This window comes from Haliotis cracherodii, unplaced genomic scaffold (genome assembly GCF_022045235.1).
Source record: "Haliotis cracherodii isolate W230 unplaced genomic scaffold, xgHalCrac1.p SCAF_6, whole genome shotgun sequence".
Classification (NCBI taxonomy): domain Eukaryota; kingdom Metazoa; phylum Mollusca; class Gastropoda; order Lepetellida; family Haliotidae; genus Haliotis; species Haliotis cracherodii.
The window spans coordinates 2189920-2334098 of NW_027266319.1; the positions used below are offsets into that span (position 1 = coordinate 2189920).

At 40.8% G+C, this 144179-nt stretch overlaps 3 protein-coding genes across 6 annotated transcripts; all 3 read left to right on the forward strand.

Annotated features, from left to right (window-relative positions):
* Positions 1-1129: 1129 nt before the first annotated feature.
* LOC139446720 (uncharacterized) lies at positions 1130-89223 on the forward strand. 4 transcript variants are annotated; one of them, XM_071228012.1, is made up of 7 exons: positions 1130-1418; positions 14204-14263; positions 70911-70977; positions 77814-77954; positions 81150-81438; positions 83027-83177; positions 84958-89223. In XM_071228012.1, exons 1-7 carry the CDS (start codon positions 1236-1238, stop codon positions 85045-85047), a joined length of 981 nt encoding a protein of 326 aa, XP_071084113.1. In that variant the 5' UTR covers positions 1130-1235; the 3' UTR covers positions 85048-89223. The 4 variants fall into 4 exon arrangements, with proteins under 4 accessions (XP_071084113.1, XP_071084116.1, XP_071084115.1 ...); XM_071228015.1 differs by lacking the exon at positions 77814-77954; XM_071228014.1 differs by lacking the exon at positions 14204-14263.
* A 17895-nt stretch (positions 89224-107118) lies between these two features.
* Positions 107119-111978, forward strand: LOC139446045 (universal stress protein in QAH/OAS sulfhydrylase 3'region-like). The gene is made up of 4 exons (XM_071227309.1): positions 107119-107286; positions 108440-108520; positions 109251-109369; positions 111577-111978. Exons 1-4 carry the CDS (start codon positions 107220-107222, stop codon positions 111778-111780), a joined length of 471 nt encoding a protein of 156 aa, XP_071083410.1. The 5' UTR covers positions 107119-107219; the 3' UTR covers positions 111781-111978.
* Positions 111979-123870: 11892 nt separating this feature from the next.
* On the forward strand, positions 123871-131155 carry LOC139445738 (coadhesin-like). The gene is made up of 7 exons (XM_071226943.1): positions 123871-123952; positions 126787-126867; positions 128035-128069; positions 128641-128832; positions 129522-129713; positions 130167-130358; positions 130719-131155. Exons 1-7 carry the CDS (start codon positions 123879-123881, stop codon positions 131051-131053), a joined length of 1101 nt encoding a protein of 366 aa, XP_071083044.1. The 5' UTR covers positions 123871-123878; the 3' UTR covers positions 131054-131155.
* Positions 131156-144179: the final 13024 nt, after the last annotated feature.

The following is a 144179-nucleotide window of genomic DNA, read 5'->3' on the forward strand; positions in this document are numbered from 1 at the left end:
TTCCTTGGTGATACGGCTTTTAAATCATCTGTTTTAATCAGAGGTTGTTATTGTGATTTGAAACGCCTGATTGGCTAATCAGAGTTGAGTTCTTTCTAAATTCATGGTGGAACTTTGAACAGCATTTCGGTGATATCACCGGGTGTCATTCTCTGATGGAGTACGTTGTAGGTGTCAGGCGTTTACCGTGGGTGAATCCCACGACCACGAGATGGCGCTCACAAACCAAGAAACATAATCAGGATGAACGCAGGCTTGAAGCCATGATCCAAGAGTTCAGGCCCACCTAAGGGACACAACTCTGCACAACTAGGCCACTTCTGTCCAGAATAACATCTACAATCAATCGTGATGTTTCGGGCGATTTTACGAGCGCTTTCATTTGATTCAACTTCGCGACCAACCATGTTGATGCAAACACTGCGTCAAAGTCTTTTTTAATTCAAGATCTTTGAGTGGCATCTAGAAGAAGGGGATGCAGATGACATGCATGGATGGAGGATTAACCTGTAATAAGCAAGGAGGTTACATAAGATGCATACATCAGGACACTTAACACCTCGTAAACAAGTTACCTAATTAATATGCCACTGACCAGTTACTGCTTCTGTCAATTCTAAATGAGCTTAGTATGTAATCGTTGTATTGGATTTACTGCCAGGGTAATGAACCTGTAAATTACTTTGCAACACGAATACGTTGAAAGGCATTTTATATTAATCGAAGTTACAGTTACATGGTCCTGTTTTAACAAGAAACCAGTTGGTGTGCATTTATTAACGTTAATCATTATAGTTTATGAATAGTTGTTTATTTATTATCGCGTGTTTGATATAAAAATAATTTCAGTGAGATTTTTTTAAAAATCCTGCCATTCTTATTTCATGTCAGGGGCTCCGAGTTCAACTTTTACTATTTGAATAATGTGTCTAACAGAAATCAATACAATAATCATAACGTCGCTTAAACTAACATAATATGTAAATATGAGGACACTATTGTGAAAATGGTTCTGAAAATAACGATATAATTGTTTTCCATATCAACGGAAATATCCGATTTGATACGAAAATTATCCGACCTATGACCTTGCGAATGAGGGGAAGATAACTCTTACCGAACACCTGTTTCCGGATTATATCATTCTTTGTTGATGAAAGGCTGTCATCGTCCCGCGAGAATACAATCGCCGGTTCGACGTAGCATGTCTACTTGACAGCGCAGGGGACAAGAAAATGGAGATATACCGTGCGGTCTCGGACTTCGTTCCCCCGGATACTGAGGGGTCTCAGAATATTTTGTCATTTCAGAAGGGAGACAAGTTTGAAATTTTTGACTGTCACAAACAGACTGATTGGTGGGGTGCCCGCTCCCTGAAGGACAACGCCATCGGTTATGTTCCGTGTAAATATTTACAGGTATATATGCATAATCTGTTTTGGGACAGGTTCTCTCTTTTAACAATTGCACTTATATACATGTTATGCGAGTGTTGATTATAAAGACATTGTGATTTGATAGCATGCCTAATTAGATACTGTGACAGCCCTTGAATTGCCGCGCCCATTTCGTTCACATTGAACTCAATCCAGTGAAAACTACCCGACCAGAACTCTGTACCTCCATTTGTTATTTTTATGAATAGAATAGACTGCATGAACAATAACCAGCTATTCACATTACATAAGATTCTATTAACGGTAACACAGAGAGTCCGTTTTTTTGTGTTGCTACACAAGGGTGATTTTATGAAAATGATAAATCATAATATTTTATGCCAAAGCACATCAGAATATTTGCATAAAGATATCTTTCATCAAAGTGAACATTGATGAAGGGAGTACTATATAATGTGATGAAGTATTTTGGTTCCACCTATTTGAGCCCAATTAGGATATTATTGCAGTGAAAATTTAATTGCAATAAAATTTGTGTACAAGCATGAAACATGCAATTTTATGGATAACAAAGTTCTGCTAGTTTACTGCCTTAAAACAAAGTTGTTATCTGCAAAGTTGTTATCTGTAAAGTTGTTATCTGCAAAGTTGTTATCTGTAAAGTTGTGTGTATGAAAGTAACTGTACAGTATATATACAGTTCTAAGTTCATATTTTCATACCACTCAACATTTCATGTGATCGCATCTCGTTGTGCTTTTGCTCGTTTTCAATAGAAGAGAGAAATATTTATCCCAAAATGATGAACAAAAGGGACTCTTGTGAGGAAATATTAAAAAACACCATAATCACCTTGTTCAAATACTACTTTTGAAAAGACACGCAAAAAAAAATCAAACCACACGGTGATGTACATTCTGTTCTGTCATTGCTTACTATCTATCTGTCATTTCTTCCCCAAAATATAAGTCTAAAACTTTTTGCTATTTTAAAAAAATGCATAACCCTGTATATATTGCAAAATCAATAGTACTAAGTGTTATGGATCAGCATGTGTAGTGTAATTTGTACAGCTGAAGCAATGCGCGTGATCACGTGGCACACACTGTTAAGATGGCAATAACTGTTACTGTCAGTTGACGGGAAATGTCCTATTTCCACTATCATAGCGTTATAACAATAATCTACTGAAACTTATTCCACGGACAGAAGTAAGCGCATTTGCTCCTTGTTTAACAAAAATCAACTTTGTACACGGAATATGTCAGAAATAACTTGAAAAAAATGGCGATAACTCATCGGTTATGCCAGTGCCAATTAAAAACACTATCTCCTTGTTTTCATTGCTGAAAGTAGTTAATCATTTGCTAAATTCTTATTGCTAACATAGGTGTTACCAGCTATGCTAGATGTGGACCTGGTAAATAGAACTAAAGAAATTGAATAACCAAATGTTTATATTTCTTCTTGAATCAGGCTACTTCCTTGTACAGGATATTTGCGATAGTTTGTATGCAGTCATGCAAAGCTTCACATAGATATGAGTTGTTATGAGTGGAGTAACCCATTAGTGTCACCTCTGAAAATGTTTGACCCACTTCAGAACTATATCAGTCCAAGAGCCCAAGTGTTCAGGAATGGAGGTCTGTTTGTTTTTTACATGGTTCAGTGAACACAACCCCTGGCCCTGTGGAGATCTGAAAGGGTATAGAAGTATTGAGGAAGCTTTATGTACTGCAGTGTTTAACTTTTATGTACTCTGCACATATTCATACTATTTATAATGATTACACACATGTTCGAAATAATGTTCGTTTCTAGTTTTGAGACCTCTTGGATACGTTCAAGTCAGATCGTCCTCAATGAATACAGTAACACAGGGTTAAGCAACAGCTACCTTGAGTAGGTCATACAATGTATTGAATAAAATATTGGCTAGTATTACAACACCATGTGTGCAAGGCAATAAATAATGAAGGCACTTGATAAAATACTTACGGTATTTGATATGCCACATAGTGTTGGTATGATAATGTTCAATGTACGGAGTCAAGTTGACACACTGACTGCCTCACATGTGTCTACCCTGGCGTACACTGTGAACCTGGAGATCCCGGCGACGATAACACTCCTGGGATTAAAGAAGAAAAGATTTATGTCAATATTTGTTAATATGGAGATTATCAGGGCAAATAATCATATTTCTAAATTGTTTTGTGGGAATTATGCCAGGCCTTGTATAATAGCAACCTTTGCCAAAAGAATACAAGTCTGCTATTCTGATGTTGTCTTATAGCTTCGTGTCAGTAGTCATGTGTCTGTATGGATGGGGATTTGTCTCTGTGTTCTCAGAGGTCAATATTCACGGTTACTGAAAATGTTGGTACTATAATTGTGAGTGTAATCTATAATTTTCCAATTCAGACAATTATATATACTACTTATGTCTTAGGTTTACACAGGTAGGGGAGTTTTACCTATTACGGAACCTGTATTTAGTTCATCTATGTTTTATGCAATGTTACTTATTCCCTGGATCTGAAGAAAGAATAAGATTACCACTTGTGTCAGTTTACCTGGTATGGTCGACTTAATGGAAATTAACGATCTTAGACATATCCCTCGTGGAGTGTTGTTAGTTGACCTTACAACAAGTATGTTATCATTTTGTAGACATACAAGAATAAGTGCCCAAATACTTTAAAATTCTATAAATCTCCAGGATACTTTCAACATGAGGCAAAATGATTCTAAACAGTTCTAATATGTGGGACCCGTGAACATCCGTGGTAGAATAAGTCTTCAACAACCCCTGCTTTCATAAAAGGCGACTGACGGGGTCGGGAGGTCAGGCTCGTTGACTTGGTTGATGCATGTCACCATATGTATGAAGCCAGTGATAATCATATCCCAATTGGATAAACTAACATAATAGTTCCAGAAATATAGTTACCCTACTCAAAAATAGATACAAAATATCTGCAAAAAAAAATATAGCCTGACTGGAGCCCTGAACAATATGTTTGCTTACTGAGGCAATCTAGATTTGCCAAATCATTCCAGACTTGAGTTGAGTTGAATTCGTTTTTTAATTTATGTTGTAGGGTCTGATTTACCTGGGTCTATCTATGTTCAAAGCTCAAGGGACTATTAGGTCATAATGGTTATCACGTTGAGACATGTGACACCCAAATTTTGACCTCAAAGAATATTACTGATGTCACTAGACTGCACATGCTTAGATGCCTAAGCCTATTGTAGTGGGGATTTCAATGTTACAATGAAGACACTCAACCACTGACACTGAACTCTGGGGTACTAGTAACCAGAATAGGAACCCTGTCAGTTACAGTCCAGATTGGGGCAGCCAAGCGGTTAACTTGTAACTTTTCCTCTAGGGACTTGCTTTTAAGTTTAGAGTTATGACAAGGATCTCTTGACATTCATGCTAAGTTTCACGCTGTCCAGCCAGTTCTGATCCTTTCTGTACCCATTTGCAGAAGTAACCATGCCAACAGTTGAACCTTATATATTGTGTCTTTTCATTGAAAGAAAACTGGGTATAAGGTCCGATAAAACAAAATCAAAAGCAGGATTTATATTTTTCAGCTAGTACCATGTGTCAGGGTTGGAAATTCCTTCTATTTTAGTGACAATGGCATGGTTGAATTTGCAATGGCATGGTTAAGATCTCAATAGCACAATTAAAATATGTTCCCAGTGCCTACAAGGCACACTTATCACACACTCATGTTCTAGTTGGCACACTTATGTTCTAGTTGGCACACTCATGTTCTAGTTGGCACACTCGTGTTCTAGTTGGCACACTCATGTTCTAGTTGGCACACTCATGTTCTAGTTGGCACACTTATGGTCTAGTTGGCACACTCGTGTTCTAGTTGGCACACTCATGGTCTAGTTGGCACACTTATGTTCTAGTTGGCACACTTATGTTCTAGTTGGCACACTTATGTTCTAGTTGGCACACTCATGGTCTAGTTGGCACACTTATGTTCTAGTTGGCACACTCATGTTCTAGTTGGCACACTCATGTTCTAGTTGGCACACTTATGGTCTAGTTGGCACACTTATGTTCTAGTTGGCACACTCGTGTTCTAGTTGGCACACTTATGTTCTAGTTGGCACACTCGTGTTCTAGTTGGCACACTCGTGTTCTAGTTGGCACACTCGTGTTCTAGTTGGCACACTTATGTTCTAGTTGGCACACTCCTGTTCTAGTTGGCACACTCGTGTTCTAGTTGGCACACTCGTGTTCTAGTTGGCACACTCGTGTTCTAGTTGGCACACTTATGTTCTAGTTGGCACACTTATGGTCTAGTTGGCACACTCATGTTCTAGTTGGCACACTCGTGTTCTAGTTGGCACACTTATGTTCTAGTTGGCACACTCGTGTTCTAGTTGGCACACTCGTGTTCTAGTTGGCACACTTATGTTCTAGTTGGCACACTCATGTTCTAGTTGGCACACTCGTGTTCTAGTTGGCACACTCGTGTTCTAGTTGGCACACTCATGTTCTAGTTGGCACACTTATGTTCTAGTTGGCACACTTATGGTCTAGTTGGCACACTCATGTTCTAGTTGGCACACTTATGTTCTAGTTGGCACACTCGTGTTCTAGTTGGCACACTTATGTTCTAGTTGGCACACTTATGGTCTAGTTGGCACACTCATGTTCTAGTTGGCACACTCGTGTTCTAGTTGGCACACTTATGTTCTAGTTGGCACACTTATGTTCTAGTTGGCACACTCATGTTCTAGTTGGCACACTTATGTTCTAGTTGGCACACTCATGTTCTAGTTGGCACACTCATGTTCTAGTTGGCACACTTATGTTCTAGTTGGCACACTTATGTTCTAGTTGGCACACTTATGTTCTAGTTGGCACACTCATGTTCTAGTTGGCACACTTATGTTCTAGTTGGCACACTTATGTTCTAGTTGGCACACTCGTGTTCTAGTTGGCACACTTATGTTCTAGTTGGCACACTCATGGTCTAGTTGGCACACTCGTGTTCTAGTTGGCACACTCGTGTTCTAGTTGGCACACTTATGTTCTAGTTGGCACACTTATGGTCTAGTTGGCACACTCATGTTTTAGTTGGCACACTTATGTTCTAGTTGGCACACTTATGTTTTAGTTGGCACACTTTTGTTCTAGTTGGCACACTCGTGTTCTAGTTGGCACACTTATGGTCTAGTTGGCACACTCATGTTCTAGTTGGCACACTTATGTTCTAGTTGGCACACTTATGTTCTAGTTGGCACACTCATGTTCTAGTTGGCACACTCATGTTCTAGTTGGCACACTTATGGTCTAGTTGGCACACTTATGTTCTAGTTGGCACACTCGTGTTCTAGTTGGCACACTTATGTTCTAGTTGGCACACTCGTGTTCTAGTTGGCACACTTATGTTCTAGTTGGCACACTTATGTTCTAGTTGGCACACTTATGTTCTAGTTGGCACACTTATGTTCTAGTTGGCACACTCATGTTCCAAGGCACACACTGAAACATCTATATCACTGCCTGGTGAAACAATATGCTAGAATATATTCTATCCCTGAATGTACTTTTGTACAAAAAAAAACGGACAAACACATGGGAAGTGAACACGAACATGCTTTATTCACAGTAATAGTATGTTTTATAATATAATCTGGACATTCAGAAATGATAAAAGGTGTTATCTTTTTCAATGAAAAGGAAGGAAGCAAGATTTCTGAACATGCTGAATATTATTATTGTTTGGAGGTGATATGACATTAACATGTTCCAGGAACAGCACCCCAGGCACACTCCACTTCAACGATCACACTTTAACATCTTTTTATGAACCCTTAGAGAATTGAATTCAATATGTTTTTTGTATTTATGGAGGTATAAATGTAAAAACCTGTATGCACACCATAAATCTGCGTAGTGTTTATGGGAACATAAATACACAAAAAACTTGAAAACCGGAAGTCATGCAATTTATACTTTTGGCTTGCTTGAAAAAATATCCATTTTTATCCTTGGTACTTTAGTTGTGGTACTTTACCTGGACTTTATAACTGATCTGTGTTGTAAGCTTCAAGCCTTGCAATCTGTCTGGGTTTTATTTCACTCAATCAATGACCATGTTCATTGTCCTCAGATAAGTCTGTGCTGAACATACTGAACATTGACTTGTGTTTTTAACACATTTCAACTGATATAAGCGTCAGACAATGACAGAGCAAAATATGGTCTGCACAGAGAGAAGTTGAATGTTTTTAAACCTTTGATAGATATTGAGTATGACCAGCTTCTTGAGCAGATTGAGTGGACGAGTTAGTGAGTGAGTGGATCTAGGTGGGTAAGTAAGTGAGTGGGTGAGTGAGAGGACGAGTGAGTGATGGGTGGGTGGACGAGTGAGTGAGTGAGTGATGGGTGGGTGAATGGGTGGACGAGTGAGTGAGTGAGTTGACAAGTGAGTGGACAAGTGAGTGATGGGTGAGTGAATGGGTGAACGAGTGAGTGAGTGAGTTGACAAGTGAGTGAGTGAGTGGACAAGTGAGTGATGGGTGAGTGAATGGGTGGACGAGTGAGTGAGTGAGTGATGGGTGAGTGAATGGGTGGACAAGTGAGTGAGTGAGTGAGTGGACAAGTGAGTGATGGGTGAGTGAATGGGTGGACGAGTGAGTGAGTGAGTGATGGGTGGGTGAATGGGTGGACAAGTGAGTGAGTGAGTGAGTGGACAAGTGAGTGATGGGTGAGTGAGTGAGTGATGGGTGGGTGAATGGGTGGATAAGTGAGTGAGTGAGTGAGTGGACAAGTGAGTGAGTGAGTGGACAAGTGAGTGATGGGTGAGTGAATGGGTGGACGAGTGAGTGAGTGAGTGATGGGTGGGTGAATGGGTGGACAAGTGAGTGAGTGAGTGAGTGGACAAGTGAGTGATGGGTGGACGAGTGGACAAGTTGGTGAGTGAGTGAATTAGTTTGGTAAATGTCACTTTTAACAGCATTTCAATAATATTGTGTCATGTCAGTTTAATGTGGAAGGAATGTCATGTTACACTGTTGTAATCCCACCTCTGTGAACCACAAGCTCCGGTGTGACTCTAACACAGACCAAGGGTCGGAATCAGGCCAAGTTGAGAACTCACAACCACCTGGTACAGCTATGGGATTCATGATTTTCAAATACCCAGCCACAATCAAATATATAGGATTAATTTCTAATGCTATTTCTAGTGTAACTGTAAGTAGCACTAAAAGAAAAGTTAAGATACAGTCTCAAGAAATGTCTACCGTACTGTTTTTTCTAAAGTGTAATATTTTATATTTGTAACCTGTTAACCTAAGAGAAATGTTTTAGGGCTATGAAGAAAAACAGACATATGTTGTTTTTGTTATGGTTGAAACATGTGAAAATTCATGTTAAATGTGGAATGATTTATGGTATTCAATAGCAGGCATGTTGAAATCAGCCTGTGCCTTTATTTACAACCTGTGTCCATTCTCATCATGTTTTGTTCATGAACAATGTAAACACTACTGTGATAACCCATACACAGCAGAGAGCATTATGTTGCCAGAACGATCCAGTAGTGATTTGTAGTGTTTTCACAAGCCCAGTTGAAGCTTATAGCCATTAGAGCAACTGCCCGTGCCTGGCGGGCTGGTGTTAAGTACAGTGCTGACACACGGCGACCTACACAGTAAATGGTTCCCCTTCTTGTTTGTACAGCGTGTAACACGGGTAATGGCAGCTCACAGCCACACCGACATGTAAAACAAGACATTACCATTGTGATGTAACAACCCCATTACATGATACGTGATAGGGAGCTAATAGGGGAATAGCTCATGAAATGATATCCAAGACAATTCCAAACAAGATGTGTGGTTTATGGTTTTTTTTAATGAAATGGTCTGTAATTGCAGTTCTTTTTCTCAGCATTGTCAAATTAATAATTTGGTGTTTGTTGTTTAACGCCGCACTCAGCAATATTCCAGGTATATGACGACTGTCTGTAAATAATCAAATCTGGACAGACAATCCAGTGATTGACATCATGAGCATTGAGCTATGCATTTGTGATACGATGACATGCATCAACGAAGTCCATGAGCCATAATAAAATAAAGACCCAAAATATGAATATTTATGTTTCTGGTAACCATGGTAACGTAACTCAGATCCATCATTTCGTTTGAAACCCGGAAATATTTATATTACCTCTTACCATGGTAATTAGTAAAAGAAACTCATGTAGAGATATATATGAATGTATTTTAGATAAATTTGTATCTATGTATACCGACTTGTATTTGTTAGGGGTAAGTTACCTGATGCTCAAGTTTTGAACATTTTGACATGTTGGCAAAGTACAACATTTTAGAAACATTTACTGATTCAAATGATCCTGATTAAGATTGGGTAGATTGCTCTAAGCAGGCAGCTAATTCTTTCCTTGTTGTCAATCAAATGTTATAGGGCAGCGCTCCTAAATAGGATGACAAGATTATTGAAACAGTCTTGTGCTGTCTGATAAAGAAATGTCTTGTGTGTCTGATAAGGAAAGACGGCATTGAAAAAATGATGAATAAATGTCATGTTTACACAAGAATGAGCATATTGCATTGCCTGGAGACACTTCCTGTGTCAGATGCTTGGGTGTGTGTTAGTGCTTGACCTGAACTCCTGATCAATTGTGAACAATTGGTATATATCTTATACAACAAACAATTGACTTTCGATAGTTTCAGTTGTCTTGTCAGCCTTTTCAAAGAGAGTATCCGAGGTCATGACTTGTCAGTATCGAGGGGCGGTCGGGTAGCCTAGTGGTTAAAGCGTTCGCTCGTCACGCCGAAGACCCGGGTTGGAATCCCGACATGGGTACAATGTGTGAAGCTCATTTCTGGTGTCCCCTGCCGTGATATTGCTGGAATGTTGCTAAAAGCCGTGTAAAACCAAACTCACTCACTCAGTATCAAGATTGAATATGCACTATATGGGTTGTTTGCAATTGCCAGGATTTAAAAAAATATATATGTAGGGATTCAAATCGGTGTATTTTCTAGGACAGTGATTGTCATCCAAAATGTCCTTAGGATTTTATGAAATTTGGTAATGATATGGAAGAATGTCGTGTCAAAAGTGATGAATTAATGAAAGTGCTCATGTGCCCTTTGTGTCTAGCCACATCACTTTGTCTGCCAGTTTGAAAAATGAGTTTGAAACTTACATACAGTGAAACCCCATGGCTTGGACAATACCGCTAGCAGTGAAATAGTTAAAAAATATATTCTACATAACTTGAGGGTACACTTTGAAATGACAGCTTTAGAGCAAAAAATACCATGTGGTGATTTGTACTCTGTGAAGCCAGTGAGAAATGAACTTTACACAGGTAAGCTGGACAAACACATGGAAATTGACAACCATTGAAACACACTTAATCCTTCAGTTAACACAGTTTCAAAAACCTACTTCTATTGTCAATTCAAAGTATTATTCTGGTTGACACTCCTAAAAAAATTGAACATTTATCTATATCCTTACCCAGTGGTACACCTGAAGTAACTGCATTTTACATAATGGTAATAATTTATTCCAATAACAGAATAGTAATTACAAAAGAAAACACTTGAAAAATCACGAAATTGTGTTTGGTCTCCCCTGGGCAAAGCCTACACCAAACCTGTTAGACCATGTAGACAGCTCACAGGTTTGAGCCTGTCATAAATCAATCCTGGGATTAACATATGTTTAATGAACGATGTGGTCGAGTATTTGTTTGTCGATAACAATTTGGTAGGTGTGATGGATTTGCCTCAAGTAGACTATATTCAGCTAGATGTGTCTCCCCAGTTAGTGAGTGTTAGCCCAAGTTAGTGAGTGTCGGCCACAGTTAGTGTCAGTGTCCACCCCAGTTAGTAATGTCAGTTTACCTTTTGGCACCCCAAAAGTCAGAAACACCTTGTGTTGTGTTACAATTCCAGGTATCCTCTCACATTCAGCTTCAGTTTGATATACAGACAACACATGGTGATTTATGATTAAAATACTTTTCAAAGGACCCTTGAAGATCCAGGGTAGAATAAGTCTTCAGCAACCCATGCTTGTTGTAAAAGGCAACTCATCGTGTCCCAATTATGTGGTCCAGACTCAATTATATGCAGACCGCTCTCATATAGCTGGAATATTGCCGAGTGTGACATTAAACAGACAAACAAACAAGAAAAAAACTGTTCAAAGTGATTCAAGGGTAGAACCAGGAAACATTCTAACACTTTACAACATTCAAGGGCTTCATTTACACCTTGGTTATAGTGTTTGAATCTAGCGACCCCTGAATCTTTAGACTTGATCCGCCTCCATGGTCTAGTGGACACAGTTTCTAGCTAGCTGAGGAGAGCAAAAGGTCAGGGGTTTGATCCCCGGCCGTGTCATACCAAAAGAGTTTCAAGAATGGTATTTGTTCTTACCTTGCCTGGCATTGGGCATTAAAGGGCTGAAACAAGGACTGGTCGGCTCGGAGTCAATATGCGGTGTATGAGTGAGGTATTCATGTTGAACTGCATGGTATCTCAGTAAGCTAGCACTATAGAAAACTAGTCCGAACTTATGTACAAGCAGACACACGTGCTTGCACATCGCCTATAAGTACAATAATCTTGAATGAGACATCACCATTAGACTTTTACCTTGAGGGGAATGACAGGCTTCCCTTTACTTCCATGCTTAATTTCGAACATTGATAAACAGATCATGCAAAACAGTACAAAAGTAACAAAACAAATAACATTTTAGCATGTTGAAAAATATGTAATATTATTAATTTAATAACACTCAATGCATCCAACACAGTGTGAAATTCGACACCCTGTACACTAGTATGATGCACAATACTGATTTATGTCGTATCATAGTTGATCAGTTGTTGAGAGTAGTTGATAATTTGACGACTGATTCCCCCACATGGGGCAGCGATGGTGGCAGCCGGCGAGGGTTGACGCAAGTGTTCCCGATCTATAACTGGATGTGTATTTACCCACAGATTGCTCGTATTGACCATGCCAACTGTGCAGGTGATATATTGTACCTACAATACCATGAATACTGACGTAGCATTAAATCATAACAAGGCATAAAAAATCCAATCTCATTAAAATAAGATCTGAGTTCTCGCAACTGCTAAACAAAGATCTAAGGACATCCCATTATGGGTCACGTCAGACAAAGCTTTCGCAAACTTTGACCAACAAATAGAATGACTGACAAGGAGTCGAGATTAGCCAATCAGAAGGCAGCTTTCTCGTGCCTTACAGCACTAGTTTTAAATGGGCGACTAACCTGCCAAGACACAGGAGGTAAAGAAGGAAAGCAAAACTATAAGGGTTGATTTTTAACTACAGTGAAACCTCCATAGTCTGGACCTTGTTAATCCAGAGTCCTGGCTCTGCTGACGAATTTTGTTGGGAAAGCCTATATGTATCTAAAAGGATACTGTTTTCCAATGATTCACTCACTCACTCACCCACTCACACTTACATAAGGAAGATAATTTATGGATGTTAACCTCTGTGTTATGAGGAACACAACATTTCGGAGTATTTACTTACTCTTTCATCAGGTGAATGATGAATGAGTAAGGATACTCCGAAATGTTGTGTTCCTCATAACACAGAGGTTAACATCCATAAATTATCTTCCTTATGTGTATCATTTGTAAGTGCCTATCAAAGACTTCTCATTGTTATCATTAAGGGGGCGGTCGGGTAGCCTAGTGGTTAAAGCGTTCGCTCGTCACGCCGAAGACCCGGGTTCGATTCCCGACATGGGTACAATGTGTGAAGCCCATTTCTGGTGTCCCCCGCTGTGATATTGCTGGAATATTGCTAAAAGCGGGGTAAAACCATACCCACTCACTCACTATTATTAAGGGTCATATCACGTCACAAGACAACAGTGTATTGTTTCCGTCATCCGGACGGTATTGTTGACGTCATTCGAATCTAATTGTGATATCACACTAGAAACGGCATCATAGCTGAGGATTGTTGACATCGTTTGACAAATTGTGGTTCCGCTGCTGTTTTGACTTGCTCTCCGTATAGATCACACTAAAATTCGTCTCTGTGTGTCGACATCTTCATCAGTTATTGAATAAGTAGAACATTATACGAGTGATCATGTCATACTATGTTCACGACACTCGGGCCTAAATTCTGGTATTTCCCTTGCCCTTGCTTGGGAAATACCGGAATTAAGACACTCGTGTCATAATCATACTATGACAAGAACACTCATACAACAGCCTCTATATATCAGCATGTTAAGATGATACCACAGTATATCATCTTCCAGCATGAATGAAAGGGTTCATGTACATGTTGTCTTTAGCATGTTTAGTCCATGGATGTTGAATAAATAGACTGTAGTTACCTTTTTAACCAATCAGACACGGTACACCAATTACGAGTCTCAGTGGCACTGAACCAAAAGACATGCCTCTAAGATGGCTCCCTTCCAGACAAATATGGAAGGATATATTGACATAGATTTACCTCCAATGCATTGTGATATGAATCATATTGAATACTCTGTGGAGAGTTTAACGCTGATATTATCTCTGATTCCTATATTCAACCAGTCAACCCTAATGTTTCCTTTGCTTGTATACACTGTCACACATGGCCTGTCAACTTTGCTCTCCATGTGGTGTGTAAGTTGCTACTTTGTTTTGCTGATCATGCTGATTATTGACTTGCATGCTTTTTTTTATTTTGCTTACACAGCATGTTTTGTTTTGCAGCATGAGGAGAGAAAGATTGGGAAAATTGTTCCGCCGTCGGACATGTCTAATGATTTAAATGTAAGTTTTTTTTGTTCATTTCCCCTTAATTCCCTTTTGTTTTGTTTTGTGTATATCTGTATATATTATTTTCATGATAATGTGTATTTTGCCCATGTACAGTGACAAGTCAAAACAAAAAAAGGTCAACTGTGCTTGGATGATATCCTGTAGTTTCCTAGTTTATGGTGTTGTCTGAAGCATAAATCATCTCCCGCTTTATTACCTGCAAGGACAGGATAATGAAACACTGTGACAGTTATTGTGTGGTATAGCAGGGTGAGTGTGATGAGAATGTAGCTTATTTCTTTGTTGGTGTGTTATGTGTCACAGAGGGTTCTGACATGTTGGCAGTGTTGCTGACATCACAATGTTGCTGGTACGGCATTGTTGCCAACATGACATTGTTGCTGGTATGACAGTGTTGATGTCATGGTCATATTGCTTTCATGACATTGTTGCTGTTATGTTGCTGTGATGAAAATGTTGCTGTTATGACATTGTTGCTGTTATGACATTGTTGCTGGCATGATAGTGTTGCTGTGATGACATTATTGCTGTTATGACATTGTTACCGTTATGACATTGTTGCTGTGATGACATTGTGTCTGGTACAACATTGTTGCTTCATTTTTATCCACATTTATGTTCTTTTCTGATGTCTGCAGGGGCGGTCGGGTAGCCTAGTGGTTAAAGCGTTCGCTCGTCACGCCGAAGACCCGGGTTCGATTCCCGACATGGGTACAATGTGTGAAGCCCATTTCTGGTGTCCCCCGCCGTGATATTGCTGGAATATTGCTAAAAGCGGCGTAAAACCTCACTCACTCACTCACTCTGATGTCTGCTCACTCCACTGCAGTCCTGTATAAAGAAATAATTGAGTAAGAATCAGAATATGACACAATGCATCATTCTTGCCATGTCAGCAATACATGAATCCTATATTCTGGTGTTTTAAGACAGCAGAATTGAAGCCTACAGTTTGTTTACATGGTACGTCATCATGGATAGAATCAGTACTCGATACATGACATCCCAGCTGAGATTCACAGCTTGTGTGTATGCTCAGTGCAGTGAAATGCCCCAGGGTGTGATTGGTGGTTTAATTACTCAGAGTACATAGATTATAGCTCCATGGGTGTGTCTAACTGTTTGTACTGGGCATATGGAGTTAAGCTCTATCATTCTAATAAAACAGAATCAATTGATTCATGTTGCGTCTGCTACACTCGATTTAACTGTGGCTGTTTGACATGGCCAAGTTTACGATGGTGGTGTTTCCTCGGTTTCTGTGTTGAAGGAGCTGTACAACTGAAATATATTCTTGATTTTTAATAAGGAAATTATTGGAGTTTTAGTCCACAGTTACATCTTGAATATGTTGGAAGACTGAGATATGATCTTATAATTGGAGGAAGTTTTGTTTTGTTTTGTTTGTTTTTTTGTTTGTTGTTTAACGCCACATTCAGCAATATTCCATCAATATGATTGCAGTCTGTAACTAATCGTGTCTTGACTAGACAATCCAGTGATCATGAGCATTGATCTGTGCAATTGGAAACGATGTCATGCATCAACCAAGTCAGCGAATCTGACCATTCGATCCTGCTAGTCGCCTCTTACAACTAACATAGTCACCTCTAATGACAAGCAGAGTCGCCTCTTATGTCAAGCATGGTCGCATTGGAGGAAGTGACATGATGTGCTGTCATGATACAAGGCTGAGGGATCCACCTGAAGTCCTTCGCTTCCTCATCCTTGATTGCCCAGATTATCTCCACCCTGGACCTGTATGTCACCAAGGCTTCATTGTGGATGTGACGTCACAGTCTTCATTGCCTGTGTCGCTAACCTAGTCTGAATATTGAAATATTGACCATCATTTGCTGTAGAAAGTCAGTGGTTCCATCTCCTGGCCACCGCTGTGGTCTAGTGGAGGGAGCGTCTGCCTGGAGAGCGGAAGGTCAGTGGTTCCATCTTCTGGCCACCTCTGTGGTCTAGTGGAGGGAGTGTCTGCCTGAAGAGAGGAAGGTCGGTGGTTCCATCTCCTGGCCACCTCTGTGGTGTAGTGGATGGAGCGTCTGCCTGGAGAGAGGACGGTCAGTGGTTCCATCTCCTGGCCACCTCTGTGGTGTAGTGGAGGGAGCATCTGCCTGGAGAGAGGAAGGTCGATGGTTCCATCTCCTGGCCACCTCTGTGGTCTAGTGGAGGGAGAGTCTGCCTGGAGAGAGGAATGTCAGTGGTTCCATCTCTTGGCCACCTTTGTGGTGTAGTGGAGGGAGCGTCTGCCTGGAGAGAGGAATGTCAGTGGTTCCATCTCCTGGCCAACTCTGTGGTCTAGTGGAGGGAGCGTCTGCCTGGAGAGAGGAAGGTCAGTGGTTCCATCTCCTGGCCACCTCTGTGGTCTAGTGGATGGAGCGTCTGCCTGGAGAGCAGAAGGTCAGCGGTTTCATCTCCTGGCCAACTCAGTGTCCAGTGGAGGGAGCGTCTGCCTGGAGAGAGGAAGGTCGGTGGTTCCATCTCCTGGCCACCTCTGTGGTGTAGTGGAGGGAGCGTCTGCCTGGAGAGAGGATGGTCGGTGGTTCCATCTCCTGGCCACCTCTGTGGTCTAGTGGAGGGAGCATCTGCCTGGAGAGAGGAAGGTCGATGGTTCCATCTCCTGGCCACCTCTGTGGTCTAGTGGATGGAGCGTCTGCCTGGAGAGAGGAAGGTCGGTGGTTCCATCTCCTGGCCACCTCTGTGGTCTAGTGGATGGAGCGTCTGCCTGAAGAGAGGAAGGTCAGTGGTTCCATCTCCTGGCCACCTCTGTGGTCTAGTGGAGGGAGCATCTGCCTGAAGAGAGGAAGGTCGATGGTTCAATTTCCTGGCCACCTCTGTGGTCTAGTGGAAGGAGCGTCTGCCTGGAGAGCGGAAGGTCGGTAGTTTGATCCCTGGCTACATCATGCCAAAAAACACCAAAGGTGGTACAGTGCCAAGTGCTTTTCATTAAGGGGATGAAACAAGACTGGTCACCTCAGAGTCAGGATGCTCCTTCAGAGTGGGTTTTCTTTGTTCAACTGCGGAAAAGTAAAAGCTGATTTGAAATAAATTTCCCCTGTCCACTGGCTAATTGAACATGTTGAAAATCTCACCTGTGTTTGTCAGTGTTCATGCATATCTTTCTCTGTTGTCTATTACTTTGAACTTGAATTAGGATAGTTTAGGTTTTGTACCAAAAAGACATCATGGAAATATGTATGACTCTCTCCCAGAACAATAGGTCTGTCCACTGGACGTGTAGACTTTGTACATGTTGTAGTTCATCCTCCTTTGTGGAATGAAACCTTCACGGACGGTGGGACGTAATTTATATGTATGTACAAAAGTCAAACAATGACCTGTATAATTTACTCAACCGGTTTCACGAATGTGATTTTCAAGAGGACATTTACACTGTTATGCTATTTTTGAAAAGTGTATCAATTTTGAAAGCAAATTTAAGATCCCATTTCACCTCCCCTCAGCTTCCTGTGATATTCCTTCATTCAGTGTTCTCCCAGTCATGACAAGACACAATAAGATGTTGCCAGCAAACATGGAGGGAGAGAGTGTGCTTTGTCAGTTGCGATAATGTTTCAGCTCATTGTAATGTTTACCCAAGTGAAGGGAGGAGCATACTTCAAGTGGGTAGGTACCTCACCTGTCCTGTGTTACCTGCCCTCATACCTGTAGGACAATGGGATGGCCAATTGCAGGTAGGATGGGGAACAATGGCACTCACATGACAAAGTTTCCAGGTGTGGAGACAAGGTTAATGTCCCATCTTAGGCTATTCAGATACTAGGTAGGTGTTGAGTTCAGCCACGAAGCATCAAAGGTGTCTAAAGCAGCAGGACCATGGAGTATCATGTTGCTTGTGAGGTGCTTGAAAATTAAATGAGTAAGTGAATATTGGTTTATGCTACAGTGAACACAATTCCAACTCTTGTGGCCAGCAAGTAATTCATTGAACAACGACCCGTGAAGATTCCGGGGTAAAATAGGTCTTCAGCAACCCATGCTTGCCGTCAAAGGTGACTATGCTTGTCGTAAAAGGCGACTAACTGGATCGGGTGGTCAGGCTTGCTGACTTGGTTGATGCATGTCATTGATCCCAACTGCATGAATCGATGCTCATGATATTAATCACTTGATTATCTGGTCCAGACTCGATTATTTACAGACTGCCGTCATATAGCTGGAATATTGCTGAGTGCAACGTTAAACAACAAACCAACCAACGTTGAACAACGTGACTGATATCTTGAGATCTGATCCATGCAACACATGCAGTCAGCCTTGTCACCCAATGTCATCATTCAATTCTCATTTTCTTGAATAGGATACTAGGGATCATATTGTGTCCTTGTACTCAAGGCTTTTGTGGTGTATTTTAATTGGGATTCCCTGTGATAGTTAACACATGGCACTGTGTTTTAGGATGGCTGTGTTTACAGAGGACCTGATTGCTCTTCCCATCAGCTGTACAGGTCTGATATTTGTCTGATAGTTTGGATGTTTTCCTTGTAATAACCTCTCCCTGGTTAGAGGGATCGAAACAGATTCTAGGAGACACCTTGAGTTTTCCATGGCAGATCCTTGGTTTGATACCATATTTGGTCTGAATATGATCCTTGGCCTGTCAGCACCATAAGTTTTTCGGTTTCACCAAACTTAAAATTTTAGTTACAAAATATGATAAATAGGAGCCCAGAGACTCACTTCATTTTCAGATACTGCAGTAATCTAGCCTTGCCAAACATTGCAGACTTTGGGCATTGGCTGTATTGGATATATTTGTTTCAGAGTCTGTATGACAGACGAGCATTTTGCCTTTCTCCCACATTATTCTGTTGTTTTGTGATACATCTCAAATACTGTTCCGTGGTCTCACATTCTCACCCTCCCTTGAGGCTTCTTAGTCATAACGTTCAAATAGAATATTTTCCAGTATCACTGGACCGACTGAGAAATCAACAGATGGTTTTGACAATATTCAGTGAAAATTATCCATTGTCTGTGGGGATTCTGGAATGCTTTTTCTAACAACGTCATCATTGTTGTGTTCTTGGTAACCTTATCGCATTTTGACTTGATTGGTGCTATCAACTGACCAGGTTTGTTTGGGTTCTTTTTGTAAAGAAAATAGTGTTCAAAGCTTCATCAATAAGTCTAACTCACTCACTCATACAAAACATCAAACCTATTATAGTATTAGCTTCTGTTGTACTGGTACAGAGACCAATATATATATATTTCTATCCTTAATGAATGATATGTACAAAGCAAACATGAGTATATTTTTTTAAGACAGAAACTATTTTGTTAATAACCATGATAACAAAATTGGCTATTAAAAACTTAAGATCCACAATGCTGTCAAGATTTCTGCTGTCAGTACGGTACGTCTGAAGAGGGGTTACCCAGGTTGCACCAGGCAGGCAGCTTCCTGTAGCCCCAATCTTTGGTGTCCAGAACTGGGAGGCACCCAGATAATTCACATCGCTGGGGTTCAGGTTCCAGAACTTAGATGTCACATAATCTGTAGAAAAAGGGCTGTTTTCTCTGATGAGTTAAAAGAAACGTATAAAAGATTAACTCCCAAGTTTTACAAGGATGATAATGGCACTAATTTGATGTTGCTGATTCCTGATCTTGTCAGTGTGTTTCCTCCCTTTATTTCAGTCTGGGGATCATTTGCTGCTTTCTTATCTTGCCCATCCATCATGCTTTATAATGTTGTCATGGTTTCAGGGGATGTGGTATTCATGTTTTTGCATTTTGGACAGTTGCTCACCGGGTTGCAAGAAAAAAGAAAATGGCAAATGTTTTTTAGACAATTTAGAAATCTCTGAATAAAAAGGCCAGTTTTCTTTCAGAGTGTTTCACTTTCGATGATCATGATGGCTAATGAGACACAGGCCTGTGTTTCACATCAATGGCTGTACTTGTAGAGGAGATAAACAGATATATGATGTATGGATGCTGATTCATTGGCAACCTTGGGACAAATCCATGTAGTTAATTGTCGAGAAAACAAGACTCGATTGTCGCAACCTCATACAACATAAATACAGTCACTCGGGTCAAACTTGGATGTGTCGGTCCCACCCTCCGGTCCCTGTGAAATCCTTCTATATTTATCATCATCATCAATACTCGGATCTGTCGAACTGGATGTGTCGAGTTCCCGGTTATCTCGAACTGATGTGCGAGTCCCACCTATCCAAACTGAGCCTGAGATTCCCCTGATTATCAAACAGTTCAAAATCAAAAACAACCTCCACGCTTCTAATCTTGCCAAGCTTTCAGCTCACTATACACACAAATGATTGAACTCGCTGTGTTTATTGCAATTACATCTAAGGTAGGATGCTTTTTGTTTGAGATTAACTTTCTCTTTTGGTTTTGTTTAATGGTGTAAACATGGTAAATACTTTGAGTCTTTAGTTATGAAATTTCAGAAAAGGGTTAAAATCTTATGCTGTCATGTTTGATATACATATATTTTTTATATTGTATAGTTAAATGTAAAATAGTTTTGACTTCATGCAAAAGAATTAAAGATTTCGATAATTGAGAACTTGTCTTAACATATCGGACATGAGAAGTCCACTATAGTGAAAAGTGCAGGATCTGAAATGGCTTGGTCTGCTTCTCATTGTAGATGATTAAAGAATCTAAAAAATTACAGGCAAGGTGAAGAATGTGACTTGTCACTTAGCCAACAAGAGAAATATAATTTCTAGGAGGAAAACCTGTTGATAAACACTCTAACCTTGATCTCAGGGTGCCTGGTGCTAGGCAGCATGTTAGTAGCACATTACATAGTCACAGTGAGCACCCCGCTATGTGACAGCTGTTGTTCAATAGGTGAGTGGTTAGTGTGTTCAGCCATCCATGTGCAGGTCTGGGTTTGAATTTGGTAGTACAAGATTCCCTGGTTATCCCTATAATGCCAACGCTCCCTCCATGAGTAAACTGGGAAAAAATATATAGCAAAAAATCTTCTTTCTTCGCATGTGTCACCATGGTGACCATCTGTCTTGGTATATGTTGTCCCAGTAACATAAAAGTGTCTCTATACCAAGCTATACTGTTGAATGAGTAAAAATAAAAAAAGTTCTTGTAATCGTACAGATTTGGTCTCTTTGTGTTTCGTTTGATTTATGACTTGGCTGCCCATCAAAGGTGCCCTGTCTTCCCCAGAGCATGGGGATACAAGAATCATCTCACCCCCACGGTACCCCCCCATCCTGTGCCCTGCCACTCGGGGGATGCTCTAATATCTGTTCTTGACTATTAATACATCAATAGCCATCATCAGACCAGCACTTAAAAGACAGTCTCGTCATCGAGATCAATTCTCACATGCTAGTAGTGTGAATCTCATCAAAGTATTGAACCACTGATTAAATCACTGTCCATATGGGATATATTATGTATATGTCAGTTTCATAAGTTTCATAACATCCTGGTTGTTCCTGTATGAAAGTGAAAGATTTTGTTTTTTATGAGGTATTAGATATTGATGTAATCTTTTGTCCACAAATAAGGCAAGGTGACATACATTATTTCAGACTACCTTGTTTCTGTAATGATATATAATACCTGCTTGTAATGGATGCCATTCTCTATATGGCAGGGAATTCAGGGACCCCATGGTAAGAAGTGAGACACCATGTTGCCTTTATTCATTACTTTCATGTTACGATAATTGTGCAAAATGGATATACTAGGTACATTATCACTTATTTGTATGTTTCCATGGTAACAAGACATTTTATTTATCTCAAGTCACAACCACCGGCATATAATTCCGTAACAATCTGAAGGTCATACAGCACTCTGTGACCAGGTTAACACAGTCACCTCAGGGATGCTGTCTGTCAGACAACTGTTTATTGATCAGCATTATCAATTAGTCACAACATTGCTTTAAGAAGTTGAGGTAAGTGTCTCGGTCTTTTTAGGATTTGTTTGGCTATAGAAACATTTTGTTCCCAAATTAAGGAATGATTTTCAGTGTGTAAATGTGGGAATGAAATGAGGAATTTTGCATTATGATCTTTGTTTCCAGGTATGTACTAGTATGTATCCTTTGTGCCTTGAACAAGCTTGAGTCATCACAATACTGTAATAATGATCACCCATAGCGTTCTGTGTGTAACTAAGGCTCAATCTCATGTGGAAATTGAGTTGGTAGAGTTGCACCCCTTTGGCCTGCCAGGATCCTTATGATGATCAAGGGTTGGCCCTGATTATGATCCTTGGTTTGTCAGCACCATACCTGGGGTTAACATTTTAGACCTGCATCGTGTCAGACTTTCCTCCAGAATCACGCTGACACACCATAATATAACTGAAATACTGATCAAAGCAGCATTAATCCCAACTTACTCACTTTAGTGTGACCTCACAACACAGGATTGGACATGGCCACTAGTCAGAAACAAGGTAATATTGTAGGCACTCCCAAATATCCCAGAGATTTGTTTGTTTGTTTATTTGTTTAACGCCGCACTGAGCAATATTCCAGTTATATCACGGCGGTCTGTAAGTAATCGAGTGTGGACCAGACAATCCAGTGATTGACAACATGAGCATTGATCCACGCAATTGGGATACGACAATATGCATCAACCAAGTCAGTGAGCCTGACCACCCGATCCCGCCTTTTAAGACAAGCATGGTCGCCTTTTACGGCAAGCATCGGTTGCTGGAGACCGATTCTACCCCGGATCTTCATGGCCCACTATAAGAGAACCTTTTCACATTTTAAGCATTTTGCATGTTTGGATGGAAAATTTAAACTGGTTACTCAGTAAGGGTAACAGATACAATGGGTATTTAGTGGGTTGACCGTTCACAGAAATTATGACATATTTTGATGGAATTTAGAACAAGATAAACAGGTATTTGAACCTAGTTTATCCGCTGAACATCTTTCCTGTCATTACTGCTTTATATTGTATTTGTTATGACTTAATCTCTATAATAACAGGGACAGAGGTTAATGAGCGGGTGCTGTCCGTGGTCCTGATTACTTACCTGCATGGGTAGTCCAGATAACGTGTTCACCGGCTTGGCAATGGCTCATTTAGTATTGTATACTACACCATGTGTTCTACTGGCATCGGCCTTCAGATTAAACTGGAGATAGACATTGATAGCACCATGGTTAAACAGACATAGATCAACCTGCTTAAGTTTGAGGCCAGGTATTACACAGGTGTTGTGGAGTGGGGAAATAATGTTTGCGTATAACGGAGTTCATGTGTGGAAGATTAAGGTAATATTGTCTTGTTGAATAGATAGTAAATTTACTTATAATGTGATAAACATACCGGAGCTGTGATTTCAGTTTTCTGACTGTTTTGTTTTGGCTCTGAGCCTTGTCTTGACAATTTGATCAAAAGCATGAAATTATTTACTTTCCCATTTAATCCAACCGTGCTTATAAATTAATTTGTAACAACCAACTTCAATTTTTAAGGCAAGCAGAAAGGATTCCTATGCACCATTTGCCCAAATGGTGTTTGTTTCCTGCTAGCTCAGACTTGTCTTGGTATCATTTACAGTGGATTTTAGCCATAACATGCTCACTTGTCACAAAATATGCTTTCTAGACCAGAATTTCTTTTACGATAATGGGGCTTAAAAAATGGACTAGTGGCAAAAGTTGCTGAGTGTGTACACTTTCGAAACCTCATTATGTAATCCACGTACAATCCCCGTCAGTCCCTTTGATGATAGAAATGTTGCAGAACCTACTTCAAAGTAGGGAAAAGTGAAGACAATAGGACAATGAAATCTGGATGTTACAAATCCTGTGGAAATTATGAGAACCTTTCGATTTCCCGTCAGTGCTTGTTGCTAACTACCGGAATCCACACATTCAAATGATTTCTCCTGCTTAAACCATGTTATTTTTGATTTATGATTTCTCTATAATTTTGACCTATAGTTGCAAAGGCTTTGCTTAACCAAAATTGCACATTCAGAATGGCCAGTGAATTCCTGGCTCAGAATCAACTGCAATGACAATAACTTTGAATCTGAATGGTTTAACATGTTATAAGTAAAGTTGTTTCTTTGAACATTGGAGGAGGTGGGTTAGCCTTGTGGTTGAAGTGTTCGCTTATCATGCCAAAGGCTAGGGTTCAATTTCCCACATGGGTTCAATATGTGAAACCAAATTCTAGTGTCTCCTGCTGCGATATTGCTGGAATATTGCTGAAATCTCCCTAAAACCCGTACTCACACTGCGAACATGTGGTGTTCAATCAGTCACCAGTAACAATATAACTCCATTGGAAGGATTAGGAATTATCTGTTTGCCCTAGTTTTTTATCAGATTTTATCAACCTTCAACTTAATGTTGGATATATGAGGTGACAGTTCGTTAATCAGCATATCGGGAATCTGTAGCACCTGGTTCAGTGGTTAATGAGCGTGAAATTCTTTTGGTCAAATCGTTGAAAGTTAAGTGTTCGTTCCTATGTGGGGCAGTTTGGTAGCCTAGTGCTTAAAGCGTTCGCTCGTCATGCTGAAGATCCGTGTTCGATTCACCACATGGATAATATGTGTGAAGCCCATTTGTGGTGTCCCCCGCTGTGATATTGCTGGTATATTGCTAAAAGCGGCGTAAAACCATACTCACTCACTCTTCCCTATGTTTCTCTACATATTCTGGGACGATGAGGCAGTTTGGGCCCATTGAAGACCAGCGTGCAATTCCTCAGGGGCATTGTGTGAACCCTGTGATCTTTGGTGTCTATCCTGATATGTCCGCCCCATGGGGGACCCGGGTTTGTTCAGGCAACCTATAATTGCTGAGTGCAGCATTAAACAAGCTTCAGAAGAATAACGCTATACTCACTCACTCTCACTCACTCACTCACTCGCTCACTCATTCACTGAATGGGTCCCTGTTAGGATGAGATAGTTATGTGACTGTTAACCCTCTAACAGGCAGCTTGGGTTGTATACTCATTGTATAGTCATTGTATACTCATTGTATTGTTGTTTTTGTTGACACAAATATGAATATCCCTAGGGCATTAACTACAGAAATGAAGCATTGATACATTAAAGACAGTGTTCTGATATTTTACTGTGTGTTCAATAATCTTGAATGAGACGTTAATGAATGAGACATTTCCAATCACCTCTAGACTTCATCATTGAGGGGTATGACAGGGGTCCCTTTACCTCCATGCTTAATTGACCCATGAAGATCCAGGGTAGAGTAGGTCTTCAGCAACCTGTGCTTGCCACAAAAGGTGACTATGCTTGTCGTAAGAGGCGACTAACGGGATCGGGTGGTCAGGCTGGCTGACTTGGTTGATGCATGTCGTCGCATCCCAATTGCGTAGATCGATGCTCATGATGTCACTCAACATGCTCAATGTCAATCACTGGATTGTCTGGTCCAGACTCAAATATTTACAGACCGCCGTCATATAGCTGGAATATTGCTTAGTGCAACATTAAACAACACACAAACAAAACAAAAATTCATGCTTAATTTCCAACATTGATCAACAGATCATGCAAGACAGCACAAAAGTAACAAAACAAATAACATTTTACTTTATTCTATACAGAATATTGTAGAATCTTTTCCCGTCTCGCCAAAACACATGCCACATGTACCAGCATCCCCTAGGGGAGTGAACATGGTGAAAGTTGGGTGTAAATTGTTTGTGGTGCTATTATTATTCCACACAATGCTTCGGCAATCGAGCTGTCTTTCCGTGCCGTGCATCATGAGTGTGCTGACATCACAGTGGTCTCATTCTATTAAGACAAATGCAGCGCAAACTCTGCGCAGTACACTGTCAACATTATCTGCATTGTGACACCTACCCAACAACACTGTGAGGATTCGTGAGCATGACGAACACAGAGATACCTTTTTTAGTCTTCTACGCTTGTAGGATTCTCCCGAAAACTTCACACCCTGATACATTCTGCACAGTGTTGCCAATTTCCGTCTTGAAAAATACGGAACTACGAGTTGAATTAAAAGCATGTTCACCAGATTATTTAGTTGGAAGTGTTCCAATAGCAACATTTCAGCATGTTAAATAAAAATGCATTTCAGGAGGTTTGTGAAAATAGGTAATTTTTAATCAGTTTTTTTATATATTTTATAGTACCAGAATAATGTTTCATTCACTTTTTATTTGTAAGACTGATATTCATGTCACTGTGTATGACCTTCCTGTTTCCATGGTTACTGCTGATCAAGACACAGTGAGAATTAATGCAGTCAATAGTGAATGATTTTGATCGAAATGGTTTTTTTAAGTGTCCCAGGAAATCATGGTGTTCAGGTGTGTCTTTTTGGATTTCAGTTTCAGGCCTCAAAGTTTAAATTTTTACCAAGTAGCCACATGGCTACAAGTATTTTTTTTCCAAAATAGCCTGAGTGGTAAAATCAAGACGTCAAGCCAATATTGTAGGTAGCCAAAAGCATTTGAAATTATCTTTTATCAAATATCTATTATATGTAAAAGTCATTGCACTAGTCTTGGAATTGTATATTAGTGGAAACTGTACTTCAGTTTTGTTATTTGTGACTGGAACAATTTATGTTACTAGATTATATACCAGTATACGTATGTCCTTGCTTATCCAAGAAACTATCAACTGAAATAAAATACTAGTTACATTAATATTTATGCATTTTGGTTCATTGTTGACTTTAGGATGAATTATTTGCGATTACAATTAGTAGCAGACATGTTTATTTTTGTGTCTACATATGTGTAGCAATAGAATTTAGTGACCACAAGATATTTTTCAAGGTAGTCATTTGGCCATCTCTGAATTTTGGACAGTGGACAAATTGAAATTTAGGTTGCATTAGCGACCGTTTTAGTCACAACTTTGAGGCCTGAATATGCCAACAACATCTTCAAACAAGAACAAAACTCTTTAATTTTAATTGAAATACTGTTAATTAAACTTCTTTATCAATTTCAATGTCCAGGTTACTAGTGCGAAAGTGGACAAATGCCTGCATCAAATAATACATGTAATACACTGCACCACAAGTATTTATTTTTTTCAATTTTTAAATGTTCTGTTACGACACTTAAATGTTTTTTACTCATAAGTTCCAATGGCACTCGAAAAACTACAAATTTCCAAACCCAGAACACTGAGATAAATTATCCAAAGGATGCTAAATATTATATTTATACATTCTGGCTATGGTAACAGTAATATTTCATTCATAAGTTGAATGTCTTATTTGTCAATGGTCACTGTGTACTTAAATGCTGTCCTGTCCCGTATTATATAGAATGCAAGCACACAATGATAGAATGTTCCTCTGATGAAACTGAAAGTTCATGGTCCACAATAGACATTCGATCAAAAGAGATTCAAGCCATTTCATGCACAAGTTGTATGTACACATAGTTATGAATACTGGCACTCACTTACTGGTCATCTCAGCTGCTTCAGCGTGTTGATACAGCCAATCTGGCAGCATCACCGTGACAGTGATGTTTGTCATCTGATGTGGTCAATCCAGCCACAACTCACAGGGCACCTGTCTGCTTGGCGGGGGGGGGAATTTGTACCTGTGGGTAATGATTGACATGACAGATGAGGATCAACATTCCCGAGCCCTCCATCCCTGTGACAACATTAGCCTGACAAACACCGACGCTGCGTACCCAATTGACGCAACAGCCTCGACGACCATCACACCTCTCCTGCTCCACACCCAAGCCAGTCGGAGAGCAACAGGTCTTGGACGTACTTGTAGCTGTGGCATCTCGGGGGCAACTCACAAGAATATCTCGCTTACTCGGTGCCAACCTCATGCATTTCTGTGTGATTTAATAATCTGTTTTTATTTCTTGGTGGATCATAAGTGTAAAGGACATTCATATCTCAATCTTCAAATCTGGAATTTTTCTCATCCTTGGATTTGTTGTGAAAATTGTTGTCAATACCGAAACTGGTACGCATTGATCGGCAATATTTGACACCATAAAGATGTGTTTGTGTTGGATTGTGCGTTTTGGGTGAGAATTCGGGGGAATATTGTCACCTGCATTGACTGGATGTTGTCACTCCCGTGGTGACCGCATGTCAAGGATTAACCAGAGTGGTGCTCCTGTTGACAAGTGGTACAACTCAACCACCCATTGTTCCTCACAGACTTCAGATGGTCCTCGTCAGATTTACAGTATAGCAGCACCAAGAAGTTATACAGTATAGCAGCACCAAGACGTTATACAGTATAGCAGCACCAAGAAGTTATACAGTATAGCAGCACCAAGACGTTATACAGTATAGCAGCACCAAGACGTTATACAGTGTAGCAACTGTGTGCTAATGGGTGGACGAAAGTGGTGACACTTGGTGACATTTGATGTTTTTCACATACCAAGCTATGAACTAAATGTCTGGACTGGACACATTTAAGTCTTCACCCATACCCGTTGAAGTTTCTTTTTCTGATGACTGAAATTTAGTTTCACAGGAAATATTTAAATATTGTGGTTCATGGACATTATTTGTGTTCATGCATGCATGTGGAAGTGTCTGTTTCCTTAGATTAATGGACAAACAACAGTAAAAAGCAAGGCAACTGCGTGGTTTTCACATATCACAGCTTCCTGTCATCCTGACCTTTGACATTGTTGTGACCGTTCCGTCTCACGAGAGACTTCATCATCTGTGACAGCACTCTGCACACTCTGCTTCGACTTGCTCGTTACGAAGAGCTGGATGAATATTCGTTGCAACATGTCGAAAAAGTGGACAACTTGCGTTCAGGTCCGACACAAGCCGAAGGTAGGAGGGTGGTTTAATGTCACATGGCTTTGAAGTTGGAGTCATCTTTTACTTGTTACAAATATTTCTCTTTTTGTTTGGAGAATTTTTTTTGAGTCTCTTTAAAGTTGTCTTGCAGCCTTGTTAAAACATGGTGGCAACATGTTTGTAGACTGAAAGGCCATATCAGGGGGAAAGGTTTTCCTTGTGGGGCATGGAGAAATACCTTGTTTATGTCAATTAACTGTCAAAGTCCTGCTGGGAATACAACAGACCTGACTGCTATTCCCAGTGCTGAAATTTAACGAACTCTGTGCCGTGGTATTTGTGTATAGGAGGAGATGATGGCATGAGACCTGTTGACATATGCATGTTATTTCACTTCTTCACGTAAACTTGCAGACACGATTTCACTAACCAGGTACAATTTGATTAAAATATCTGTAGGTTTTAACAATAATTTTTTTTATTGAATTTGACTTCCTATTTAAAATGCTGATCCCTGACTACCTTGGTCGGGGTTTTCCCTTCTTTTAATTTTCGTCTTTAATTTGAAAATGCTTGTATTAACCTGAATACATACAGTCAAACACCATTGCGTCAAACTTTGGTGTGTCAAACTTACATTTGTGAAAGTGAAAGCTTGGTCCCTGTGTATTTTTTCTTCATTTATCATTTTCGGTTGTATTGAACCCCGATAACTCGAAGTATTTAGGTAGGTCCCTTCAATGTCAACACAACGGTGTTTGACTTTAGTAAGTAATAACATGAGTGAAACTAACGATATGATAAATTCCCATCATAAATTTACAAAAAGATTGCCTGATAAATTCTACCAACATTGAAAAAACATTATAAATGATGACAAAGTTTTTACGTAAAATTCCAAATTGGAAATTAGAAATACTTGTCACCCAAAGAAGTGACAAAGTCGGTGAGCCGTGACTGTGTGCAAACTCTCTGTGTGGTTATTATTCCAAGCCTTAGGAGAAGTTAATGCACGGTATCTGACAGTCTATGGATCGACCACAGGGATGAATGGACAAGCTGGGACTGTATCAACACTAGCTGCTATTTTCAGATTGAAATCCTCTAAAAAAGGTGTAACATTCTTCAAACACTGCTACCCTATACCTGGTGCTATGTTGACAAATGTTAATTAAGTGTAGATTTACCTGGACTTTGTAAACTTCTTTTTTTTCTCACTCCTTGAAAACGTCATGTTCACCATATAATTCTTTTTTAATAGTGTTTCCAATTGCACTTTACATGGGTTGGAATTTGTTCATGAGAGACAATGATTATTGTGTTGTCAGGTTTTTGTTGGCTGCATGGCGTGTTAGTCTCAGGATTGTTTAACATTGTCTACACTGGATCTATCATCAACATGGTCATGTTTGTCCTTGTGAACAAGGCTCCTCTGTTGATGTGTTAATTGGCACGTACTGATCAAAAGAAGTACCACCCGATTATTTCATATTACTATAGTTGATGTGTCATGTAGCATAAATGCATAGTTGTATTCACTCTGGGGATGACTTGCCCAGTGGACTTAAGTACCGTAATGTGATATACGGACTTGCCTCACTTACCAATGCCAGGATCTGCTTTTCTGTTTTCAATTCCCACATCCTTGGTGCCAGTCTCTCACCAGCCACAAGCCAACCATGAAGGAATACATGTTTATTATGTTACTTCCACAGCAAATTTCAGCACCGACAACGACAGGGTCACCTTGCTCCTGTTTGCAATTAAGCAACTTGGGGTTCATGTAATAATGTTCAACGTTAGAAATTCAGAGGATTCCTATATTCAAATACCATTGAGCAATCCTTAAAGACCCAGGACCCTTTACTTTTAAACAAGGTGATCAAGTATAAAGGTCACTTGGCAGAGATTGCTTAGGGATTTTGATGGTGATCATATCGGAACAACAAGCAGTTCCCCCCATGCTGTATTTTTAACCCATGAAAAGAAACAAATTTGCTTGTTTATTATCCTGGATATTAAATGTCAATATTTTACCCAAAGAAAGTTAATTCATTGTTGAGTAATTGCTAATGAGTTGGTGAAACTGAAACAAAATTTTGTTTTTTCTCCACAACCACAGTATTCTCAGCTGTGACTTGTAAACAAACGTGCATCAGGAACATATTTAAATATATTTTCTTCAAGTAGCCAGGAAACTGACATGAATGGGTTAAAGAGAAAAGAGGAATGACAAAAAACATCCTCAGTGCATAAAAGATCTCTCATCCTGACAGGGACGTAGTGTTGATATTTGACAAATGACAGACTCCCACGCTTGTCCTTCCCCAGTACATGCCACTGCACTGTACACCTCTTTATCTTACCTTACACATAAATGTGGAATTCTGATTGGCTGAGACCCATTCATTTATTTTTAGTGTACCCCACTAACGTGTAAGATGCATTCTTGTTCCCTGTGCTTGAATTGCCAAACTGTTGACTTTACATTTGCAACATACCAACCGCCATTTTGTATCTCGAATTAATCTTGTAAGACACCATTCTCAAGATATTTGCAATATTTTCCGAATGAAATACATGAAGGAGGAATAACTCTAAATATGTTTGTGTCATTTGCTATTAATGTGCGGGAACATAAACTAACTTACATTCAGGGTACATCAACCCGACCTACCCACCTTCAACCTTCAACATACATTTTTACAGGCAACAATTCTGTAATTTTAGGTTTTGGGTTCAACCGGGCACAGGAACCAGAAGCCACAATCGGAAAGTAAATTAAAAATAATTATCACTATGGATTAGAACAATAAACATGATAAACAGGTAAATCTTCAAAACTTATAAAAAATAAAATTGAATTTAACTTTTTAAATATTAACATGTGATTAATTGATCCAGTTTAGTGTCTGGCCATACAGACCTGGAAGAGAACAAAAAAAATAATTATCACTATGGATTAAAACAATAAACATGATAAACAGGTAAATCTTCAAAACTTATAAAAAATAAAATTGAATTTAACTTTTTAAATATTAACATGTGATTAATTGATCCAGTTTAGTGTCTGGCCATACAGACCTGGAAGAGAACCAAGTTTTCTTAGAAGTGTACATGTTACCATGGTTACTGTGAAATACTGAACATGATCACCCTATTTTGTACTTTGTTTTTATGTTCAGTCGACCAAACAAGGGGAATTGGTAAGCAAGAATTTCAGTGATAGAAACTAACTGTTTTAGTCCACTAGTCCTTACAACGATAACATAAAACCCTTAGTAATGGCACATTTTTACTCTTCCTCATGATACCTTAACTATGGGGCAGTTTTTCAAGGACTATAGGACTAGTGCCAAATTCTAATGCTTGAACTTGTGTAAATCATATCTCCATAAGGTGTGGCTATATCTGTATAGCCGAGACAAACTATCTGATATCCCAAGCAAGTCTAGTAACTCTTACAAGTCAACTCTATTTGGTCCAGATTTCTGCAGTTTCTGTGAATGATTCTTTGGGATTCTTTTCATTTTTACATTATATATTTAAAACAATTTAACCCCCAAAATATAGTTTCTGAAATATTTTCATCTCCTAGACTTGATGTTAGTTCCTGACCCAGCACCTGGCAGTGGCTATACATCTGTCTGCACGGTCAGCTGCAGCTTCAGTCATGTGACTTCATAGTGAAGGACAGAGTGACAGGCCCCTGGAGAGCTAATCCATCAAACTTGACATTTATTTTAAACATATTTAGTTGTACTTTCATCATGGTAAGCTGAAATCACAGGAAATGAATATTTGATCCACCTACGATCTGTTTGACAATCTTCTTCTCCCTTTGAGTTTTATACAGTTACCGGTAATTAGCAATTAGCAGGAAATTTTAAATACTCAATGCCTAGGATACATTGGTTTTAACATGTTTAACATGTTTAATAACCACCCATCTTTGTCAATGTTCCACTTGCTCCTGATTCATGGCGAGTACACAACAGGACAGGTATGAATGGAGGTGAGATGAAGCGTTGTAGTTGTACATTTCTGTGTATGATGCAGGACAGGGAGATAGGTATGAAAGGCTGCATCGGCTTGGGTTTTCTTCCCTCTCAAGCGCACACACTTTGATTGGTTGGTTGGTTTGTTGTTTAACACTGCACTCAGCAATATTCCACCTATATGACGACGGTCTGTAAATAATCGAGTCTGGACCAGATAATCCAGTGATTAATATCATGAGCATCAATCCACGCAATTGGAATCGATGACATGCATGAACCAAGTCAGCGAGCCTGACCACCCGATCCCGTTAATCGCCTTTTACGACAAGAATAGTCACCTTTTACGGCAAGCATGGGTTGCTGAAGACCTATTCTACCCCGGAATCTTCACGGGTCTGACACACTTTGAAATGAAAGATTTAAGTACTGATGAAAGCAGTATTAAACCCAACTCACTCACTCACTCACTCACTCACTCACTCACACTCACTCACTCACTCACTCACTCACTCACTCACTCCTAAGATGGGGTTCTCAGGGAAGTGGCTGTGCCAGAGGTTCAGTTAAAGGGGGAAACAACTACAGAGATTCACATGAAAGTGGATTCAGGGATGAGGATACATGCCAGAGATTATTCAAGAGGGGAGGTGAGGCGAAATGGGGTTTTGTATCACATTCCAAGATTTTAGTTTTATAGGGCTAGCCCACTCCGGGGATACCATGCCACAGTTTAACATGGATACTTCGCTCAGACACAGTACACTGACTCCCAGCCAGCCAGTCCTTGTATCATCTTCCTGGTTTGAGTACCAGCAGGGTTAGAACTTTAATGTCCCCCGGTAAAGATAAAATACCTTTGTAATGTTAAAACAATGGGGGAATTTGGAAATTTGTACCAGCCCAGACTAGCAGGCTAGTGTTAAGTTCTAGCCATGACAGGGAGGGTAACAACAACTGCCATCTTTAACTCTTTCATCACTGGCTGCCCCAGAGTTATGTCCCTTGAAACCCTGCAGTCCCTGACACTGACAAGGCCAGTACACTGGCCTCCCTGGCAGTATCATTGGAAAATCACACCATCATTTTTGATGCACTTTTTCTACCAGAATCTTGCTTTTAATATACATTGATCATATACCATTGTAAAGAGGATTAAGTATACTTTAATATTCTTTGTTGTTATTGTCTCTAACCTTTGTCATTATCTAATTACAGGTGATTACAAGTGAAATAAAACTTGAAAACACTGAAAAAATGAAAACAGACAATGAATTTTGGCTCAAATTGTATTAAAAATCACAAAACTAAATCACAGATACAAGGTAAACATAACACAGTGGTCTTGTCATCTTGGACGGCACAGGTAATCGCAGGTGTTACAGGTAAATTCTCTTCATGCACATCTGTAAACAAATAAACAAGTTTACAACTCTTGGTACTGACTTTGTTTTCTATACTGATGTCACATATTACTTATGATACACCTACAGCCTCTTAGGTAAACTCGTTAACACAGGTAAACTTGTTAACGCAGGTAAACTCGTTAACACAGGTAAAAACAAATATTTGATTTATTTTGTTCTTTTTCAGGATTTGAAACAAAAATTAAGTATTTAAGTTTTTAAAAAGTAATTTATCACATTACATGAACATTGAACCACAGCTACTATAAGAATGACATCACAGGGAAGATATCACAGATTGATCTGAAGAGGGAAAGATTGTAAAAGGACAGAAAGATCGTAAATTCAAGTTCTGCAAATATAAAAGTTGTGATAACATATTTACAATACACTGCTATTTACAACTGCATAATAAATTAAATCAGTACTTTATTAAATCAATTAATAAATAAATAATTTATACAGTTACTAAAATTTAAATTAAGATGTAAAAAACAAGAGAACAAACATGAATATAGAAATAAATTTTATTCAAATTGAGCGAAATATAAGGACATACGACAAACCGGCAAACTACAATTCGGATTGCGATCAGAAAAATAAATTAAAAAAAAAAGAAACAAATACGTCATGCCACTCACCTTTGTTGTTGTTGTGATCGCTCGTTCACGTGTAGGCTACATTCAAATTCGTCGCACTGATAATCTGTTCAAACACAGAATCATCGTAAAACAGTTGGAAAAAATCAATAGCATGACTCTTCACTCACCGTACGTGTCAATATATATATTCTTGAGTCCGGTCGCCTCTTCAAAATCCCTCATGTCTCCACTGTTGTGGTCCCTCTGCCACTCCCATTCTTGAAAGTTGGCGGGGGGGACACCTCGTCGAAACCGTCAAAATCTTCACCAAAATCTTCGCGAAATTCCCTCTCCCCTTCGCATAAATTATTCAATTCAAACACATTATTATTCCCGATAGAGTCGTTGTTAATCATCTGATCGCTATCCGAATCGTAGTTGGCCGCCATTACGCTTGATTTACGATTCAAGCGAGAAAAATACCTGTCGCGAAAACAGGTGACATCCGCGATTTTCGCGCCAAAAAGACGGGGAAATTCCATAGAATGACGTGTCAATCACGTGTAGATCTCGTTTCCATATTTAGAACGAGATTACACACGAGAAAGGAAGTAGAAAGAACGATTTTGTAAACACGCTCGCGCCGCCCGATTTATCGGGCAGCCGGGTGTGGGGCTTGGACAGTTCTCGCCCGATTTTTCGGGCAGCCGGGTACTGGGACACGGTTTATGCTGCCCGATAAATCGGGCAGTCGGGGCGAAAGGGTTAATCATCCTTTGGTTTGACGAGGCCGGGATCAAACCACTGGCCTTCCGCTCTCCTATCCACTAGACCATGTAGTCAGTCTCATACGAAAGGTGTACCCGTGGACCAGACATTAATATTTTGTGGTTTATTATTAACAGCTTATATGAATCATCTTGTAGTTTGAACTGCCCACACCCCAGATCCATGTGGACTTCTGGTGTTCAATAGCCATGTTCCTCTGCTGGCCAGTGTCCAGTTTTGTTCACACAGGTCCGAGGTGAGGTCACCCTATCTTGAGTAGCAACACAAAGAATTTACAGAAATATTTGTCCAATTATCTGCACACCCTTTCAATTTGTTCAGTAACAATGGCGGTGAGGGATATCCCTGAACAATCGGTAACAGGTGGGGGCGAAGGTTTGCGGTCTTTATTTGACATCACGTGCCAGTCTTTGAGGCAGAGTTAGTGTGGCGGTGAGGATGTTGGAGAGGTTGATCTGGTACTGAAGAGGGCAAGTTCATTCTCCACCTGTTTGTAGGGCTAAGTGGGGTTCTATGGACAGTAAGTTTCTATAATATTTGGAGAGATGACATTCAAGAAACAATGTTGACAGTGTCAGGTCACAGCTTGACCTTGTCCTCTTAGTCTAAGCTTTAACACTAAGGTGACGAAGAATGTTTCTGTTCCTGAACCTAGGAAAGCAAACACAAACTAAGTACTATGGGTGGATCCCTGGTTAGATATTTCAGTAGGCAATAGAGATTGCAGTAGGCCTAGCTGATGGGTGGGCCCCTGGCTAGAGATTGCAGTAGGCCTTACTAATGGGTGGGCCCCTGGCTAGAGATTGCAGTAGGCCTTACTAATGGGTGGGCCCCTGGCTAGAGATTGTAGTAGGCCTTACTGATGGGTGGGCCCCTGGCTAGAGATTATAGTAGGCCTAGCTGATGGGTGGGCCCCTGGCTAAAGATTGCAGTAGGCCTTACTGATGGAAGGGCCCCTGGCTAGAGATTGCAGTAGGCCTTACTGATGGGTGGGCCCTTGGCTAGAGATTGCAGTAGGCTATACTGATGGGTGGACCCCTGGCTAGAGATTGCAGTAGGCCTTACTGATGGGTGGGCCCCTGGCTAGAGATTGGAGAAGGCTAGAGATTGGAGAAGGCCATACTGATGGGTGGGCCCCTGGCTAGAGATTGCAGTAGGCCTTACTGATGGGTGGGCCCCTGGGTAGAGATTGCAGTAGGGAATACTGATGGGTGGACCCCTGGCCAGAGATTGCAGTAGGCTATACTGATGGATGGGCCCCTGGCTAGAGATTGCAGTAGGCTATACTGATGGGTGGACCCCTGGCTAGAGATTGCAGTAGGCTATACTGATGGGTGGGCCCCTGGCTAGAGATTGCAGTAGGCCTTACTGATGGGTGGGCCCCTGGCTAGAGATTGGAGAAGCCTAGAGATTTCAGTAGGCTACACTGATGGGTGGGCCCCTGGGTAGAGATTGCAGTAGGCCTTACTGATGGATGGGCCCCTGGCTAGAGATTGGAGAAGGCTAGAGATTTCAGTAGGCTATACTGATGGGTGGACCCCTGGCTAGAGATTGCAGTAGGCTATACTGATGGGTGGACCCCTGGCTAGAGATTTCAGTAGGCTATACTGATAGGTGGACCCCTGGCTAGAGATTGGAGAAGACTATACTGATAGGTGGGCCCCTGGCTAGAGATTGCAGTAGGCTATACTGATGGGTGGGCCCCTGGCTAGAGATTGCAGTAGGCTATACTGATGGGTGGACCCCTGGCTAGAGATTGCAGTAGGCTATACTGATAAGTGGGCCCCTGGCTAGAGATTGCAGTTGGCTATACTGATGGGTGGGCCCCTGGCTAGAGATTGCAGTAGGCTATACTGATGGGTGGGCCCCTGGCTAGAGATTGCAGTAGGCTATACTGATAGGTGGGCCCTGGGTAGAGATTTCAGTAGGCTATACTGATGGGTGGGCCCCTGGCTAGAGATTGCAGTAGGCTATACTGATGGGTGGGCCCCTGGCTAGAGATTGCAGTTGGCTATACTGATAGATGGGCCCCTGGCTAGAGATTGGAGAAGGCTAGAGATTTCAGTAGGCTATACTGATGGGTGGACCCCTGGCTAGAGATTGCAGTAGGCTATACTGATGGGTGGGCCCCAGGGTAGAGATTGCAGTAGGCTATACTGATAGGTGGACCCCTGGCTAGAGATTGGAGAAGGCTAGAGATTGCAGTAGGCTATACTGATGGGTGGGCTCCAGGGTAGAGATTGCAGTAGGCCTTACTGATGGATGGGCCCCTGGCTAGAGATTGGAGAAGGCTAGAGATTTCAGTAGGCTATACTGATGGGTGGACCCCTGGCTAGAGATTGCAGTAGGCTATACTGATGGGTGGGCCCCTGGGTAGAGATTGCAGTAGGCTATACTGATAGGTGGGCCCCTGGCTAGAGATTGGAGAAGGCTAGAGATTGCAGTAGGCTATACTGATGGGTGGGCCCCTGGCTAGAGATTGTAGTAGGCTATACTGATGGGTGGACCCCTGGCTAGAGATTGCAGTAGGCTATACTGATGGGTGGGCCCCTGGCTATAAATTGCAGTAGGGAATACATAGAATGGTGTAATACTTTCTAATTCCTTGTGGATAATTTTTAATCTTGATAAATTCAAAATAGATTGGTGATGATTAAGTTAATGCAATCCCATGACTTAACTTGTAATTTTTCTATGTGTAAAAGGAAATGAACCAACTAAACCAGATTGATAAAGGCATGGTTTAAACAAGGGAGACATGTTTACATGTCTTGAGTGGTTTCATGTCATTTGATGTAGAACCCCAGAACATGTAAACACGTTTCTGCATCCCATGACACTGGCTTATACAGGTAGGGTTGGTGCAACTCGTTCTTCATCTCAAACCTGCCTCCATTAAAGTACTCCTGGGGCAACAGGTAATTATTTGCAATAAAAATAAACTCGATCAACAAGACACTCCCTCTTGAAGCATGTTCCATGTTGGATATTAGTGTTGATTATAGTGATGCAAGTTGACATGTTGTGCAGTGATGTTTGGTGATGGAAACTGTAATATTGAAAAAGCTGCAGTGATAATAAATATGAACACCAACATTACCGTTAATTTTCTATTAATGTTGATGTCTTGTCATAACCAATGTTAAGAACTAAGAGGAACCTGAAGCCATTGTGTTACAATTATAGTTCTTGAAACTTGATACACCTTTTTCGAGTTTGGCAAGGACCCCAGGCTGCTGTGGTTAATATTCAACACTTGTCATGATGATGATGATGATGATGATGATGATGACAATGATGTTGTTGACAGCTATGATATTTTGATTTGTCATTTGGTATCTAGTCAGTTGTGAAAATCCTTGACATAAACATGCAGCCAGGGTGTGTATTATAATTCCTGTTTGACTGGGTGTGGTGGGTATCATTCTATGGTAACTTGACTGTCTTAGCGCACACTTGAGTACACTCAAGTTATCCTGCTGTCTGTAAGTGCACTTAGACAACTTCCTGCATCGCTGGCCACCATGATGTACAGCCAACACCCAAGATGGCTTTGTTCAGCCTCTAAAGAGGTTGTATGCCGTGTGCTGATTGAAAGCAATTACTGTATATTGCCAGGCCTTAATGCTTAAAGTGAATGATATAAAATCTTCTCTATTTTGTAAATGTACTACTCAAAATAAACCACCCAACTCTTTCATATTACTTTAGTTCATCACTCACTCACTCACTCACTCACTCACTCACTCACTCACTCACTCTCAAGATACATCAGGCGTTTCAAATAAAGTTTTTTTTGTGTTGAGAAATTAACAACAGAATGATCAGTTCAATTGATAGAAGTACTTTAATTAAACTTATATTTCCTAAAAAAATAGAAAGATGCCCTCTGACATACCTCCTGTAGTCATGGTACCAGTCTGATCCGATCAAGCATATTTGATATTTCAAAATGACTTACAGCAATTTAATTATGACAAGATGTCTCTCATGGTCTAAGCACTGTCATTTACAGACTATTCATAGGGCCTTTTACCTGAAATCTATATACTCACACAACTCGAAATGTGGCCTAGAGCTTTGACCTCCTGCATTGTATTGTTGAAGGTATTCCCATTGACCTGTAGGTATGCTTGATTACAGGTGAGAGAAGTAACTCAGGTGTGACCCTAAATTGGCCATGGAGTAGTGTCGTACATACATAAGGTTGTACATTGATGCCTGGATTATATATACTTCACTGCTTATGTCACTGTGAGAATTCATTCTGATTTTGGAGTGGCTGTGAGTTTGATGCCTTATGAATGGTGGGATGGAAGTCAGAAACTGAAGAATATCTGTTTCAGTTATAAGACCTTGAACTCATGTTATAGCCAAGCGATCAGTCCTTCAGGTGAGTGGCGAGTTCACCTGCTCGCTTCAGGTAGGTAGTTGACTGGACAGGTGTCATCGTTAGCTAACGTATCACCGTGTTGCCAATTGGAGCGTAATTTCACTCCTAATCTAGCCACGTTTGTATATGTGTGTTCTTATGTCATTGGTAGCAGCAGCGTGTTGTTTGTTGTGTATCGCGATGTAATCATGGCAACCAAATTTGAAGATACTTATATTGACAACATGTCCGCATCATTTCTGTTTCGATGGTAACCAATTAGATATGGCCATAGCATGTGATAATAATTATCTTGATTGTTGAAAATAGATTTGATATTATCAATGTTTGAAATGCAGCCTGTCTGCTACTTAGGGACTGGTGACTGTACAAGGCTGGGTATGTATGTACATCTTTTCCCATGAGGCAGTTTGTTGTCTTGTTGCTAAGTTGCAGGGTGGTAAAGATTATAAAACAAAATGGCCTTAATATGACTTAATATGAGGCTAATTCCCTAGAATCAACATTGAAATAGAAGAAGTAACGAAACTGCTATGTTAAGATGTTTAAAAAGGCAAGTTTTGAATCAAATACAGCATTTGTAAAATTTAGGGAATGAGCATTGATAAAACATGAAATGAAGTGATCAGGGGTCAGATCCACAAAGTGATCTTAGCAGTGAGACCATCTTAGATTCTGTTCAAGAATAGAGGCTTAATTGTGATTGGGTAATGTGTGAAGCACGTTAATGGTTTCGCCTGCTGAAATATTGCTAAAGATTTCATAAAACAACACTCACTCACTCACTCACTCACTCACTCACTCACTCACTCACTCACTCACTCACTCACTACAGGAAAACTATTGGATGTGGCCTTGCCTTTAAGATACATATAGAGACGTGCTCTGATGTTTTTTGAGACAGGGTGTAGAGACTATTAAGTATTTGTTGCCGCATCTCCATCTGATGAAGTATGAACCTATTTGTTTCTGCTGTGTAATTTAATAATCATCCGGTTAATGTAGGGATTTGATAGAATAGGTATATTGTGTTGTTGCCATGGTTACAATGCACATTATTATACGATTGGGATTGGTGTCCAGATATTGTGATAATATGTCGTTAAATTTTGTCCAGGGGGCTTGGTAGAATGTGCAACAACAAGGCTCTGAGATGCTATACTGTGGCAACAAGCAGTACCAAGTATTTAGGTTTCCTCTAGATAGTAGTCACGGATGGGACATTTCACTATCAACATATCAACCTTAAATTATTATGCCAAAATGCTTCATCTATCAATGATACTAATAAGCCAATGATTTGGTTTATTGTTTTACGCCGCACTCAGCAATATTACAGCTATATGATGGCGGTCTGTAAATAATTGAGTCTGGACCAGACAATCAAGTGATTTACATCATGAACATCGATCCACGCAATTGGGATCGATGACATGCATCATCCAAGTCAGCGAGTCTGACCACCCGATCCCGTTAATCGCCTTTTACGACAAGCATAGTCGCCTTTTACGGAAAGCATGGGTTGCTGAAGACCTATTCTACCCCAAATCTTCACGGGCTAATAAACCAATGAGATGTATATATGTATGTTACCACAAATCATCTGCATTCATTGTATTTATAAGGGAGTCAAACCTGATCATTCTTTGACTAAGCACATGCTAGCAAACTAATATAATCCCATCAACCCTGTCCAACATGTCTGGGGCCTTGTGTGATTCGGGGTTAAAATTGCTCACCAGTAACGTCTGGTGCTCGTTACGAAGCGGCGACTTGATGGGTCGGGTGGTCAGGCTCCATGATTTTGTTGATTGTGTGTCATTGTGCCCCTATGGGGTGGCTTGTTGCTCACAATATCAGTCACTGGATTGTCTGGCCCAGACTTGATTATTAACTGTGGCTCCCATAACATAGCTGGAATATTGCTGAGTGTCCGACGTGGCATTAAAAAACAAACAAACAAACAAACAAACAGTAAGTCAAGGTGTGAATCATACATGGTGGCATGCGCATGGAAACAATAAATCTAAAGATGGAAGATTTCCGACAGAAAGTAACACAATGGTCAGGGTATTGACTTTAAAGTTAACAAATACATTGCACAAATACTTTTCAGCCTGAGTAAATTGTCAGAGTTCGAGGAAGAAGATTTCAGGCATGAACAGCAAATATGAAGATGTGGTCTGATCTTTCACAACATCGTCAAGCTAGTTGACAGTTTCTGAAGTGTGCCCTATCTCTCCTTGGTGTGAGGCTGTTTAGATGGTAATTACTCTGTGGGCCCTATGTAAGCAGGTTAGATGGAGCTGGAGACACTGTTGCAGTGAAGAAGACTGTCCTCAACACCAGGATCAACTAGGAATAGACAGCTGTCAAGTGCGATCTTACCATGACTGTTATAGTTCTTGTGAGATGGAAGTAATATATGTGTGCTGGTGTTGAGTCTGTGAATACAGGTTCAGGGCCAGTCATGTACCAGGAATGAGGACTATATGTATTTTATAATGATCAGGAGGTTTAGACGACAAAATACACCAGAAGGGTGCCGGGTATAACAGTCGGAAATCACATGTTTCTTGTGAAGACATGGTTCTTGTGAAGACATGGTTCTTGTGAAGACATGGTTCTTGTTTGGGACATGTCAGTTTCCGGTATAGCCAGTTCGACATGTTAGTTGGACAGGGAAGGACGTGGAGAGATACTCCTACAATATACAGTAACACATGATGTGATAGTTGCCATAACAGGGCATTACACAGAATGCTTATGTTACCATGACAGGGTAAATATGAGTTAGATACAGTTGAAGATTTCTAATCACTGTTTGTATTACGTAACGTGGTACGCCACCACGTGTCATGTATGCGATTGAGCGGTAGTTTGTAAATATTGTAGATTGTTGTAGGTTATTAAATGGCCTGGAGTTTCGTTAGTTTCTTTTAATTGGATATTCCTTATTATCAATGGTAGCAGAGCATGGCTTATATCTTATCCTGTTCATTTCTTAGTGATTGTGTATCAGTCTAAAGTATGAAAAACAAACCAATCCAGTTTTTTATAAAAGCAAATCTATCCAGCTGAATCAGCATCAGGAAAATTATTTATTTGAAGTTTAGAGGAGAGAAAGGTATTGTGTAATAAAATATTTCATTGGCTCTATGCTGGTCTAGTCTAGTCTTCAGGTTGGAAATTATTTATTATATTCACTCGTAGGCAAACGCTATCTGCTATGGAGTTGCCATCTGCCTTATGGTAAAACTGGTAGTCCAAAAAGACGGTCCTAAATGGTGAGTTGATATGGACAAATAAACTACTTTCATGCCATTTAAGACAATTTGTTGCTTTTGGATTTATATCTATTTTACATTTCATTGGCATGATTTTGCATCAAATGGACTATTATGTTGGTCCAGTTCACGGGGCTATTCTGGTTGGAAATTCTATAGAGTTGCCATCTGCCTCATGGTAAAACTGGTAGTCCAAAAAGAGGGTCCTAAATGGTCCTGCATGTTATTCATCTCAGGTGAGGAGATGTATGGCGTTCATACAGACAGGACTGTCAGTCCGACTGATGGCACTGAGATTTGCCTGGGTCCTGTCAGGACATTTGGGGGAAACATCCCAGTGCCTTACAGCTCTCAGGCATGTTGAACTGTTACACCAACCAGTCGCATCCACCTGATGATGGCGCTAAAATCACTTTTCATATTGGTTCTGAATTCTTTGTGACTTCTTTGATTACTTTAAAATGCAATCAAATATTATTTCACTCAATTTTTTGACAGCAAACAAACTCTTTCCTTTTCTACATTGATTCTGAATGTTGCCCGCTAATCAACCTGTGGACTCGGTGACCCTGTGACTGAAGGTCAAGGACGACTGGATGCCAAACAAATCACAGTGGTGGTCTTCCTTGTCAGATTCTCACCTGAGTGATGGTCATTAAATCACCTGTGTCATGACATAGGTATTGGTACTGATACATGTGATGGATGACAAGGTATCTCGTTATCTCACCTGGATTCTTAGTTGTATTCAATTTTCTGTCATTTCAGTTTGGGTTTATGGTAAACATGTGATGGACAGATACGGCTAAGACCCAGAATGAAGAACATATCTCGTTATCTCACCTGGATGCTCAGGTGTATGTTAACTTGTTGGAAATGTCTTATTTTCATTTTTTATCAAGCCCCACCAAAGAATTCAAAGTGACAAATAATACCCTCCCCTGTATTTTTACCTGGATCAGGTGAGACACTATGAGTAATCACAGAAGGATCAGACAGGGAATTGATTCTCGTGTCTGGCTGTGGGATCTGAAAACAAGGTGCTTAATGTCAAGTTCAGTACTGGCGTATTCTGTCTGCTTGTCATTAGGCCCATGGCAAACATTCTCTTTTGACACCACTGTGCAGGTTGATTGAGTGTCAGGTTCATGAGATCTGTTGATTTCAGAGACTGAAGAGCTACAACGGTTAATTAATTCCAAGTTATGAAAAACTGGGTAAATCATTGTCGGGGGATGGTTTGTCATAAATCAACAGTCTTTGATATCAATGGATATAGTTTACACATTTATGTGCTGCTGTCTGATCGTACACTATTAATCAGCTATTGCCTGAGGTTAATATTTAATTAATTTGTCAAATTGTGGAAAGACCACTTCAAATAAAATCTGATTTATGTGTATACAATTTTGTCTACTTCATACAGATAACAAGGTAACCTAGTAACCTAAATAGTGTAACCTCCCACTAGTGTAACCTCCCACTAGTGTAACCTCCCCAAAGTAGCCTCCCAATAGTGTAACCTCCCAATGGTGTAACCTCCCAATAGTGTAACCTCCCAGTAGTGTAACCTCCCCAAAGTAGCCTCCCTATAGTGTTACCTCCCAATAGTGTTACCTCCCAATAGTGTAACTTCCCAAACATTCCCTCCCTATACTGTAACCTCCCAATGCACAGTTAGGTTTGTCAGCACCATACCCGTGCTCGTGGGTTTCACCGAAGTGATAAACGTCTGAGACCTGCATCACTTCGGGCTTTCCTTCCACATTAAGCTGACACACCGCGATATAACTGGAATACTGTTAAAAGCGGCGTTAAACCAAATTCACTCACTCACACTCACTCCCAATGCACAGTGTCTGAGGAAATAGAGCTTGACATACAATTGTCTCACTCTGATGATGACACATGGTGGTCTGACGGACTGTGGGTGAGTCTAGCTATAGACACGTTATTATGGTTATGGTGTGTCTGTAGTCCAGCTGTGGTCACGTCATGGTCTTGTTGAGTGCAGTCAGTGACTAGTTAAGGTCCTGTCAAGGTCAATATTTATAGTTGCCAGTCCAGTTTATAAAGGGCCTGGTTGGCTATAGTTGGCATCAAGTTAACATATAGTTGGAAATCATGTTGGCTTATGGTTGGTATTTAGTTGGCATCTGGTTAGCATAGATTTGGGTCCGATTGGATCGAGTTTGGATCTAACTTACTAATGGACAAAAGGTTGCAGAGTATTTGTAACATGAACAGTAACTGGGGAGGATGAGGCACCCTGTCCCAGACCTTGCGCTTGCCTGCTCGCTCGCTCGCTCACTCACTCACTCACTCACTCACTCACTCACTCACTCACTCACTCACTCACTCACTCACTCACTCACTCACTCACTCACTCACAACCCTGTCTTTCCTATCTATTAATATATAAAACTGGTCCGACATAGTGCCACATTGTCCCCCTTCCCAGACCTGGCCCAGACTACAACTAGTCCGACATAGTGCCACATCATTCTCCCTTCCCAGACCTGCCCCAGACTACAACTGGTCCGACATAGTGCCACATAGTCCCCCTTCCCAGACCTGCCCCAAAATACAACTAGTCCGACATAGTGCCACATTGTCCCCCTTCCCAGACCTGCCCCAGACTACAACTAGTCCGACATAGTGCCACATCATTCTCCCTTCCCAGACCTGCCCCAGACTACAACTGGTCCGACATAGCGCCACATTGTCCCCCTTCCCAGACCTGGCCGTGACCACAACTAGTCCGACATAGTGCCACAGACCTGGCCGAGACTACAACAGTCTATCTATCTATCTACATTGTTCCCCCTTCCCAGACCTGGCCAAGACTACAACAGTCTATCTATCTATCTATCTATATTGTTCCCCCTTCCCAGACCTGGCCCAGACTACAACAGTCTATCTATCTATCTACATTGTTCCAGTTCCACTGTAGTCAGTCCCTGTAGGCAGATCACACAAAACCCTGCCTCCCATGACCCGAATTATTCATGACTGATGGCAACGCTGATAGTTCTCAAATAAACATAAATATCATAACAACGTCTATGGTACGCAAAGGAGATGACAAATTTTTGTGGAATGTTTGATGTGAAAGGTGATAGGTACGCTGAAACATATCCTGGGTATCAACAGAGAGTCTGATGTCTGTGGACAGTCACTTCACAGAGATGCTTTATCTGATGTCCTATTGGAAGAGTTGTTACGAGTTATAAAAACCTGGAGCCTTTATGAGTTATAATAACTTGGAGCCTCAATGAGTTATATAACCTGGAGCCTTTATGAGTTGTCATAACCTGGAGCCTTTACGTGTAATAATTACCTGGAGCCTTTATGAGTTATAATAACCTGGAGCCTTTACGAGTTATAATAACCTGGCTCCATAGATTTACAATGTCTAAGTGTCCATGTGGAGTTCCTTGGGCAGTATGTTGCATCATTTATCACTCACTCACTCACTCACTTTCAGTAAAAATTGTGTTTTCAAGTGTTTTTAATGATTCTCAGATAGGAAACAGTCAAGTGCTTATAATGAGATGGAGCCACGTCCTGTGTTGCCTGACATTTTTTAGTAATATTTGTGAGCATCCACTTATCTGAGTAGGTATATTTTAAACCTATATATGCTTCCTGCCAGGGTCATAATGGGCTTGGGACTATTGTTGTCTGATTGTACAGAGATCGTCGGCCGTGTTTGTATTGTAAGGTGGTGTCCGTGGATATCTAGAGCGTGTCATGTCTATTGTCAGTCTAACAATACAATGGTATTTTTGCTCCACTCACTCACTCACTCACTATGACAGCCACAACTCCCAGTAAAACCAACCCAGTCTTTCCTATTTATTAAGATATATAACTTATATTACTTATACCAAATTAGCAAAGGTGGCCTGTTGAACATGATAACGGTGACGTCCGATGCCGTTATAAACTGTTCACCAGGCCACCTGTGCAGTTTCGTCATTCTACCTTGACATACTATTCTGATGTGATTAGCATAATGTCCTCAGGCTCATAACCATAAATGTCTTCCTGCTATTCACATGTTAATGCGACAGCAAATGCATTGCCTGGGGTAGATTGTCCTGAACGTTGCTGGCGGTCATTGTGTGGCTTATGACTGTCTCAGAATCAGTTGTCTGGCTTCACAATGTACTACACACATGGCTTTCCCCAATGAATGTGCTAATGGTATAAGGAATATTAGTAATATGTATTATTAAATAACGGTAAGTCAGTTGTGAACCATTGTGATCTCAGGTGTCACAAGACTGTTGGTGCCGCTATGCAGAGTTGCGTCCCTTGTGCTGTGCCAGAATTCATTGAACAGGGGTTGAAATGCCAGCTTTGTCCTGATCATATTCCCTCAGCACCATTCAAAAAGCGGTAGCTGTCTGTCACCCAGGCAACTTGGGCTTTCAGTCTGCATTAAACGTCATGCTGTGATATGACTAAGGACAGAACAAAACCCATACCTAGTAAGTCAGGGTGGGGGATGGGGGATGGGGGATGTTTTATCACAACTAAGTTATTGGCTGTGATTGGCATTCTTATTATATTTACCATTGTCTCTCATCTTTTCTAATTTGATACATATTGCCTCGTGCAACTCATCTTCCCGAGGCAAGGGAGTTAACTGGCAATATAAGTCCAGTTTCCACCCTTTGCCGAACTATGCATAGTCAAATCAAAATCATGCAACAAACTTGTTCGTAAACAAGATGGATTTCATCATGATGATTTCCGTCGACTGCAGCATTTGCAATGCACGTGTATTGTCTTTTGGGTGACTACAGATATTTTGCAAATCTTCATGCTTGAACAATTAATCAAGGGGCTCAAATGAATTGATGCACTTTGTGAAGTAAGACCCGCTTTATTACAAAACAGATCTTGATTATCGATCAGATCGTCTTCACTGGTTTCTACCATTTTGTTTGAAGCAAATGCAAGTGATACTAGAGGTGGAATCTGGTTGGTCAATAGGAGGGACATAGAAGGGAAATAACTCATCATCACCACTGGTGGCACTACATTCGAATCAAGAATTTCCAGCCCAGTTCGGCAAGGGTGGAAACTGGACTTTTACAGTCAGTTAACCCCCTTGACTAGGGAAGATTTGCGCAACTAAATAAGAGGCAACTGAATAGATCAGATGTCAAGATTTGATTGAGAGCATGCTATCGTGCGCTGACTGTGTGGATCGTTGCTTATACTATCAATCACTTGATGGTCTGGTCACCATCATACGCCTGGAAGAGTACTGCAAACAAACAAAACCACGTGCAGCTGCATGACTTTGCAGCAACTATTTCGTCTTTAGGAACACAACAATTTTATTGATTGTGTAGTGAGGAAGACATACATACGAGGTTCTGTCTGTGTACAAGGCCTTGTTGATATTCGTTTGAGTAGTTTTACTACTTCTCGAGAAGTTGTAGTCCTTTAAATTGTTTTGTTGCTGTTCATCGTCCATTTCTAGAGTGCCTATCAAGACTAATATATTATTCCCTGAGAATGAAGTAACTGAATGTTGTTGATGTTTTATAAGATTTAACAAGTAACTTCTTCTTCATGCCCGTGTCACAGTTGTCACACCGCTTGGACTCAGGCGTGCTGGTGATGTAACCTCCCTGTAACCATGTAACATGAGACAGGTTTGTTACATGTGTCCTATTTCAGAGAGAATGCACTTTTGTCTGGCTGCACAGAAAACAGTCAAGTATTCTTCTAGTCAAGGAGCATTAATCACTGTGTACACTATATCAGTCTTTGTCAGTGGCCAGTGACGTATATTAAAAAACTGCTTTCATGTAATAAAACAACTAGCAGATTGTAAACTTTATCTCTATGTTTTTTCAAGTATATTTTAAGTGCTTAACATAAATGTAAATCATGCATTTAAATAATAACATCTTTGTGCAAAATACGTTGACAGAACAACAATCGCAGCAGCAACAGTTTAAGAGGCTGTAAGTTCTGATTCTGCTGCTTCTGTATACGGTTGACAATGGTCTAGGTAACAGACCAGTCTAATGTATGTAGATACACAATATCCGACAGACTGATCCCATTGTATCCATGTCCTGGTGTGGATGCAGGCAGCCGTTATGATGGCCATAGCAGACTGCACCACCTGCGGGGGACCTGGGTAATCAGACATACTATCCCTGCCTGGTAAGGAGACACTTGCTACTTGTGCGGTGGGGTAGGGGCGGAGAAGTGTTTGGGGGTGGGGGGTGGGGGGGGTGGGGAGAGAGTGTTGCGGGGGGTAAAGGGTAGGGGGGTGGTAGTGTTGGGGGGTGGGGGAGGGGAACCGGTAAAGGGGGCGAAGTGTTGGGGGTGGGGGGGGGGAACGGGTAGAGGGGGCGAAGTGTTGGGTGGGGTAATGTGTAGGAGGGGGCGGTTGTGTTGGGGGTGGGGGGTAGAGGGGTGGTAGTGTTGGGGGTGGGGGAGAAACGGGTTGAGAGGGCAAAGTGTTCGGTGGGGTAATGGGCAGGAGGGGTGGTAGTGTTGGGGGTGGGGTGGGGTAACGGGTAGGGGGGTGGTAGTGTTGGAGGTGGGGGGAATGAGTAGAGGGGGCGAAGTGTTGGGTGGGGTAACGGGTAGGGGGTGGTAGTGTTGGGTGGGGTAATGGGTAGGGGGGAGAAGTGATCAATGGGGTAACGGGTAAAAGGGAGGGGGTGTTTTTGTTTCTTTGTTTGTTGTTTAATGCCACATTCAGCAATATTCCAGCTATATGATGATGGTCTGTAAATAATTGAGTCTGGACCAGACAATCCAGTGATTGACATCATGAGCATCAATATGATGACATGCATCAACCAAGTCAGCATGCCAGACTACCCCTGATCTTCACAGGTCCGAGGGATGAAGTATTGGGTTGGGTAACGGGTAGAGGGGGGAAGTAGAAATGGGAGTTGAGGAGGGTTGGGAGGTTTCTGGGGACAGGAATGTATTTAGTATTAAGATGTTAGAGGAAGACTGAATGGGAGGGAACATACAGACAGGAGTTTGTTTTTGGAGGTGGGGGCATTAGTCAGGGGAACAGGAGGGGGGATGTATGTGTTGACTTCTTTTTCATGCGTAATAAATTGAAGTGCTTGACATTCCACTGCAGTGACAGGGATTCCTCTTAACTAGGTTGGACTGTCACATGATGTAGCTAGGGGTCACAAGATGGAGGATGTCACAAGCTAAAGGTTGGGGGATCACAAGATGGGGATGGGGTGGGGGTGGGGTTGTCACATGCTGGGGGATCACACGATGGGGGGGTGTCACAAGCTTCAGGTAGGGAGATCACAAGATGGGGGGTGTCACATGCTGGGGGGTGTCACAAGCTTCAGGTAGGGGGATCACAAGATGGGGGGTGTCACATGCTGGGGGGTGTCACAAGCTTCAGGTAGGGGGATCACAAGATGGGGGGTGTCACATGCTGGGGGGTGTCACAAGCTTCAGGTAGGGGGATCACAAGATGGGGGGTGTCACATGCTGGGGGGTGTCACAAGCTTCAGGTAGGGGGATCACAAGATGGGGGGGTCACATGCTGGAGCGATGGGGGGTCACAAGCTGGAAGGGGGTCACAAGATGGTGGTTGTCTGAAACTGTAGAGTGGGGTTGGGAGTTCATGGAGGCCAGTTGATATGAATCAAAGCAAAGAGTTATCTCATTTAGCTGTTTTCAAAAAGGGTCTAAGCCTGATAAACATGTGCATTTAGTATAATAAGAAGCAGCATTATTATGATCACAATGTCTGAACCCATGGATGTGAACACCAACTTGGGCCCCGTTCCACAAAGGAGTCTTGACGTTGAGAAAATCATTACTTTTGTAACTGTCTGAACATGCATGAATTAAGACGGTCGAAGCACTTTGATTGCTTTGTGGAATAGTGGTGGTTTTTAGCTTGATAGATTCAAAGTGTAAACATTAACGTTGTAGCTATGGTTTGGGCCTATCAAAATGTTACCTACTATTGTGGACTGGTGTGTACAGAGTACAGGTTGACAGAGAGAGTAGAAATTCTAATTTGGGTTCAAGTATCAAATGTTGAACAGGAACCAAAGGGAGTTTTTTGTCTTTGCTGATAAAACCTGAATATGTGGAGGTAATTTATAATTCTAACTGTAAATGGATTTGATAAAGTGGAGTTGTTTATGGCCAGTTATAATTAAGGTTGAATGCAGATTTGTGAGTTTATCTGAAGCTTATGAATATTGGCCCTGTGAGGAGTCTAGGCCAGGTATGTTAGAATATAAACTCATGCTTGTCTTGATAGGCCTGAATTGTCCTTTTCTCTGATTTGATAATTGGTCTTCAATGTCAAATCAACATTTTGAAAACTTATTGTGACTGTCATTTTCTGTCAATCTATATAAAAGCTAAAGTTTTTGTTTTTAAGAACAAACGTGTAACTGGAGTTTGATCCTATACCCCATATGCTATTGTACTTGGGGAATGTCACAGATACTCATTGTATATATTTTCACTTAAGCGCTGAATTAATTTCTGGTTAAAACTAACAACTCTTCCATCCACATTATACTTAGTAGAAGTCTATAAATGATCGAGTCTGGACCAGAAAATCCAGTGATTGACATCATGAGCTCGATCCACGTAGTTGGGATACGATGACATGCATCAACCAAGTCAATGAGCCTGACCACCCGATCTCATTAGTCATCTGTTACGACAAGCACAGTCACCTTTTACGGCAAGCATGGGTTGTTGAAGACCTATTCTACTCCGGATCTTCATGGTCGACTTCCTTATGATCAGGGTCCATTCCATAAAGCGATCTTAGCACCTGTGTGACGGTGATCAAGCCTCCGATACTGCACCACTGGCTTACATGAGTTGTAGCGCTAAGATCGCTTTGTGGAATGTGCCCGGTGTGGCAGCAGCCCAACAAGCCAACTGAAGAAGGTCTCGGTAACAAAATGACAAGGTTAAGCCTCTTTCATTCTAAAATTGATCGAAGGGAATAAATCATATAGAATTTCAACATTGCTGTGCAACTATCTGGATCTGTGATTTAGTTGCTATGAGTTAAAGTGTGTTTCCCTGACCTGCTAGTTTTCTAATCTGTGACAGATGTGTGTTGTTTTTTGTTGTCAGTCACTGTCACAGATACAGGCAGTAGTTTATCTTATTTTTCCCATTGCTCTGTTGAAATTACCTCAGATTTTTAAAAAATTTTTGGTTATAAACTGAGGTATTCTATTATTTCTGGTTGTCAATTTGAATCAGTGGAGCTAGTTGTCCCCCAATCAGTAGCTGGAGCGGCTTGACACTTGGAGATAGCACTTGACAAAGTATGCTGGGAGAGGTCACTTCATGTGTTCATGTGCTAGCTTTTTCTACACATTTCATTCATGAATTTGTACAAAGAAAATATCTTTTTCAAATTTGACAAATTGGCTTGATGGGTTTTTGTGCTCATAATTGTTGCTAGTTAAGTTATGGCATTAAGTCTTACTTTGACAACTTCGGTTGAAGTCTTGTATATATTATGATTTTGAAATAATAACTTTCACTCACTTATATGATAATAATAATAATAATAATAAAGTCCATTTCTTCAGCACCATTTCCGTCTACATAGTTTCTCATAGCGCCTCACACAGGGTCATAGACACATCTAAAGAGATAAGTCTTTAGTTTTGTCTTGAAAGTGTCCAGAGTTGGAGATTGCCTAATTTCCACTGGAAGGGAATTCCAGAGCACAGATGCAGTGTGAGCCAAAGTTCTGTTGCCGAATGCTTTGAGTGAGACCATAGGGGCACTAAACTGGAGTTTATGTGCTGATCTGAGATCTCTCTGCTCCATACATTAATATTTTGTCTACTTTTATACAATTTCACTGTCTACAGTTGACTTATTGCCCTATGTCATCATTTCGTCCCACCCAAACACAGAACTTTCCTCCTTGTCCAGAAGCAGGTTAGTTTATGATATTAACATTTGAACATTAGGACCCCGCCCTGGACATAGATACTGCCCTTCAAGGATGTATGAGAAGACTGTGTGGTATTTTGTATTCAAATTTATTTGTTGTGTTATTGTTTACATGCTATGCTTTCGCAGTATACGCTTTTCCATGATGTCATAACATGACGTCTTCGGTTTCTGGGTGATGTCACTGTAACGCAGTCTCAAATAAAGTGACGTGTTTTCACTGAGATTGCTGAAAGCAGATGTTCAAAACATAACACTATTGTGGAAGGAAATATGTGTCCTGCCACACGTTTGTAGCCTGCCTCTAGTATAAATAGAACATGTCATGCTACTATTTTTTATGGCTAGCATGATGTGACACTATTTTGTACAACGAATATGTTGTGCATCTATTTTGTACAAAGAATATGTTGTGCATCTATTTTGTACAACGACCATGTCGTGCATCTTTTTGGTTCAAAGAATATGTTGTGCTTCTATTTTGTACAAAGAAAATGCCGTGCATCTATTTTGTACAAAGACTATCTTGTGCATCTATTTTGTACAACGAACATGTCATGCATCTATTTTGTACAATTAACATGTCGTGCATCTATTTTGTACAAAGAATATGTCGTGCATCTATCTTTTACAAAGAATATCTTGTGCATCTATTTTGTACAACGAACATGTCATGAATCTATTTTTTACAATGAACATGTCGTGTATCTATTTTGTACAAAGATCATTTTGTGCATCTATACTGTACAAAGAACATTTGCCGTTATTTTGTACAACGAACATATTGTGCATCTATATTGTACTAAGAACATGTTGTGCATCTATTTTGTACAACGAACATGTCGTGCATCTATTTTGTACAACAAACTCATGTCGTACTACTATATAAGGCAGAGGACATGTTGCAGTTATGAAAAGGAGGTCGCCATCACTCAGTTTACGAGAGGATATGTTTTTTCTTTTCATCCAGATGCCATGTCTGTCCATGCAGGTCTCACACGAGAAGACCTACTGGAAATTCTTGGGAAAAAATATGTTTTTGTAACCATTATTGCACTTCAAAGCCATTTGTTTAGATGTGTCCACGTCAGACATGAAGCATAGCTAAGTGTGATAGCACAGCCAGCATTCCGACATGTACTGACACTGTCAGGCCTGAGTGTACCTCCTGATCTAACATTGGATTCTTGTTAGGTGCCTCTTTCCATTTCATACAAAATGTCACAGAACTGTTTCTATTAGTTTAGGACATTTACCAAGCTGAAGAAAGACGTGGCTGTCCACGTGCGATTTCTTGCTGTGTGATATGGGTGGAGTCCACCGAGTTTGACATGGGAATATTATTACTTGATGTTTTGGGAGAATTTGTCAGTATAAAGGGTTAGCTTTCTTGTTACCGCAAGACATGAGAGATGGCTCTTTTATCAACTTTGTTTGTTAACACCCTCTGCCAGCTTCTTGTTTTTAGCTCACCTGACTGAGAGTCAAGTGAACTTTTGTCATTTTGTCATTCAGTTGTCCAACCATTGCTACTTTTAAATTTTTGACTTTGTTGTGTCTCTAAGAAGTGCACACACAATTCCAAACCAACGTCAAACATTATCTGCCATTATTTCTTCAAAGTTGAGGTGAGTTACACCCTGGGCCTTGTGGCTGTTTTTTGAATATATTGAAAGATCTTGTGTTCTTCAATATTATTGAAGATGTAGTTTTGGCAAAATGAATTATATGTATGTTTGAATACGGTGTGTATTTGAAAGTCTTTATTAGGTTCTGTTGTAGCCACCAAGAAATCTCCTCAAATTCCGCCTGAGAACATCATACCTTTCTTCAGTTTGGCCTTTGCCATGGTTACGGTGTGGCATCCCGGGAGACTTATTCATATAATCACTGATGTTGGAGTACATAATGAAACCTAATTTCTTAGGCAATGCTGAAAACTCACTAGCCCCTCCGAGCGGAAGTTAAACTTATGTTTATTTGTACATAACGTATACTTTGACTGAGGTGTGTATTTGAAAGTCTTTATCAGGTGCTGTAGTAGCCACCTAGAAAACCAGTGAACATTTCCTGAACCAACATAAAAACAACCTGGCAAAACCTCAAAATAACCTCAACCAAGCATAACCTCCAAATAACCTCCGACATTTTGGGGCATATTTTGAATCAAGGATAAAGGCATGCTGAGCACATCCTAACATTGTAATGACATGTAACATTTCTCATCTTCCCGAGGCAAGTGAGTTAACTGTCCTTAAAAGTCCAGTTTCCACAACTAGGCTGGAATTCCTGGGCCTCGAGCGTATTATAATAAGCTATTATGAGTTATGTCCCTTCTAAGCCTCTCCTTTGGACCAATCAGATTCCACCTCTTGTATCACTTGCATTTGCTTCAAACAAAATGGCAGCACCCAGTCAAGACCATCTGATCAATAGTGAAGCTCTATATTGAGATAAAACGGGTCTTACATCACAAAGTGCTTCAAATCACGTGAGCACCATGATTGAAAACATGAAAAGATTTGGAAAATATCTGTTGACAACGAGTTGGCGGTGCACATGCTTTGCAAATTCCTGCAAGCGACCGAAATCTGCAAGACAGTTTACGAACTGGATTTTGATTTTGTTGCGAGATTTTGATTTGACTATGCATAGACGCTTTAGTCAAGCCAAAATGTAACGCCATAATACCAGCCTAGTTCGGCAAGGATGGAAACTTAACTTCGGGAAGATGAGCATTTCTGAGATCTGATCTGAAGTCAGATGCCATGTCCACTGTGACCAAAGAGGTTTACCCCGTCAGCAAGCTGACAAGGTAAGGATGTCATCTGTAGACGACTCCACGCCTTCTACAGTATTTTGAACGTCTTTTGTATAAGTATGCGCAACTAACACAGAAGTATAATTCTGAACTAAGCTCTATCATATCTAACATAGAAATATTATCAACCAGTGTTTGCATAATCAGCTGTAAACTTGTAATCCTATATGAACAAGATGCATGCATATTCTGACATCACACAGGCATAGGAGGAGGGTCCTGATGGGGATGTCACAAGACAGACATCAGTGAACTTCTGGACCTTTAGTCTGTAGTCATTATGTTTTCTGCATGGTTAAAGAAACACATGTGAATAGCAGACAAGCTGACAAGTTGAATCTAAAATGTGAAATCATCTGTATGCGAATACGGATCGTCAGTCAGTCTGTAGGCAACATGGGGACAGCTGGTTCTGCTTTCGTTTCATGACTACAATTAGTGTTTTGCAAATACCAAACTCTGACTGGTTTTGTACAATGTGTCTTTAGATCTAGTTTAGATTCTAGTTAGATATGACTCTTTAGAGATTTTAGATTTAAGAAAGTTTATATATATGCTAAGAACATTTGTTTGGACATTTTACGTTAATCTTTGGGATAAAAATTTGATTTATCTCATGTTTACGATAGGCCTTTTAGTTGTTTTGCGCTAATCAGTACATGCCATCTGTGAAGAAGCATAATATGACCATATATATCTAGCGGGGATATTCTGAACCAAACATAGAATCATAATTGTCCATATCTAGCAGGGATATTCTGAACCAAGGATATTCTGAACCAAGGATACGAACATGACATCACCTTCTGAAAATGACATATTAGCTGGTCTGATAAGTGGAATCTGTTTTTAATCTCAGCGTTGCTTCCTGACATTAATGAAGTGAAAGGAGCCTCTGGACAGGGGGGTGGGGGGGGGGTCCCAATCCACTAAGGCGCGGTGCAGAGTTGCGTCCCTTGGGCACGCCAGAAACCTATGATTGTAGATTCGAATTCCAGTTCACCACATTATGTTTCTAGGTTTGTCAGCACCATACCCGTGCTCTTGGGTTTCACCGAAGTGGTAAACGTCTGAGACCTGCCTTACTTCGGGCTTTCCTCCTACATTAAGCTGACACGCTGCGATATAACTGGAATACTGTTAAAAGCGGCATTAAACCCAACTCACTCACTCACTCACTACAGTGTCACTCCACTTACGTCAGTCACACTGGTTCTCGATTCACGCTGATTTTGGGAAATTGTCATTAATGACATTACGATGAGACTCTGTTGGCAATGTGACTCTGACATTTGCGTGGCCTTGTCATGTTGGAGACCGCTAGTCTTTGTTTGTTGATTACCTTGCGTCAAATAATATTACTGCATTTTTCATAAGACAAGCTGACAGGGATGATATTATTATCAGCTTGTTAGTGCTAAATTGATTTTTATCCAATAACTCTTATTGATTATGCATTTAAATTGCTGCAGCTTGTACATTTCTGTTGGATGATTGACGGGTGAATGTGTTTGCGATGGTTTGGGTGGCGACATCGAAGTATGAACAAGACCGTTGTTTCAGATGTTGGGGTCAGGTGTGGTTTTTGCATGGATGTCGCGTTACATCAAGGTCACAGAATTGTCAGTCGTCTTTTCCCTCTTGCACAATTTCTGAATTATCGTTAAATCAGTCATTGCAGAGTGTGACACAATTATCATGATAATTGCCTCTTAGCGTTCTGATGCTTTCAACATCACTCGGTCGTATGGGAGGGTAAGGAAATGAAAAAGGGTGAAATCTTTTTTAAAAATTTGTTCTCATCATGACTCTTCAAAATTCTGTTGTCATAAAGTGCCAGTGATTGATGTGTTGTAGGTAATAGCTACCCACCGCTTGTTGTTAGAGCTCCTCACTGAACACTGTCAGTCTGTGTGAACCTCAAGCCAAGGACCACCACTCGAATTTATGTTCTGGTGCAAACTAGGGGAGGACTGGGAAACATGTTTCATGTGAAAAGAAAGAAATTCTCAGGCATCTTGAAATAGATGGGACGACCTGATTTCAAATAGTTGGAGATTTCTTTGTATATATGATGCAAGTTCATAACTATATATCATTTCTCAAAAAATAATAGCTGTGTTTTCTGTATGGAGCTTAATGCCATGTGTTTCATCCAAGGCTTTGACAGGGTGGGTATGTTTGGAAACTGTTAATTTACAGTGTCCTTTGCAACAAACAGGTGTTGAAGAATTATGTTGCTATTGTATTGGATTGAAGACTTTGACATATTCAACTCACTCACTCACTCACTCACTCACTCACTCCATTTCATTAATGACCAGAGTGAAATACGTGTACTCAAGTGTTTTTAATGATTCTCAGAAAGGAAACAGTCAAGTGCTTATAATGAGATGGAGCCACGTCCTGTGTTGCCTGACATTTTTTAGTAATATTTGTGACCATCCACTTATCTGAGTAGGTATATTTTAAACCTATATATGCTTCCTGCCAGGGTCATAATGGGCTTGGGACTGTTGTTGTCTGATTGTACAGAGATCGTCGGCCGTGTTTGTATTGTAAGGTGGTGTCCGTGGATATCTAGAGCGTGTCATGTCTATTGTCAGTCTAACAATACAATGGTATTTTGGCTCAATATGGGGAATTTGCCTGCATGGTGAACAGGGTTATGTTGTAATAAAGTTTCCGCCTTGCCATAACTGGCGAGTCTGGATAACCGTCGGACTGGGAGGTAGGGGCTTCTGCTCAAAAACACTTCAAATTGATTTCTCATTTGTTTGTGTTCATAATCTATTACAGCATTTGACATTCATATTGCATTCTTGGTGCTCATAAAGTGATGTTAAGTTCTTGTTTTTATATATTGAAGGTCAATGTTTTTATGTTTTTATCTTTTTTTATAACATTTAAGTATCTCGAAATGGAAGGTGACAGTTCTGTATTTTCTGTAAGTTTTTGCCTGTTTTTATTCCCGGGAAACAAAATTACATGACAGATTAACTATAGCCATATGAACTTCTTTTGAGTGGTATATACAGTATTTACTACTGGACTGTAAGGGATTCATACAGGCTGCTTTAAAAGGACAAGCCAAACAATTTTGTTTCACAACACACTTTTGTCTGAATATCCAACATGCATGACCTTATCCAGCAGCAGTATGTTTATATCAGACATGTTAGAACCTTAGGAAATATATTTTTAAATATTTTATGAAACAAACAAATTTGGGCTTAGTTGGTTTCTCGGGCAATAAACATGATAAACATTTCTTACAAAGTGCTCACTGTGTTTATGAAGGCAAGTTTTTATCTGCCCCTTTTGACCTTGACCTTCAGTTAATAGATTTGTGATGATCTTTGATGGCGGTGGATGACTTGTAGAACTCACTGAGGAGCTGCTGGGAGTAGTATCATGGCCACCATATGCCCACTGGCACATGTGTTCCTGGTCTGGGCCCTGCCAAATTGTTATTGCATGAAACCTTCCTGTAAATTATTATATTGGTTTACAGCTTGATCACGTGCCATATCTACTCCCGACCATTTGGGGGCTGTTTCAAAATCATCAAAGACTTTTAGATCTCAGCTGTGAAGCAATGTTCATATTATCTTTTTAAACATCGTCTTTGTGTGTTTATCTCTTCCTCACACATGCTGCCATGTTTGAAATTACGCTTACAGAGACATCAGTTACTGCTGTGTAATCTGTACCTTCCACAGGCATCTACTGTGTTGCAATTAGGTTGTGCACCTCGTGGCAGTGGCCATGCGTTTGGCTGAGATTCAGAGCATGTTGTAAGAAATAATGGATGTGTGAGCTCCATTGAGCATTTAAAGTAATACAGATTTATCTCTTAATTGCCAGATGAGCTTTCCACAGATCTTGCGCCAGTAAAAGAAATTATTGAATTAAAATGTTATTTTTGACTGAAATATGCTTATTTGGAACAAATTGCTCTTTATTGACATGTTTTCTTCTTTTTTGAAGACTTTTTGTCCGGAATAAATCCTCAAAGACAACCTTTATTCATTTTTTCAATCTTTATCTTGGCTTTGACAAAGATCATCCCATAAGCACGAGAGGTGAGATGAGGTGAAATGGGGTTTACCGTTGCATTCAAGATTATTGCACTTATATTGCGACGTGCATGCACATGTGTGTGTGGCTGCTTGTACTAGTCCGGAGTGATACCGATTAATAGTGCTAGCTCACTGAGATACCATGCCACAGTTTAACATGAATACCCCACTCAGACACAGTATACTGACTCCGAGCTGACCAGTCCTTGTTTTAGCCCCTTAATGCCAAGTGCAAGACAGGATAACAAGTACCATCTTTTAACGTCTTTTGGTATGATGCGGCCGGGGATCGAACCCCGAACATTCCACTCTCCGGGCGGACATAAGCAAGAGAACAAATAAGCCTGGACTAGTTATGAAGTTTACAGAAATATACTGACTGTAACTAATAAAGGAACAGCAAAATGGCAGAGGATTAGGTAAAATTCAATTTCAATGTTGATATAATGTGAATATATGTTGTGTCATACATGAGTGACATCTTAAGTCATATTTGAGACTCTGTCTTTTTTCGTTGTTATAATTAGTTCCCAATGATCTATTTCTGTGAAATTTCCAAGGGAAGCATGAAAACAAATTTATCTGATTTCTCAGCCAACCGAATTTATAAGGGCTAATTCTATCAGTTGCATTTTTGTCAAATATACTGTTAAAAAAAAGTTAATGAACATGCAATGACAGATTAACTATAGTATATGAAAGAATCTGGTGTTTTTTAACTTCTTTAGAGTAGTATGTATTGCAAAAGCAATTTTGTTCCTGTATTTTAGCTGAAAACAAATTGCTTTTTAGTCAGAGGTAATAGTGTATGTTAGAGTATTAATGACAGTTAGTCTATCACAATGTACGGTAGGTAAATAACAGTGTTATGAGTGATTGAATGGGCCATCATGTGTGTATCTCCTATACAAGTAGACCTGTTATAGCCCTATATCAGCCACTTAGCCCCCCCATGGCAGACCCCCCACAGAGGCTGTGTGTGCAAGTAATGTCACACCTGACCTCTGTCCTGTAGTAAAACCCTCCAACTTACCACTGGCCTACAAGAATACACATCTGGCCTTGGTCAGTCCCTTGTGGAATCTTCAAACAACGCTCGGACAATGGCAGAGCCCTTTATGATATACATGTATACCATTGTTTGATAGGCATTACTTAGAAGTTGACGGATGACAAGGTAGACACAAAAAGAGTTTTGTTGATATGTTAAGATGGAGGAAAGAAATAACAAATAATCAGGTTTCATTTGAGGTAATACTGTAAAAGAAATCTTTACAAATAATATATTGATGTGTTGAGATGCAGGAAAGAAATAACGAACAATCAGGTTCAAATAAATAGTGTTAAAAAATACAACCAAAAAATATCCTGTTTTGTTATTTTGCAGGACAATGAAAAAGTATGTCTTTGTTTAAGGGAATATAAAGAGCAAGCTAGAAAGGAGAATATATTTATGCAACTTAACGTTCATGTTCTAGAAGGTGAAATGGTTACTTTAATCCAACTCCAATCCAGCTTTAATGTTGTAATGACTTCTTATACACTCCCTGGTGTAGAGGGCAGGGTAGATCTCACTGCTGGTGCTGGTTGAGCCAAGATTGTGTGTGGCTCATTAGCTGTGGCCTATGTCTTGACATATGTTTGTTAACATCACATGGCAATCCGACATTAAACAGAACAGGTTCCCGCTAATTGCTCTGTGGCTTGGAGACAACTTACAAGTCCTCCTCGTAAACTGATTACCGCCTTTAGAATTTTTGCAGTGCATGTTTGAAGAGAATTAAAAAGTTGCCAGAGCAAATAGTTCCCCCATTAGGGCTGAGTGGATTTTGTGAAGAACCTGTCCAAATACTAGATTGACTGATGACAAAACTTTGACCAGCATGATCTTAAATAATTAGGGCACCTGTCAAAAGTTGGTGTTTATGTTAGGTATTGCACATTTTATGTCATGGTGGACTAACGCTTTGACACGAAACATATATAACTTCGATAGAATCAAACAACTCCATGTAAATTGAAAAGGAGCCCCAGTGAGATGGGAGATTGAAAACTGTTTGAAAATCTAGACTTGCTTCAGTTAAAGATCTGGCATTACAGTAAGGGCTGGGTGGAAGGGAAAATGATATGGTTTAGGGACTGTGAGACAGACTAGTGTCAAGGGTGTACAAACAGTGTTTGACACTGGGCATCACAAAGACAACTGATGAAGCAATGATGATATGTTATTCCCCTGAATACTTCATTTAGGTGTAGCAAGTGACCAAGTGGTCTGAAGTGCCTTGATTATGTTTCTGTGTTTGTCTGCACAGTACCAATCCTTTTACCCCGTGAAGAAGGAGAAGAATATTTGTTGTACATAAACACTTACAGCGTACAAAACATAAACATAAACATGAACTCACTCACTCACTCACTCACTCCAACCCATCCCCGTCTTTCCTATTTATTAAGATATATAACTTATATTACTTATACCAAATTAGCACAGGTGGCCTGTGGAACATGATAATGGTGACGTGTTATGCCGTTATAAACTGTTCACCAGGCCACCTGTGCAGTTTCATCATTCTACCTTGACATATTACTCTGATGTGATTAGCATAAAGTCCTCGGGTTAATAACCATTAATGTCTTCCTGCTTATAATTCACATGTTAATATGTTGTAATATGTTCAAAACAGTGTGTATGTATAAATATATATATGGCCTGCACTCTATACATTTTATCATAAATGCGATAAAATGTCAGAAAGTTTGTTTGCCTGTTAAACTAAATATGGGTGTGATAGATGAATGTTTAGTAATTTGACTTGCAATCATTTCTGAAAATGTATTCAAGTAAATCAGTCAGGCTTGTCTCCCTGTTGTGTTTTGTAGTTTAATAATTACCCACAGCACAGCTAAGTTGAAAGGCCACCGTGAAAGAAAAATAACAAACTTTCTTGAAGTCAACTGTTTGCATTTCTGTGAAAATATTTGAACAAATGTGTATGGGTTAAACTCTGGCTAAACACAGACAAAGGGTTTGTTTTCCTAACATGAACCTACAAGCCATACTTGTCTAACTAGGATTAAGTTAATTGCTGCAAGAAAAGGTTAACTTGGAAGTGGCAGGGGTCCTACAGGACTTGCTCGTGTCAAAACATTTGGTCAAATCTGGCAACAATTTGTGGGTTGTCGGTCAGTTGGGCTTGAGGTTTGGAAACAATATTTGACCAATCAGCTAGCTTGTTTTATTGGTCATTCAGGATTTGTTGGTGAGAAGAACACATTAAAACTGTTTTTGTGATTACAATGACAGTAGTGTTTGAAATTTAACGAGGACATGAAATAGTTTGGCTATCCCATGTGACCAGTGTTTTATTATGTAAACAATTAATTAAACATGGTATGTTGTCATGAAATTATGAAGAATTAGTTTTAAGTGCATCCATAATTCAGTTTTATGATCTCAAAGTTTGGTAACCATCTTGTTTGTCTGTATTTCTAAAAAAAAGGTGAAAAAAATAGAATATTTATTCACAAAATTTGCACACATGATTATGTAATTTTGAGGTGCCTTTTGCTAATTTGTTCATTTTTAAATTTTAACTGATTTCATATCCATGGAAACAGAAAAAACTTATAATGAATCAGCTGAAGGCTGAGTGTGTTAAAGGTTTTCTTGTAACCGTTCAATATGTCTTCATGAATCGGTGCAGTGTACTCGGAGGGTCATGTGATTTCCTGACAACTAATGTTATTTAATGAAGAAATGTTTGAAATTCAAGGTAGTGCTGGTATTTGATTTATAGTGTTAGAAAAGGTTCTTCTCTTTTTCAACTTTTGCTTGAATTTCCAACATTTCTTCACCTTGACACAATAACCTCCTATTCTCTACAAAGGTTATTCCTGGAATGAAGAAAAGCAACAAAATAAATAATAAGGTCTAATATTTCTGAAAAGTACAATTCAATAAAACTGTTGACTTATTTTTCCTTGCATGTATGGTAGTATAGACTTGTTTAATCACTGACCATTGCTTTTCGAGCCCAGAGATGCTATAAATATGAAAATCAAATATGGCAGTAGGGAATACATTCTGATATCTCACACCAATATCTGATATTGGGTGTTGAGAGTGATCTGCCCCTTGGGGTGAGTCTGTGGTATTATTCTCACATAGCTCCCCCTGGCAATATGTTTATCAGTGGGAGGTGAAACAATACATATAGCATATCTTAGATCTGACCGTCTGCTGGAAACTCTCTTTCCAGTGGGCTTTTGTTTTTTGCATAAGAATATTTCTGAAATGACTCATGGTTTAGTCGATTAAAAACTCATCTAACTGAATGGTACATTTATTTCATTTCATTTGTGTCTCGTGGAGCTTGCAGACAAGGATCCCCTTTGTGTACAAGCTCTCTCCTCAATGCTGAAGATGACATCCTTGATCTAGTGTTGTGTTCCATGTGTAGCATGGGAAGGCCTTTTTGCGAGAACTAATATAAATTAAGGTCATGGTGATCTGCAATGTACGATTAATAGGACTTGACACAGGCAAACCAGAGTAAAACCTCATGAGTCAGAAAACTTCTTAACCAGAAATCCACCTTCCAAATGATTTCTGCAGAGATGCTTACATGTCAACAAGGGACATTACTCTGTAACCTTAGTTCATTAATCTGGATATTGGTCAATCCGATTTCAGTGGAACACTGGCATTATCATCTGTATTTCATTAATGAAGACAGAGTGGACTTACAAATTTCAATTTCTTGTCAAAGGTCAAGGTCGTCTTTGAGGTTATTGTGAAACACGGTTGTAGAATCCTGAGGCTGAGGGTAATAGAAGGAAATTGAAGAAGTGGAAAAAAGATTTTAGGACTGAAAGTATGTTTTAAGATTTTGGGATGCTTTGAGGAAATGGTGGTCACACGGGGCTGCTTCTGTTTCTGCAAGTTCCTGCAAACACCTCAAATTTTACCATTTTTTATCCAATTACAGTATTTTTGTATCGGACATGAAGTGTCTATATATAGTACATAGATCCAATGAGTAGGTGATGAGTATTGACGCTGCCGGTGTCATGTCCTTCTCGCCCACGTTCCAGAACAGTGTCACTGATTAATGTCCGACACTCTGCGGACTGTTAACTGATTAATGCTCTCACTGTCCGAATGTTTCCGCTGTAATACTTACTGACCACCATCATCATGGCTCAGCTGATTTATATCTGGCCTCAGGAAACTGACGGTCAATCCGGGGGAGTGGTCAGGGGGCCTATTCGAGGAGGAAGTAGATCTGCAATTTAATTAATTATTTGTTAATTAGTTAAGTGGAAGAACCTACTTGAAATAGGTAGATTGGATCTTTTTGCCCGTTGTGGACAAAGGTAATTATGTCAAATATGTTTTTGACCTTCCTTCGGGAACTCAATGGCTTTATTGTTAGAGGGATGTTGGTTTTGTTAAGGTGCTGACTGTACACTTGTCTATCAGGGTTGTGTCAGTCACTTTTAGTGTATTATGGTGTTACATTTGTAATAGTGTTTTCAAGAATTTGGTACTCTCAGGTACAGTATGCCTTCTCTTGAAATGGTGATTGGATGGTTACAATGGAGGTTGATTATCAGTAATGTCAATTGATGGGTGTATTGATTTAATGGTTACGATGTATGCTGGATGTTGATGTAGCCTTGACCTTGATCATTGCTCAAACTCTTGGCCACATCTTGTCTGGTCCAGGGGCCAGGGTGGCCCAGTTGAGTCATCTAACGCACCATAATTTGCTGTGCCGAGTTATGTCCCTTAGGTGTGTCAGGAACCTGGGTTTCAAATCTAAGGTTCACTTTGATTATTTTTCTTGGTTGTCACACTGACATGTCATGTTTATTATTACTGAAGAACTGTTCAAAGCAGTGTTAAACCAAACTCACTCACTCACTCACTCACTCACTCACTCACTCACTAATCTACTGCCTGTAAGTCTGTAATCTTGTTGACTTAATACGACATGAAGCAGAATTCTCTCACACTGTCAGTACCACCATATCCGGGTTTCTCCAAAGTGGTAAATGTTTACGATGTGTGCCTCGTGGGAGTAAACTGACGCATTCTGATATGACAGAAATAATAAACACAGCAATGATGAAACCAGTGCCCTATGGCGGCAGTGTGGTAGCATTGTGGTTTAACTCGTCACGCTGAAGATTGAGCTTCGACTCCCAGCAAGGTAAAATGTGTGAAGCCCATTCTGGTGTCCGCTGCCGTGATATGGCCGAAAGAAGAGTAACTCACTCACTCACTCACTCACTCACTCACTCACTCAATAGATCCCTGTGAGCGTTTATGTAATGGGTTACATGTTTATTGAAGTATGCAGGATAAAGATTTTCAGTTCCATTATTTGTTGATTTAGCCTAACGCTGACTGCACTGATTTCTAGGTAACATCTAGCCACGCTTATAGTTCCTTTGACTAAGACCAAACAAAAACAATGTGTTCCCCTACCGACCCTAATCTGGAGCTAGTGACCCTGAACTATTTGTCACCTTCCAGTCTTGTCCGCATTTTATACACCGAGCATACGTTTGGATTGATAAGAAAAGAAAGCAAAACTTCAAGCTACCATATTCTTGGATCGACAGATTGGGAATTCCACATATTTGTGGAGGGGACGTCACCAGACTCAATCATGTTGACACAGACGGTATATCCACAACAACATAAGACCTCTGTTATTCATCATACTAATGTGTTTGTCCAAGCAAACTGGATCAAGTAGAGTCATAATCCTTACAGTCAGTTTGTTGACAGTCAACAACAATCGAATGCGTATCGTACTGGAAAAATCTGAGCTGACATGACTAGAATTCCAACCCGAACGGGGCCCCATTGTTGTGATCAGCTGAGGAGCACTTCCTCGTTTGTGTTTGGGAAATCTATACTTCCTGTCTCTGCCCACATCCTATCATAACGAAGGGAGACAGTTCACCAGTGCTGCAAGCTCTTGTATATAGCAGATTGTGGATTGCAGATTATTTCCAATCATCGATTTCATCTGGCTTTTTCCCTTTTTGCTTATTTCACACTTGGACGCTATTGATGTTTACTGTGAGGTGTACATGGTATTGATAGGCCTACAGTAGCTGCGTTTATTCTCATTCAAGTAGCTTCATGAAAGTAAGTATGAGTTATTCACCTGAATATTTTCCTTCTTTGTACATTTCTTGTTGAATTTATTCATATGTTACACAGCTGGGTGATTTTATTCGTGGTTGAGCGTAGCCGTTGAACATTATGATTAAAATGGCCAAGGTTGGTATTTGGGTGACAGCTCCCCCTTAGGGAGTCCCTCAGTGAATGCCTCACTTCTCGACATCACATATTTTGTGTCCATGACTTCAACAGGTCATTGTCCTCATGATGTGTCTTAATAATATAGAAATAATGACGATGTCGGGATGGTTTTGACGATCAATATTGGTGCGATCTGTTTCCTTCCTCAGATCCACGTACACAATGTCTAACTTGGTGTATTATCGGATGTATAACATGCAGGAATAGCTTACAGTGTGATGAACTGATTTGATAACGCTGTGAGAGAAGCACTATGGTTCTGTTTTTGGATTATACTTGCATATTTTCTGTCGGGATGACCACTTGGCTAATGGTTGTGTCAGGATTCTGTGATTAATTGAGTTATGCTTTCACGGGAGGATTTCTATTTCTGACGATACCACACAGGTTATGGGAGTGGATATGGTGTGGAGAGTAGCACCTTCTTACTGACCTGCTTATAGCTAAGACTTTAGACTTGCAAAAGTCTCTGAGGCAATATATATTTGTTAAAAATCATAAGTCCTGGATTATGTAAGTAATTAGAACAAGTTGTCCCTATAAGAGACTGGAGTCACTGTCCTCTTATCTAGACTTGCCTATTAGGAGGATAGAAATACTCCATGGACTTTTCTGTCAGTACAGCCTTCAAGCAAGGCTACTAAGTCTTCCATACCAGGTGTTGTGAAACGATGAGAATCCCCCTAGGTTGTGATACAGTGATGGTCACTAGGAAACATAAGCCTCAATTTAATTTAATTTTGAAAATGAATGACTATTGGAACCGAACAACAACCTATCTGATCAAAGTGAGTCAAGCAAACTCATTATCACTTGATAATTCTTACTGTAAATTTTGTTTACATTTTCACTCCATACAATAGGTCCTGTCTGTTTATGTGGTTGGGTATCAGTATCACACAACATGATATTCCTTTCATGACATGGAGAAGTGTGATGCACAAATACTTCTGGAGTGATCACAGCCTCTTCTTCTAATTGCTGATGCATCTGGCCCACTTTTCCATAGGCAAATTGGGGAGGTCGGGTAGCCTAGTGGTAATAATGTTTGCTCTACAAGCCGAGGACTTGGGTTCAGTTCCCCACATGGGTACAATGTGTGAAGTCATTTCTGGTGTCCCCCACCGTGATATTGCTGAAATATTGCTTTAGGGGCTTTAAAACCATACTCACTCACTCAATAGGCAAACAAGGCGGTCGGGTAGCCTAGTGGTAATAGCGTTCACTCAACACGCCAAAGACTTGGGTTCAATTCCCCACATGGGTACAATGTGTGAAGTCATTTCTGGTGTCCCCCACCGTGATATTGCTGAAATATTGCTTTAGGGGCTTTAAAACCATACTCACTCAATGATTAGGCAAATCGAGGCGGTCGGGTAGCCTGGTGGTAATAGCGTTCACTCAACATGCCAAAGACTTGGGTTCAGTTCCCCACATGGGTACAATCTGTAAAGCCATTTCTGGTGTCCCCTTCTGTGATATTGATAGAATATTGCTTAATGCTCTGTAAAACCATACTCACTCACTCACTCAATAGGCAAATCCCTATGAGTGTTTAGGACATGGTCACTATTACGTGGTATAAAGCCAATATATTTCCATATATGGGCAAGTTTCCGTGCAGGTTGCAGGAAACACTGAGAGGTTTTGCATGCAGCTCAGTGTATGTATTATAATGCTTAAAGAGATTGACAAGTATCACGATGTATATGCCTATATCATGTTTCACTGCGCAGCCACTCTAATTGGGGTCAAGTCAAAACTATGAACATTAATTTCCATAAAGTATTCAAATGGTCATATTATTTGTGGTGAAGCTAAATCAGTAGAAATATGTGGTAGCCTTGTAATGACAGGTTTGACTCACAGTGCTATATTAAGATCTCCGTTGGCTTCACTCAAATGGGTACAAGAGCTGGGACGATACACCAACTGTGCGATCCAATGCGTATCACGATACCTTACTCACGATCCGATATGCATCAGGATACATGCATGTGCTCTTATCTGTGGCATGTAAGCCATAGAGAGGATGGCCAAATACCTGGCACACTGATGATTTACAGTTGGCAGTGTGAAGTATGGCACAACAAACGAAAATATGTATGTTTTCACTATCAACTTCCACTACTGATTAGTGTTTAGTGGAACAGTTATTAAAGCAAACATTTAAGGTCAGAATTGATATTTTTTACTTAATGTGCGACATTTGTATCAAGAAGTAAAAAAATGCGATCGACCAAAGCATCGGTGTGTCGTCCCGCCACTAATGGGCACAGTGTGTGAAGCTCGTTCATGGTGCTGCCTGCTATGATATTGATACAAGTGATATAAACCCTACTCCCTCACTAACTACAGGAAACGGTATCAAAACTAGAGGTGACAGTTGGAGTGTTCATAATAATATAAATGTCTGGCTTAAAGTGTGACAATTGAAGTTGGAATATTGGTTCTTGGGTTTTGAGACAGTCCCCCACTTTGTTACATAATCTGCCCTTAAACAAAGCATGTCATTGAAGCCTGAAGCCAACTACTTGAGTGTAGGAAAAAAGGTACATTGTTTCATGCTTGTGTTGTAGAAGTCCAACATTTGATTACGACAGTTACTTAGCCTTATATATGCTCACCGCCAAAAGAAACGTGAACCTTTAAGGAACATATAGAGAAGTATGTACGTTAAGAAGAGATGTTTCCAATGTGTACCACTTAATGACAAAACTAACGATCAGTCAAGTGTTACCACAGTGTCTTTACTCTTATAACAATATGCTGCACATGATTTCCAAACTTGACATGCACAGACTAATGGAGCATATCGAGTCATGGATCTATGACATCACATGTGATGCGTTCATGAGTATCAGTTCCAAATACAAACAGAAGGTTCATTTGTGCATCGAACCACGGAATATCTCTCGAATATGAGTAATTCTTCATATGAACCAACATGTATGGTATTCATGTATTCCTGTTTCTTTTGTCAGTGAGCATATATATATATCCATATATTTAAGAATTGACTTTTACTTTGTGTGAGTTCATTGAAGTATGAACCTTCATAGAGTGAGGGCCAAACTGTATGAACGACGTTCATAAAAATATAAATTTGTGTGGGAGGTTATATAAGAAGAAATATTGGTGTATGTCTGTGAGAGACAGATGTAATATTGGTATAAATTGTTCCAGGAACACAAGGAGAAGACGCTCCAGAGGTTTGCTGACATGCAGAACCAGGCCAACCACAAACACCCAGGTATGTCAGGACATCTAGTTGCAGGGACTGTCAGCTGGCGTCAGCTGTGTGACTTACCCCCGACGTGGGGGAGGGGGTGTGTTCGGTACTGTCGGCTGGGTCTGTCAGTGACCCAGTTGTTGTCACCTGTGACAATTACCCCCACATGGGGGAGGGTGTGTCTAGCACTACAAGCATGCTAAGTTCGATACTTCTTCAATGAAATGTAGCCTCACAGAAACAAGAAGAAGGAACTCTCTTGACAGTGTGGTGAGCCAGGTTTGTGTGTGACAGGTGACATCGGGACACTTTTGGTAGGAAATGAATGTCTAACTGTGCTGAGATGGTTTCATTATTCCACTGGAAGTACCATATATGCATGTATGTAATGTGTTAAGCATTACCGAAACAAAATATACAGAGTGCTAAGTCATTTCAATGTCCCTGTTCAGACTTGTCACTAGCGATTTTTGTAGACTTTAGTTTCAATATTTGGAATTTCATTAGCCAAGCTCACTTGACCAACTGAGGTCCCACCAGGGTATCGAGTTGTGGCTACATGAAGTCTATGTTCCACTCTCCCAGGTCTAGACGCTTTCCTTGCATCACTTTCCAACCCAAGTGACAAGGGGAGGCTACTCTATATAGACATCAAGGGGAGGCTACTCTAGATAGACTTCAAGGGGAGGCTACTCTATATAGACATCATTTCAAATGTCAGCTCAACAATTTTACTTATAACCAGAGTGGCAGTAGGGAAGCTGAATGGTTAAAGCATTCACTGGTCACAGCAAAGCCCTGGGTTTAATTGCCCACATGGGTATTTAGTGTGAAGCCCATTTCTAGTTTCCCAGCCATGACATTGCTGGAATATTCTTTAAAAGTGGCGTAAAACTATACTCAATCAGTTATGCCCCAAAGTGTTAGACAAAAGCCTTTTTTGTTTTGCGTAATAATTGGCAAGAGACTCTGCTCACCTTGAGTGTGTGATCAACTGGAAGACCTCCTTTCAGATCTGAGCCAGCACAGTTTGTGCATGGATGCATGTAGCCTTGACAGTATGGCTCGTTGCTTGCATGAATAACCATTGGTTAGTCAGGTCCTGGCTTAATGAGGAGTACTGAGGTAGCCTAGTTGTTAAGGAATTGTTCTTTGTGCCATAGATCCAGGTTTGATTCCCACGTGCGTACACTGTGTGAGGTCCATTCCTGGTGTGCCCCGTTAGAATACTGCTGAAAGTGACGTAAACCATACTAGTAGTCTGACAATACACCGATGCATCAGCGGATCAGGATTTTTTACTTCTCAATACAAGTATCGATCACTACCACACACTATGTTAAAAGTTTTGATTCTTACCTTAAATATATTCTTCAGTAAAAGTTACACCAAACATTAATTACTTGTCAAAATGAGTAGTGAAAACAGATATTTTCATCCATTACGCCATACTGGACAATACCTATAAATCGTTAGTGTGCCAGGTATTTGGCCTTCTCGTCAATGAAAAAGATGGCTTACGCACCACAAACAAGACCTCATACAAATATCGTGATACATATCAGATCATGAGCAAAGTGTCGTAATACGTATCGGATCGTGAACAAAGTATCGTGATACGTATCGGATCGCACAGTTGGTGTATCATCCCAGCCCTAAAGCATACACAAGGCTTACCTTGTAAAAGCAGATATTAAGATAACCATGATAACTGTGTGTATTTGTCTCGCTAATTAAACCAGAAATAGCAATCAGCTGTACTAGCCACATTTTCTCCCTAATCTACCAGTGAGTCAGTTAAAACATACCAAGTGTTCTAACTGAAAGAGTTTCGATGCAGTGAAACTGAAACTAAAACGATTATTAAAAACAGGAACCATGTTTTTTGTTATGTTATTAATTTTGCTGAATTTTTTTTTTCCCAATTTACCCTATCTTGAGTAAATAGTTGATCTTTTTTTCAATAAATCCTTGCACAAGGACGACCTGTGATTCTGAATAAAGAATTCTGCATGTTTGTGCCCAGTCATGACCCTCCCAACAACCTGTGATCATTTCTCGCTACTCCAACCACAGCCTCATAAATATTGTACACTCCATGTTAGAACTATCACTCATCTGTTCACGATCTGCAGGAGATTAGCTCTCACGTGATGGGAAATAAAGTAACTATTTCTGGTGTGTAATTATCAAGGACAGATTACAGTATCGATGAGCCAGGGTTTATGTGTATATAGAAGTGTTGAGAAGGCATCTCTTTGATCACAATCTTAGTCCGTGGCGCAGAACAAACACAACACAATCAGGTGTAAGACGTAAATACTGTATGGAGCTGTTGGTAGTAGTGTGAGCTGGTATGTACAATGAATAATGCCTGTCCCTGTGACAGCCTCCCTGTCTTCAACAGTCCCACATTGATTTATTGAGCAGTCACTTGCCGGCGAGTGTGATGGGGTTAATGCAATTTGCTCATATTCAATAGAAGACAATATCGATATTATCAAAACCAGGGTTAGCATGGTGTTCATCAGATTCTACTTGTGACGATTGTAGGACGTTTAGTTACATATTGTTCTCCGCTCAGCTGCTAATTGATGTGTCATTTTAATATGGGAGGGGGGCTGTGCTTCTCAATCTGGAACCCATTATCTAAACGTTGTTATTTATAAATGACTTCTGTCAAATTCAGACATCAACTCTGTGTAATTTGGGTATCAGCTATTATCAAATGAAGTTAAGTCAACATTTTTTTAATTTCTTGGTTTATGGATGTGTGTGTCACTCTTTCAAAGTCCAAATGTTGAAAAAAAATAAAAATAAAAATTACTTCTATTTTATTACCTCTGATCTTCACTTTATAAGATGCATAAAAAGTTCAAACAAAGAAAGATTTTGTTTCCTCGTCGAGTGTAAAGCAAAGGGTAGTCACTCTGATCCTTCAATAATACCATCAAAGCTTGTCAAAGCCAAGTGCAGTGGTGGCCAGTTTAATCCTCGCCCTTGCTGCGGCGTCTTTCATACATTTCACCATGACATGAATATTGTTAGATTGCCATTTGTGCACATGCTGTGTTCCAGGGAAAAAATGAATAGCTCTTGAAAAATTGAGTTGTTTTACTTTGTTACTCCAGAATAACTTTTTTTATACCTACCGATATACAAAAGTCAGGTAAAAAAATCCGAGAGGTTTTTTTTGGCTGTTTTTTTAATTTGCCTACCTCACTTTTGAAATGAGTATAAAATCTGTAAACCAAGAAATAAAAAATAAAAAATGGTGCCTAAGAGCATTTTATTTTTTCAATGACTTAGTTAAACTGAAGTGACATTGGTTTTGAATGACTTGTGTTAATTTGGCAATTTGGTTGTCTCCCTTTTAGATAATGAACCAGCATACACCTTTTGAAATTGTTTTGTCTTCGGTTCATATTTCCGAGTTCTGATATTATTTTATCTTTCCAAACTTTAGAATCTGGAAACCAGTCCCATAAAAAAATATGAAACGATTATGAAAGTTGGAAGCTGGCATGCTGGAAGAGAGAACAAGTTGTTCATATGTTGTGACCTGATACAGCCACACTAGCCAAACTTGCCACATGTAACTTTTGTGTGTCAGAAAACAACTACAAAGTTTTCATTTCCTTTTTATCTTTGATTTAATTTGATGACAAAATATGTTATCTAAAGAACATGACATTAGTCAGCACTCATCTAGCTCGAGCAGTCCGTAGCATGTCTAATTATTTATCCAAAATCAATAAATAACAATAAACAACCAGCTATTTATAATATCCAGGAATATACATTAAGCCTCGATGACAGTGTTCCATTAGATACATAATCACAAATCCATGTGATAGCCCCTCAGCAAATAGACAGGAGATTATCTGCCTTGACAAGCCTTGAAACTCAGATTTCATATTATTTGCTGTCTCCACTAAGTTTCTTTGAGGAAACAGATGGCTAACTTCTTGATCAATTGTCTTTTTTGTTGGTGATTAGATCAGATTTGTCTGTTCTTGGACATGTTCAGCTGAGGTCATTTGTAAGTTGTGCAAGAAGAATATCAGTGGTGAGGCAAATAGCAGCACATGGGGCGAATCACTTCAAGCTTTATCATCATTGTTACTCCAGGGAGTTTCATGAGCTGATCTCTAATCCGTTCATCACAGTGTTGAAATTTTGGAGGGTATTTTTATGAAATTGTGTGCTCAGAAACGTATCCTCAAAAATATTCGTGATCCCTAACTTTTTTTGTTAAGTATATTTCAAATTTTTGATTTTGTTATGGTCTATCAAAAGTTGATGAAATTTTGAAAAATGTTCTAATGCCATTTGTCTCTAGAAAATACACACTGAGCAGAAAATGATAAAACAAGTGTACCATACCCGTCTGAAATCTGAATCAGGTGGGTGAAATATCTTCCTTAGATTTCTGTATTTTATACAAAGATTTGGTGAAAATGTGGTGATTTTTTAATGAAGTCTAGATTACATTTCTCAATACTGTTTGAATGCGAATTTTTCCCTTCCCTAAACATGATAACACAAATCCAGATGAGGGACAGGTGGGTAAGCATAGCTTTGTTAATGCAGTAAAAATCAATGATGCAAAAATGAGGAAGTCTGAGAAAGTGCTTGTTTTTTGTTAATGTGAGAAATTTTCAAAATTTTAGAACTTCAACTGAACCTTTCCAGGATTGTTCCTTGACAACTTTGTTCCGATTCTAACAGTAGAGCTGTAAAAACATTCCCACTATGAGAGCGCTGACCATTCTCATCGACAGATATTTGGAGAAGAAGCATGGTAAATTTGTCAAGTGGCAGCTATGCTCATATCAAACACAAAGCATTGATTAATACTGACGATCTAACAAGGGCTTGTTGGCAGGTAAAATAAAACAAACCTACGTGACTATTAGAGTGATCGATGCTGTTTACTAACCCAGTGCACAACTGCTGTTCAGATTAATGGACCCCTGTACCATCAGGATAATGTCAGTCCACGTAGCCGGGGTCGTCGTGTCAACATATCGTATATATACAAGCTGATCATGGTTTGGCTAAGGAAATAAAAAGTATGCTTCCTATAATTGACTTTTTAAGAGTTATTTTTCAGCCACACTTTTTTTGATGATATTGTGTCAAAAGGTTTGCGACCTTGCCTCCGAATCTTATTTTTCTTAATCAAAATGAAATTGTGGGATTATATCATGTAAACTAATGCAGGCGGAGTCTGGGATTATAAATATATATTTTAGCCTGTTAGGGATATGATAAAAAAAATTAAGCTCAGTTAGGGTGATTGTACTTGGAATGTTTACCTGATGTAGAGAGAAGTAGATTATCCTGCAGTCAGATTTGTTTTGTTTGTTTGTTTGTTTGTTTGTTTGTTTAACGCCACGCTCAGCGATATCACTTCTGATGTATGGATATGGTAATGTGTAAAATTAGGCCGCGAGCCTGAGGCACCACAGTTCAATATGCAGAGTTGCGTCCCTTGGGCATGCCAGAAACTTGCGATTGTGGTTTGGCATCCAAGTTCATACTGGTTGTTTCTAGGTTTGTCAGCAGCATACTCATGGGTTTCTCCAACGTGGTCAGCTTGTAGGACCTGCATGGCTTTGGGCCGTGCTATAACTGCAAAACTGTTCAAAGTGGCGTCAAACCTCTCCATGAACCAGGAAGAGGTGGCGCCTCTTAGTCACAGGAAAATGTCTGTTGTGAAAGAAACTTGATACCTTAAGGAAAACTTGAAATACATTTTAAGGGATTAACAGTGCAAGGAGCTGTGAAGTATTTATATTGAGTACATTTCCAAGTGAAACATTTTTTAATTTTTTAAAATATTTTTTATAAGACAAGACAATTTATTGAATGTGAAGGCCAATAGCCCAAACTACAGACATATAGATGTTACATTTCTGAGAGCTGCAATTTATGTATACTAGGAGAAAGTACCTAGGGTGTAATTAGTAGTTTTCCGAGTGAAACACAGTAGTACAGCCACTGCCTGATATGTTCCAACTGGTTGGAGTAGTTTGTCACTAGCATGCACTGGAACTTCATGGGCAGAACCGTGCTCGTGGGTTTCACTGAAGTGGTAAACATCTGAGACCTGCATCACTTCGGGTTTCCTCTCACATGAAGCTGACACACTGTGACATAACTGAAATACTGTTCATGGCGGCGTTAAACCCAACCCACTTACTCACTCATTGGCAGAACAAACTGTTTGAAGTTTTTATTGTGAAAATAAGAATACTTCCTCAAATCCTTAGGAAGACCAAGTATTTTTCTTATTGTAAGTGTTGCAAGGAAGTGAAGGCAGGCATTTTTCTTTGTACCCTGCTTATAATGGCCACAAGGAAGAGTAAACCGGGCATATCTACTGGAGATATGTGTTCCCCAGGATGAAGATTCACTCACTCACTTGAGTGAGTCCATTTAGTTTGATACCTCAAACATGGAGACTACACGAAACTCGAGTTTATTTGATACCTCAAACGTCCAGAGTATACAATGTCCAGTTTATTTAATACCTCAAACATACAGACTATGCAAAGTCCAGTTTATTTGATACCTCAAACATACAGACTATACAAAGTCCAGTTTATTTGATACCTCAAACATACAGACTATACAAAGTCCAGTTTATTTGATACCTCAAACGTCCAGACTATACAAAGTCAAGTTTATTTGATACCTCTAACCCATAATTGGGATATACCAGAGTCCAGTGTATTCATGGTATTCGATTTTATTATTTCTGGATTCTATGCAAGCCCAGTTGGTTTGCATCATGTGTTGCATGTTACTGTTGTTGTTGTTGTTGTTGTCATTGTGTGTGTTTCTTACAGAGGAGGAGGATTTATGCAACATACTGCCGGAGATGCCAGTGCCAGACTATGACATAGACTCACCAGGCGAAAACCTCGACAAGTCCCTCACATTATTCGTTAAACGATTCTCCGGGGTTTTAACCAGCATAAGCTTGATAGGTAGAACAGCGCGATAAACTCTGTTTACCTATACTTACCTGTACTTATTCTGTACTAGACTGTAACCTTGTGTGTACATATGTCAAGCTGAACACGTGACCAGGTAATTGGGCTAGAATGCAAAGAATGAGGATGATTTGAAGCAGGTTTCAAATTACTAGTCAAGGATTAGGCTTAGTTAGAGACGACAGAATTGTAATATGAACTAAGTGTCTTATTGACAGTGTTTGTATGATGCAAACATACAAATTTATTGTATTACATCAGACCCATTTTGTAAATATTGGAGTTGAATTTTATTTTTTATCAAGCATGAACTGACCTGTAAATATTTTTCTCAACTGAAAATACATGTATGCAGTTCTTAACGTAGTGCAGAGTTGGTCAGATAGGTTCAGGTTTTGGTAGTTTGTAAAACTGGTTGTTCTTGAGTGGTTTTCACACATATACTACTCTCCAAAAATTAAAGATCACCTGATCCTTTCAAGTTACATGTAGTGATGTACTGGAGTTGCTGTGATGCCAGTATCGGGTGATCCTTAATTGTTTTTGAGTAGTATATATATCCAAATGAAACCACTTGAAACTTTTCCACTACAAGTCATGTGTTCAGCTGTTGATACTCATCACATGGTTTAGGAATTAACAATATCTCTTATCTTTTCACTCACAATACACTTTTTCAGCCAAATTACTATCTTGCCATTTTCTCTTCTTTTGCACAATAAATAAAATACACTTCTAGATGGAAATGACATATACGAAAACCAAAATCATGTAAGACCATTGCATATATTTTACATACAATGTGGCCAGTCATAAAGTTGAAGTGTATGCCCAGTAAGATGTGGACATTTCAGTATTATTCATAAGCAGATGTAGTCCTTCAGCTATCTTGATCTCAGTTGTTATTGCCGACACCTCTTCAAACAAGGAATAAACACATTTTTGATAGAATCAGTGTGTATCAGTGTGTTTCAGGCTTAATTGTTCTAAAAACATTAAACAATACTACTTCAGTATTTCTTTCTTTTGCTTTGTTGTTTAACGCCGCACTCAGCAATATTCCAGCTATATGATGGCGGTCTGTAAATAATTGAGACTGAAACAGACAATCCAGTGATTGATATCATGAGAATCAATCTACGCATTTGGGATACATCTACCAAGTCAGCGAGCCTGACCACCCAATCCCGACAAACATAGTTGTCTTTTACGGCAAGAATAGGTTGCTGAAGATCTATCCTAACCCAGATCTTCACGGGTCCTTAAGTGATGCATACACATCAGTCGTAGATCTGATGGCCAATAGTGAACAGTCGTCCTACACTGAGGTCCCCTGATTCATATACATTGCTATGGACTTGGACCTGTTGCCTAAGTGGGGATCATTAACAACGGGATATCTCTTGACATCCTCGGGACATAACGTCTCTCTTCTCTTGCAGTTCACAGACCATGCATAGCATTACAGAGCACGGGGCACCTGCCACTCCATAGTCATTGCCAGAAAAACATATCTCCCTACTCTTTAAGGCCACAACAAAGTTCAGATTTTAATCCATTATTTTTTAAATGTAAGGCAGGAGGCAATTACGTTTCACCTTTCCACTGTTAAATGTGAGTAACTGGAGGATGAGGTTCATATGAAGAGTAATGAGGTGGTCGTGGATGAAAATCTAACATTTATTATGGCCTTTAAAGATACTTAACTCTCTTGCCATAATCAGATACTTAATATATTTATATGTGTGTTATGGAAAGGGAGATATGTTTTGTGTAGGTGTTTGATCCCATGGCAAGTCTCTGCAACTGTTAAGATGTCCATTTTTTTTGTGATTCTAACGTTTTGAAAAATGGAAAATATCTGTGTCTCAATGATATGTTAAACAAGTATCTAAAATTAATGATTTGTCTTCAAGTTTCTGTAGACTGACAAAATAATCAAATAATGTTTTGTCATCTGTCGGTAACGAGAAAACAGCTTTTCACTTAAAACTTCTCATATTTCATTCTGATATCATAATATCTTTGATACTATGCCACTCTATGTGTTGTTCACATGAATTCTATAGTTTTGGACTTCTTTCATCTTTTTATATGATTTTGTCTTTCAGCGTGAAATCACAAATCTGTAGTGAAATCATTCACTTTCACAGCTTACACTTGTGTGTAGATATATTAACATCTGTATTCAAACATTAACTGTAGTGAGAGGAATAATCCATTGCATGTTTTTTTACGTAGACGTACAGCTGAAATATTGATTGCTTCCTTCGCCTATTTTCTTGTGCACTAGAGCATCAGCCTCAAGCATAGATATTTACATTAGTGCATTAGAATTATTGTAGGTACTGAAGTGTTGTCTCATGTATCCTATGAAATTATATCTATTAAACGAAGACATGAATCTTTTTATGGATAACAACTTCTATATTCTTTGAAACGATGTTTCAGGGCTGCTTCTTGCCCCTTCATCAGATGATGTAGCCCTGGTGATAGCATCAGGTGATAAAGGGTAAAAAAGTAGCCCTGAAACATCAGGCGATAAAGGGGCAAAAAGTAGCCCTGAAACATCAGGTGATAAAGGGTATAAAAAGTAGCCCTGAAACATCAGGTGATAAAGGGTAAACAAGTAGCCCTGAAACATCAGGTGATAAAGGGGCAAAAAGTAGGCCTGAAACATCAGGTGATAAAGGGGCAAAAAGTAGCCCAAAGTAGCCCTGAAACATCAGGAGATAAAGAGCATGTAGTAGACCTGAATGTCAGGGCGTGATGACATCAGTACCATTAACCTCTTTGGTCATGTGGACAAGGCGTCCGACCTCAGATTGGAAGGTCCTTGGTTTGAATCCCGTCACAGGATGTTACAAGAAATAAAGAAGTTGTTATCCTTAAAACAATTTATGTCTTCATGTTCTTCCAACTTCAAAATGCCTATTAAAGATTTAACTGTTAAATGAGTATCTAATACCAGTAATAGGTTTGCATTTCATTGCTTAATGTATAAAGTTTATTTTCTGGTCATGTAATATTTTTGTTCTAAGTTCATATTTTATATAATTTCAGTAAATCACTCACCACATTTGTATAGTATTGAATGTTGTTGAATGCTAGTAAAATTAATACCTGTATTGTTGGTAGTCTTCATTTGAATTGTGTCCGATTGTAAGCATCACATCACCTCTGTTACAGATGACCAAAATGCTGATGTGGCAGAACCTGACCCCGACTACCTCTTCGACGACGACGTGTCTGCTGATTCCTTTCCCCCGCCCCCATCGCCCCTCAGTCTGGACGGCGGAGACGGCGTCCCCCAGAACGGCCAGTCATTCCACCTCCACACCCCACACCCCAGAGCCCCATCACTGTCGGAGGCGGAGTCTGCTGAATTACTTATCCGGCCGAAGAAGTTGGCCAATCCGTGTGTTGATTCTCGAGAACGACAAGCTCTGCATCGAGAACTGCTGCTGAACTACAAGCTGTAAGTGTGATTTAGCATTATAACAATGTGAAAATAATATTCTAACAAGAATATACAGTAGAACACCGATATAACGATCATGGATAGAGCGAACAAATGGATACAACGAACTGTTACAAAATCCCCGATTTATCTCCTATAAATTATCATATAAAATTTACATGCATAACAAACTCAGAGTCTACAGTGAACTGATATCTGATCCCCGACAAGCTCAAATACCACTAATTAGTGACGTGTATAGCAAACTGAGAAATCTCACTCAGTGCTAGTTGTAACTGACAACTGGCTGTATGCGAATCAACACAATCATGGCGAATCAACACAATCAGCGGTGATGATTCCACATAGTTAAACTTGCATAATGTTATTCTTACCTGTACATGTAATTGGACTAATCTTGTCTGTAAAACAAACATTAAACATATAAATTTCACGGGATTGTGTCAGAGTGTCAGTTCACTTGCACATGCTATGATGTAAATGTATGTAAATTGTGAAATGTTAAATACATATGTACATGTACTTGTTCTCAAAATGTTATGAATTTAATGTTGGCGGACGTTTCCGAGCGAAAACATATATAACAAACTCCTGTCTCAGTGCCTTGTAGTTCATTGTTGATAACATGTCAGTCCTAACTATGTTGTGTGATGTTTACATTCAAGTGAACTGGAAGTGACCTCTGAACTTGACTACGAGTGCTCATGCGTGCGCCGTAGCTCAGGGGTATTGATGGGTAAAACCGGAGGAAGTAGAGTGGTTACGAATGGCTGGGATTCGACATGAACTGTCAGTGTTCTATTTTATGAATGTTATAAAATCCTGAAGGGTAGAATAATTCTGATGTTGATGTTTATAAAATCAAGTTTCGAGCAAATTCAAATCGCCAGTGTTATGTGTCAAATGTCTGAAAGGAATCCCTTACAATTTTGCTTTTTGAACATGTTGAACAGTATGGACACACGTCCATAAAAACATCAACTCCAATTTTGTACCATTATAGGTTGGTGTTGGGAAATTGATAGTTACAGTGATCCCGTTCATTGGTAATTACAAGGTTTTTGCCGGTAAAATTAGGCTTGGACCGGAAATTCATGTGACTGCCAGTCCCTGTGGACCGGTAAATAAAGTACCTTCTAAATCTGTGATATTCATATAAGTATATTTTCTGAATGAAGTCAGCTTGTCTGTTACCATGAGGGTTTCCCCTTGTTGATTTTTAGTGCAAGGAAATAACGTTTCGATTTGCTTCAAGGTTAAAAATATATTTGTAGTGACTTCGTCTTGAAATATTAAAAAAAGGAGAGAAAATTGTGACTGAACCATGTGTGAATGACGTGTAGATCTGACTAAGTTACGTCAGAGATGACATCATTGAACATGATGTTGAAAGAATTATGACCAGGTAATTTTCATACGTTTTTTTATTTGTTGAAGGTGAGACTGACAAAAGTTAGAGGGGACTGGTAATTTTTAGAGTTACCAGTTCACCAGGACTGGCAGTTTCAAAAGCCAGTGGGAACACTGGGTTGTTAGGAAACATGTACCAGTATTATGAACTTTATATATTCCTGTTCTGTTTCAGAGGTAAGAATGTCCTGCAGAAGCCGGAGTTGAGCAGGAAGATGCTGGACCGGAGGCAGACGCAGAAGAAGAAGGAGTGGGAGGAGCAGATGAACAACAAGCGCACCAGCTTCGAACTCAAGATGGAGGAGAGAGCAACCAGGCTCAAGGAGGTATGTTGTGTCAGCTGTCTGCCGTCCATACACTGTGGTCCATACACTGTGGTCCATACACTGGTCCATACACTGGTCCAAACACTGTGGTCCATACACTGTGGTTCATCCACTGGTCCATACACTGTGGTCCATACACTGGTCCATACACTGTGGTCCATACACTGTGGCCCATACACTGTGGTCAATACACTGTGGTCCATACACTGTGGTCCATACACTGTGGTCCATACACTGGTCCATACACTGGTCCATACACTGGTCCATACACTGTGGTCCATACACTGGTCCATACACTGTGGTCCATACACTGTGGTCCATACACAGGTCCATACACTGTGGTCCATACACTTTGGTCCATACGCAGGTCCATACACTGTGGTCCATACACTGTGGTCCATACACTGTGGTCCGTACACTGTGGTCCATACACTGTGGTCCATACACTGGTCCATACACTATGGTCAATACACTGTGGTCCATACACTGTGGTCCATACACTGTGGTCCATACACTGGTCCATACACTGTGGTCCATACACTGTGGTCCATACAGTGGTCCATACACTGGTCCATACACTGTGGTCCATACACTGTGGTCCATACACTGTGGTCCATACACTGTCGAACCTTTTCAGTAGAATCTGGACAATTCTTACAAATCCTCTACCTCTATTACATCATTGCGAAATTCCTGTATTTTATCTGCAATCACACTAAACTAAACTTTTAGATTTTCAACAGAAGTTCTCTTCACTGCCAACTGTACAGTAATTAGTTGTACACACCATAACACCCAACAGACCACAGTGCTCTCGTGCATGAAGGCGGGCAAAATCTCACTTCTTTCCTGTGCGTGCTAGAGTCAATGTCACTACAGTCAAACCTTTTTAATAGAATCTTCATAACTTGAAAAAAGGGATCAGAAGATACTGTTGTTGTCCTTTATTCATATTTGAGGGCATGACAGAAACCTATGTTGGTTTGAATCCCAGTTCGCCCCAATTATGTTTCTAGGTTTGTCAGCACCCTACCTGTGCTCATGGGTTTCACCGAAGTGGTAAACGTCTGAGACCTGCATCACTTAGGGCTTTCCTCACACATTAAGCTGACACGCCACGATACAACTGTAATACTGTTAAAAGCGGCGTTATACCCAACTCACTCACCCACTCATTCACTCACTCATGATCATTTGAAACCAGACACAAGATTTGTGTAAGTTGACAAGATATTTTCTTGGTTCCTGTGCTGTATGCTCAAATTAATTGTTAAACGAAGATGGACATTGTTATGCAAACAGTCTGATGTGGATGTCTAGTCATAGAAACCGGTCAGCCAATGAAACTTCGGGAGACAATACATGTGCCTCAATGATTGGGCATTAATCTTTACTCATTGGTAGTATTGGTGGCCAACTTTTAGGTGCTGCAGTTTGCCGTTCAAACCTTATTGTAGGTTCAAATCCCAGTTCATCCTGATTATGTTATTTGTCAGCACCAAACCCATGCCGGTGTGTTTCAGCAAGTGGTAAACGTCACAGATATCTCCATACTTTCCTCCAAGGCTAAACAAATTATAGTCTGGGTTCTCAGGCACTGTCCACATCATCATAAAGTCCACCGCACGTTTCGTTTTTATATTTTCATAAAAATCTTTAAATATTCCAAGTCCTATGGGTATTCCAGTAATTTGTTCATCCAGGAATACATGTATGAGGACGGGGCGTCACGTCCACTGTGAGGACAAGGTGTTATGGTGATGTTTTCTTTATCTTTCAGGAGGAGCAGAAATCCATGACTACAATTTCCGAGACATCTGGAGGTCCAGAACTGATGAGGATGCATGCCAAGATTACACACAAAGAGTGAGAACCTCGGCATGTTTCTGAAGGAGTGATCAGCTTGGCCCATCCACACGAATTGTCGGAGAAACGTTCAGCAGGAACATAGACTTTGCCAAGCAGTAATGACATAAACAGTACATTGACATCCGTGTCCAACGGAGACATGCTTATACACATCCAGGACAGGTTAGTTGGCCTGCATATAAGGCCATGGACATGAGAGACCTTGGGAGGAGGCCATTGTCCTTGTACTCACATTTCAGTCAGATAGGAACTGATATCAAGATTAAGGAAATAGTTTATATGGAACTTGACGACACAGACTTGTATGAGAGCGAGTGCAGATCTCATCCAAGCTGTGGAATCGTGCAAGACCCAACTCTGCAAGGACCATCCCTGGACTGTCGAGGCCAAGGACGAGTGCTGTGGTTGGGCATCAGTGAACAATGACCCACAGTGCTGGTGGTACATGACCTATCACATGACCTATCCCACGACCTATCACATATCAGTGGATGTGCAAGTATTTCATTTGGTGCGACAGTGATGTAATGCCTTTATTTTCTTCCTTGAAGGTTGTTGTCATGAGATTTGCCATGTCAGTTTTTGGCCTGTTAATGAGTTCTCTGATCCGTCATTCCCCTAATAATGGTAAACACAGACTGGGAGATTGAGCTGGCAAAACTGCAGAGTGTGTACAGCTCTGATGTCTTGGAGGTGACTCTTGGATATGACTCTCCACCATGTTCATGGATTTGCTCCAGAGAAGCTGCAGCTGTAGAAGCGGGAGCAGCTGGAGAACCATAGTGAGGGACCAATGCATAGCGAGATGGTATTTGTAGCAGATGTATGAATATGTAAGAATGATGTTTGTGCCATGATTAACAAGACTGATGATGTGTCTAATTTGGCAAACCCCAGATTCCAAGCATGTATGACAATGTATGTTGCAGTTTATACTCTACAAGAAATGTTCAGTGAATAGTCCAGCATAGTCAACTAAATTGGGATAAGTGCTCTTTCTGATCAGATTATGGAGACCATTACCCTCATAGTTTGAAGATAAGACGTTTAATGAAGTTACTGTTTAAATTGATGAAACTGGGATTACGATCTCAGCACAAACAGGACCTCATCAACTTAGAATTGCTGAATGAAGCTTGTCAATGTGCCAAACACAGTCAAGGGGACATAACTCTCACTACACATCCTTTAGCCAGTCACTAAACACAGCACAGTGTTAACAAGGGAGTGAACTCCTGCATGGTCAGTAGTCCCCTATCACGTACTGCACATATTTGTCATATTGTGGGTTAGTTTAATAAGCAGTGTTCCCCTTTAGCCTATTTGGAAATGTGTTGACATGGAAATAACTTCTAAGTTATGTAGTAATTTTACATATTAAATTTTTCTTGTTCATATTTGATTGTGTCTAAATGATTTATATATTTTAATCCATCAATAATCAAAATAATTTGCGGCTGAAATGTTGTATGATTAATGCGCAGTGGGAAATCGAAAATTAAAATAAAACATAAAATCAGGATAACAAGTTTTTGTATACTGCCGACGGTGAAGATGTAGTTTAAGATGATTTAAAAAAAATCTTTACTATGCATTTTAAAAAAAATCCTAACAAACATTTTTGGCCTCCAACCAGACTTTTGACAATCAAATTCCATAAACCAAAAAAGAGAAGTCAGCTTTTATTGTGTTATAACTACAATGTATATTGCAGGTTTTTGTGAAAATTTTGCTGAGTATAAAAGTGAAAGAGTGTATGTGTCAATTTTTAACGTGTGTGGTTTCTTTGGTGTTTAACACATGCTCATTGATCAGACAAATGTTGGGGCATTAAAAATGATAAATAATGAAAATAAATATTCAGCATCACAATACGATACATCACAATACATTCCAAAAACACCAATGTTTTGTCACCATACGTTTTTAAAAGTCAATTATTTAATGACATAACATGTAACAAACTTTCATTGATCAACAATAAAGGTAAACTTACAACATGTTAAGAGGTGACATGGGTGGTGAACATAATACGTGACCTACGGCACTGATGATGTGCGACCCATGATCACATGCAAGCAACTCCATCATTCATGACATGTTTTCCCATTTTTTTAGAACAAGCATAGAACATTTGAATAGCAACACAACATGCTCCACAACTATGACACAACCGTCTGCTTCTCAGTGAATAATATTTCAGTGTCAGCATCTTTCTTACACAGGAATCAAATATCAATTTTTTGTCAAAAAAATAAAATTGACCTTTCATTCAAGGTTGATGAAATCTTTCAGATTTTTTTCCCTTTAAAATATGAATTCCACTTGCTTTGATGATACTTAAATTATCATAATTCTATTGGGGAACATTTTTTAGCCCAGGTATAGCAGTCCTTATTGTATTTTGGTCTTTACAGAACCTGGCAAAATATTTTCCCCTCTGTGGTTAGATACTTACTAAATACAGTGTGGTCTTCATTTCACTAGCCCTGTGAAAACTGACTATCCACAAGCTGGCAGCCCACTTAAATTTCTGGTGCTGTCTTTATTCATCTGGAACTAATCAAAATGGGAGGCAATAGATCAGTGTTGTATGATTGAATGGAACTAGTTGCCAGGTAAACGACAGAGGGTCCTGATGGAATTGTGATATAAGAGTGATAACATATCGTAGTATAGAACATGTTATATATTTTAGTTAACAAATAAAGCTATTTATTTACAGTGTTGCTAACAGAGGTCATTTCCCGACTCATATATACATGCTCAACGGCACTGGGCCCACGCTGTTGTTGTGGCACTGCACAACGTCCAGGCTTTAGTCCATGTAGCTTCACCATATGCCAAAGTCACTGTGCAGAGTTGCTTCCCTTAGCTGTGTCATGATCTGCTGATTGTAGTTCCAATCCAAATAGGGGCTCTAATTCATCAGCTACATATACACCCACAAATATCTGGAGCTGAAGTCATGACCAGTAAGTGGTTGTGTGATATGGGGTTTTCATTACCGACTCAAAAAGGGTGTCAGGAGCCAGTTTTTAAATGTCTGTGGTTTCTGTGCCATCAGCTATAATTGCTGACACTTTCATGTTATCGGGACAATGAATAAATGTAAAACAGAGTCGGCTTTTAAATTTGCCGAATGTCTTTTATTTTATTTTTCAATATCAGTTTGTTACAAACTTATTAACAATAAAGGCCTTATGAACCGTATGCCTAGGATTTCAGGGGTGAACGTTTATGACATGCTTTGCTTTGTGCCTCACTCCCACACATGATCACCTGTAATACTGTTCAAAGTGGCGTTAAACACTTCTCAAAATGTAGCAATCGGTGCAAATAAGAGCGACAAGACCTATACATAGCCATAAGGTATCTCTGCTACGTGCAGTGTCCATGGTATGGTTCTGATTATATTATAAACCTGTGTTAATGAGTCGGTATGAAGTAGGGATGATACTAGTTGTTTGTGAAAGGCGTGCCTATCTTTCCCACGGGTGGTACTTGTCACAAACATGTCATCTCTTTTTATTGACAAACCCTTGATCCCAAAACTGTGATGAAGTGATGACAGATGAGGGTCAATTGTGAAAGATATTTTGTGTAACTACATGGATTAAAACAGCTCTGGTTAAGTGGCTAATTGTCATTTATATGCTGTACATTAAATATTTTGAATTTCATGGCTCTTTTTCCATTTATGTTGCAGTTGATAACACTTCATCAGGTGTAGGAAATTGTTTGGTATTTCTAACTATAGTACTTACGCAGCATAATCTACAAGAGATGTTTGTGTGGGCATTATTAATGTACGTGATAACTGGACGAATAGTTCCAGATTATTTTCCCCTTATTATCAGCCTCATCTACCTGATGTCTTGCTCCATCAACTGCAACATAAATGTCCCAGGGGTTCACCTGATGTAGAAAACAACATCACGTGCGGTCATGATCATTCGGGTATATTACAGCCATCTAGAAATTATTAGCATTTAGAACATAGTAATAATTCTAGTTATATCTAGTTCATATCTAGTTAATGTCTATGGAAACATCTAGTTATTTATTTGGATAGTTGTTGCATGTTTTAAGTCATGTGGATGAGAGATGAGTTGTATTGAGGGTGATAGTACACGGGCAAAATGGTGGCACACTGTCGCGTCACGCCATGTCACGTCGCGTCTGGTCACGCCACGCCACGTCACATCACGCCACATGCATGCTGAACTACACAACTAAAGACATACATTTTGTGCTTTCAGAAATAAAACTTTCGGGTTCATTGTTAATTTATATTCCATGGAATAGGAAAATTGTGTTGATGTTTTATCTAATGTAAAACTATGATGCAATGAGTTAAAAATAGCATCTGATTGGCTGTTCATCTGTGAAACTGTCTGATTGTTTAAGTTCCGACTTTGTCTGCCTACAGCACATAGTTCTCTTGTCAGTCTTGATGTTGTCTGCAATGCAACATCAAGAACAGATATGTTATGTTTCCCAATTAACTATATTTTTTGTTCTAACATTACATGTATTTTGCACTGAAATACCCAACCCCAATTCAATATACCCTTTATAATGTGTACATGTGTCTATGTATCTCAACATAACCCATGCTCATAGCCGTACAGGTATTACTTCGGTCAGCAAATCGATGTATGATCGCTGAGCATTCTCAGCTCCCTGGGGAGTATGTGGAACTGATCACACTTTCATACAGAGGCATGTTAAACAAATTGCATACCCCCGGTATGCGCCCAAGACTTCATCAGACTTTACAACGTATTTCAAGCTGGGTAGGCAAGGTCCCGTGGAAGCAACACACTACCTTGTCAGACACACTGCTTGCACCTTTGAGTGTCAACAGAGCATTGTGGCCTTCTGTGAAGTCAGTCGACTGCATCTGCTGATTATTTACTGGACTGTAGCCATTATTGTGTATTCCCAACATGCTGCTCATGTGCGGCACCACACCAGTGGCGCCATCTATGGCATCAACTGACTGCATCTGCTTATCACTGTCTTGACTGTCGCCAGAAGCTGAACGCTGCCCTCAAAAAGATTTCTACCATGACAACTCCCCGACTATCTGTTGATGGAAGTACTGAGAACATATAACATCTTATACTGTATCACTTTCTTCTGTTGTGTTAGTTTGGATATTGTTATTGTTTGTTTTTCCCCCTGAGGTCATGGTACGGGAGTGTAGGGTTTACATATTCAATGTTGTTGAATCGTACCCACTGAGGCCAGGTCAAGATGGCTGAGGTATTAACATCCTTGTCAGGCTGAAAAAGGGACATGTTTCTCAGGCATCAAGATGTTACCATGGTTACTATTAATCCTGCACTTAAGTCGTGCTGACTGACAATAAAAGACGAATATATTTCATATTTTTCAATGTCATATAAAACATACTCTGTTATCCCTAAAAGTAAATGCTCCACATCTGACATTGTGTGAAAGAGATGTGTGCTTTGTGTTTCTTGGTAATCTTGGTGGGGGGAAAGAAGTGTTCCTCCCACGTCACTTTTGTTTTCAATAAAAAATGAAAACGTAGTCGTCCCCACTTTTGTTACAAATGTGCCTGAGAAGCCCTTTTTTATGCAGCCGAAGTTTGCCTACCTATATACTTTGTTTTTTTCCTGTGTATCATCTTATATTACCATTATTGATGTTGTTCTTATTATTTTGTGTTGTCTGGATTATTTACTCTGTTCAGTTAATTAGTTTCAGCTGCTCCAGCAGTAAAGTCATGCATGTCCTCTGTAATTACCATGTTAATCCTTCTTATACTTGACTGGTAGATATTTTCCAAATGTTTCCGTGACATTGAGTTGATGAGTGAAAGTACAACGGGTAATCTCGGTCAAGAAATGACTTGGAATTCAAGATGGTTTGATGGGTGTAATGTTTATTTTTTAAGTGTTTTGGTTTTTAATGTTATCACTGCGTTTATGTGTCTTTGTGCCTCTGTCTGCATCATAAACATTGTGCTGGCAGACAAAAATGTGCTTTAGGCACTTAATCAAATTGCGATGTTAGATAATCTGTGTAGAACTGTTGTCTTGCACTTGAATCAGATTGCTGGGTTTGCCAAATAGCCAGAGGTTAGTCCCCCTTTAAAGAAGTCCATCTTGAGCATAGTAATAATACCCTCAGGGAACGTCCCTTCACAACAGACTGACTGTCCTTGCTGATGCGAAGAAGCTTGTATCTGCTGGCGAATCTCTCTCCTTGCCTTCATGTCGTGTGCTGCACAACCTCATCATGGAACTGGTCCTGCGCTGAAATAGGACGTGTTCAGCTTGTGTCCAGCCTGTGTCCATCCTTTGGCCCAGTGGTTAGGGTGTTTGCTCGTCATGCTGTAGACTGAGTTTGATTCCACAAAATACATTATGTAAAAAAACCAGAAAACCTTTCCATTATCATAATTTCTTTGTACGATTGCGATTATATCATGAGCATGTGTTTATGAATCATGATGCAAACTCCATGTTTGGTGACCCCTGTTGGGATGTGGGTGGAATATTGGTAAATGCCGAGTTAAACTTGTCCTCCTCACTCAATCATGGTGAGACATTGCCTAGGACATATACTCATAGAAGGAAATAAGGGAACAGCTCAGGGAGTCATCTGTTCAGCATGACGTTCTGTCACCATGACGATCTGTATACAGATATAAGATAACAAGAGACTATCTGACAATGTTGTGGACACATCAGGAACTTAATTTTCACTCTGTGATTGACTTTTTGCAAAAAATGTTGTTGTTTTAAATTTTATCTGCAAGATATTCAAATATTGTACCTTTAATGGTACCATTGCAAAACCAGAAAAACGAATTAAGAATTTCAATTTACGAAAATGGATGTTATGAGTTTGGACACATGCTTGTTTCAAGACGGACCTAGTTTCAAGATGATATGGTCCATACTATCAATGCCTTTGTTATATGTTTTTGTCATCCAAAACTAGCTTCCACAGAAGAATTCGCTTGTGTTAGATCAAGCGATATCTCCTAGGAGATATCGCTGCAATGAAATTGGATCACAATGCTTTACCATTGTGACATCATCAGTTACCATGACGTCACCAAAACGACATCACTAATCTCTCTGCCACTGAAGCTGGTGAGCTGACGCTAGTTGTTACTGTTTACAAACTGAATGATGAATGATTTTGGATGACAATTAATTAAGTCTTAGATGTTTATGGACTCATGTTGATCTATTTGCTGTCACGAGACATGAGGGTGAGCTTCTCGGTGTGGCTCCACTCCTCCCTAGCAGTCAAGTCATTTCTCCTTCCATCATGTAGTCAGTAAACTACGGATATAACAAACTGTTGTTTTTGCCCCCAGCCATTTGCGGCATCCTTTAGTTGAATCGCTTATAAGAAACTACGATTATAACGAACAAAAACTATCGGTCCCATTGAGTTTGTTATAACCCAAGTTTACTGTACATTATATTGTTTCCTCTGCCTTTGTTTAGACTAGCAATTTGTTTATTGATGTTGTGCTGGGATGTCTCAGTTTCTCCCCATTCTGTCCACCCATGTGTCTGTCTCGCCTTACTTCTTCATGGCTTCCAAGCTGTGTTATACACAGAACCAACAGCTTCCTGTGGCCGGCAGCTAGACACTGTCAGCAAGGTCAAGGTCACACCTTGGTCAACAAAGTTCTTCAGATTAAGTGGCTCAGTTTTAAGTAGACAGCCTCGGACATGTATTTTATGCGTTTCTTCTTTCAGATGCGATATTTTTTTGTTGTTCAAAATTTGACACAGGTTTGTAAAATGTTTTCCAGAAATTGTGTGTTGTACTTCCAGATATTCTATAACTATCAGAAATTAGTGGCGTTCACAATCAAAAAAATGTTTACCATTTTGGAATAAAGTGTAGTGGGTTATATGGTTGAATGGGGTAAAAAACATCTTAGGAAGAGTTTTGACTGTTTTCTTTGAATTGCCTTATGTTTATCTCTTTTTTGATTTTATATTTTTCAATATTAAGACAATGTTTATGTAATTCCAGCTGCATTTGCCAGCCATTGTATCCTTGCCATAGACATGTCTTGTGTCTTCCAAGGATGTTTTAACAGAAATGTTTAGTATGATGGACCAGTTGTAAGGGATCTAGAGAAGCAAATGTTATTGATACCTTATCTTCAGGGTTTGGGAATTTTACCTTCTGCATCTTGGCATCTTGGCGTTGGGCATCTGTAAAATATAATTAAGAAAGAATGTCGGCTATTCCTTCGCACAGTGGACCATGTCATTAACGTTTCCACTGCACAGTGACATGTGTTTTGAGAGTACTCCATGATGATTCTGATGTCCCAAGTATTTCCACTGCTACAACCATGGAGACCTGTAATTCTATGCTGAATTCCACTGTTTATTCTTTTCTGTTCTTTTCTTTACATTGTCCCATGTATTTTCAGCACCAACCAGTATGTTACCTGATGCATCAGAGTCCCAGTGTCGTTGTTAGATAGCCTGTGTAGAACTGTTGTCTACCTATGTGCCTTTCTGTAGAGTTGTGATAGGGCCGTGACGCAGGGACGAGGACAACGTACTGAGAGTTTACCAATCCTCTGTCAATCAAGGTATGAAAGGTATCTGCAAAATTCTGCAAAACAGGGATATATTGTCTTTCAAGGCTGATAAGGCATATTGATTCTATGTCAACCGAAACATGACAAACCTGCCAGTTGGTACACACACATTCCTGCATCACCCATGAAAACATGACAGGTTGGTGTAGTGTGTCTGTGTGTGAAAGGAAGATGTTGATGACTCCAGGGACTCCATGTGCCCAACTCGGGGCAGGAAATTTGTGTTGACCTAGCCATTTGCCTGACATTGTCTGTCATTGGTCTTCCCCCTCCTTGCAACCAGGCAGTGTCTTGATTTGTTGGTTAAAACATTGACTTGGCCTTATGTATTCACTAGTGATGGAGAAACGTATCCTACACAAAACCTGTATGGACACCAATTCCAGGCTTGCTCTGAACTATTCCCATCAACATTAAGTCTGACTCATTAAGCCATCTCCAGTATTGTGATCCTCATCCCAGCTCTAGCTTACTGGACTCTGACTTTTTGATGTTCTGGGGGTCGGCCTTCATGTTTTTAAAAATACTGTCCTTGAAACTCCTGGCCAAAAGTACATATTAAGCAAAATTACTATATATTGTGCCCAGGGCATCCTGGATGTTATGACAAAAAACACTTTGTACTATAGGCCTTTGGCCTCATAAGTACCATGAATAAAGATTGATTGATTGACAAAAAATTGAGTGAGTTGAAAAAAGCATTGTTCGGTGCTTCCTTGCCAAGAAAAATATGATGGTCTTGAAGCTCTGACTGAAAACTGATGAACACATCTATCTCAATATAACTTGCAAAAGCAGCTTCTCCCAGGACATTGTTCGGTTCTTCCTTACCGAGAAAAAATTGATTGTCTTGAAGCTCTGACTGATAACTGATCAACCAATCTATCTCAATATAACTTACAAAAGCAGCTTCCCCCAGATTGTTGCCTGGTTGGTCTTGTAGTGGAATCTGTCCATCTACCTTCAGGTGTACTGTCCTCCGTGTATACTTCCTGTGTCCTCCTTGTTCTCCAGAACTCCCCATCCATGACAGGTGTATCTTGTGACTCTTTTTGGACATTTTGTTAGCATGTTCTGAAACACATTAACATCCTTGTGACATAACTTACCTTTGTAGTTGATGTTTATCTTTTTGTTGTTCCATGTAGGGTTGCCATGGTTATGATAGTTTTAATGCAAGTACCTGTGTGCTGTTCATTTTGTGTGAAAGCCTCTTTTACAAGACGTCTGTTACTAGGACAATCATACTCTCCTGACAAAGCATCGGATGATGGAGGAACAGAGACTCTCCCCTCTGTGGCCCTTGTCAGTCCTCATCCAGACATCATTATCAGGTCCAGTGTCAGGTTTCATCTCAACCACATATTGCTTGATTGAACATTCAACATGGAACTTGAACCATCAGACAAGTAAAATGTTGTGTGAATGACCTGATTCAGTCCAAACATTATTGGCAGAGATTAATATGAAACATAAACACCTGAGATTAATCAGAAAGTATATGCCAAAGCAAATTCTGTTTGGTGTTAAAACCAAATTAACAATGAAAATTATATTATTGGATCACTGAAATTTGTGATGACACCAGGTGATCTCAAAAAGGGTAAGCATGACCTGCTCTACTTCATGACCAGTTTGTTTAAGAGGATGAAATTTGTTGGCATGTCCAATAAGATGTTTGTGAATATATTTCATGCAAATTACTTACCACATTTATTCATACAGTTGTATTTGCCTGATACCTCTAATTCACAATGGACAAGCTTTCATGAAATGTGTTATGTTTGGCAGACAATTTGCTCCTACATTCTCAGAGTCCCACTTAATACTCCATTTATGAATTTAACTCTGCTTAGAATCTGTCAACACTACTGAAATGCTTCCTAGGGCAGATCCAATTTAATGTTTTGTTTCACAAGTATTCTCTGTGAACATGCCAAGAGACAGGATGCAAGGGAAAAGAATTCAGAAATATCAGGGTTGATTTGTGGTGGCATTTTCTTTAAGAATCTTAAACATATTAAGGTTTTAAAGTTTTAACTTAATACATAAAAAATGATTAAATTGGTTAAATTACATTTCTGAAAAACAAATTTGGTCTGATTCAAAAATAGAAACACTGTGAAACAACTAAATATGTTTTTGGTCTGGCCTCCAGATTGTTTTATTTCCAACTGAGACATGTCAATGGCCTATTTCAACAAACAGTTGCCAACATACTCTGACCTGCATTAGTGAGACAGTGAAACAATATGTGAAAGGTCATTAAACTGATCTGGTAACGAGTACAAGGTAGCTTCTATGTTTATCCAGTCTCCTCACTCAGCGAGGTGAATCTGCTAAATATTGGTGGAAGCTGTATTAGAGTGTTCTTTGGATATTTGGTAACTCATTGAATATTATTTTGCATGAGTTTCATAAATGTTCCAAATGTCATCTCCACCACTGTTTTGGTTCCCGCTGCCTCAGCTGTGACCTACATTAACAATTTCTCATTTCCCTGCATGATGTCTTTATTATCTTTAGGTTTAGAGGCTTACAGGCAATGTATTGTAGAGGCTGTTAGTCTTGATCCTGACCCCAGTCGTATGTCCAGACACTTCTGAAATGGGAAACTTGAGGTGGCTGTAGCATTTGACATGGCCACCTTACGTTGGGGTGACTGTATTTCTCTACTCGGTGTACCAGCCTGTCCGACACAAACACATAGATACTTCAGTTGCCATCCAGTATTATCAGGCCTCAATAAACATTTGTCATACATCTAATCTGTGTTGTTTTTCCTATTTACAAGGCCTGCAAGGATGAGTGTATGAAATCAAGCTGTCTGTAGGCTAAAGCCTATTGGTTAGGATGGGTGTCACACTGAGCTGTCTGTAGGCTAAAGGTAAAGCCTATTGGTTAGGATGGGTGTCACACTGAGCTGTCTGTAGGCTAAAGGTAAAGCCTATTGGTTAGGATGGGTGTCACACTGAGCTGTTTGTAGAGTAAAGGCTGTTTGTAAGGATAGGTGTGTCACAATGAGTTGTCCGTAGAGTAAAGCCTGTTCATAAGGATAGGTGTGTCACATCGAGCTGTTCGTAGAGGAAAGCCTGTTCGAAGGATAGGCGTGTCACAATGAGCAGTCCGTAGATTAAAGCCTGTTCATAAGGATAGGCGTGTCACAATGAGCAGTCCCTAGAGTAAAACCTGTATAGGTGTGTCACACTAAGCTGTCTAGTGTAAAGCCTGTTCTTAAGGAAAGGCGTGTCACAATGAGCTTTCTGTAGAGTAAAGACTGTCTGTAGAGTAAAGGCTGTTCGTAAGGATAGGCATGTCACAATGAGCTGTCTGTACAGTAAAGACTGTCTGTAGAGTAAAGGCTGTTCGTAAGAATAGGCATGTCACAATGAGCTGTCTGTACAGTAAAGACTGTCTGTAGAGTAAAGGCTGTTCTTAAGAATAGGCCTGTCACAATGAGCTGTCTGTACAGTAAAGGCTGTTCGTAAGGATAGGCGTGTCACAATTAGCTTTCCGTAGAGTAAAGGCTGTTCGTAAGGATAGGCGTGTCACAATGAGCTTTCCGTAGAGTAAAGGTTGTTTGTAAGGATAGGCGTGTCACATTGAGCTGTTCGTAGAGTAAAGCCTGTTCGTAAGGTGAGATGTGTCACACTGAGCTGATCGTAGAGTAAAGTCTGTTCGTAAGGATAGGTGTGTCACAATGAGCAGTCCGTAGAGTAAAGCCTGTTCGTAAGGATAGGCGTGTCACAATGAGCTGTCCGTAGAGTAAAGGTTGTTTGTAAGGATAGGCGTGTCACATTGAGCTGCTCGTAGAGTAAAGCCTGTTCGTAAAGATAGGTGTGTCACAGTGAGCTATCTGTAGAGTAAAGGCTGTTCGTAAGGATAGGCGTGTCACAATGAGCTATCTGTAGAGTAAAGGCTTTTCGTAAGGATAGGCGTGTCACAATGAGCAGTCCGTAGAGTAAAGCCTGTTCGTAAGGATAGGTGTGTCACAATGAGCAGTCCGTTAAGCCAGTTCGTAAGGATAGGTGTGTCACATTGAGCTGTTCGTAGAGTAAGCCTGTTCGTAAGAATAGGTGTGTCACACTGAGCTGACCGTAGAGTAAAGGCTGTTCGTAAGGATAGGTGTGTCACAATGAGCAGTCCGTAGAGTAAAGCCTGTTCGTAAGGATAGGCGTGTCACAATGAGCTTTCCGAAGGGTAAAGCCTTTTGGTAAGGAAGAGTGAGTGAGTTTGACAGTACTTCTCCCATCATGTCAGGGAGGCAAGGACATCATCCTGTCTGGACTAGACAAACCATTTTGAGTTTTATATTATGAGCATTTGCCGGTTGGCCACAATGACATGCAGTTGACCAAGTCACAGAGCCTGACCATGCCACCCGTTTCATAACATCCGACCAGTTTCTCTGAAGTAGGACATGTTGGAATATTTGTTATTTAATGCCACACTCAGCAGTATTCCAGCTATATGATGGCGGTCTGTAAATAATCGAGTCTGGACCAAACAATCCAGTGACTGACATCATCAACATGGATCCATGCAACTGGGATATGATGACGTGCACCATCAAGTAACCTAGCCTGACCACCTTGGATTGGACCTCCATGGATTGTTGGGGTTGTGAGGGTGGCAGTGGATACCAAGGTCAAGTGGAGGTCAAGGACATAACCTCTAGAGTGAGAGTGATTTTGATTAGATATCTCGTTAAACTCAAATTTCTTATGTCTCAGTGTGTTAGCTAATGATGTGCGAGGAGGCCTCAAATAAAAGGATCATCACCATGAAACCTGTAGACCAAGGCCCATGATCTGGTAAATTGGATTTGAACCCACCGTCATCTGATCTGTCATAGTGTTTTATGTCACCGGCGTCCGCTGTGCCATCAGTACGCACACTACAGTCGCAGGAGCCTTGGGTTGGTGGAACATACAGCTGATACTGGTGTTAGACCAGTGGCTGTACTGCATTTGGAGATCGGCCCCATTGAGTGAGGGAGCTGGGTTTAGCACCACTATGAAATTATTTCAGCTACATAATGACGGATGAGCTTAATGTTAGAGTGATTCCTGTCTCAAATGTTTACTGTTTTGGTGAAATTCCTGAGGAGTACAATCCAAGGATGATAATCATGGCTTAGCTATGACTCGACCCCACGATCCTAGCACGGCCAACAGCATTGTCTTGGATCACTGGCCACGGTGACCACACCCACCCTTCATACTTCACTGTTGGGTGGGGGCAAATCTGTAAAACATAAACGCCAGAGAATAACCAGTGTCGAGAGTCACCAATCGGCAACTATCGTCTCTTTCCGTATACATATACAAGTAAAACATGAGGCATCAATGATATCTCGGAGCATCGTATCATACCAAGCAGAACACTTTCAACCTGTACTGTAGATGCAGTGGGAGTGAGGTGGATGTAACGCCGCTTTGAACAGTATTTCAGCTATATCACGGCGGTGTCAGGTGTTTCCCAAATGTCTGAAGCCCACGGGTAGCCTAGTGGTTAAAGCGTTCGCTCGTCACCCGGATTCGATTCCCCACATGGGTACAACGCGTGAAGCCCATTTCCGGTGTCCCCCCGCCGTGATATTGCTGGAATATTGCTAAAAGCGGCGTAAGACCATACTCACTCACTCACTCAGTCTCGATTATTCCACTTGGCGTAAAGGCAAAATAGCCGTGAAAATTATATAAACGATTCACTGAAAATCAGTGATGACACCAGGTGTTCGCGAAAAGTTGTTTGGTTGGGTGGTTAACCAACCCACACTGACATCAACCAAGTCAGTGAGCCTGATCACCCGATCCCGTTAGTCGCCACTTACAAGCTTGGGTTGCTGAAGACCAGCTCGAATCTTCACGGGTGAGCAAGACATGTGAAGACTGGATCATTGCGGCAAACAACAAACAACCAAAACAAACATAATTGAGGTGAGCTACAGGTATTTTTGGCTGCCAGGTGGATCGTCAGAAACCTTTGTAATAGTGCTTGTAGGAATTGCATATGAAGTGGACTTAAATATGCATTGTGATAACTGCGTGTATTGTTTCAACCAATCAAGGTAGAGCTACCAAACAAATAGTGCCAGACCAACAAAGCAAACAAACTCCTACCAACAACATTATACAACAGCATCATTTGTTAACATTTTGATGATAACATCCGTCTTGTACACGGTGCTGCATGGGTCTATGCCAAGTATACAATATTTCAGACCGATTATATAGAGAGTCAGTGGGAAAAATATTATTTAATCATTTGTTGTTTTAGGCTCGGTTAATTTAAAAAGAATTCAAATCCTTCAAAAGGCATTCTGCATGATCGTGTATTTTATCAATCTAACTGTAAATGGTTATATGGCGCCGTGCTTTATTTGGTTTTGGTTTGAGAAAGTAACACGGGGAGGGCAATAGTTGGAAAGATGTAAACGAAGTGTTAAGAGAACCTTTATCTTTGTCTCACACATAAAACATTCTTACCTGTGAATTATCACACTAAACAAGTTTGTTTGTAGTGGGTTCTGCCTGTCGGGAGGGTCGGGGACAGGCCTACAGCATATCGCGACAGCTATGCCGGAAACGTTGACCCAGTTTTCCGTGCAGCGAGATACAAGCACTCTTGGAATGTGTGAATAATCAAGCCCCCCCCCCCCCCCCCCCCCCCCCCCCCCACACACACACACACTTTAACTTTGCCACTGTAGGCATATCAATGGCAACAGTATCATGTATACCACTATAGCTGTGTCAACTTAATACCCCATGTTCCTTGGAAACAATAACAGATGTTTCAGGAAGTCATTGTTGTAAAAACATATTACTAAGTTTGTTTTCATAATGTATTTGTTTTCTACTTTTATATTACATAAATATTTAACCTGAAATGTGCCATATTCTCACTCAGGACTGATTCTGAAGGTACCACGAGCAAAGTACAATTTGTTTTTCCTTCTGGGTTACACGTGTGTTCTGATAGTATAGGTACTTGCTAGGGGTGGGACGAGTCCGAATTAACTACCCCGTATTCCGACCCTACCCGGGTACCCATTGTAGGTCTCAAGAGATAGGTACAAAATGTCCGATAGGGCATTTTTTTTACCATATCACTGGCAAAACGTATTTAGATACCAGTATTAAACAATCTGGTCATGCATACACTGAAGTTGACTCAAGTTATGTCTTTTTTCAAAGATATGTAAAATCAGAAGGAATGCGAACATTTGAAAAAAATGTGACTTGTAGTGTAACCATAGAGTTCTAGATACTTTTTGTCATTAAAAAATATATCACGTGACTAACCACAGGTCCGGGTAGTCCTGTGGGTACCCGGGTCCCACTCAGGACCCACCCGACCCGGATACCCGAGTTACCCGTCCCAGCCCACACTTGCATCTGTAGGTAGGTATGCTACACCATCTCTTTGCGCCGTGTTGATCCTCTGGGTTCAAGTTATCTTGTTCAAGTACACAGACGCAATATTAGTTTGAAACTAGCCATTTGGAGACCTCCTCACTTCGCCTGCACCTACCAGGGATGTTAAGATGTGTCATGCGGGATCGATCCCAGAACATTAAGGGGGATTAGGGAGGTTATCTAAAAACAATTAGTATTTCTGCATCCTTTTATCTCTGATATTTTGTATTTAGTGTTTTATAGTGAGTCTCACAGTCCAATAACCATATTGTTTTCCCTTCTGCCCAGCCCTTGATGTGATGATATAGCCCTAATTGAAACAAATCTAGATTCTCCTCAGGTTCTTAATCTCCCATCTCACCGAGGCTCCTTTGTATTTTAGAGGGAGTCGTTTGTTTGTATCACAATTATATATTTTTAGAGGCTAAGCGGTAGTCCAAGGTTTTTTTTCTGAGGAAATTTGAAAGATATTATATGGAACATCACACACTAAATTTTATAATTGATTATGTACAACTCCTTTTCTGTGTCTTGTTAATTCCGGTTTGTTAAATACCTGTAGTAGTATATCTTAAATTCTTGTGGGTTTATTGCTCCGATCGATGTTTCTGTCAGTTTTTTTTGTTTTTTTTATAAATATGATGACTTGAAAATGTTCCCTCATATCTCATTAAGAAAGCGTGTTGATCTTATTTTCTTCTATTGCTGATCACAGATGGCCGAGTTGTCAATACTTCTCAATGTGTTCAAATTCACTGTATCTAGGCCTGTCCATTTTAGTGACCCTTGGGACGAGTTTTGGACACTGTTGGGATCAGCACACTTCAAGGTGAGAGACCATATAGCGTACATGGTGTCCAGCAAGGGGCAGGCAAAATAGGAATAACCCGCCAATAACATCACCCACAGTTTAGACCAGCCCGGTGAGAGCCCTGAAGACGACTAATCTTTCTTTATAGTTAGTTTCGTGGCTGTAGAAATCAGGTTTGAGGCGTTGTATATTTCAAGCAGGTGTTCGCCAGCACGTCACGTGACGTCAAGGCTACGAGTTAAACCAATCAGGGCTCACTTCCGTTGCACGGGCTTTTGGTGCGCGTTATTTCCAGACTCAATGAATGTAAGCAGACGTGACGTGTATTCATCTCATCCCTTCAAGCTGGTGAGACTTCTTTTAAAACCTAGATGACCCCTATTAGAGAAGTTCTACTATTTACGCGTAAAAAAATGAAAGTTCTTTATTTTTTGGGTTTGAGATTTGCAATATAAAGGCTGTCGACGAAGAAACGTTTTCTACGTAATTTCTTGCCCTGTTGTGATTTTTGGGGTAATGTTGAACACAGAGCTACAGATAGGCTGCGTATCAGATAGGCTAAACATTTTGAGAAAAACAGCAAGAGAATGATGAATAGATGAGTTATAGATTATTGGTTACCAAATGTTAAAAAGGTAACCGGACATGCTTGACTTTGTGGAAAATAATGAGTTGTGGGTTATAAACATTGTTTGACACTCCATTCATAGATTGTATGTAAACAATAATCCCAGGTCTCCACCCCCATCTCCTAAAACTAATAAATAAATAAATATAAAAAATAATAATATTAATACAGATAAAGTGATTCAATGGTAGGTTCCTTATATGGTAAATATAGTTGCACACATACACTTCTACTGATGTTGAAGGTGTTAAGTTAATATTATTTTCAAGCAATAATTCGTGACGAAGCTATTTCTGACACCGTTTCGGCGTGTCGAAAACATTACACGATAAAATCTTTGGAAACCTCAACTATTGTCCTGCCACCTATATGTACTGTTACAAGAAGAGACCCGTGAACATCCGGGTTAGAATTTGTCCTCAGCAACCCATGCTTGTCGTAAGAGGCGACTATGCTTGACATCAGAGGCGGCTAACGGGATCGGGTGATCAGACTCGCTGACTTGGTTGATGCATGTCATCGTATTAGAATTGCGTGGATCGATGCAGAAGATGCCGCCTTGACGGACAGAACACCATCACACACCCATGGGAGGGTCACATTTGGTATATAAAATATCGATCATACAACAAGAGAAAATAAAATCATCCAAGGACATATTTCGAAGTGGCTATCATGATTTATGTGTATTAGGGATATTTAATGAAACAGGAAGAAATTGTAAATGGTTATGCTGCAATGCCAATGATACAAAGTTCTTAATTTGTTGCGTGTTCTTTCATAGATAACCTTAAGGAACAAATGTCAACGAATAATCCTAAACTTTTGCATACTGCCTTTTATATATTTCCTACACACACTTTGCTCTGAACCATGGTCCCGTGTTTTTCAGTCAATAAATCAATAAATATATTGCATGTGATTCCTTGGTATCTGATTGGCTAACTAAGCAATATCTTTTCGTTTGGTACCTTAAACTGAAGAATGTTTAGGAGACGCCCACTAACGGACAAGTGTTTCCTGATTGGCTGATAATAGAATGGGCGAGGTTTGTGTCGCATTATTGCGGTGAACGATGTCACCTATTTCGTACTGTCTACAGGGGGCACGGGTGGCCCAGTCGTCTAAGGCGCCGCAATTCGCTGTGCAGAGTTGCGTCCCTTGGGCATGCCAGAAACCTATGATTGTGGGTTTGAATCCCGGTTCGCCCCGATTATGTTTCTAGGTTTGTCAGCACCATACCCGTGCTCGTGGGTTTCACCGAAGTGGTAAACGTCTGACACCTGCATCACTTCGGGCTTTCCTCCGACATTAAGCTGACACGCCGTGATATAACTGGAATACTGTTAAAAGCGGTGTTAAACCCAACTCACTCACTCACACTCGTACTGTCTACAGTTTCTTTGTGAGGATACTTCTAAACTTCTCACATGAGAACTCTGTACCGTTGTCTGACCTTATTGTTCCAACTTTTCCAAAAGGTGATATATCTGCAAGGAACTTCGCCGTTGCTGCGGCAGTATCACTCTTTTGCTTCAGGAGATACAAGGTGATTATTCCAGAATAGTCATCAACAAATGACAATACATATCGAAGGTCACCTCGAGCTGCTGGGTCAATAGGTCCCGCCAAGTCACAATGAATAACTTCAAGTGGAGTTGTCGCCCTTCTGTCTGGATCTCTATTTCTCCACTGCGACATCTTCCCTTGGATACAGGTGTCACATAGCTCAGTATCTTTACCTGCTATCTTCATTCCCTTTACAATATTCTCAAGCTCCATCACATCTTTTATATTACAATGTCCAAGGATTCTGTGCCAGTCGTTGGCTGAATGCACAACACACTTGGATGGAGCAGTATTGTGCAAGAAGTACAGCTTCCCATGCTTGTGGATGTCAAACGTTGTACCATCTGGAGTCTTGACATTTGCACTCTCTGGACTGAAGTGAACTGATGCGCCTTTACTTGTAGCTGCTTGCACTGAAAAAATGTCTTGGTTGAAGGATGGCACATACAAAGCATTTTCCAACACAATACGTTGTTGCCGGTTTCTTACATCACACAACAGGACGTCAGCACTCCCTCTTCCTTGTACAATACCATTCGTTCTTCTTCCATCAGCGAATTCGATGCAATGATCTTGTGTTTTGTCATCAAATGTCAAGAACTTGGACTTGTCAGTAATGATATGGGCGGTTGCCCCACAGTCCACGAGTAGAGTATTCACAGTGTCCTCACTTACACTGGCAACGTGATCAACACTGACCTTGAATATGTAGTACGAATGTCCTTGTTCTTCTTTATCACAGGCAGTCTTGGCAGAGTCTCGTCTACGACAGACCCTGGTGTCATGGGAAGAGTTCTTGCAAACATCACACCATCTACCCAATCTCTTCTGTCCACTGTAACTTGATGCCTGTTTCTTCTGTACACTATGATAACCGTCTTGTTTCTGATGTCCACGGTAACCTTTCTTTTCACCACCATCATAACCTTGATTTCTACTTCTACACTCCGATGCCCTGTGTCCTGGCTTCCCACATGAGAAACATTTAAAGTTCATGACACTGTTTTCATAATTCGGTGTAGGTTGAATCTTTTCCGTTTCTTCATAGCTTCTAAGAGCCGTTTTGAACTCGACAAACGTCACTTGCTTCTCCTTCTGCGTGATCACAGTTGAAAACGTCTTGAAAGAGGGAGGGAGTCCTTTTAGAACCATGGCTATCAATAAACTGTCACTGATTGTCTCTCCTGCCAGTTTCAACGAAGTCGATGCAGTTTCTGCTCGAATTACATAGTCCGTAACACATTCATGGTCGCCCATCTTCAACGACGTAAGCTCTGTGTATAATGATATTATTCGTGGCTTACCCCGTCCAAGGTAGTGCTCCCGTAAAATCTCCAACGCCCGTCTCCCATCGTCTTTTGCGTCTCTCATTATCAGGCTCAAACTTCTGTCATCTAAACACTTAACCAACTCAGCAAAAGCATCAGTATTTTTAGCGGCTGTTCCCGAACCTTCCTCGGGTGCTACAATCACATTATAAAGTTTCTGCAATCTCATATGTCCAAGAAATTTTACTTCCCATAATTCGTATTTTGTTTCATCTCCATCAAACAGCAAACGTTGCCTGGGCCCATAACCTGTTGAATTCGCCATACTTCTAACCTTTTGTTTGATAGAGGCTTCAACTACTCTCGTTGGATGAAAGATTTATTCACAGAGCCGTACACATGTCTGACATCGACGATGCATGAATGTCAACAGACACATATATTCAAACATCAGGGGCAGTTAAATCTGATCATCATTTCCGGTTAACATACATGTATAAAGCATATAATAGTGCAAATAAAACGTCCATAAAATATCAATACACGGTTACTTAAGTTTACATTCTAACAGTGAGTAAATAAGTAGTCTGTAAAGATAGTATTGTAGACGCATTTCTTTCTTAGAATTGACTTCAACGTGTTTTTGCGTTTATGGAGGTATAAACTCCAAAACTATTGACGTCAATTCCTAATTGTTCTAGGGTTTATGTCAAAGAGAATTGTCTTGACGAGTTTTGAAAGTACATGTAGATGATGCAGTGGCCGAAGTACCGTGTTTGCAAGCTATATTTTTTAATAGAATTTAGCTGTTATGTTTTTACCTGCGTGGATTTAGGTCCTAATGACGTTTGCAACTGACCGCTCTACCAGAATATCTCCTCTAGAAGGAAATGCACCGTAGATTACAAACATAAACCTCTTCTGAACAGTTCAGTATTTTAGAGTACATATGTTTTAGCTCACATGGAACTAAAGTCCAAGCGAGCTTATGGCATGGCGCGTTGTCAGAAGCGACGGAAGGGATGAACTTGACAAAATACGAGGATGCCTCGTCTCCGTTTTATTCTTGGCGTTTGAATTAGCATTTGATTTATCAGCGAGGCGAAGGTCATCGATACGCTTTTCACTGATAGTTCTATACGATGCTCGTCTGTTGAAAACACAGAACAAGACATCTTTAGAGTGTCTTCCCTACGGCCCACCCAGCCGTGAGATTTGTCAGAATTGCTTCCATGCAAACGTCGATATAAAATAATCCCAAACTATAAAGACGGAGGTTGCCGCATGTTTTATCTGCATGACAGTAATTTACAGTGATTCCTAATGTCGTCGGTCAGCATTTGTCCGGTTATATTAATTATCAAAATGACCAAACATATGGAAATGGGTGAGCCATGGAAGATGTATGAACTTTGATAGTCACAGTGACCATATTTTATATAAATACCGAGCTCCTTTTAATGTTCTGTAAACGATTCACCAAGTCTTGTCCAACTTAATTTGCATAATAAAGCCAAAACTTGTTTTTTTCTTGTTCTGTGTTTGTACGCTGATGTAAGACAAGGACACCAATATGGCTGCTTGTAAGTGGGCGATGTTTATGTTGTCCATGACCGTCTACCCGGAATGTTCCTTACAGATACCAGCGTTGTCTTCCCATCCTAGCTACAATCAGATTCCTTGACCTCTGTTGGCAGTCCTAGGTCTCCCGAGCCTATATATACGTTATTTTGAAACTGCTCACTCCATCTGCCGCCTGAGAAATCTCGTTCGCAAGTAACGGGTTTGTGGGATCTTGCAGAACCTAAGATTTCAGCTTGCCACTCGCCACCGGAAACGGCTTTGAAGCCATGGCTGACATACGGAACATCGTGATTTCCATGGATGGAAGTGATTGTGCCGATTTTGCCTTTGAATGTAAGTATTACCCTGACTTACTTTCATTCGCATTCCTCTCGAGAGGACCCGTGAAGATACGGGGTAGAATAGGTCTTCAGGAACCCATGATTGCCATACAAGGCGACGATGCTTGTCGTAAGAGGCGACTAACGAAATAAGGCGACGATGCTTGTCGTAAGAGGCGACTAACGAAATAAGGCGACGATGCTTGTCGAAAGAGGCGACTAACGGAATAAGGCGACGATGCTTGTCGTAAGAGGCGACTAACGGAATCAGGTGGTCGGGCTCGCTGACTTGGTTGATGCATGTCATCGATCTAAAATTGCGTGGATCGATGCTCATGATATCAATCACTGGATTGTCTGGTCATACAGCTGGAATATTGCTTAGTGCGGCGTAAAGCAACAAACCAAACCAAAATCCTCTTGAGATATTTAGTTTTAAAGTGTAATTGTATTTGGTTATCAATATATGCTTGCATTCAGCAGGTTCGATAAGCAAATATATTATAGTTCGATATACAAATACGCTAAACTTGAAGGCACCAACTCGCTATTCTTTCAACAAAAGTGGTATGTGTGAAGGGGGCTTATAATCAAAATGCATGTGTTGTGATACGATCGGCCTCGTGGAGGGTCAGTGCTGGAAAACATACCCAGTGTCCGTGTGGTTGCAACAGTAACCTGGCTGAGTGTGCGTCAGCACGCGCCATCGCCGTGGACCGTTGCTCGTACTGACACTGGTTGTTTGACTGACCCACAGCTGATCCCTTGCAAGCCGTTGTGACACAGCTGGCATTATGCTGTCTACGACGTAATACAACCACCCACTAACTCATTGGTATGTCATTTGTGACCGTCCAAAGTGAGCGTGCTGCATCTTGTCCGACCCATGAAAATCCGGATTAGAATAGGTCTTCGGCAACCCATACTTGTCTTAAGAGGCGACGAACGGGATCGGCTGGCTCGCTGACTTTGATGCATGCATATCATCGTAACCCAATTGCGTAGATCCTCTCTCGCTGGATTGTCTGGTCCAGACTCGATTTTATACAGACCGCCGCCATATAGCTGGTATATTGCTGAGTGCGGCGTTAAACAACAAACAAACAAACAAACACGAATGCATGCTTCGACCACAACGTGACTGGTGCCGGGGTGTTTCATTCCAGGGTATTTGGAGCAGATACGCAGACCGAATGACCACGTGATATTTGTCCACTGTCCTGAATACAACGCAATGTTTGAAGCAGGTTGGTATTCCGGATATGAGCACTCTAGATCTGCGTGGTCGGGGTGAGTGAGTGAGTGAGTGAGTGAGTGAGTTAATGCTTTATGTCACATCGGCAATATTTCAGCCACATCTTTGCTTGGTCGGAGAGCTGGGAATTTGGAGCAGAATAAGGCTCTCACTCTGTTCGAGTGTGCATGCGGGCGGTTGTGAGTGAGTGAGTTGGGTTTAACGCCGATTTTAAAATTATTCCAGTTGTCACGGCGTGTCAGCTGAATGTGGGAGGAAAGCCCGAATTGATGCATGTCTGAGACATTTACCACTTCGGTGAAACCCACGAGCACGGGTATGGTGCTGACAAACCTAGAAACATAGTCGGGTCGAACCGGGATTCGAACCCACAATCATAGGTTTCTGGCGTGCCCAAGGGACGCAACTCTGAACATCGAATCGCGGCGCCTTAGACATGTTTTCGTAAAACCTACATGGAATCGGAGTTGGTCACACAAGGTCATGTGCGTGTGGCATAACGGATATTGCAGCTGTTTTGGGGGGTGAATGTGTAGTCTTGGCTGGTCATATTTATGTTTATGTGTGTGCGTGCGTGCGTGTGTGCGTACGTGTTAGTATCATTATATACTGAACGTAGCTGCGGTCGTTGATTCGGGCCGTATATACTCTAGTCATGTTGTGCGCATGCTCGTATTTTCCATTAACACCGAGCAACCATAAGTCGATACATTCCTGTTCAGTTTCGTTTGGCATGGGCGAGGCGACGGTGGAAGGGGACATGACGAAGATGTTTGGGAAGGAGGCGAAACGAATCAAGGAGCTGGTCAACAGTCTTGCAGAGAGGTTGAGAGCAGTGATGGTAGGGCTGACTATTGGGTGTTCTACATTATGATAAACGTTGACCAGGCAGAAATGATAAATTATTCATTCTATCTGTGAAGGGTGTTTGGGAAGATTTGTGGTTTGGGTAAATAAAGTACGTTTTCATGAACAAATACGGTCTTTTCATTGAATGTTAGTTAACAATATGCAATAACATCAGTAATATATACTGAACCAAATTAAAAACTTCAATCCTAAAATTTTAACATTTTGACCAATTATCATTGTGGGCCCTTATTTAAACAGTAATGACCACGTATTGTCTTCAGATAACACCCGTTTTTGTGCAGGTGAATCGATCAAAATCATGTGCTCAGCACTATAGTGGCAAAAGTGGTTTTTCACGTGCAACTGGTCACGTGGCCATAATACCGCACGTGTTTTCAGCCATACTTGTTCGCAGTCATTAACAAAAAAAGAAAAACACCAAGAAAACAAAAGTCTTTTGTCATGCCACGCCTTTCAAATGTGCAACGTGAACGTGCCATCGGCATGTTGCAGACGAGAACGTCCGTAGCTGAAGTCGCAAGGACGATGGGTTGTAGTCGACGGACTGTTTATGATTTACAGACGCGTCTACAGCAAACGGGTACCACCGCTGATCGCCCTCGGCCAGGTCGACCACGTGTGACGTCACATGCAGAGGATCGTCAGATTGTCTTACGTCACCTCTGTAACCGATTTTTGACGGCTACATCAACCAGAAATGAACTGTTTAGGTGTAGACTGAGTGGGCAAACTTTTCGAAACCGCCTGAGAACTGCTTACCTTCAAGCACGACGGCCATACTGCGGGCCGATTCTGACTCAATTACACAGACGTCAACGTCAATTGTGGGCACAGCGACACTTACGATGGACTCCGAGGAATTGGAATCAAGTCGTCTTCAGTGATGAATCCCGATTTAATCTTCGATTTGCTGATGGTAGGGCGAGGGTGTGGAGGCGGCGTCATGAACGTTACGCCCAGTGTTGTGTACAGGAAGTTGACAGATTTCGAGGCGGAAGTGTCATGGTGTGGGATGCTTTCTGTGGCAATGCACGTTCCAGGCTTCTTGTCATACGTGGCAACCTCAACGCTGCTGCTTACCGCGACCAGGTACTGGCACCAGAACTTCTGCCTTTTATGGCAGCACATGGACCCGGTTTGATCTTTCAACACGACAATGCCAGACCCCACACAGCAATTTTGACAAGGAATTTCCTTCAGAATGCGTGAGTCAACGTCATGGACTAGCCGTCAAGGTCTCCCGACCTCAATCCCATCGAACACGTCTGGGATGCTCTTGGCAGAAGTCTGCGCACTCTCCAGAACCAACCGCGGAATTTGCAAGATCTTGGCACCATTTTGCAGCAACAATGGCGTCGTCTTCCCAATCATGTGTTCACAAGCATCACAAGGTCCATGCGGAGGCGTTGTGTGGCAGTTGTCAACGCACATGGTGGCTATACCCGCTACTGAACTTGTGTGCCATCAGATTCTCGTGCTTGGGACTTATGATTTAAACTGTTGATGTTATTACGGAATACCGTAGGTGCTTGGAACAAATTATTGTTACCACCGTTAATTAAAATCCTTCTTTGGACATTAATGATTAAAAATTACCTTCTCTCATACATTTGTCAGTTGTATATCATATGTGGAATTACTTTTAAAAATGTGAAGTTTTTAATTTGACTCAGTATATCTAAAATGTTTTCGCGAAGCAAAGCAGGGCCTCAGATCTGTCTCAGGGACTGCTGGTCGTTTCAGATTTTTAGGTTCGCTCCGTTATGTTCCTTGGCACGTAACCCGTGCTCGAGGGCTTCAGAGTGGGTGAGTATGGCTTTACGCCGCTTTAAGCAATATTCCAGCAATATCACGGCGGGGGACACCAGAAATGGGCTTCAAACATGTCGGGAATCGAACCTGGGTCTTCGGCGTAACGAGCGAACGCTTTAACCACTAGGCTACCCGATCGCCCCCGTGGGCTTCAGACATTTGGGAAACACCTGACATCGCCGTGATATAGCTGAAATACTCACTCCCACTACATCTACTGCACAGGTTGAAAGTGTTCTGCTTGGAATGATACGATGCTCCGAGATATCATTGATGCTCCATGTTTTACTTGTATATGTATACGGAAAGAGACGATAGTTGCCGATTGGGGACCGAATGTAACGAGCGTGATATCCTTTTCAGCTCAGTGGAAAAGTGAAGTGCGTCCCCGGAAACCCAGGAGAGGTCATCCTGAAGGTCGCGGAGGAGGAACACGCTAGCTTCATCATCACAGGCAGAAGGGGCATCGGAGTGTTACAACGCACATTCCTCGGCAGCGTCAGCGACTACGTCGTGCACCACAGCCCAATTCCCGTTCTCGTGTGTTGTTACAAACACACTCACTAGCACCGACCATGTTTGTGACGAACAGTATGTTTTGCGATACTTAAAGAAGGCCTCCTGACGAAGTAACGCTTATTTGTGGCTCTACAGAACCAGAGTTTTATCGATTATGTTCTGGTAAAAGTCCCAAATCGAATTCTCTCGAAAACTATGTACATAATTTGCTGATAACTTAATGAAACGCAAAGTCCCGTATTATTGTATGATTTGTTGTTTGTTGTTTTGACGCCGCACTCAGCAATATTCCAGCTTTATGACGGCTTCCTATAAATATTCGACTCTGGACCTGACAATCCAGTGATTGACATCGTGAACATCGATCTATGCACTTGGGATACGATGACATGCATCAACCAAGTCAGCAAGCCTGACCATCAGATCCCGTTAGTCGCATCTTACGACAAACACAGTCGCCTGGTACGGCAAGCATGGGTTGCTGAAGACCTATTCTTCACTGGTGTATTTCTGTGTGAGGTCACTTTTATTGGATTTGTACGTTTCGAATATCTAACGTCGCTTATTACGAGGTGGCTCCACAGAATAGCAAGAACTTATCCCCGGCTATCCAGTGCATTATGTCTCTATTGTATGACGATGATAGCCCATGACGCGGCGCGACGTTAACAATTGCCGTGCAGTATGTTATCTCGTGAACGCTAGACATGATGTCCAAAAATACTTTGTATGAGATATGAGTTATGGTAACGAATGTGTCCATACAGGGTATTGATCATAATTGGAGATAATAATACCCTTGATGAACGAAGATGGACAGTTATTGCAATTACCTGGGTCTATAGTCAGTTACCGTAAAGGAACTCTGCATTATTATTCAAATCCTTTTTCTTGAATATATTTTCATGTTTTGTACTTTTTCCTCGCTGTATGAGTGATTCAAACGCTGTATGAATGATTCAAATGTAAACCAACGAAAGCCTACATTAACTGACACACGGCCAGGGGGCAATGTGGTGATATTGCTGGAATATTACTTAATGTGGCCTAACGCTGCTCATACATTCTTTGTGTGTGTGCGTGCGTGCGTGCGTGCGTACGTGTCTGAGAGAGAGGACCAGAGTGCTCTTCACGTGGGTATGTTGTGTGAAGTAGAGGGGAATGTCGGAGTAACTTTCCATTCCTTAAAAATAATGGAGCAGAGGCATATGCCCCCGACTTTTACCAACACATCCCTACTTTTACACTTTACTCTTTTCAGTCTGTAAAAGTCGCCTTTGCGTGATGAAACAAGCTCAGTCGCGAGCTGAATTTTACTATACTTGGTACAGGGCTCTTCATAATTTCGTGAGGTCTAGTATATAAACAATCGTTTGGACGTTGTAAATACAAGCTGAGGGGGACTATAGGAAATATAGCGATATAGAGCCCCGAAAAAGAAATTTGAAATTATTTACTTTTCAATTCCAACATGATCGTGTTTCATGTGTGTTCACATACTAGAACTGACTGACTGCACGCTGTCAGTGTCAAGGGTTAGTCACTATGTTCATAAACACTCGGGTATTGGGGACACATTCCATCCGTACATGACACTAGGCACACACACATCCACACCGTCACTCGTGCAAATGGAAAAGTGACCCTATCATATCTATAATAGGAACATTTTCCTAACATCAAAATAAATTAGACACATTGCTACAGACTTGACATTTAACTATTTAGTGAACACAGTTGTGATTCGTATCGGCTGGGGAGACAATTTCTTTGTTGTCTTTGAATTTCAGCATTGATATAGTTATCTGAATATTTAAAGTAAGTCCCTGTACGAACCTCGACGGGAATAGCTCCAACATTGCTGTTGCGTGTGGAAAGAACTATTTTGTCCGGCAAGGTAATTGTGGCAACGCAACTTTGAATTCTGATTATTCTTACCTGTACGTGTGATCTGATTATAATATCTGCATAACACGTGATCACAACGTAATCACATTCTCCAGCTCTTAGCGGTTCGCTCGTCACACCGAAGGCCCGGGTTCGATTCCCCGCATACGATCCTTCCTGGAGACTGCTGCATATAGGATCGGACTACATACACAGTGACACCTGTTTAGTCCAGGCCTCCTTTATCCAGAAACCCCGCTTTTCAGACGAGTTTTTAAGGAACGTCTGCATGTACAAGTATACAAAGACAAACTCCGAAATTGACCAAAGCCGTATCGCTTTATTTAAGGAATGGATATCCCATTGACTGTATATAGGGCATTAATTTCCTTATCGCTTTATATAAGGAATGGATCTCCCAATGACTTTATATAGGGTATTACTATCCTTATCGCTTTATGTAAGGAATGGATCTCCCAATGACTTTATATAGGGTATTACTATCCTTATCACTTTATTTAAGAAATGGATCTCCCATTGACTTTATATAGGGTATTAATATCCTTATCGCTTTATGTAAGGAATGGATCTCCCAATGACTTTATATAGGGCATTACTATCCTTATCACTTTATTTAAGAAATGGATCTCCCAATGACTTTATATAGGGCATTAATCTCCTTATCTCTTTATGTAAGGAATGGATCTCCCAATGACTTTATATGGGGCATTAATCTCCTTATCGTTTTATATAAGGAATGGATCTCCCAATGACTTTACATGGGGAATTAATATCCCTATCGCTTTATTTAAGAAATGGATCTCCCAATGACTTTATATGGGGCATTACTATCCTTATCACTTTATTTAAGAAATGGATCTCCCAATGACTTTATATAGGGCATTATTATCCTTATCGCTTTATGTAAGGAATGGATCTCCCAATGACTTTATATGGGGCATTACTATCCTTATCGCTTTATGTAAGGAATGGATCTCCCAATGTCTTTATATGGGGCATTACTATCCTTATCGCTTTATGTAAGGAATGGATCTCCCAATGACTTTATATGGGGCATTAATATCCTTATCGCTTTATGTAAGGAATGGATCTCCCAATGACAATATAGGGCATTAATCTCCTTATCGCTTTATATGAGGAATGAATCTCCAAATCACTTTATATAGGGAATCAATCTTCCCAACTCTTTATATAAGGAATTTTTATTAAGGGACAGAAATTTAACACCTGAAACAGATGGCCTTCCTGGCCCCCAAAGATCACAGAAAAGAGACATGAACAGGAAATGTAGTGACAAACAATTGAAATCATCAACAGACAGCAAGGATGTGATGCATGCAGCCAATCGGTTTGTGGAGCAGGATAAACTGTTCAGTCGTACTACAAATACAGATGACATGCACTATTCACTTAGAATGTCCACACACCGCGTGTTAATATGGGTTAGTTCCTGTTAGTATGGGTTAGTGCTTGTTAGTGTGGGTAAGTTCCTGTTAGTATGGGTTAGTTCCTGTTAATATGGGTCAGTGTGAGTTAGTGCCTGTTAGTATGGTTAGTGCATGTTAATGTGGGTTAGTTTCTGTTAGTATGGGTTAGTGTGAGTTAGTTACTGTTAGTGTGAGTTAGTTCCTGTTAATATGGGTTAGTGTGAGTTAGTGCCTGTTAGTATGAGTTAGTGCTTGTTAGTATGGTTAGTACATGCTAGTGTGGCTTAGTCTCTGTTAATATGGGTTAGTGTGGCTTAGCCTCTGTTAATATTGGATAGTGTGGGTTAGTTCCTGTTAGTATGGGTTACTTCCTGTTAGTGTGGGTTAGTTTCTGTTAGTATGGGTTAGTTCCTGTTAGTGTGGTTTAGTTTCTGTTAGTATGGGTTAGTTCCTGTTAGTGTGGATCAGTTCCTGTTAGTATGTGTTAGTTTCTGTTAGTATGGGTTAGTGCATGTTAGTATAAGTTACTGCGGGTTAATGTGGGTTAGTCTCTGTTAGTGTGGGCTCGTTTCGGTTAGTATGGGTTAGTTTATGTTAGTATGGGCTCGTTTCTGTTAGTGTGGGTTAGTTCCTGTTAGTGTGGGCTCGTTTCTGTTAGTGGGGGCTCGTTTCGGTTAGTATGGGTTAGTTCCTGTTAGTATGGGTTAGTTTCTGTTGGTGTGGGCTCGTTTCTGTTAGTGTGGGCTCGTTTCTGTTAGTGTGGGTTAGTTCCTGTTAGTATGGGTTAGTTTCTGTTAGTGTGGGCTCGTTTCTGTTAGTGTGGGCTCGTTTCTGTCAGTGTGGGTTAGTTCCTGTTAGTATGGGTTAGTTTCTGTTAGTGTGGGTTAGTTTCTGTTAGTGTGGGTTAGTTTCTGTTAGTGTGGGCTCGTTTCTGTTAGTGGGGGCTCGTTTCGGTTAGTATGGGTTAGTTCCTGTTAGTATGGGTTAGTTTCTGTTGGTGTGGGCTCGTTTCTGTTAGTGTGGGCTCGTTTCTGTTAGTGTGGGTTAGTTCCTGTTAGTATGGGTTAGTTTCTGTTAGTGTGGGCTCGTTTCTGTTAGTGTGGGCTCGTTTCTGTCAGTGTGGGTTAGTTCCTGTTAGTATGGGTTAGTTTCTGTTAGTGTGGGTTAGTTTCTGTTAGTGTGGGTTAGTTTCTGTTAGTGTTGGCTCGTTTCTGTCAGTATGGGTTAGTTTCTGTTAGTGTGGGTTAGTTTCTGTTAGTATGGGTTAGTTCCTGTTAGTATGGGTTAGTTTCTGCTAGTATGGGTTAGTTTCTGTTAGTGTGGGCTCGTTTCTGTTAGTGTGGGCTCGTTTCTGTCAGTATGGGTTAGTTTCTGTTGGTGTGGGCTCGTTTCTGTTAGTGTGGGATCCTTTCTGTTAGTATGGGTTAGTTCCTGTTAGTATGGGTTAGTTTCTGTTAGTGTGGGTTAGTTTCTGTTAGTATGGGCTCGTTTCTGTTAGTGTGGGCTCGTTTCTGTTAGTATGGGTTAGTTTCTGTTAGTGTGGTTTAGTTCCTGTTGGTGTGGGCTCGTTTCTGTTGGTGTGGGCTCGTTTCTGTTAGTGTGGGCTCGTTTCTGTTAGTATGGGTTAGTTCCTGTTAGTGTGGGCTCGTTTCTGTTAGTGTGGGTTAGTTTCTGTTAGTATGGGTTAGTTTCTGTTAGTGTGGGCTCGTTTCTGTTAGTGTGGGTTAGTTTCTGTTAGTGTGGGCTCGTTTCTGTTAGTATGGGTTAGTTCCTGTTAGTATGGGTTAGTTCCTGTTAGTGTGGGCTCGTTTCTGTAGGATTGGTTAGTTTCTGTTAGTGTGGGCTCGTTTCTGTTAGTGTGGGCTCGTTTCTGTTAGTGTGGGCTCGTTTCTGTAGGATTGGTTAGTTTCTGTTAGTGTGGGCTCGTTTCTGTTAGTATGGGTTAGTTCCTGTTAGTATGGGTTAGTTCCTGTTAGTGTGGGCTCGTTTCTGTTAGTGTGGGCTCGTTTCTGTAGGATTGGTTAGTTTCTGTTAGTGTGGGCTCGTTTCTGTTAGTGTGGGCTCGTTTCTGTTAGTGTGGGCTCGTTTCTGTTAGTGTGGGTTAGTTTCTGTTAGTATGGGTTAGTTTCTGTTAGTGTGGGCTCGTTTCTGTTAGTATGGGTTAGTTTCTGTTAGTGTGGGCTCGTTTCTGTTAGTGTGAGCTCGTTTCTGTTAGTATGGGTTAGTTTCTGTTAGTGGGGGCTCGATTCTGTTAGTGTGGGCTCGTTTCTGTCAGTATGGGTTAGTCTCTGTTAGTGTGGGTTAGTTTCTGTTAGTATGGGTTAGTTCCTGTTAGTATGGGTTAGTTTCTGCTAGTATGGGTTAGTTTCTGTTAGTGTGGGCTCGTTTCTGTTAGTGTGGGCTCGTTTCTGTCAGTATGGGTTAGTTTCTGTTGGTGTGGGCTCGTTTCTGTTAGTGTGGGATCCTTTCTGTTAGTATGGGTTAGTTCCTGTTAGTATGGGTTAGTTTCTGTTAGTGTGGGTTAGTTTCTGTTAGTATGGGCTCGTTTTTGTTAGTGTGGGCTCGTTTCTGTTAGTATGGGTTAGTTTCTGTTAGTGTGGTTTAGTTCCTGTTGGTGTGGGCTCGTTTCTGTTGGTGTGGGCTCGTTTCTGTTAGTGTGGGCTCGTTTCTGTTAGTATGGGTTAGTTTCTGTTAGTGTGGGCTCGTTTCTGTTAGTGTGGGCTCGTTTCTGTTAGTGTGGGTTAGTTTCTGTTAGTATGGGTTAGTTTCTGTTAGTGTGGGCTCGTTTCTGTTAGTGTGGGTTAGTTTCTGTTAGTGTGGGCTCGTTTCTGTTAGTATGGGTTAGTTCCTGTTAGTATGGGTTAGTTCCTGTTAGTGTGGGCTCGTTTCTGTTAGTGTGGGCTCGTTTCTGTAGGATTGGTTAGTTTCTGTTAGTGTGGGCTCGTTTCTGTTAGTGTGGGCTCGTTTCTGTTAGTGTGGGCTCGTTTCTGTAGGATTGGTTAGTTTCTGTTAGTGTGGGCTCGTTTCTGTTAGTATGGGTTAGTTCCTGTTAGTATGGGTTAGTTCCTGTTAGTGGGGGCTCGTTTCTGTTAGTGTGGCCTCGTTTCTGTAGGATTGGTTAGTTTCTGTTAGTGTGGGCTCGTTTCTGTTAGTGTGGGCTCGTTTCTGTTAGTGTGGGCTCGTTTCTGTTAGTGTGGGTTAGTTTCTGTTAGTATGGGTTAGTTTCTGTTAGTGTGGGCTCGTTTCTGTTAGTATGGGTTAGTTTCTGTTAGTGTGGGCTCGTTTCTGTTAGTGTGAGCTCGTTTCTGTTAGTATGGGTTAGTTTCTGTTAGTGGGGGCTCGTTTCTGTTAGTGTGGGCTCGTTTCTGTTAGTGTGGGCTCGTTTCTGTTAGTGTGGGCTCGTTTCTGTTAGTATGGGTTAGTTCCTGTTAGTATGGGTTAGTTCCTGTTAGTGTGGGCTCGTTTCTGTTAGTATGGGTTAGTTTCTGTTAGTGTGGGCTCGTTTCTGTTAGTGTGAGCTCGTTTCTGTTAGTATGGGTTAGTTTCTGTTAGTGGGGGCTCGATTCTGTTAGTGTGGGCTCGTTTCTGTCAGTATGGGTTAGTCTCTGTTAGTGTGGGTTAGTTTCTGTTAGTATGGGTTAGTTCCTGTTAGTATGGGTTAGTTTCTGCTAGTATGGGTTAGTTTCTGTTAGTGTGGGCTCGTTTCTGTTAGTGTGGGCTCGTTTCTGTCAGTATGGGTTAGTTTCTGTTGGTGTGGGCTCGTTTCTGTTAGTGTGGGATCCTTTCTGTTAGTATGGGTTAGTTCCTGTTAGTATGGGTTAGTTTCTGTTAGTGTGGGTTAGTTTCTGTTAGTATGGGCTCGTTTTTGTTAGTGTGGGCTCGTTTCTGTTAGTATGGGTTAGTTTCTGTTAGTGTGGTTTAGTTCCTGTTGGTGTGGGCTCGTTTCTGTTGGTGTGGGCTCGTTTCTGTTAGTGTGGGCTCGTTTCTGTTAGTATGGGTTAGTTTCTGTTAGTGTGGGCTCGTTTCTGTTAGTGTGGGCTCGTTTCTGTTAGTGTGGGTTAGTTTCTGTTAGTATGGGTTAGTTTCTGTTAGTGTGGGCTCGTTTCTGTTAGTGTGGGTTAGTTTCTGTTAGTGTGGGCTCGTTTCTGTTAGTATGGGTTAGTTCCTGTTAGTATGGGTTAGTTCCTGTTAGTGTGGGCTCGTTTCTGTTAGTGTGGGCTCGTTTCTGTAGGATTGGTTAGTTTCTGTTAGTGTGGGCTCGTTTCTGTTAGTGTGGGCTCGTTTCTGTTAGTGTGGGCTCGTTTCTGTAGGATTGGTTAGTTTCTGTTAGTGTGGGCTCGTTTCTGTTAGTATGGGTTAGTTCCTGTTAGTATGGGTTAGTTCCTGTTAGTGGGGGCTCGTTTCTGTTAGTGTGGCCTCGTTTCTGTAGGATTGGTTAGTTTCTGTTAGTGTGGGCTCGTTTCTGTTAGTGTGGGCTCGTTTCTGTTAGTGTGGGCTCGTTTCTGTTAGTGTGGGTTAGTTTCTGTTAGTATGGGTTAGTTTCTGTTAGTGTGGGCTCGTTTCTGTTAGTATGGGTTAGTTTCTGTTAGTGTGGGCTCGTTTCTGTTAGTGTGAGCTCGTTTCTGTTAGTATGGGTTAGTTTCTGTTAGTGGGGGCTCGATTCTGTTAGTGTGGGCTCGTTTCTGTCAGTATGGGTTAGTCTCTGTTAGTGTGGGTTAGTTTCTGTTAGTATGGGTTAGTTCCTGTTAGTATGGGTTAGTTTCTGCTAGTATGGGTTAGTTTCTGTTAGTGTGGGCTCGTTTCTGTTAGTGTGGGCTCGTTTCTGTCAGTATGGGTTAGTTTCTGTTGGTGTGGGCTCGTTTCTGTTAGTGTGGGATCCTTTCTGTTAGTATGGGTTAGTTCCTGTTAGTATGGGTTAGTTTCTGTTAGTGTGGGTTAGTTTCTGTTAGTATGGGCTCGTTTTTGTTAGTGTGGGCTCGTTTCTGTTAGTATGGGTTAGTTTCTGTTAGTGTGGTTTAGTTCCTGTTGGTGTGGGCTCGTTTCTGTTGGTGTGGGCTCGTTTCTGTTAGTGTGGGCTCGTTTCTGTTAGTATGGGTTAGTTTCTGTTAGTGTGGGCTCGTTTCTGTTAGTGTGGGCTCGTTTCTGTTAGTGTGGGTTAGTTTCTGTTAGTATGGGTTAGTTTCTGTTAGTGTGGGCTCGTTTCTGTTAGTGTGGGTTAGTTTCTGTTAGTGTGGGCTCGTTTCTGTTAGTATGGGTTAGTTCCTGTTAGTATGGGTTAGTTCCTGTTAGTGTGGGCTCGTTTCTGTTAGTGTGGGCTCGTTTCTGTAGGATTGGTTAGTTTCTGTTAGTGTGGGCTCGTTTCTGTTAGTGTGGGCTCGTTTCTGTTAGTGTGGGCTCGTTTCTGTAGGATTGGTTAGTTTCTGTTAGTGTGGGCTCGTTTCTGTTAGTATGGGTTAGTTCCTGTTAGTATGGGTTAGTTCCTGTTAGTGGGGGCTCGTTTCTGTTAGTGTGGCCTCGTTTCTGTAGGATTGGTTAGTTTCTGTTAGTGTGGGCTCGTTTCTGTTAGTGTGGGCTCGTTTCTGTTAGTGTGGGCTCGTTTCTGTTAGTGTGGGTTAGTTTCTGTTAGTATGGGTTAGTTTCTGTTAGTGTGGGCTCGTTTCTGTTAGTATGGGTTAGTTTCTGTTAGTGTGGGCTCGTTTCTGTTAGTGTGAGCTCGTTTCTGTTAGTATGGGTTAGTTTCTGTTAGTGGGGGCTCGTTTCTGTTAGTGTGGGCTCGTTTCTGTTAGTGTGGGCTCGTTTCTGTTAGTGTGGGCTCGTTTCTGTTAGTATGGGTTAGTTCCTGTTAGTATGGGTTAGTTCCTGTTAGTGTGGGCTCGTTTCTGTTAGTGTGGGCTCGTTCCTGTTAGTATGGGTTAGTTCCTCTTTGTATGTTTTTTTCATGTTAGTATGGGTTTGTTTCTGTTAGTGTGGTTAGTTCTTGTTAGTATAGATTTAATCCTGTCAGTATGAGTTTGTTTCTGTAAGTGTGCGTTTTTTTCTGTTAGTGTGGGTTAGTTCCTTTTAGTATGGGTTAGTGCCTATTAGTGTGGGTTAGTTCCTCTTAGTATGGGATAGTGCCTGTTAGTGTGGTTAGTTCCTGTTAGTATGGATAAGTTCCTGTTAGTATAGTTTAGAGCCTGTTAGTTTGGCTCAGTGCATGTAAGTGTGGTTCAGTGCCTGTTAGTGTGGGTTAGTGCCTGTTAGTGTGGCTCAGTGCCTGTTAGTGTGGGTTAGTGCCTGTTAGTGTGGCTCAGTGCCTGTTAGTGTGGGTTAGTGCCCGTTTGTGTGGCTCAGTGCCTGTTTGTGTGGCTCAGTGCCTGTTAGTGTGGCTCAGTACCTGTTAGTGTTGCTCAGTGCCTGTTAGTGTGGCTCAGTACCTGTTAGTGTGGCTCAGTGCCTGTTAGTGTGGCTCAGTACCTGTTAGTGTGGCTCAGTGCCTGTTAGTGTGGCTCAGTTCCTGTTAGTGTTGCTCAGTGCCTGTTAGTGTGGGTAAGTTTCTGTCAGCATGGGTTAGTTTCTGTTAGTATAGTTGGTTGGTTGGTTTGTTGTTTAACGCCGCAATATTACAGCTATATGACGGCGATCTGTAAATAATCGAGTCTGGACCAGACAATCCAGTGATTGATATCATGAGCATCGATCCACGCAATTGGGATCGATGACATGCATCAACCAAGTCAGCGAGTCTGACCACCCGATCCCGTTAGTCGCCACTTATGACAAGCATTGTCGCCTTTCATAGCAAGCATGGGTTGCTGAAGCCCTTAACTACCCCGATTCTTCACGGGCCTGATAGTATGGGTTAGTGCCTGTTAGTATGGGTTTGTTTCTGTTAGTATGGGTTAGTTCCTGTTGGTATGGGTTAGTTCCTGTTGGTATGGGTTAGTGCCTGTTGGTATGGGTTAGTGCCTGTTTGTATTGGTTAGTGCCTGTTGGTATGGGTTAGTGCCTGTTAGTATGGGTTAGTGCCTGTTGGTATGGGTTAGTGCCTGTTGGTATCATGGGTTAGTGTCTGTTAGTATGGGTTAGTGCCTGTTTGTATGGGTTAGTGCCTGTTGGTATTTATTAGTGCCTGTTAGTATGGGTCAGTGCCTGTTGGTATGGGTTAGAGCCTGTTGGTATGGGTTGGTTCCTGTTTGTATGGGTTAGTGCCTGTTGGTATGGGTTAGTTCCTGTTGGTATGGGTTAGTGCCTGTTGGTATGGGTTAGTGCCTGTTGGTATGGGTTAGTGCCTGTTAGTATAGGTTGTTGCCTGTTAGTATGGGTTAGTGCCTGTTTATATGTTTTAGTTCCTGTTAGTGTGGGTTAGTGTCTGTTGGTATGGGTTAATTCCTGTTTGTTTTGGTTAGTGTCTGTTAGAAAGGGTTAGTGTCTGTTAGTATAGGTTATCGCCTGTTAGTATGGGTAAGTGCCTGTTAGTATGGGTTAGTGCCTATTAGTATAGGTTAGTGCCTGTTATTATGGGATAGTTCCTGTTAGTGTGGGTTAGCGCAAGTCAGTGTGAGTACTGGTACATGTTAGCATAGGTTAGCGCATGTCTTTGTGAGTATTAATACCTGTTAGTATGGCTACATAGATCAACGGATTATCAAATACATAATTCATCGCCACAGAAGAACAATATTACGTTTCGTTTGACCAAACATGGGGACTTCCAAAGTCAATATTGTGTGTGTTTGGCCTGTGTGTCAGTGTACATTTCACATCACTTTATAATAACACCACTGTACCTACTGCAGAGATACATTTTTCTGTCCCTATTGTCCAACATACTACAAAGAGTTAGTGAGTGAGTGAGTTGGGCTTAATGTCGCTTTCATGTCATGGCGTGCTAGATTAATATAACAGCAAACCGCCTCCGTGGCCTAGTGGTAGAGCGTCTGCCCCTACACCGGAAGGTCCGGGGTTCGATCCCCCACCGCTTCATACCTTACGCCAGACGTAAAGAGATGGTACTTGTTGTTACCCTGCCTGATGTTCGGCATAAAGGGACTAAAACTCGGTTCTGTGACTGAGTGGGGTATTCCTATTAAACCACGGCATCTCAGTGGCCAAGCACTAAAAAAACGGCATCAGTCAGGACTAATGCAAGCAGCCAAACACACACACACCACGGTGCTACAAAAAAGCAATAAACTTAGACGCGACGTTGAGCCCCATTCCACTTCACTTATTATGACATCATGTTCAATATGACGTAAATCGTTGGTGTGTACCATGTTAGTAAAACCCACGAACACGGGTATATGTTGCTCAGAAACCAAGGATCATACTCGAGACGAATTTGGGATTCGAACACATGACCAGAGGATCTCCTGCTTAGCGACCTACGGCGCCTTAGACGATTAAATAATCCATTTTTGTTTGTTTATTAGCCACACCCTGCAATATTCCAGATATATGATGGCGGTCTGTAATTAATCGAGTCTGGAACAAACAATCCAGTGATTGACATCATGAGAATCGATCCACGCAGTTGGGATACGTTGACATGCACCAACCAAGTCAGCGAGCCTGACCACCGATTCCGTTGGTGGCCTCTTACGACAAGAATGGGTTGCTGAGGACCAGTTCTAACTCGGAGCTTCACGGTTACCGTCTTCGAGACAGTGACACTACATCCATGACCCATGAGGATATCATGTTTTGATTAGGTAGGATGTGTTGACATGTTTGTAACATACGGTAATGTAAGCTAAACAAACAGATTAAACTTATATATTAACTTTGTGTAACACACCCACGTGTTTAGTTTGCCCCAAGACGTTCAAGATGCAAGGACTCCGTGTCTCTGCATTCGCTGTGGTTGTTGTAGCCGCTTTGCTGCCCCAGGTGTCGTCCGATGTGTGAGTTGTGACAGTATATAATCAACATTGTTTTTATTGATATTGTTTGGCCATTCTTCCTACTGCAGATGACCGAAAGATCCTTTTACCTAAAACGTTTCAAGTCAACTTAACAAAGGTAATGTAAGCTTATGCCATGGGTCTCCGTCCCATGTCCGACCATCATTAGCGTCATTTAAAACTTGTCTTACCTCAAACGTGAGTAAGGATTGTTTTACGACGCTTTTAGCTATATTCCAGCGATATATCGGTAGGGGACACTAGAAATGGACTTCACACATTGTACCCATGTTGTGAATCGAACCCGGGGCTTCGGTGACGAGCAAAATAGCCATATACACAGTTTAATGCAGAATACATCCTTTGAATCAAACTCTTCTCGGAAACCTTCAGGTAAATAGTTCTTTTATTCACAGTGGAAGGTCAAAACATGTTGTTTCATAAAAAAAAGTAAATACAGACGCTCTGACAGTTGTTAGAAACAGGGTACGTGTAATCGAATATGTCCTCTTGTTCTCTTCCAAATTACATTTTACGCGGTCGAGTCAACTGTAACGATAACTCTAACACCGCAGTGTTAGGTGAGTATGGCAGATACTCCATTCATGAATGTGCTGTAATAAGAAGTGTTAAATATTGGTTAAATCTTTTGACAAAGCCTCTGTGTCGTTTACCAACATAATGTTATGATATTTTGCTTGTGTGATGAGAAAGGTCGGGTAAATTGGGTCACAAAGCTAAGAAATTGTCTGTGAAGCTTAGAGTTTAGAGATACATTGTTATTTCATTTATATGTATGTACAAACATGTATTTCTTTAAATATGTCGTTAACGTTTAAGGGACAATTTCCAGCAATTTGAACCATTATTGTTCTATTATGCAAACTGTATAGATTCTATGAATTGTGTAAACTATCACCAGTCTAGATCATCAACCGAAACAGATTCCATTTGGTGCGAAGGGCGAAACAGCTGTAAAACTTAGATAACACCACGTGTTATTGTCTTCTCGTTTCGTTTAATGATGTCATGATGTGTAAATTGAGCGTGGGTGTCGCTTCAATATACCTAGAAATGTAAGAAAATGTAAACCGTTAAACTTACACTGCATTGAAACTGAGTACCCTTTCTGTCTGTACAATAACGTTTGTACACAAAGGTCTGAGGTCTAAAAGTACTGAAATAAATCGATTGACGGAACATAGCTCTACATTCAAATCTCAGTTAATATGGAAATAAGGCAACTTAAACTGATCAATGGCTATTGTTAGGTTTGATTGAATAAACAATTTAGTACAGGTTCGACAGAGGCCGCCGCTGTTTTCAAATTGTTATACGATGACGTGTAGTGTTGAATAAACATGCAACAGCTCGGTGTCTCGCTACGCTTTTCCTGTGTTTTTGAAGACTGAACCAAACAGTCATGACATTTTTAATAATTCCTATAAGCCACTATTACAATAAACGTGAAGTGAAGTCACAGTTGACTATCTGCCACCAAGAAAACTTTCTTTCAGGGTTACAGTTTCGCCTATTTCACCAAACCGACAATGCTTTCAAGAAATCACTATAAGATTTACATTTTTGAAAGTGTACTTATACAATTAGGGCGGGACATGTTTATTAAGTGTCCGTGAGTATGTTTCTAGGCATACCTTGTTTGAATTCGTTTCGTTTCAACTTTCTTGAGCACTGCCGCGCTGATTGTACTCCATGTATGCTTACCTTTACAGGTGACGCTATATTGTACTACATGTATGTTTACCTTTACAGGGTGACGCTATATTGTACTACATGTATGTTTACCTTTACAGGGTGACGCTTTATTGTACTACATGTATACTTACCTTTACAGGTGACGCTATATTGTACTACATGTATGTTTACCTTTACAGGGTGAAGCGTTATTGTACTACATGTATACTTACTTTTACAGGTGACGCTATATTGTACTACATGTATGCTTACCTTTACAGGGTGACGCTATATTGTACTACATGTATACTTACCTTTACAGGGTGACGCTATATTGTACTACATGTATACTTACCTTTACAGGGTGACGCTTTATTGTACTACATGTATGCTTACCTTTACAGGTGACGCTTTATTGTACTACATGTATGCTTACCTTCACAGGTGACGCTTTATTGTACTACATGTATGCTTACCTTTACAGGGTGACGCTTTATTGTACTACATGTATGCTTACCTTTACAGGGTGACGCTATATTGTACTACATGTATGTTTACCTTTACAGGGTGACGCTATATTGTACTACATGTATGCTTACCTTTACAGGGTGACGCGTTATTGTACTACATGTATACTTACCTTTTCAGGTTGACACTTTATTGTACTACATGTATGTTTACCTTTACAGGGTGACGCTTTATTGTACTACATGTATGTTTACCTTTACAGGGTGACGCGTTATTGTACTACATGTATACTTACCTTTACAGGGTGACGCTATATTGTACTACATGTATACTTACCTTTACAGGGTGACGCTATATTGTACTACATGTATGCTTACCTTTACAGGGTGACGCGTTATTGTACTACATGTATACTTACCTTTTCAGGTTGACACTTTATTGTACTACATGTATGTTTACCTTTACAGGGTGACGCTTTATTGTACTACATGTATGTTTACCTTTACAGGGTGACGCGTTATTGTACTACATGTATACTTACCTTTACAGGGTGACGCTATATTGTACTACATGTATACTTACCTTTACAGGGTGACGCGTTATTGTACTACATGTATGCTTACCTTTGCAGGCGATGCTTTATTGTACTACATGTATGCTTACCTTCGCAGGGTTGCGTATTCCTGCACCCAGTCCCAGCGATACACTCGTTCGTGTGGATTTTGGGGATTTTCTCGCTGCACTTCATATAGGTAACGTGATAAAAAATAGTTAGATGGGATATTCCATAACAGGTTTACTTACCGTTCCACAGATATGTTAATTTCAAAAGAAATAGTGGTGGTACGTGGTCACGTGTACGCCGAACCGGTCACACAGAAGACGCAGTTAAGCAACGTTGGATGCGTAGAGTAGTTGGATGGGTGATCGTGGGAGTTTCTAGGACTTCGGTCCGGCCCCACTCAGAGGCACGCGCTTCATGTGGCGTGTCCTTAGGCACGTTCGAAGGTTGTCTCTGTTAGCACAGCTTTGAATTAATACCTAGTAGATGAGATGGTAAAATGGCATTCCAGTGCCTCACAGGCAGATTAGGTTGTATAACTCCCAGGGAGCTGAGAATGGAATTCGAGTGCATTGTGATCCATTGAACGGGTTAATACTATTACTAGCGCCGTTGAGCAGATAAAGTCAGGAACTGTATAAGTTCAAAACATCAACAGAGAATATTCAGTCTCTATTATCTGCTATAGGACATTTTATGCAAATACAAATACATTCCTTCGTTCACATTTAGGTCTATGTATCTGTCGTGTTGCTTTCAATAACGGAAAACAATTACTTATTACAAATCTCCATACCCGCTGATAAAACGGCACGATCTGTACCATGTAAGATACAAAAACACATTGCAGTAGTTGAAGTTCCCAAAGTATCTGTGCAGTCTTGGCACGATTAACCAAAGCCATATACCACAAGATTCCCATACTTTCTTAAGACATAGAAAACTGAGTATTAAATGTTTGAATTGAACAATCAGATGCTATTGATGGAAGATTTATATGACAAAAGCTCACTTATCAATAATATCACATAGAGAAGTCAACAACAAATACTCCCTTTGTAGTTTTCTAACTAACAGGGCAACTTCCAACATGACTGTGAGGTATTATTACCGTAATAAGCCTGATTGACGCCAACAAGATGTTCTTAACAGGTCGATAGGGCTGAAAATATGCTTACACTTTCACACCATTTTTAGTTTTTAGAATCATGAACTATTTACTGACTCCACGGGTGGTGCTTGTAGTTTTAGTGCTGTCATAACTGTAACAGTGAATGTCGGCTCCCCTGTGCTTTATCCATGAAAACATTGACGACAAAGCAATATCTATACTGTTCTTTATGATCTCCTTTCTCAGGAGCGTAGCGTCGACCTGCTACAGGCAGAGACCAGGTATGTATGGGTTGTGTAGTTATACCCACTGACGTACGTTATTAGTGCAGGTTATACATTAAATGTACCCGTGAAGTTCCAGGTTAGAATCGGTCTTCAGCAACCCATGCTTGTCGTAAGAGGCGACAAACGGGGTCGGGTGGTCAGGCTGCTGAGTTGGCTGATGCATGTCATCGTAAGGACCTTTTAAAAGGCGGTCTATAAATAATCGAATCCTGACCAGACAATCCAGCGCTTGACATTAGGTCGTGTTTAGCATGTTTCTTCTTGTTGGTTGTTGTTTATCGCCGTACTCAGCAATATTGCAGATATTTGACGGCGGTCTGTAAATAATCGAGTCTAGACTAGACAATCAAGTAATCGATATCATAAGCATTGATCAACGCAATTGTTTTTGCTTTGATCGGCCAAGGGTTAACACTTGTTATCTGGCCGAAATGGTTGGCCCGCCATCCGGGCATACCTTTGATGTGGTCGAATTTCATGTTGTCTTCTCTACCAGAAAGTAGAGCATGGTGAAACTGTACCTTGGCCATTCTACTGACTTTCTCTCCTAAACCGTTCAACACAGTGAATGGTGGCTGGACAGCCTACGGACAATGGACGAATGACACTGTCTGCACACAAACGTGTGGTGGAGGATCCATGGTGAGATCTCGTACACGCTCGTGCACCAACCCGAGACCTGCGTACAACGGTGCGCAATGCTCTGGCCCTACCATAGATACCCAGACAATCCGATGTAACGAACAGATGTGTCCAGGTGAGATGCGTTGGAGATATGTTACCAGTGGCTTCGCGAACCCTATATCTGAAGAAAACAGAAAATCTCACCCTCGTGTCTTTTGATATCAAATATATCAACATGAGTCGATAAAGCTTTAAACGTTTATCGACGAGTGATTTGAGTGATATATTTGATGTCAAGAGACATGTTTTTCTTATTCAGTTATCATACAGGTTTGCGAAACCAGTGGTAAAATATCTATTGCCCCTCCAAATAAAAGTGAAAAAAACATTTCCATATTCATAAGAATTCTCTGCTCAAAGCAGAATCCATTGGACGATTCCGACTATAAAACGAGCATGTGTTTATGAATCAATATCAAATAGTGATGACACCAGGTGTTCTCGAAAAGATGAACGTGTCCTGCCTCAACGGTGGGACGTGTCAGAAAGAAAACAAGAAAACAATCATTTTTAAAACTATTAGATTTGGAAAAAAAGTAATGAAAAAAGCACAGCTAACCAGCTTCAATGGCAGAGATATTAGTGATGTCATTTGACTGGGGAATGGTAACGATGACGTCACAATCGTCTGTAAAGCACTCCTATGTGATATCGCTTAATGATGGAATAACTTAGATGATTAATCAGTTTTAAGTTCAGTTTAGAATTAACAAAATACTTTATACAGCTGTCATACAGTTTGTCGTTAATTAATCTCATCAGTTGATGGTGGGTGGACTGACTACAGCGCGTGGACAGACTACAGCACGTGCACTACTACATGTGGAGGAGGATCCCAGTTCAAGACCAGAGACAGGACGTGCACCAACCCCTCCCCTGCCCACGGAGGCCAGGACTGTGACGGAGATGTCAGGGACAGATCTGAGAGGGACTGTAACACTCATCCCTGTCCAAGTCAGTCACATTATGTACTGCTAAGGCTCCTTTTTTCATTCTTGCCAAAACCCCGAATACACAGTTTCAGTACTGAGACTGTCAACCCCTTTTAGATACGCAAGATCCGGAGTCGAATTCTGAGTCTAACCCATCAGTGTCCCACGCGGGACGCAGTTACTATCGAATTTTGGAACGCTGATTCAACATGTAAAAAATATGGCGTACGTAAAAGTTTCCTTTAATTTTGATAGTTTAAAAACATTTGTTCAGTAATTGAACTGAAAATCGTAACCTTTTCTCAATGCGTTTTCGTTTGTGTTGAGTAGTATTTGGGATACAGAGGTGAGCAATGAGACGGGTGAAACAGTTGATGGTATTCGGGATTAAGGGGAGGAGTGGTTGGCATCTTCTGTTTTCCGGTTGCCCTTAAACTGAAAGAGCAAATAAGAGTCCAAAAATCCCTTTCCCCAGTTGACGGTGGCTGGACGGACTGGGAGGAGTGGCAGGACCTGGATGAGTGCAGTGTCCTGTGTGGAGGAGGCAGCAAGGACCAGGACCGCTCCAGGACCTGTACCAACCCCACCCCGGCCTTCGGGGGAGCCGACTGTGATGGCGAGAGCTTCCAGAACAGGACCATCAGCTGCAGCACCGAGGAGTGTGGAGGTAATTTCACAAAGGAGGGAATTTCACAGGGGCACACCATGTAATATTCTGGGGGTCTGTGGAAATCGTGGAGACAATGACGTGTACTTAAATATGCTTGAAAAAATAATGTGTCCTCGGGTTTCTACAAAATGGAACAAATCGTTCACGTGACATGCTTGATGTTCTGAAGGTAATGGCTTATGGGTTTATAAACTGAGAGGTCAAGTTTATTTTGTTCCTCAGTATATACTGTTTCAATACAAAACTCCCAGGCCCACGAATGTTATTGGTCGAGTAAATAGTTTCGTAAACGTGTTTGAATAAATATCTACACCATGTCTTGTTTCTCTGGTACCGAGATGACTTGTTTTCTTGCAGACCGTTGTCCAGAAAATGAGACCACCTACCACGCCCACGCCACCAATGAGAGGCGCTTTTACCAGTGCAGCAATGGCGTGGCCCATCGCCATCAGTGTGCAGAAGGTACCGTGTATGACTCCGCCATCTCCGCCTGCAAACATGCTGCCACCACTGCAGCAACCACGACGGCGGAGTCCTGTCCCAGCACTGGTGTCGTCATGATCGCCCACGAGAGTGACTGTTCCAAGTTCTACATGTGTTCCAACGGTATCAAGTACCCCATGGCCTGTCCGACCACCACCCGGTTCAATGTCAGCAAGAAGGTCTGCACCCACAACAATGGCGAATGTTAGACATTGATAAATGACACATGTTCATCATGATTGCATCTGAAGTGTTTTAACGCAGAAATAATACCACATAAATGTAGTCAATATCAATGATTTATGGTTCCTTAAGATAAATAAATTAACATGTATTTGCTTTCATCTCTTACTTTTCTGAATGTGTAAGTGAGTGAATGAACAATATTTCAGTCATGTGACCGGAAGTGGCGCAGGTCATAATTACTTGTAGCATCATCGCTCGGCGTTCAAACACGTGAAGGTCCGGGGTAGAATAGGTCTTCAGCAACCCATGCTTGCCGTAAAAAGCGACTATGCTTTTCGTAAAAGACGACTAAAGGGATCGGGTGGTGAGGCTCGCTGACTTGGTTCATGCATGTCATCGTTTCCAAGTGCGTGGATCAATGCTCAGGATGTCAATAACTGGATTGTCTGATCCAGACTCGATTATTTGCAAACGGCCGTCATATAGCTGTAATATTTCTGAGTGCGGTGTTAACCAACAAACAAACAAAAACACTCTGCGTACATGTGTATTTTAGGTTTTATACCGCGAGCTGGGGGGACAAGGGACCACATAAACCCCGAGTGGTACTACTACAACAAATGCATCTTGCCGACATATTTCAATCAGCAGTCGTAAAAGAATTATAACAAATCATCCCTATAACTGGGATATTGTGGAGTGCGGAGTCGTTCCCGATATTACCATATCAGTTGGCCATATCTCGACACCTCATTAAAGGAAAGCCACAGAGATTGTCAGCTCCTGACCCACTTGCACAAAGCTACCTTAGCGCTACGACTATTGTAAGCCTATGTTAAAGCATCTTAGCGCATCCTAGCAGGCCCTGTTCTTAGCCAGCTTTAGTTGACTCACTGTGATGATATATACTAACGGAAAACAGTACAAGTAACAGTTGCTCGATACAGAGTTGAAAAAATATATATACTCATCAAAAAAAGAAACACAAAACGGATATGTTTGTCCATAAAAGCAAAATTAGCTGACGAGGTGCAGAATGAAGAGACTTAAAGTGTTATAGTCAGTGGCAAATGTCATTGGTCGGGAAAACGCACCCAGGGCATTGACAAAAAGGCAATGGAGCTGCACGTTCTGCATGTGCAGCAGCACTATGAACGGTATTAAAGTGCAGGGTGATTTATTGTCTGGCATCTGTGTCAATCGAACAGTGACAGCTCAACAACATGCAAAGATTAACAGAAATGCACAGAAACAACGTCATAGGAGGTTTGCAGGCAGGGTTTTTTAATGTTGCGCCCAGCACCATCACAAGGCTATGGGTTCGGTTTCAACAGCATGGGTCAACACGTGATCGGCCAAGGTCGGGGCAACCAAGAGTAACCCACGCCCAAAATCGCTACATCCGACTGCACCGACTACGTGAAAGGACGACCACAGCCACCTCAACCGCATCTCAAATACCCGGACTGCGCAGAATCTCCAACCAGACCGCACGAAACTGTTTAAGAACAGCAGGTCTACGAGCAAGACGTCCTGATCGACGCGTCATATTGAGTCGACAACATCGTCAACAACGACTGCATTGGTGTCGTCAACACAGGGTAGGGCCTCAACTGTGATGGAGAGATGTCAGATGTTTCAGCGACGAATCAAGATTTCTCCTCCGTCGAGGTGATATTAGAACACGGGTCTACAGACGTCGAGGAGAACGTTACGCCGGAAACTGCGTACAGGAAGTGGACAGGTTTGATGGGAGTAGGGTTATAGTTTGGGCGGCTATCATGGCAAGGACAGGTTTGGTCCATTTACAGGGCAATCTTACGGCTCAACGATGCATCAATGAAATTCTCCTACCACACGTCCAAAGGCAACGGTGTATTCCAGCAGGACAACGCTCGACCGCATACAGCACGGATCACAAGAGCATGTCTACACAACAACAACGTTGATGTTCTCCCCTCACCCTCCAGATCCCTTGCTTTGAACCCGATAGAGCACCTGTCAGATGAAATGGATAGACCCCTACGCCGACGTCAACCACAACCCCAGACGTTGCAGCAGTTGGCCTTTGCGTTGCAGGCCGAGTGGGCTACCATTGCCCAGGATGTGATTCGCATACTCGTCTCTTCCATGGGCAGGAGCCACTATCGATTCCAACGGGGGACATACGCATTATTGATGGTAGCTGACCTTCACCTTGGACTTTTCCTATGTACCGATAACTGAGATGACTACAGTCACCAAGTGTTCTCTCCACAATATTTTGGCTCAATGCCTTGTACGGTTCCTCGTATTAATGTATTTTCCTACCTCACGCATATCTGGCTTTGCGTTTCTCTTTTTCAGGAGTATATTTATTCTTAAATTCAATAATGCATCTTTCAAAACATGTTCATGAACTCTCCTCGACTTTAAGGTCGTGAGTCACAAAGTTGCATGTGCATGTTCATGCATAATTTGCATGTTTGTTGGGAGCATGAGACTCCCACACGTGATTTTTTAATGTGAACGGCACACACTGATTGTTAAGCTATCAAGTGCTCCTAAAAATACTTTTGTTTCACCGTAAATGACGCTTACGCGATGCCACGACATGTTCAAAATCATCGTCTACACGCTGGGGATATGCTACAAACAGGAATGCACCAAACGAAGTTGCTCGAAAAGTTTAAAGTTCATCGAAACAGCGATCTGGGGCGTGTCGCTCGGTCTTCCATTACCAGGGCCGGGTTTTGTCACTTGTTATGATAAAACATGGATCAGATGAATGACCCAATATAGTTTTATTAATTTATACAACATAAAATTTACAGCACTTTATGTGAAGCACAGTTACTTTTTTCCGCTAATATATATACATGTTTATTACTCTTGCGGTACACTAATTACACAGCGTATGTTTGCATGGTGTGCGTACGTGCGTACGTGCGTGTATTTGCGTGTGTGCGTGTGTTTTCTATACACATTTGCTGAAAACATTCTTTAGTTCTTTCAAGTAATAATGGCATAAATACTTTTGTTGAAATTTCCATTGACATTTCAAGTGGTGTACTGTACTGGGTGCTGACATTGATCACAGCATTGAGTGCATGCATGGGAAGGGAGGGATTTTACTGCCTCTTTACTCACACATAAGATGGCTTAGTATGTAGTAATGAATGATCTTTTAAAAAGTTTCCGAGTTTGGCGTTTAGTATAATTTCCTCTATATGTCTGTCCTTCACCTATAACCGTTCAACTTACTAGTCCAACTTATTGATATCTAACGACCAAGCATAGGCTTGTGCTTTGGGTCCCGCTGAACTGACTTTTGGGAGGCAATGCCAAGGTCGATATTACCTTTTGCCTACATAATGAGTTAGGGACCCATGGCTGCTTTCTGGTTGGTTAACGTTATGTTTGGCTAAAATAATGCTTAGCATGACAGTTCAGTGCATGCACGCATGTAGTTAGAGACTAGTGGGAAAACACAAATCTCCCTTTGTACAATGCTAATATTTGAAGTTTTGAAACGTTCATGCGCATTATCTCAAGACGGTTCCCATTTCATGTTTGTCAATAATTCAGTGGCGGACCGGGAGGTGGGGTGGGGTGGTGTGGGATAGGATGGGGTGGGGTTGGGTGGGACTTTTTCTATCTTGAGGAAGATACTACTGAATGTACAAAGAGCGAAAAACCGCCAACCCATAGATGTGTTTGAAAAAAATAATCTGTTCCGGAAAATGCTCGTAAAAAAGTGTCTTCCGGTTTTACACAGAAGAAAGTGTGCTAGGGAGAAAAGCCCTTTTTGCCCACAGCACATTATTTTTCAGAACTTCGCCGACAGAAACATATTCTGTCTCAAACAACCTAGCAACCCCCAGGATATAAAACTGGGCGGTGGCCTGGTGGTTAACGCGTTCGTTCGTCGCGCCTATTTGTGGTGTGTTGGCATGGCGCACGGCAATTGGCGCAACAAATGTATCTTCTTCATTATTACCAAATTTGGAGGGGTAGGTAAGCCAAGTTATTACACTTTTCACTTGTCAACGATATTCCTCACATGTATTCTTAAAAATGTCCTCCTGCCCGGCTGTGCTGGAATGTTGCTAAAACACACTCACTCTCTCACTCACTCACTCACTCACTCACTCACTCACACACTCACGCACTCACTCACTCACGACGGGTTATTGCAGACGCATGGGAAGGCGTGTGGTGGACTGTATGTTCAAATGAATTACCGCGATGCATGTGTGAATCTTGACTGTCCTATTACTATAGATATCTGAAATCAAGTTCAATAAATATTATTACAAACGATGCACGAAAACTCAATGTTGGTCAGACCAACACCTGGACATACTTTACATATAACAACATGTACAAATGAAATAAAGACAACCGAAGACGTTTGTAACTTGTATGTTGTTTTACACCGCAGTCAGTGTTATTCCTTCTCAAGTCATACATGACGCCAGTAGCAGTTGTTTAGCAGATATTCCAGTTATATGACGGCGGTCTGTAAATACTCGAGTCTGGAACAGACAATCTAGTGATCGATATCATGAGCATTGATCCACGCAATTGGGATACGATGACATGCATCTACCAAGTCAGCGAACCTGACCACCCGATCCGGTTAGTCGTCTCTTACGACAAGCATGGGTTGCTGAAGACCTGTTCTACGAGCCATACAATTTACTCACACAAACATACGACAGAGGTTATTGCGGATGAGGTGCGGACTTGCGCATAAAGCGTTCGTTCGTCATGCTGAAGATCGGGTCCGATTCCCCACATTGGTATAATGCGTGAAGCCCATTTCTGGCGTCCTGTGCCGTGCTATTGTTGGAATATTTATAAAAGCGGTGTAATACCAAACTCACTCATCAATGTGAATGAATCAAACCACCAATGTTCATTCAGATTTGATTCATGTGACTGTAACACTATGTACATCCGTGTATATGTTTGTTTGTTTGTTTCTTGCTAAACGACCCACTGAGCAATATTCCAGCTGTATGACGGTGGTCTGCAAATAATCGAGCCTGGAGCAGACAATTCACTGATTGACATCAAAAGCATTAATCCACGCTATACGATGGCATGCATCAACCAAGTCAGCGCCTGACCATTCGATCCCGTCTGTCGCCTCTTATGACAAGCATAGTCGCCTTTTACGGCAAACATGTGTTGCTGAATTCTAATCCCAGAATCTTCTTAGATACGCACACCGGTCTTCGTTAACAACTGATATATGCAAAAGCATATTGAAGTCAATTCTTTTAGCTTAATACGTAAACAATAAGAACTCCCCAGACCGCTTAGTTACCGTATTCGACGTAATAAGCGCTCATGGTGATATTTGCTAATATATTGGCAAGTGAACAATCCCAATAAGCGCCCCTACCGATTCCTCAGTGTATATAAAACTTACTCACCGAAAAGAAAGGTAAGTAATATAAGGTAATATTTGAAAATCACAAACACAAAACGGATGTATATATTAATTTTTTCAACTTTACCTGTTGATTACTGGAACTTCCTGTTTGGAACAATAGGTGTCGACGATCATTTTTACTCATTGTTAATGTGGAGTTAAGTTAACACAAATACATAGATATGTAAGTTAATATGTGCAAGTATGCAGGTAGCACTATTTGTAAGAGACATGCATATCTATAGGGGTAAAAACCACGAAATTTACTCTTTCAATTCATTTTTTTCACCAAAATAATATTCCAATAAGCGTCCCCTATTTCTAATTTTGTGAGCGCCCTTGTCGCTTATTACGTCGAATACGGTATCCATTAACATAAACACTGCAGACAACAGTACGGAATCAGTGCACAAGCTGATGGTCCCTGGTGTGTAGCCTTACTATGGTTGAAGTAGATCAACCGGTTTGTATAATGTGTTGTTAAGTATTGTGATGTATTTTATGGTTATATGCTAGTTTTAAACATAAATTTGTTACAGTCTGGTTATTTCACTGCCCCTTTTGACAGTTTGTTTACAATCTAAAAGGATTTATTATGTTTAAACTTTGATAGTCACGATATGGCTGAAATACTGCCGATGTGGCTTCACACTCGCTCATTCACGCACGAACTCATTGACATTGTCTTAATGCGACACATGACCCGCCTATTCTGTTATTAGCCAATCAGGAAACAGTAGTCCGTCAGTGGGCGTACCCTCTTTCCATGGAAACACAGTAAAAAGAATTTGCTTTGTTAGCCAATCAAATGCCACGGAAACACTTGCAAGGTATTCATTTACGTATACATCACTGTGATAGTGTTGTATAACAGCTGACAGAGGTGATGAGATTGTACCAAGGTTAGGTTCCGCGTTTATGCCGTGCGCAACCCTTAATAGTTGTCAACTATTGCAGACACATGTGTCACAAGATCGATACTCTGCGTGCGGCTGTGTGTAGCACCTGACAATCAAGGATGTAAACAAGTTTTCAGGAAATGCAGTGAACGATTAAAACCTGGGTAAAACCTAAAGCAAATTGGTTTCCTGATAATTTCTGGATGTTACAAGTATTTTCTGGATATTTAGAAACAAACCCACCCTGAATATGTTACGTTGTGTCCCTCAGAAGCGTGTTTGTATAACGGATATATATTAGCAGCTGTTAGAAAAGGGAGGGGGGTGTCCGTGGTAGATTATTATTAGGGCCTCACTCAACCTCGCCCATCTGTGACAAGTATCTATGCATGGAGGGTTTAATAGCAATATTATATATATATATATATATATATATATACACACACACACACACACACACACACACACACATAAAAAAAATAAGGGCTTGATCAACACACAAAGTTGAAAATATTGAAAAACACACACACAAAAACACGGAACATATACCAAATTTCATTACATTTGGAACAGTAATGACAGAGTGATGGCCATAAATAACTCTCAATATGGCAGCCGTGGCGATCACTTTAAATGTTTGGTGTTTTCTCCAACCACAGTTAATTGCAGCTTAAATAATCAAAAGCACATTGGTTGAGATGATTTATTGTCATCCAAGTATTATCATTTACAATGTCTTAACGCCTCTCTCAATTCTTTGAACTATATGCACAGTTGTCCTCTTCTCGCCGCGGGATCTAGTCTGTCTTACAGACCCTGATACAAATATATCAACTACAGCCCATGCAAGTCTATAATGTTTGGCAAGTCTAGATTACTGCAGTATCTGAAAATGAAGAGAATCACGGGGCTCCCTTTTTATTATATTTTTATTAAGATAACTGAACAACTGTTTATTTCTGTACGATATGTTCATTTCAGAGACTATATGTTAGTCTACGCGGGATCTACAAGGAAAAAATACTTTCCTCTTCTTGTTTGTTGTCTAACGCCGCACTCAGCAATGTTCCAGGTGTATGACGGCGGTTTGAAAATAAGAGGCCCATAGGGCCTGTATCGCTCACCTAGATATTTACGCAATCACGACAAAATATACATTTGCATTGTACATGTATATAATACTGGAAATATTTCGTAATTTGGACTTTGTCAGCATTTAAAATGGGTGAATGGCAAATCTGACAGCATGAACGTGTATTTCTCCAGATACAAATGTAGCCTACAGATCTGAACCATTTCCATGTTATGATCCAGGACAAATCATATTAAAAGTATTATTCTCTTCATAACAGACAAATTTATACAATGTATCTGTTTATTATAGGGTGGGGATAATATTGGTTTGCATGATATGGTCAAGGTTCTAACTCCCTTGGAGTGCCGGACAGATGAACAGAAGGGCCAGTCCTGGTAGTATATGCGAAGAAGAAGAAGAAGTCTTTATTTGTACCAAGGCCACTGGCCCATATACAATACATACATTTGAAATAGTGTGGTAAATGAAAAAAGGTAATGTCAGGTACAAATTTACAGGTTTACAGGCTTTTCATAATTACGTCTTCTTTCATAGCTGTAATACAGGTAATTGCATTCCTCTCATTATACTCTCAATTGTACATATGGTTATACGGTGGGGATCTTAACTGTGTCCAAGTTATAAACTCTTTTTGGCCCCTCCCCTCAGTCACCGGGGATTGGGGTGGGGTTCAGCTCCATTTCTCCGATTTGAATCCCCACCATTGGAGAATGCTTCCAACCAAATATGGTTGATATTTATTTCTTAATTCCAGCACCCACACACACGTTCATGCACGTCGCTATATTAGTGCAATAGTCTTGGACGCGACGTTAAACCCATTTCACCTCACCTCTTCAGCATTTCCTCCAACCTTGACAATGCTAACATAACACTTTAACAAGTAAGCATACCACAATTTTGTGTAAAGGGAAAGGTAACGATTTTATCACTTTTATCATCCCAAAGCGACGACTATTCCTAATGGTTTTCCGTAAGGAACCCAGGTTCTGATTGGCCAATGACGTCAAGGTACTCTGTATCTCGCTTTCCCTTTACTCTCGCTGCGAAAATTATAATGCATATTTTTTAAATTGACCAGAAAAATATACATATCCGTAAGTCATTATAAAACATGCACGAAAATCATGTAATAATAAAATGTTATTTGTGTTGAGCATATATATCTTGTATTAGTTGTATTTCAAGATTGACGCTTCCATGAAGCAGTCATCTCTCACCTGACCTGAAATTATCAAAGTGAACAATTTCCATGTGTAGACGAAAGTCTGCGACAGTCACAGAGAGAGAGAGAGGTAGAGAGAGAGAGAGAGAGAGAGGTAGAGAGAGAGAGAGAGAGAGAGAGGTAGAGAGAGAGAGAGAGAGAGAGAGAGAGAGAGAGAGAGAGAGAGAGAGAGAGAGAGGTGGTGAAGGTGAGATCAAGCGTTAAGAATTCGAACAAGTGCTGAAAACACACACTTCTGTCCCTCCTGTGTCGGCTACGTACTCAGAGTCTACCCTCGGTTCTGAAGAGTTTGATTCTCATTAAAAAAGGTAACTATTTGCCAGTTCCTGTTCAGCCACTGACGTATGGCGTGCGCCCATCTCAATCTCTGACGTCACAAACGTCACAAATAGGTCTAAACGCCGAATACCATGCAGTCTCAATCTCCTAGGAACTGTTTTTCATCTGATTGGACGACCACGAGTGGTAACGCTGTTGACGTCACCTTCAAGAATTTGTTCGAGGCGCAAGACCCTAAAGTAGCAGTCCTCGTTTGGGCAGATCGCTGGTGGCCTGCAGTTCCTGGGCCTACACGTCTGAGGCGGTCAGGGGGTTGAATCACCGATCCTACTCTCCCCGGGAAGACGCTCTCTCACCTACACGACGAAGGCGGTGGGGGGATTGAATCACCGACTCTACTCTCCCCGGGAAGACGCTCTATCCACTACACGACTGAGGCGATCAGGGGATTGAATCACCGACTCTACTCTCCCCGGGAAGACACTCTATCCACTACACGTCTGAGGCGATCAGGGGATTGAATCACCGACTCTACTCTCCCCGGGAAGACGCTATATCCACTACACGACTGAGGCGGTCAGGGGATTGAATCACCGACCTTACTCTCCCCGGGAAGACGCTCTATCCACTACGCGTCTGAGGCGGTCAGGGGATTGAATCACCGACCCCACTCTCCCCAGGAAGACGCTATATCCACTACACGACTGAGGCGGTCAGGGGATTGAATCACCGACCTCACTCTCCCCGGGAAGACGCTCTATCCAGTACACGTCGGAGGCGGTGGGGGGATCGAATCACCGACCTTAGTCTCCCCGGGAAGACGCTCTATCCACTACACGACGGAGGCGGTCAGGGGATCGAATCACCGATCCTAATCTCCCCGGGAAGACACTCTATCAACTACACGATGGAGGCGGTCAGGGGATCGAATCACCGATCCTAATCTCCCCGGGAAGACACTCTATCTACAACACGACGAAGGCGGTCAGGGGATCGAATCACCGATCCTAATCTCCTCGGGAAGACACTCTATCCACTACACGATGGAGGCGGTCAGGGGATCGAATCACCGACCCTAATCTCCCCGGGGAGACACTCTATCAATTACACAACGGAAGCGGTCAGGAGATTGAATCACCGACCTTACTCTCCCCGGGAAGACGCTCTATCCACTACACGATGGAGGCGGTCAGGAGATTGAATCACCGATCCTACTCTCCCCGGGAAGACTCTCTATCCACTACACGATGGAGGCGGTCAGGGGATCGAATCACCCATCCTAATCTCCCCTGTAAGACGCTATATCCACTACACGATGGAGGCGGTCAGGGGATCGAATCACCGATCCTACTCTCCCGGGGAAGACGCTCTATCCACTACACGACGAAGGCGGTCAGGGGATCGAATCACCCATCCTAATCTCCCCTGTAAGACGCTATATCCACTACACGATGGAGGCGGTCAGGAGATCGAATCACCGACCTTAGTCTCCCCGGGAAGTTGAAGGGATTCAAGGTTGAGTGTAGGATTGGTTCGATCCCTGGCACCCTCACGTATATGGGAAATTTGGGGGCAGGTCGTGAGGTCAAGAAGCACCCATGACCACGGACATATCTGGCTTATTTTGAGCGAAAACAAAACGAGATAAAGAAATAGCAGAGACCAGCAATTGCCCAATCTTATGGAAAGGGTTTTGTCCTATTTATTTACATCAACTTAAACGCTATTTAAGGTTTGATACTCGTGAATTTTTGTGACAAATATAATTGCATCCCCAAAAATAATTTTGAGTAAAGTTTTATAATACAGGCTGTTCGTTGGCTACATGTCCTGTCTATATAACTGACATGATATATTCATGCAACTACCATGAGGCGGGACATTCTGAAACAAAAAACTTCAGAAGAATTTATATGGAGGAAATGAAGGCTTGGAATATAAGATATTGAAGCTAATATGTTCACAAACATCTCCAGAAAGGATGAAATTAACCAAATCTGAAATATCAGCATTTGATATGCAGAGTTGGAGCTAATATTGATTATTTTCCTAACATAACATAACTACCCGTGTTGAAAGAATACGAGAATTACATGTATATAGAAAGTAATACCTATAATTCAAAAGAACCACAATTCTTGAAATAAAATGAGGAAGGGTCTATTCACAGCCGAATGAGTCCCAGTGTATGACGCAGGTACACTTCACACAACATACAAGATCGTGGCGGCGACAGGTGGCACTTATAGGATATACATTGAAATATATCAATTGCACCGTGTGAGAGCGGTATCCATATTGTAACTACGGCATGGTATTTCAATGGGCATACAAGAGAGAGAGAGAGAGAGAGAGAGAGAGAGAGAGAGAGAGAGAGAGAGAGAGAGAGGCTGTGTGTATTATGGGGCTGGGGGGGGGGGGGGATCTGTGTGTAATAAAAGGGCCAAAATTCATCCATGATCATATAATCATTACACCAGACATAGTCGCCGCATTTAGGGAATCGAACCCGGGTCTTCGGTGTATGAGTGCACGTTTTAACCACTGGGCTACCCAACTCTCACAGGAGAGACAACAGACGAGACAGCATTGTCTTTTTAATATAAATGTATTTAGTAGGAATGATTCTAGCAATGTTAGAATGAATGCATTTTGAGGCTGAATCATGTGTGATAGATTGGTGACGATATAAAAATGATTCTATCTAATGCAACAGCAAATGAATGAAAACAAAATGCAAATATCATAATTACGACCCACCAAAGTTTTATGCATAAATTTGGGGAGCTTCCTTTTTCGAGGAATGTATCCGTGAATATTCACATATAGGAACAATATCCCATACGTCTGCAGCTGTACAAATAAACTTATTCGACGTCACGTGGCTCTGTTACAATCATATATATTAAAATATATGTATAGCGTTCCTGGATATTATAACCCGTATTCGTTCTCAACTGATCACTAAGTTTGTTTCAGATGTTTCACAAGGGTGTCAAGTCACATCGGTCAGCTAAGAAAGCACATGTGACAATTATGTTCATGATGTCCATCGTTCTGTAAGAATTATCCATGGAGTTAGAAAGCAATGAACAATCATCAATAAACGTATTATCGGCTAATCCTTTGAACCAAGTATGTTGTTTTTTCATTGGCACTTCATGCCATAATATGAGTGTATTCCGTCTGCTTCAGTAAACCTACACATGTAAAGACTTACTTTTGACAAATCCACTGTGCATGATAACAGTGATTCATCAATGAACGTATTGTCTGTGGAACTTTTGATGGTGAGGAATGATCCGTTTACAAAAAAGTAAATGAACTGATCACTTCTCTTGCTGGGCTGCCACGTGAATATTACATAACATACATTTCACCTCACTTCAAACCTGGATTCAGATGAAATAATTACCCCAGACACAAGACCTGCCAAATGGGAACCTTTGTCGGGCAATCTGAGTGGTGCTACCACCAACTGTACCTGTGATAGGTTCATTAACTGAGCTTCAAGTGAATGGCAACAAAGACACAGGTGTAGGGTTATGCCAGAATGCACACATTGTGTATTCATGGGGTGGCATATCACATGCTTTCATTGAATTACTCAAAAAGTAATGTCAATAATGCATTGTAAATAATATATTGCAAGTAATAATTGTAACTATTGTATTGTAAATATTATTTAGTGAGTAATATATTGTAAATAAAGAATTGCAAACAAAAGCGACAAAACCCTTCCATATTCAATAGAAATCTCTACGATTCCGACTATATAATGAGCATGTGTTTATGAATCACTAGCAAACAGTGATGATACCAGGTGTTCGCGAATAGGTGAGCGTATGTGGCACCACATGCCAAGACAAGTCACGGTAAGATGTGGTACAAGTCAAAATAGGGATTTGCATGGGACATGATTTGTCACTGGTGCGTCAAATTCAGAAATATCCTACACATGTCTACCATAACATGTTTTGAAAGCTTGATCAAACAACTTCTGAGCATCGTTTGAGGTTCTTTGAAATCTTTTGTAGAAAAAGCATGTTCGATTATATCTCAAAAGTGAAATGTAAACCCCAATTTTTATTGTAAGTAGTGTATTGTAAATGATGTATTGTAAGTAGTGTATTGTAAATGATGTATTGTAAGTAGTGTATTGTAAATGATGTATTGTAAGAAGTGTATTGTGAAGGGAAGGTTGACTATTGAAGTCATACAGTCTTGT

Bases quoted from the DNA above. Each gene is read 5' to 3' on its own strand.
- LOC139446720 (XM_071228012.1), top strand. From the start codon at position 1,236: ATGGAGATATACCGTGCGGTCTCGGACTTCGTTCCCCCGGATACTGAG. The intron at 1,419-14,203 runs GTATATATGCAT...TTTGTTTTGCAG, and splicing joins TTCCGTGTAAATATTTACAG to CATGAGGAGAGAAAGATTGG. The intron at 77,955-81,149 runs GTAGAACAGCGC...CCTCTGTTACAG, and splicing joins AACCAGCATAAGCTTGATAG to ATGACCAAAATGCTGATGTG.
- LOC139446045 (XM_071227309.1), top strand. From the start codon at position 107,220: ATGGCTGACATACGGAACATCGTGATTTCCATGGATGGAAGTGATTGT. The intron at 108,521-109,250 runs GTTGGTATTCCG...ATTCCTGTTCAG, and splicing joins CAACGCAATGTTTGAAGCAG to TTTCGTTTGGCATGGGCGAG. The intron at 109,370-111,576 runs GTAGGGCTGACT...TATCCTTTTCAG, and splicing joins AGAGGTTGAGAGCAGTGATG to CTCAGTGGAAAAGTGAAGTG.
- LOC139445738 (XM_071226943.1), top strand. From the start codon at position 123,879: ATGCAAGGACTCCGTGTCTCTGCATTCGCTGTGGTTGTTGTAGCCGCT. The intron at 123,953-126,786 runs GTGAGTTGTGAC...TTACCTTCGCAG, and splicing joins CCCCAGGTGTCGTCCGATGT to GGTTGCGTATTCCTGCACCC. The intron at 128,833-129,521 runs GTGAGATGCGTT...TAATCTCATCAG, and splicing joins TAACGAACAGATGTGTCCAG to TTGATGGTGGGTGGACTGAC.